The following is a 144179-nucleotide window of genomic DNA, read 5'->3' as shown; positions in this document are numbered from 1 at the left end:
CCAGATTCCTAAAACAAAAGATAATGGGTAAATATAATGAATCTTCCCTTGATGATCGCCTGTAGGCTCTCAGGGGGCAAACTGCTGATCACGTAGCAGCAGCACAGCGCCCAGAACACCGCTGATTGTGAGGTATTCATGAAATGAACCGAAGGAAACGGAACAACACCAAGCGGACATGCGAACTCCACGCCCCGCACTCGAGGGTGCTTCAGTGGAGAAAGGGCTAAGCCGGCGTGGCTGGCATGACCGCTTGCGTCCAGCATGAGTCAGACAAGAGAAGCAGTGGTTATAGTCTTGGAAAGGTGCTGTCACAGGGTCAGGCAAGGCGCAAAGTGTCACGGAAGCATTTCGGAGAGACACTCGACTCAGCCTTGTTACACAAGACATACTTTGAGAGGGGACACTGGAGCTGAGCTGTTGAGGATGAGTAGGAATTCACCACCCAGGTAATGGGGGAAGCGTGTTCCAGGGACAGGAAACAGCACAGACAAAACGAGCTGGAGGGGAAATGCAGGCAGAGCTGGCAGAGCTGGCAGAGCTGGGACGGACCAAGGGGTACTCGTGGCTGGAAGAGCCAGGAAGAGGGTACTAGGACCAGCTCACAAAGGCACTGTAGGCTCTACGTATGTCCGCCTTATGCTGATGGGAGGAGTAAAGAGTACAGTGGGATTTCAGGCAGGGCGGAAGTCATTCCAACAGGAGACTGGAAAGGAGGCGGCGCCTCTACTGCTAGAGGCCAGAAGACCAAGAATTCTGTCCTGACCTGAGTGACCTGGGTGAACCAAGCGCAGATGCAGAAAGGGACAGCCTAGATGCAATAAGAAGGCAGAACGGACCAGGTGGGTGTTGGAGGAGTGGTGCGAGGGGATACGATGGCTTCCAATTCCCCACTTGGGTGACTGCGTAGATACCGGTGCCGTTCATCCCAATAGGGAGTACGGGAGGGAGAATGTATGTGTTCAGTTTTGTCGGTAGTTATTTGTGTGAGGGAAGGGTCAGGAGGGATAAGTGCAAGAGGGAGATGTTCAGTTTTGGACCTTCTGGGCCTCAGATGCCTGTGTCCCGACCGGGTGGCAGTGAAAAAATGATGAACCTGAGTGGTCATAAAAACCAGGGACACGTGTGTTTCTCAGCAAGGGCAAACAGAATCTAAAAAGGCTCAGAGACACAAGCCTCGGGGACACTCCTACTTGAGGAATAAAGGAGCAAGAAAAAGAAAAAGGCAAGTAGACAATGGTGCCACAGAAGCCAAGGAAGGGAGTTTCGATTAGTACGGGGGAAGAGCGAAAGCTATTAGAGAGGCCACGGGGTCTGGCGAAATGGAGGGTACTGGCTGTGAGGCAGATCGCTGCTGGTTTAGGAGCAAATGGGAAGCGATCGTTTAGGAGACCAAGAACTTGGGTTGGGGAACATCCAGTGGTCATCCCGAGAAGTTTAGAAGAGAGGGCACGAGGGAGTCAGAAGGTGAACCACAGGGTCTAGAAAGTGTATCTTCAGGGTGGAAGACTCAGATGCGCTTGTAGAATGAGGGCAAGAGCCACAAACAACTGACCGAAGCCAACAGTAAGAGGTCTCCCGGGAGGTAGGTGAAATGGGATCCCAGAAGCAAAGGCAGGGAGAGTGGAGAGGAGGAAGGGGTGGCGCCTGTAGACGGGAGGCAGCTGGGATGTTGAACCCCCACTTCTGATTCCCACGTCCTTGCCTCTTATTGCCCTAGTTCTCCTCCGAGCTCACAATCTACCAGGGGTGGATAAATCAGATAATCATGCTTATTAGAACTGTGTCAAAGAAAGAATGAATAGGCTGCCAGGCAATTCTGATTGTGCCCGCATTTAAGAAATGTGCCAGGCTTTTGCTAGCCTCTGCGTAATAACTGGGAACAAGATGCAATCCTGGAGTTTATGGACTTTATGATATCAGCTTTGGCTGCCAGCTCAGTGAGCTTTTTTACTTGCTTCTTGTTCTGTTAGAAATCCAGATAGCGGAGACTGCTAGATGTGACTTGGTATTAAGAGCACCCAGTTAGCGGACTCCTCCCCTTCAATTTCCCAAATTACCACCCACCACATAAACCGTTAGGTGACATGAACCATAAAGTATTATGCCTTGGATTTAATGTAACTTGGTTTTTAAAAAATTCATTAGTAGATTAATTTCTTATTCTGGCAACAGATTCACAGTCCTCCTTTTCCCAAATTGGGTTTTTGACCTAGTACTGAAACAACTTTCATAAATACTGCCAATAAGGCTTTCATGTAAGACAAATATTCCCAGAGTAGATCAAAAAGGCAATTCCACTAATACAAAGATCTTTCTAGATGCTGTCACTTACTTAAAATGCTCTCAATTAGTATGTGAAGTATTAATTTATAATAACTATTGATTTTATGAATTCAACCTTTAAAAATTCTTTAGGTAATGGAAAGACACTTTGGAAAACAGTAATTTTAATAGGATCACATCCTGAGGAAAAGAAAATCTCATTCTTTAAGTCATTTCCACCTGATTTGCATAATGTACACTGGAAACCAAACTGAAAGTATTGGGGGGGGGGGAAACAGTGTATTTGTGGAAGAACTTAATGATTAATTGCAGAAGCAGTGAAGATTTTTAAAGATAAAAGTTTTGTGGCCATTGAAATGTCAATGTAAAGTTTCATGAAGATTAAAAATACTGTTAATCCTCATTTTTCTGTTAGCTCAGAAATTTTTCAGATACAATTTTCAGTGTGAGTTGGAAAGCTGAGATACACATTTGTAATAAAATATAAAACAAATTCATCTTTTTGCCAACTGTATCAAAATTTCTATTTGGAAGAATCAGCATTAAGAATCATATTCTTGGGGTGCTTGGGTGGCTCAGTGGGTTAAGCCTCTGCCTTCAGCTCTATCAAATAAATAAATAAAATCTTAAAAAAAATGAGTCATATTCTTATGTGACATCTTATTATATACCTTTTAGATCTACAGTCAAACTGAAGTATAGGACATGAATCTGAAGATACTTGAAGCTACTCAGTATGACCCAAACATGTCTTTTACTAGTTTTAAAAACAAAATATGGTAATTATTGATGCAGAAAGTTAATTACCAGAGTAAAGGAGATGGGTGGGAGAGAGATGAGCCCAAGACAGTGTAACCTTATCTACTTAAAGAAATGGGGATGAAATGCTATCATCTTAAAAATATTTTGAGTCTTACAAGAATTCTTCCTGAAACATGCAAGAAACTTCAGATGGCACATGTACACTGTACATAAAGTATGTTCTTGATTTTAACTAGTAGCTTATCAGATTCCTTCTGAAAATCCTCAAATCTTCATTGTAATGGAAACTATCACTCACAGAAATTAAGAGGAACAGGATTATAAAGACCTCAGTGGGCCCCCAGATGAAGAAACTGAGACCCCAGAAGTTAAGCTGCTTGGCCAAAGTCACGTGGCGGCCAGTTGTAGAGCTGGGAGGATTAACTGGCAGTCAGGGAGCTTAAGTGGGGAGGCCAAAGGAAAGTTACTAGCCAGGCTGCCAAGTTTTTGTGTGTGGGAAGCTATGGGAAACTTGGAAGGTTCAAGTTGTTTTAGGGTGATCTGACAGTGACTGCACACAATCCTATTTTGGTTTAGATCAACAGCCGAGTCGGTATGGCAGCAATGCGCACCTACTGGGGATCAGCCTCAACTGAGAGGGGCTGAGGAAAAGTGAACGAAGAGATACTCTCAAGCTTTTCCTATGAAATACATATTCTAGATCACTGGTTTTCTGATCTACATACCAGATCCCACCAGGGAGCTTACGCAACCCCCCCCCAAACACGTGCACATCCGTGCTCACACACGCAGGTACATGCTTGTACACACACACATGCCCAGACCTGCTAAGTGAAATTCTCTAGGAATGGAGCCCGGCATGTGCCTTTTTCTAGCAAGCTTCCCAGGTGATTCTTATTCTAGCCAGCCCAGCATCAGTATAGACCTATCTATGCATAGGACCATTTTTCTAGATGGTAACACACAAAATATTCTGGAAATAATTTAGTTCCACTTCTAAGCTTTTCTAAAATTCTCCCTTTTGGAAGAAATTGTCATTATGTAGCATACAAAATTTTTACTTTAACCAACAGGAAAAAATGTGAGCAAATATCCTTAAGAAATAAAAGAATCTTTATTGTTTGTTTTAGAAGCAATATGTTAAGCAAATGGACAGGCAAATATCTAAAAAGAAACACTATACATCGACTAGTGGTTTAAACATTTGAAGAAAAAAAAAACCATGGAAAGTATTTACATGGACCAGTTTCTTTATACAAATGCTAAAACATGAAAAACACCCAGAACCAGATAGCAATGTTAGACCATCAAGGTATAAACCCAGTAAAATGAATAAAACTACAAAAGGTACAAAGAACATGTGGCTACAGGAAATAATAGTGTGAATAAGAGTATATAAACTGGCCCATGTAAAATATAAAAATACTCAATGAAGTCAGAGTTTCTATAAACAGTGCTAATTAGAGGTATTTTAATATGAATTAAGTATATAATCTAAATGTAAAACCTTTAAGAAACATGAACAGCATTAAGCTAGTCCCACCTGCTTGTGCTTCCAATTTTTATTTTCCAAAAAAAAAAAAAAAAAAAAGGCTGCTCTGTTTCGACTCATGAGAAGTATCTAACGTTTATATTCTTCTAAGCATTACCCATTCATATAAGGTTAACAATCCTACACTAGAGCATTATTTAAGTAAAAAATAAGTTTTAAAAATCAGATTTATATTTAGTCCTCAAAAGGTGCCTTAAGCTGGCAATGCAGCTCAATGTAGCTGTAGGGGAGGGGCTGGTCAGGAATCAGATTCCGAGCCAGTAAGAGTTTCAGGCTACTCTAAGCAGAGAGCAAATTTAAGTGGAAGAAAATTTTTACCGCTCCAATATAACTTGAAAGATACTTACGGACATACACATGCTAGCATGCAATTGTGGTGTGTAGAGCTAAACTACCAAATTAATTCAGCATCAGTAATTGTTTGAAACCCAAATGTCCCATTTTCTAGTGAATATGGGGGCACATCATCTCCCCCCTAAAACACAAGCACCTTCCACATAGGGGTGCATATTAACAACTCTTTAATATTTACTTAGCCATTCCAACACCAAAAAAAAAAAAAAAAAAGATCTCCTGGAAGCAGCGTGAAATCCTTTATGTGTTAACTATCAAGCTGAAATGTTTTGCTTTCTCATATAAACATTAGGTAGTGCACAGTAAATGGACAACTGGTGCATCTCCCAGGGCACAAAACCGATCACAAAGTACATGAATGAATAATGATTCTACCATAATGAACAATAATAATGCTAAGTTTTGATTAGCACAGAACCATTTAACGGTGAAAGCCAATTTAGTAAATGCTGTGAGTGTCCATGCAAGCTGGAAACAAGGAACAACTTTTTAATGGGGTAAGAGAAGACCAAGACTTTTGGGTTAGGTGCAAGTTACTTGCTAAGTAGAAGTGCGCTTCTTTAGCAGAGTTCTAGGACATCCTGGCATTTCTTCTTTAAGAAAGAGAAAAGGAAAAGAAAGGAAAGGAAAGAAAAAGAAAAAAAGAATACAACATCCTACCACTAGCAAAGATACTGCAAAGCTGAAGAGAAACTACATTCATTTTAGCAGGGTACCTTAAGGCCAATTTACAGGTACGAAGGACTAATGCCCCAAATTGGCACGGCCTAGCAATTATCTCTAAAGCACCTAGAAAACAGACTGAAATGCCCAGTTCAAGTCTTGTGTCTTGCCATTTAAAAGACGGAAAATTCCAGGTTTTTTTTAAAGGATTAAACAAGATTAACACCTATTCCAAAATGTATACAGCTTTTGTACCTTTTGTCATTACAGCCACATTAAATACAAGTATATTCCAAAGGCATTAGAAAAGCATTCGTTGCTGAGAACATAATACCAGACTCTATGCAAATCTACTGCCGTAACTCTCATAGGTCAATTATGCAGCAATGCCAAAGTCGCTAAGTTCACCTGCAAACAGAATCACAAAAAAATACAAAAGGAGCAAGTACAAATCCACTGTAGGGTGCACAGTCTCAATTTGGACTACATGCAGGGGGAAAAAGAATCGCTTTTTGAAAACTGTTTTTCCTCAACTGTTTGCTTCTAGTCAGAATACATAAAGTGAAAACACTGAAATCCTAACTCAAGACAACAGAATGGAGTCAATCATCCAGGTGACTTTACACATGCGTTTTCCCATAGAAATTAACGTTTTTAAACTCCGTGGTTGAGGAAACCAAAATCAGGGGACTAATTTGTAGTTGATATTTTCATGGTGTTTTTATTTATTAAAAGTCTGAAATCCCCCACACCACCCATTCTAAAATGAGAACTGCAGCTAAATATACCTGAAATTGAACAGTACTGCACGTTGGAACTTGTACTTGCTTTATTATTTTATAACAGAGATCACATGGATTAGTATTACAGAGTCTGATATCCGGCATAGCTTTTTCTTCTGCCAATTAGGTAAGCAATCACTATAACGATAATCAAGCCTGAAAGACCAGCACCAACTATAATTGGTATTAGAATGGTGTCATCGTCCAGCGAACACTCCTGGGCTGTAGGTGAGAAAAAGTGTGTAACAAATAATGAGTATAATAAAAAAATGAATGTCCAAAAGTAAAAGATGTTGATTCAAAAGTCAGAAATGCTCTTACAAAATCAACTTTAAGGAACTAAGACCAGTATATTTCAATGATAAAGCTACAAGAAAGTATGGATTGCTCTAGAATTAAAATCCTAAACTTATTTGTCTTTTCTTTTGTGTATGTATATTCATATATATGAATACACACATACTCATTTATATCCAGGAGTAAATACATATGTATGTGTATGTATTTCATATTCTAAGTCCCTTCCAGAATAAAGGAGTGAAGAGGGGCATCAGGGTGGCTTAGTCCATTAAAGCATCTGACTCTTGGTTTTGGCTCAGGTCATGATCTCAGGGTCCTGAGATCCAGCCCTGCATCAGGCTTCGAGCTCAGCAGAGTCTGCTTGAGATTCTCTCCCTCTCCCTCCACCCCTCGCCCAGCTTACGTGCACGCTCTCTCTCTCAAATAGATAAATACATATAATTTTTTTAATCTTTTTTAAAGAAAAGATTGTATTTTTTTTATTTAAGAGAGACCAAGATAGCAACAGAGAGGACAAGTTGCAGATGAGAGGGAGAAGCAGGCTCCCAGCTGCACAGGGAACCCAGTCTGGGGCTCTATCCCGAGATCATGACCTGAGCTCAAAGCAGACATTTAACCGACTGAGCCATCCAGCCACCCCAATAAATAAATAAAAACTTTTTTTAAAAAAAGAAAAGAAATGAGGATAGCTAATTCTAACCCATCTCTATATAGTCAGATTAGCCTCTTAGTGCTAGAGTGAACGTCTTTTGGGAAACTGAGAACAGATCAGAAAGGTTTCATCAGGGGATTAGAACCACGCTGACTCTGGAATCTTTCAGAGCAGAGAGCAAACTATAGACTGGAGGCCCTATCTGGCCCAAGAGCTAAAAATGGCTTTTCTCCATTTTTATTTAAATGGCCAAAAAAACCCCAAAAAAACAAAAGAAGAAATTCTGTGATACATGAGTATTATATGAAATTCAAATCTCAGCAGCCATAAATAAAGTTCTATTGGAACCCAGCCACACTCATTTATTTATTGCCTGTTTATGGCTGTTTTCGTGCTACAACAGGAGAGCTGAATGAATAGTGGTGACAGAGCTCTTATGGTCTGCAAACCTGAAACGCTTCCTGTCCATGACTTACAAATGAACTCTGTGCACCCCCGACCTAGAGTGTATGATCTTAGTGGCTACAGAAGTCAAGAAACGGGGACCTCTTACTGATCTGCGTTGTGTTTACTACATTTATTAACCTGGCCAGAGCTGGCAACCCATGGGGGCTAGCTTTTCTATTTCCAGAGAGTCGTCTGATCCAGTAAAATCCATTCAACGCTCTTTGACCTGATTACAAGTCTACTTCCTCCTTCTGCACAGGCAAGTGTCAGCAGTGTGTCTTATCTACAGGTACCCAGGGTCGGGAACCTAGCTCTGCGAACACATTACACGTTCATTACCGCTATCGAATGCTGCGTATTCCTTTGGGTACCATTTTTAATTTGACATACATAAAAACCAAGGTTTCAAATTCGAGAAAAGAACACAGCTCATCGCTATTACGGCTGACTAGATAAACAGACTCGAGCTGGTATCACGCTGCAAATGATTTTCAATTCTAAACACTAATCTGGACCTAAAATTAGGGTAATAACGGAGGGGAGCTAGATAAAGACTCAAAAATAAAACTATGAAAAGGATTAAAATAATTGTAGTACATAAGCAAAACCGACACGAGGGAAAATGAATTCTTGAGAAAAATTTCTAAGTGTGATTAACCTCTCTCGTCACGAGAATGGTAGGATGAAGATCCCAACTTACCCGGGCCTAACCAGGTCAGGCTGGGGACCCAGAGCCACTGCAAAGGTGGCCACGTGGCTCACGGCAGCACACAACTGCCACACTGCCTTCTAAACCATAGAATTAATTATTAAAAAGGAGGTGGATGGTTTGAAAAGCTCTGCTCAGCAGAGCTGTGATCCACAAAGCCCCAATTTTAAGTAAGCAGTTTAAAAGGACAAGTCAATTAAGGAATTTTACGGACTTTTTTTTTTTTGCCTACGTGCAAATTTTAATCTGGTAACGGCAAATGCATCTTTCATATTCATATAAACACACTACCATGAGCCCTCCACAGAAGGTTTCATTAAAAATCTAATAGATACCACCATGAGCCCTGAGCAGATCTTCCAAAACGCCTCATGCACACTGGTGTTATGCTTTTAAAATGCTCCAAGTCACGTGGGATGGCCAAAACACTGTCCATGATATTTGAGGCTTTGCCTAACCGTCACCTTCTGTCTTAACAAAGTAAGACCAGACTGCTTTTATTTGTGTATGAGAATATTTCCAATGAGAAGAGGGCCCCCAGAAAACAGATCCCGGATGCTCAAAGTTGCCATCCTTCCTACAAACTAAAACCCAGAAGGGAGTGTCTATGAAGTGACGCTCACTGAAAGCTTCCATTGGTTTTAAGAACTTGGTTGCAAATGGGTTTCCAATTCCCACACACAAAAAATCCACTTTGAGCAAAATGATGGGCCATATACGGAGTTCACAGAACTCGCTCAGAGCCACGTGAATGCTCCAACAGAGTCACAAGAGATGAATTCGTATTTCTCTATTTCAGTGCTTAAATTTCCATAAGTCAAAGGAAAAGCCACCTATTAGTCAACATAAGAACATAAATTATTGATAAAACTTGCCAGCTCTTACCTGTAGAGTATTTTCCTTCCATCACATTGAAAGGCTGAACCCTTAGATCAAAGGTATTTATCTGAAATGCTCCAGACACTGAAACGGTCTGCTCTTTGTTGCACATATAAGAACTTCCCAGGGGGGCATCCCAGTAGCTCAGATTGTTATTTGCGATGCTGAAAACTTGAAAGAAAACAAACATGTTAGGAGCTTTTTTTTTTTTAAAGTAGGTTCTACACCTAACATGGGGCTTGAACTCTCGTCCAAGATCAAGAGTCGCACATTCTACCCACTGAGCCAGCCAGGCGCCCGTTTGTAACTTCTTATTCTACCAACAGAAGAAATGGGACAGTCCTCAGAATTTTTCAGTGAATATGGGAATTTTTCAGTGAAGTGACCCTGGGGTACAGGGTCTACCAAAAAAAAAAAAAAAAAGGCGATTCTTAGGATCACTAGGTTTCCTATCTTTCTATAGCTGTTCCTGTGGTCTAAAAATCAGTCATCCTTAACTATTATCCACCCTATTTGAAAACAAGGGGTACTGAAAAGATAAAACACTGTAGTTCTCAGTTACTGATTTTCAGTTGTGGTCAAGGGACCATTTTCACACAAATTCTTCTGTTCCATGAAATAAAAGGCACTATTTGGTAACAAAATAACTACGGTTTCTATGTCTTCAGTGTAATTCACTCTTCCCCAAGGCCAATGCTTTGCTTACCAGAGCCATTAAGCAAGTACACACTGACATTCACTTCCTTCAGATAGAATCGGTTTTCATTTTTCTGTTAGAAAAAGAGCGTCCAGTTAATCAACACATCCCAACCGTCTACAGGTACAGTTAATATCTACAGATGAAAAGCAACCTAATACTATTACCCAGAAGATAAAACCAAGGATTAGACCCCGGACCAAAAGAACGAACTGCAGCTAAGCAAAATTAACAGAATCCCTTTCTCCTCCGTGTTCTGTCTCCAATTTTCGGACCAAGGATGTAGTCATGTGGTTCTTCGATACTCAAAAATTCGTTCCCTCATTTTATTCCTCCTGTCACTTGCTAAGCCCCCACCCCCTCTAGCCTGGATCCTGACAGTCTCTTAACTGGGCTCCCTCCCTGCCTTACAGCCTCTCCAGCTGGGAGCTTTCCTTGCCACTATTATCTCGGTGAAGCACGCATCTAATTATGTCAGTGCTTAGCATGTACAAGGCAACATATCTAAGTGCTCCAGGGAGCTAGCCAAATGATCCAGGCTTGGATCCTGCCCCCACCGTGTTTGCAATCTGCCAGGGAAGATAAGATAAATACATAAAGAAATAACCATATTGCAAAAAAGACAGCAATCAATTATAAAAATTAAAAGGAGAGAGATGACTTCCATGTAGGGGAGAAGCAAAGCGATGCGAGCTTAGGGCTGCGTCACTTGAACTCTGCCAAGTCAGGGAATGAGCAGGAAAGGGTATTCTGGAAGGCAAGAGCATGAGTAAAAAGTATCCAGAAAATAAGCACTATCACAAGTACACCAGCATTTGAAAATTTAGTGCCAAGCGATGTTCCTAAAACTTTACATGTAAGGTGCCTGGGCAGCTCAGTCAGTTAAGCCTTTGTCTTCAGCTCGGGTCATGATCCCAGGGTCCTGGAACTGAGCCCTGCATCAGGCTCTCCACTCACTGGGGAGCCTGCTTCTCTCTCTCCCTCTGCCTGCCTCTCTGTCAAATAAATAAATAAAATCTTCAAAACATTTTTTTGAAGATTTTATTTATTTGACAGAGAGAGAGACAGATCACAAGTAGGCAGGCAGGCAGAGAGAGAGGGGGAAGCAGGCTCCCCACTGAGCAGAGAGCCCGATGTGGGGCTCGATCCCAGGACCCTGAGACCATGGCCTGAGCCAAAGGCAGAGGCTTAACCCACTGAGCCATCCAGGCGCCCCATAAACAAATAAAATCTTTTTAAAAATTTTACATGCAAGGTATCACTGAATAATTGTAACATGTTAAGTGATTTTCCCTAAGACTATATGGTCAGTGGTCAGCGAGGTGGGATTTGAACCCCGGAAGCCTGGCTGCAGAGCTGAAGCACTGGTTGCTACTGTGCTCTCCTACCTCACAGAACACGGCAAGGGAAGCATGGGCTTCCTAAGTGAAGGGAAAGGAGGAGACATAAAGTCAGACATGCAAGATCCGCCGTGCGGCGGGGGCGGGGGGGCAGCTTGGGGAGAGAGATTTGAAATAACCTGCCGTGGAGTTTAGAGGTTATCTTGTCGGTAAAACAGAACCGCTGAAGCTTTCTGAGGACGAGGGAAGATTAAACGAATGCAGAAGAACACTGAGGGAGGAGAGGAAGAGGACAGACTAGTTGGGAGGCTGGGAGGTAAGAGGTCACGCAGGCTGGACTCAGAGCAGAGGCAGTGGGGAACAAAAACGGAAGGGACAGATGCAGAGAAATGTCAGGAGGAGGCACAAAGGAGGACTTGACCACCTCATTACACCTTTCCTCGCCTGAGGCTATGCCTCGGCTTGGCATTCAAGGCTCCTTGCAATTTGTCCCAACTACTTTCCCATACCTGTCTTTCCCTGATTATGTCATGTGCCTCATTCACCAAGGTGGTCTTGATTGCATTCCTTTTTCCAGAAATAATCTGTACTTTTCTGCTTCCTCCCCTTATCCCCACGTGTACAAACCTATCCTTGAAGGTCCAGCTCAAATGTCATCTCTTCCATTAAACCTTCCTAACTCTCCTCCACCCAGAATTAACCACTGCCTCCTCTAGGCTCCCACAGACTTTGTCTTTTCTTCTGGTCTATCATTCATCCAACTGGAATGCACCTTCCACCGATCTCTAATTGCCCACAGAATCCAGTTCTGAAGTCTCAGCATAGCATTCCAGTTCTTCCACAAAAATGGTCATTATTTGTACATTCCTATCTTTACCACTGAACTGTGAGATCTTTCTTCTTTGAATCCCCCGCCATGGCATCTAGCACTCAACACACTCAAACTCAAGAAATTTTCCTTAGAAGCGCCTATCATAACAGGGTTGAAGATGGGCCCCAGTGAGGTCTGGTGACATTACAGGTGTTTCTTCATTTTTTGAAGTGCCTATGGCATGGTTAAAATGCCACCATTTTGGTTTATTTCATTTTTTTAAAAGATTTATTTATTTGAGAGATATAAACAGAGACAGCAAGAGAGAGCAGGAGCGGGGAGCCTGATGTAGGGCTCGAGCCCAGGACCCTGGGATCATGGCCTGAGCCAAAGGCAGAAAAGGCAGACGCTTAACCCACTGAGCCTCCCAGGTGCCCCAAAATGTCACTGTTTTGAACTGTAATCAAAATAATCTGTTGGGGGCACTTGGGTGGCTCAGTGGGTTAAGCCTCTGTCTTTGGCTCAGGTCATGATCCCAGGGTTCTGGGATCAAGCCCCACATCACATCAGGCTCCCTGTTCAGTGGGGAACCTACTTCTCCCTCTCCCTCTGCCACTCCCCCTGCTTGTGCTCTCTCATCAAATTTTTTAAAAAAACAAACTTTAAAAAAAAATAAAATAAAATAGTCTGTTGGGAAAATTAAATATTATAATTATTAAATATTTCCCCACAACAGTCAGAAGAAACCATGCTCCTTTTAGGACCCGACCACAGCTAGAAAAATCAAACTCAATCACTCCAAAGGGAAGGAACCTAAAACACTACTACTACTTTCTTCATTCTTATAGTATAATCTCTATGAGGTAACTTTAAAAGAGAACACGTCCAGGGAGGCCTGCTCTTACCTCATCGAAAAGGACGAGCCTGACCAGACATTTTTAATACTAATCCTCTGGTCCTATGTGTACTGTAACAGAGGCAAGCTTTCAATGCTGGTAAAGGGAAGATCCTTATAAACCTTTCTAAACTGTAATTGCCTGATACAATCCTCAATCACTCCACATATATTCTAGAGAGAAAGGGGCTTCAGACTAAAGATACTAAGTTCGGACTTGAAACAAACTCCACACACCTAATTTTTTTATGTATCAGATGTTGAGAGTGTTTCTCCATCCTAGAAAATATAACCTGATTTGAAAGCAGAACTGTTTTTTAATCTACCTATACAGTAACTCTCAGTTTGAGAATTGCTGACAGCTTAACGTTTTCCCTGATGGCTGTCCCCTTTCCCATTCCCATTTGCTAAAACACGTGTGTACACACACACACACACACCCTCAAAAATTATGAGGGTAATAGCTGCTTCTGAGAAGGGAGAAATAAAAGTCCTCAATGATGAATTTATGCTTGCAAAAAGTACAAAACATAGGCTTAACCTGGAACCTTCTCTTTAGGGTTCAGCCCTTCATGCAAGCATGAACAACAAAAACCCAAATGCTACCATTATACACTACGTTGATTTAATGAATTTATGCATGGTAAGTACTTACACAGAGCCTTGTGGGTGGCAAGTACCCAATGAACGTTAACTATTATTATTCCTGATACTATGACAAACAGTATAGCTTCCAAAAAGCCTAAAATATTCGAGTAAACAAACATGAATTTTCTAACCAATAACAGAGAAACATGTGAGGGAAATTACTTTTTATCTTTTATAACATGTAATATATAAATATATACACTTTATTATTAAGTATTTCTATAGCGGATAGATTAGAGATGATTTTTTTTTTATGTGGGTTAATTCTTGCTCCTACCCTCAAGTCTACATAAGGGCAGAACAGTCGCTTCTGGTGAACATGAAGCTAAGAATCCAGCCCACAGACCCCCGAGGTGACTGAGGGATTAAGAGGGACTTTATCATGAAGCAGTGCTGAAATGGAAAACAGGGCTAAATCCCCTGCTACACACACACAGCTATTTAGACTTTCAGATGTGTTTCTAAGAAAACGGCCCAGATCTCAGGGAAATCTGTTACTCACCACAGCGAAGACGAAGTCAAGATACTTGATGTTGCTGCTGTTCAGGCTGAGCAGGGCACTCCGAGGCTGGCAGCTCCCAGTGAAGTCCGTGGTGTTGGGGTTGATGTTAATAATTGAAACCACCTGGAGGGGAAGAAGAGGGAGAAAGTACAGCTTACCCAGGCGAGTCCACAGCAAAACTTTATGCTCTAATAAACAACTTCAGGTGGGGGGGGGGCAAAAAATGCTTTTGGTCTGGATACTTAAGTTTATGGTGTCTTACTTTTTTTTTTTTTTTTAAAGATTTTATTTATTTATTTGACAGACAGAGATCACAAGTAGGCAGAGAGGCAGGCAGAGAGAGAGGAAGAAGCAGGTTCCCTGCAGAGCAGAGAGCCCGATTCGGGACTCGATCCCAGGACCCTGAGATCATGACCTGAGCCGAAGGCAGCTGCTTGACCCACTGAGCCGCCCAGGCGCCCCCTATGGTGTCTTACTTTCAAACGAAGTTGGCCCAGGCCCTCAAGCTATGACTCAGACAACTTTAAAAAAAAAAAGGAAAGAAAAGAAAAACAAGAAGGTAGCTTCCTCAGTAGTGAGCCAAATGAAAAGACACATTTTTATGGAGGCACAAGAGCCATCTGTGCCGCCTATGGAAGGGCAAGACTCTGGAAATGAGATGCGTCCGTCGGCACGCCCCCTGGAGGCGCAGGGGAACACTGCAGCCAAAAGCGCCGCGGCGGACGCAAGCCTGGGGTGCGCCGCCACCGTCTGAGTCATGCAGAAACAGCTGCACTTTCCCCTAAGTCAACCTACACTGCGTTCCAGATACAAATGTGAAGGAGTTATATTTTAAACGGACTGAAATAAAAATCAACTGTCTGTACTCCGATCTACTGATGGTAAACAGAATCTAAACCCCGAAGAGTCCCTGAAACGGCTAGGTTTCCCACCGGCCAAGAAAACCCCTTGCCTGGGACCTTAACTCTTCGTGGTTACAGTAACTCCAAATTTATCAGCCCTCAACAAGTCAACATCAAATCTCCATTTAAAACAGAATTGGGGGCGCCTAGGCGGCTGCCTTCGGCTCAGGTCATGGTCCTGGGGTCCTGGGGTCGAGTACCGCATCAGACTCTCTGCTCAGCGGGGAGTCTGTTTCTCCCTCTGCCCCACTCCCTGCTCATGGTCTCTCTCTCCCCCCTCTCAAATAAATAAAATTTTTAAAAATCTTTAAAACAGAACCAGTCTAGCAACACTACTCTTGGGCTGGAGGTAAGATACACCGCATCTGAAAGGAGATATGAGAAGAACGTATCAATAAACACAGAGAACTATACCTTATTGTGAGTGACGTTCAGCTGCAGCCCCATGGTAGCCAGAAGACAAGTACCATTGCTGTTATTAACCGAGTAGGATCCCACCTCTGGTTTCTCCTTTGGAGTAGGTGCTGTGGTGGGGGATGGCGCAGTGGTGGGGGTGATGGGCACCACAGTGGTGGAAGTTTTATCTTTTTCACAAAGAAACTCTAAAGAAAACAAACAGGACAAAATAAGCTGAAGTGGCCTTCTTCTTAATTCTTAAGGCCAGGAAAGAGCAAAATATTTCTCACAATACAAGTTCAAAGGGTTATATTAGGGGACTCAGGCAGAGGTTCCCAAACTGCTGCTTCAGATACTGACGGGTCTCTCAGAATTATGACACACCAGACAAATGCTTTCTCTGGGGGTGCCTGGGGGTGCTGGGTGGGTTAAGCCTCTCGGCTGAGGTCATGATCTCAGGGTCCTGGGATCGAGCCCCGCATCGGACTCTCTGTTCAGCGGGGAGCCTGCGTCCCCCCCCTCTCTCTCTCTGCCTCTCTGCCTACTTGCAATCTCTGTCTAATTAAAAAAATGCTTTCTCTACTTCATACTTCAGCTACCACACACTCATCTATTTGGGCCCTTATGTCCCTTTATTCCCAAAGAGTGTCACCTGCCTCTGATGTGAAAATGAGAAATTTAAATCTGAAAACATCTCCCTCCTACCCTCTTCTTTCCTACACACAACCACTAGAAGGAAGGAGAGCAGAGGAACGTTTAGAAATCACTACAGGGTTCAAATACAAATGAACCTTCTATTTGTATCACCCTTTCAGCAAACCAGAGGCATTTCAACCTCTTCTTAGGAAGGGCTGGTTGATTTTCAGAGCTGGTGAATGAGAAATTATGACATTTCCATAAGCTATACATAAGTTATAAAAGCAGTTTATAAGTAAACTCAAGATTCAAACACAAAAATCTCATTCCTAAGCTGTGGTCTTGGATCATCAAAAGCGAAAAAGCTGATGATCAAGCTATCTGAGGATTTGTTCAAAGACTGGGTTTGATCCGCTGAAAACACTACAGGTCAAGCATCTGTAAAAAACCATCCCCACAATGTGTGCATCATCAACTTGAAATTGCCAAGTCCCACAGGAACAAGAATTATGGTTATTTGCAAAAACCTTACGGTCCGGTGTAAGCTACGAACAAGTCTTAGTGTAGAAATGCTTCCAGATAACAAGACTTCAAGGAAAGCCGGCTGGTATACTATACTCGAAGCTTAAATCAGGATCCAAGTGTATCTGTTTGAAGAACTCACCTTTTGTGCTCACTGTGCCATTCTGGACAAAAGCCTGTACGTGAACATCCCAATAGTACTGGACGACACCACTGTCCTCTAGAGTTGATAAACTATTGCATCTGAACATGTCGTTCAAAGGAATTCTGAATCCCACAGTGTCACGGACGGTCAAAATTCCTATAAAACAAGATTAACACTATCGGTTTCCAAGAAGGCAGGAGAAAAGCGATCACGTAAATTTATCTGCAGACTCTCTCGTCCTTCTGTCGGCCTGCTTCACCGCATCCACATGGGACAGAGGACATGGCATGTTCAAGAAATGACAAATTCACTGGGGCTGAAACAGCGAGTAAGGAGGAAAGCCGTGATGGGGGTTAAGAGGGAAAGATGAGTCACAGGTGGCCATGCGTTGAAGGAAACCGGAGGAGTTGAGCACAGGTTAGGCTTTATTCTGTCAGCAGTGGAGGGTGAGCTTGAGTTTTTAAAGCTGGAAATAAATAACACACATATAATTTATTCTAAGGGAGAGGACAAAATTGCAGGGGCTAGGCAGGGGGAATAACTTCTGAGGGAAGTCATTAGTAGTTAGAAGGCTGCTGCTCTGGCTGAGGTAAAAGGTGAGGGGCTGCCTAAGTTAAGATGGTGAGAGGCAGCAGACAGATGGCAAAAAGGCCAAACGGAACACACAGCTAACATACGATCAACAGGGCCTCACGACCAAAGGAAGGAAGGAAGGAAGACGGATTTGGCAAGGACTTCAGAGGAAGTCCTTACTTTTGTGCTACTACCCCCGAAGTAAGTTACAGTTACTAAAATGAGCTTCTGGAACCTCTTCCTGGCTAGCATTTCAAAACTACTCCATTTCAGGATATCTTCAGAATGTGCAAGGAGTAAGTTACAGTCGGTCTGTATGGAGTTTTTATTGTAAGGCCCATGGTGAAAAGACGATGACCACACTATCCACACCCAAATGGCTTAGTTTCTTCCGGAGAAACATCGAGGGAGGGAGGGATACGCGGTCCTTAACAGGGGCTGCCTTCAGGGCCTCTCCATGCTGTCATGGCACCCCCTAATGGCCAAAGCGGGGAAAAATTTAAGCCAAAGAACTAGAACATTTTCCCCCAACACTGGTTTCTCTCACTGTTAACGTAAGTGAATAGGTATTTGAACTGTCTTATTAAACAGGCCTCAGAAACCATCTACAGACATACTGGAGATCTACTATGAAACGATAATTTTTTAAACTATGTATTATTTATGAACATGTACCGGTTAGTCCAATATGAACAGACCAATAGGAAGGCTCCACCCCAAGTTCCTAAGAGTGGCTGCCATTTGGGAGGCAAAGAGAAAAATGGCTCCGGGGAGTGAGTACAAAGGAAACCTCAAATGTATCTGTTAGGCTTTATTTCTTTAAATAAATAAAAAGATGAGGCAAAATATGAAAGAAATGGCATTTACAAATTCTGGGTAACAGATACATGTCAGTCTATTACACGACTCTCTGGACTTTTCTGTTCTTTAATCACGAAAAAAAATTTAAAAGACAACAGCAGCTTTCAAAATTACTCCGATTATCAGATGCCTAAAAATAAAACACTAAATCATTTCAAAAACAACAGTCCATTTAAGGAAACCATTTTAAATTCCAAAGAGTTTCAAGTATGTTATTTCACAGACGTTGGTCATTAAAAAAAAACGCATTCCTCGTTTAAAATAAAAACAAGGAGAGTAAGATGTTAATTTTAGAGTCCACCGTTTTTCCATTCAAATCTGTCACATCTGTCCTTTTATCGCCACCCCCTTGATCTCGGCACTTGGTCACTGCAGTAGCCCCTTAAATTACCGTGGGCGTCTCTGCCTGCGGTCTCCTCGCTTCCCAATGAATCCTATAGAACATTCTTTATAAACTACTGTCTCTGCTTTTGTTATGTCATTCTCCTGCCTAAAAACCTAAAATGGTTCCCCAGTGCCTACGCCATCAAGCTAAATGCCTTTCCTTGGCTTCCAAGGCCCCCTATAATTTAGACCCGCTGCGCCCAGCCAACTTGATTCTCCTGCTACACACACAGCCTCTATTTTCATCAGGAAGCTTTCCAGCGACTGCTGCTCATACTCTGCTTCCCCCTGCTGGAAAGCCTCCGCTCAAACTCCCTGCCTGACTCAGCTCGTCCTCCTCACTCCTCCAACACCGGCCGACCTCTCCTCTGACTGGTGAGGACACATTCAGACCACGCACTCTTGAACCACAGGCCCTCACAGATGGGCTCCGGAAGCATGTGGCATCTGCAAGTTTACTCTACCCTGAGCGAGATGTCCAGCAGGCTTCCCTCATGTCCACCCCCCCCCAAACAAAACCCCAGAACAACAACAAATAATCACACTGATCCACCGCTTTCTACTTTTGCCATCGAACTTGGAAAAACCATTTTCTTCCCAACTTGTTTTACAACTCCTTGAAGGTGAGGGGCAAATCGCAGACTAGTTGGAAAGGACAATGCAGGGCGCAAAGCTAAATACACAAGTAAACCGGTAACAGACTTGCTCTAGTTATCCTTTTGCACAAGATTAGGAAAGAGAAAACTAGGACTGATTTCCAAGTCTCTGTCCCTGTTGCCTCCCAAGTTTTGTATGAGCTCATTCACCTCTGGGTCCTGAAAATAGGATCTTTTGCTATCCATACCTCCAGTGAGTCATTCATCCCCAGGGCTTGCAACTAAAGACCATCTGCGTGTGTTTCTGGGGTTGAAAGGAAATACTATCTGTGAAGGCTACTTACAGACACCCTGTCGACCCAAATCTCAACAGAAGGGAAAGAAAGGAGAATTACAACCCCGACTAAACTGGAATCTCCTCTATCCGTGCCCTCAAAATACTCAGTACAAAATAAAAAATCCAGCGCGCACTTCAGTTCTAAGAGTGACAAGAACGCCTTATTGCCAATGCTTTTCCGAGTTGGTCTGGACCTGAAATTGTCTCGAAATAGCAACATTTTGCCTTTCATTTTGCCTTTAATTAATCATTTACTTTTCAGTCCAAATCCTATCTAAGTGGTAAAAAAAAAAAAAAAGATCTGAAGATGAAGCATTTCTGCTGATCTCAGGTTACTGAACTTGTACAGATTTAAAATCTCGATTGGGGGGGGGGCGCCTGGGTGGCTCGGTCATTAAGCGTCTGCCTTGGGCTTAGGTCCTTATCCCAGGGTCCTGGGATCGAGCCCCGCATCAGGCTCCCTGCCCAGTGGGAAGCCTGCTTCTCCCTCTCCCACTCCCCCTGCTTGTGTTCCCGCTCTCGCTGCCTCTCTCAAATAAATAAAATCTTTAAATAAAAAATAAAAAATATCTATCCCTAAAGGGTTTTTCTCACTCATTCAGCATTTGTTGATGACCCACTACTGAACGAAATAAGTAAAAAGAGTAAAGCCCACAAACGCTGCAGCTTAACAGACTGGTCCGAACACCAGCTTACCACTTAAAAGCTGTGTGACCTTGGGGAAAGTCAATCTCATCAAGACTCACTCCCTTTACCTATAAAGCTGAGATAATTTCTACTTCCCAGGCTTGCTGTTATGGACTGAGACGCAGCTAGTCACACACTTAAGGTACTCCGTGGTACAAAGTAAATCACTCAAAGAGGGACAGCAAATTACCATTACCATGTCGAACACTGCCATACATTGGGTGGTGGAGACACAAAGACATGAACTTTCTGTTCTAGTTAGGAAGACATACGTGTGTGCAGATGATTTTTTAAAATTACTTACATTTGTATTATTTTCTAAATGTGTATATAGATACATACACACTTTTTAAAAATATTTATTTATTTATTTAAAAGCGAACGAGCGAGCATGAGCAGGGTGAGGGGCAAAGGGAGAAGCAGACTCCCCGCTGAACAAGGAGCCCGATGCGGGGCTTGATCCCAGGACTTTGGGACAATGATCTGAGCCAAAGGCAGGCTGCTCAACCCACTGAGCCACCCAAGAGCCCTAAATTTGTATTAATATAAGCAAGAGAGGGGCGCTGGGTGGTGCAGTGGGTTAACTGTCTGACTCTTGGTTTCAGCTCACATCGTGATTTCAGGGTCATGAGATCAAGCCCCATATCAGAGCCGGGAGTCTAACTGGGTGTTTCTCTCTCTCCCTCTGCCTCTCCCCCACCCCGCACATTCTCTCTCTCAAAGATTTAAAAAAAAAAAGAGCAAGAAAGCGTAACACAAATCTAATTCATAAGCTTACCTTTATCTTTAGCATCGGGAAACGTCACCTTATCACTAGTGTTGTAGGAAAACGAGATGCCGTCAATTGAGTAAGTAGACTCCTCCTTGGTAAAATTCACAGTCCAGGAAAAACCAGATCCAAACTGCACCACTATTTTGGGATTGTTCTGATCATCCCCACAAACGCTTCCATTATATGATGCAGTGCCGAAGTCGGAAATGGTTACAGTTTTCTACAAGAAAAAGTAGTGCGGGGGTAAGGAGGAAACAGGCAGTACCGAGCACCAAGCATCTGTAGAGGACGCACCAATTGGGTCTCTGTCACCCGCCCCTGACCCCGGCCCCCGCCCCCCGCCCCCCACAGCCAGGCTGCCCCTGACCTGCCCCATTGCGTAAACCAGTCTCAGATTCTTCACCTACATCCCAGTCCTCTGGACAAATTCATGTATGTCAGAAAGGAAAAAGGAAAATTGGCCTGAACGTCTGCTCTTGATTAAAAAAAAAAATTAGGTTATAAGCAGGCAGGACCTTAACTAAAAGAAAACAGGAAGGCAAAAGGATTGAGAGGCTACCCCTCAAAGGAGATTTTAATAGCAAACTATTAAAACTGGGAAAGCTTTGATGTGTACATATTAAGTGTTACAGATGTAGTCAGACCTCAACGCCATAGTCTTTGGATCATTTGCCCTTAATCAGCTGCAAGAAGAACTCCAAAGAACCCGGGAAATAAAATATTCCTTTCAACACTAAACAGAACACCTTCAAGTATCTACGTTTTTGGTTTTTTTTTTTTTTAAGAAACCGACAGAATTTAAATGTTAAGTCAGTTAACATATGCAATCTTATTTACGTGAATATATACAAAGGATAAAGGGTAGAACTGAGTTCCTACTGTAAAACTCAAAGAAAAAGAAAAGCACTTACATAAGTTTTGTTTGTAGTCTCATAGCGTATTGTGAAATTCATCTGCCATTTTGCATAAAGGCAAACGGCTTTTTCTGAGTCTGTCACATTTAATTCCAATGCATAAGATGAGACCGCTCCTAGATTAGAAAGAATCAGACTGTAAAATTGTACCACAACAACATATCTAAAAGAAAAAGCCCTACCCACCACTCAAGTTCAACCAGCTCTAAAATGAAACAAAAGGCTCTGAACATATATGGCATCTTGGTAATGGTTTTTCTTTGTATTTTTAGCGGAATCCTATTGATAAAGTCAGCATCACCCGTTCCAGAAGGAATGGTTACTTGACCTAGGATGCTTAGGTAATGGCACAGACTGGTGACATTTGCCTTTTGCCTCCTAACAGTCATATATACACATTCATCTGTGCCTTGCTAGTTTTGCCTGTCAGGACTTTTGTTTTTAAGGCAAATGTACTTAAAGGGGAAGGCTCGGGAGGGGTGTTAAACTGTCCCTCTCTCTCCTTTACAACAAGGATAGAACTAGAGAGTATTATGCTAAGTGATGTAAGTCAGAGAAAGTCAAGACCATATGAAAGTCAGACCATATGATCTGCTCAGATGTAGAATATAAAAACCAAAACAGATAAACATAGGGGAAGGAAGGGAAAAATAAAATAAGACAAAATCAGAACGGGAGACAAACCCTAAGAGACTCTTAACTGTAGCAAACAAACAGGGTTGCTGGAGGGGAGGTGGGTGGAGGGATGGGGTAACGGGGTGACGGGCATGAAAGGGGGCCCCTGATGGAATGAGCACGGGGTGTGACACGCAACTGACGACCCCCTAAACTCTACCCCTAAAACTAGTAATACACTATGTTAACTGACTGTTTTTAAATAAAAACAAACAGGGACGCTTGGGTGGCTCAGTTGGTTAAGCCGCTGCCTTCAGCTCAGGTCGTGACCCCAGGGTCCTGGGATCGAGTCCCCAGGTGGGCTCCTTGCTCGGCAGGGAGCTTGCTTCTCTTGCTGCCTCTGCCTGCCGCTCTGCCTGCTTGTGTGTACTCTCTCTCTGACAAATAAATAAATAAAATCTTTGAAAAAAATTAAAAATAAAAACAAACAAAAACAAAACAACCCTGTCTCCCTCAAACCAGCCAGTGGAACTTTCTCTGTCAAAATAATGATAGATCGGATGTTCTATGGTCTTGTTGCTTTCAATCCTACCGAAAGCTATGTGACCTATGACACACAGATGTCTTGGCATACTATTTTACTCTGATAGGAAGGTGTGGGAGAGCTTTGTAAGCAGGTGTACCATGTGACCAAAAGAACAGAGTTTCAAAGGTTGTTAGGTCTAAACGCAAAAGGTTAATTTTTTATAAATGTAATATTCATCACTTTGTTTTATTTTAAAACCCAGTCGGTTAGGAAGGCTGACGAATCTTTTGATATGGACTCAGAGACATTTCCCATGTTTGGAGCCTGCTACTTCTTTTGGCAGAGAAACCCTACAGGGTCAAAAGCCTTGGGACTTTTGAGCTCACGTGGCTCTGATCTACACCAGGATACACGCAGGGATATAACCTGTTAACCTGAAGTGCCCAAGGACTCAAAATGCTATGTGCCAGCAAACACGCCAGCAGCCTAAGTGACTGACAACCATGTAAGGGTTTTCTGCACTGTCTCCCACATTACCCAAGGGGTGAGCTGTTTCCTGTTAAGACACTTGCGTATCCTTTAATGATACCTGAGCAATGCGGCGTCATCTGCAAGCAGGGACATGCTGCGGACTACAGAGCAGAAAGTCCTAAGAGGAATACCAAGAGGGCGCGCCTCAGCAACACCTTTCAAGTTGTACACAAAGGCCAACCATGGGGATGCACCCGAGACCAGGCTGCCTTGCCAGCCCGAATATTATGCTAAAGCTTGTGGTTACTGAGTGCCTAAATGTATTGGTTAAGGCTGGAAAAGACCTCGAGAGGCCTAAGTAGGTTTCATCGCCATTCTTTTCTAAGTTCGATATGGAATGGAGGAGCTGTCAGCCCTGACCCCAGGCTACCCAGGAGTGGGGCTGAGGACTCTGACTTCTAATGCTATCAAATGGAGGCCTGCTTTTTATAGGCTGTCTCTCTGCACCTCATTTTAAGTGCCCCAGCTTTAACATAACCTCCTTGTAGTCAAAGGATTCAAATCAGCTGGAAATAACCAAGAAAAGCCTCACATTCACTTTCCAAACTAATCATTTACATTCCAAACTAATCATTTACTTTCCAAAGATATTAAAGTGACGGAAAGAAAATGGCAGAAGACGGTTAACAGCCCCGCCGTGCCCACGTGGACCTCAAACCTCATGAAGCAGAAGGCACAAGTAAGTTGTGGTTCCAATGTACCACTACAGTAAAGTCAAGATAGTCTAGCTGCTGACCTGAAAATGAGAACTGAGAAAGGCCCTGAGGGCTCCAGCACTTTCTGTTCTGGTGCCTTCGCTGCCTTTCTCCCAGTGAGAGCTACTCCTTTCACAGAGCTTCCCCACTCCCTTCCCTCTGCCTCTCCCAACTGCACTGGAAACCACTTTCACTCAGTATCTATCACCTCACACTCAACGATTCCAAAACTGAAAGTCACTCTTCTGCTTCTTCTAAGCTGGTCCCCTTCTCAGCCTCTCTAGCTCTCAAGGAGAGATGGGACCCAGTAGAGTCATTCAGGCACAGAGGTTTGGGAATTAGCTTCTACTTCATTCCCTTCCTGAAGTCCTACTGGGTTTTTTTTCCCCTTCAAATCCTCTCTTAAATCCAACCTTGGTCTTTTATTTCTACTCCCAATCCACCGCCCCACCCCTACATTACTACAGATGCCTCCCTGCTGTCCCTAGAAATGCTTTTTGATTAATGGTCCTTAAATACCTCTTCCTCTCTGGACACTTGTTCAGAAACTTTTACAAGCTCCCAAACTCCCATATTAAATTTAAATTCCTCCACCGGACTTTCAAAGTAATCCTTAATCTCATCCCACCCTATTCCTTCAACTTCTCTCAAACCATTTTCCCAGAACACACCCTTTAATCAGGTTAAACTTGTCCCGCTGGACCCAAACAACCATGCTTTACTCAATTTCTACCCCTAGGCTTCGACTGTCCCTACCATTTGAAATTTATGGCTTTTTTTACTGACCTCAATGTTCACTTCAGGAAGGATATCCCTCTCCATCTGGCTGCCCCCAAATACGAAACACCCCCCCTCGCTCGACCCTGCCTCTTCCTAATCATTTCTGGTCAGTATCACCACCCACTCTAAGAGCTGAAAATGCCAGATACTCGCCGTCCCATCCTCGCCTCCCTGGCAGCAAGGATGGGCACTTGGGCTCGGCTCTGCCTGACAGAGGCATCCACCCCAGATTTCAGATAGGACGGTGGTGGAATCAGAGCCACGAATGGAACTGTCTCCCTCAGGCGGAAGCTGCCACCACAGGCAGGATCCAGGCGGGACAGCCGGTTCAGGCTTGGCGCCCTGGGCGCCGCTCGGTGGTGTGATTTGGAACCTCAACCAGGCTTCAAGATATACAGGCAGGAGCTCTGACGATTCTGACTTACCTGATACACGTTTTTTCATCAAGTGAAACCGTACCAATGTGCGACATACACACAGAAGCGTACACACTGCAACACACGAAAGCAAAAAGCGCACTAACACAAAGCGGACAGCTCCAAGAATTTTCGCTAACTGAATCCACTTGTGTCAAGAAACAGAACATTCCAAGAGCCCCGTAAGCCCCTGCTGTTCTCCCTTCCAGGTACCTTTTTCCCCCTCCCAAGGGCATCCACTATCCTGACTTCTCTAACTGTATTAGATTCATTTTGCCTGTTTTTCAACTTGCGATCAGTGGAATCATTCAGCGTGTCCTTCTGTGTCTGGCTTCTTCGACCGCGCCTCATGTCCGTGCCGTTCACCCAGGCTGCTGTGTGTCACTGCGGTCTGTCCCAGCTCACTCTGTGTATGTACCTTTCTGTTATTGGGCAAATACTGCCCTGCTGAGGGATGGTAGATCACAGATGGCACATGGATGGTTTCCAGTTTGGCCTTACCACACGTGGACACGTTGGCAAACAGACATGCACGTGTACCTGCTGGGTGTGTATCTAGGGATGAAATGGTGGGACCGAAGCCTACACATATGCCCTGGTATCTTTTTTTTTTTTTAAGATTTTATTTATTTATTTGACAGAGAGAGAGATCACAAGTAGGCAGAGAGGCAGGCAGAGAGAGGGAAACAGGCTCCCCGCCGAGCAGAGAGCCCAGAAGTGGGACTCGATCCCAGGACCTTGAGACCATGACCCTTGAGCGGAAGGCAGCGGCTTAATCCACTGAGCCACCCAGGTACCCGCCCTGGTATCTTTTTAATAAACTCCTTTTCTGCTTAGAATTGATCAGATTTTATTCCTGGTGCTTACAATGAAGAACCTGGACTGGGGCGCCAGGGTGGCTCAGTCAGCTGGGCGTCTGCCTTGGGCTAAGGTCATGATCAGGTTCCTGGGATTGAGCCCCCGCGATCGGGCACCCCGCTCAGCCGGCTTCTCCCTCTCCCTCTGCCTGCCGCTCTGCCTATTTCTGCTCTTCCTCTGTCTGTCTGTCAAACAAATAAATAAAATCCTAACAACAACAACAAAAGAAACCTGGACAGATTAAGCTACCCATTTTTCAGCAGCCATTTTTCTCCACCAAGATCTCCTTAACTGTAAAAGCCTCAAGGAGCAATCATACATGGTGTATACCCCCACCTTTCTGTATATTTTATACTATCCTGAATTATTCAGTTATTTTATGCCTGGAAATCCTGACCCCTATATTGTCACAAGACTTAAAACAGTAGTTTTCAACTATAACTTCACAACAAACTGATGTGTTATGGTAAATTATAGTATACAGCAGGTAATTTGTTAACTAATAAAAAAAAAAGGACCTCAGTCTGTGAATGGATGATATATATGGATTTAAGATTCCCTTTTGGTAATGTCTCCACCACTCATTTGAATTCCAATATTCTCCCTTCCCAACAGAAGATATAATCTATGCCACTGCTCCTGGAACGAGCCCCTTAGATGAAGGTTCATCCATTAAGGAGGCCATGGTTGGGGAGACCATGTCTATCACTCTCCCTCCATCTTCTATCATTCCTAATAGTATGGAATACATAATAGTTTCTCAGTAAATCCTGGTTGATCATATCAAGGTAAAAATACTCTGCAATAAGGACCTGAAATATAGTTTAATTACAAAAAGGCCAGTGTTTCAGCTCTTCCAAATCATGAACCTAACCTACGTGGCTTCTAGATACTCCCTCAACCCCCAAGTCAAGTTTTTGCTTCAATAAACTGTGACATGTATTTCAAGCTTGGAATAATCTATTTCCTATAAGGCAAGTTGATAGTTGAAACATTTACACTTTGCTAAAAATGTCTCCGGGCAAACCGTTTCTATCCTTGTTGCTGTATTTGATTTTAGCACAGCTAAACCATTTTTGTTTAAGTCTTTATGACACTAAAAAAAAAAAAAACAACCCCACAGCTGTGTCAACTATACTCAAATTTTAAAAAAATAAATTAATTAAATTTAGTTAATGTTTTTTTAAAGAAACCCCACACCGCTGACTATATCCTTGAGTGTGTAATTATAGAGCTAGGAGTTTATTCTCCACAAAGAAAAAGGCATGCCTCAAACTCAACTTTTTCAAATTTAAATATCCTCTCAATCTTATTTCCAGAAAGTTCATGTATAGGTCCTTTTAGAACTCATTAACTTTTCTCGCCAAGCATGAGATGCTGCAAAAGTGGCTAGGTTTTTACAAATCTGACCCGAAGTGTAGTTGAAAAATAGACATTTGCAAACAAAGGGAGGGGTGGGGTGGGAACATAATAGCAGTGGTAAAACAAAACCAATAAAAAACAATGATCTAAGAGCACTGAAAAGCTAGAATTCAAATCCAGTCACAGTCCAATTTACTATCTGTGAGACTCTAGGCAAGTTATCCTCGCTAAGAATCAGAGCATTTCTCCAACAGGTTCTTCGAAAGCATGGAAGCCCTTCAGAGCTAAGCGAACTTCGCCAAGCCCGTTGGATACTCCCGCTTACAAGCTTCCCTTCTAGTAAATATAGTAACTAAAGGAATCCTTCCTAAATTTTAGTTCTAAACATACTTTCATCATATTAACTTATGAACTCCTGAACTCAAACTCATCAGCTCAGAATGAGGTTGGGTAAAGGGTCTTTAAAAAAAAAAAAAAGACATAGGCACACAGTACTTATTTATTCCTTCTTTGCTGTTCCCAGGTTTAATAAATCTGATTAACTGTTCCTCATTTACAAGTCCTCGTTGATGCTTCCTAATATAGGTACAACTACCCATTCCGTTGCTGATACTCCTGATTTCTGGTAAATCTCTTTTAAAAAGAAAAGTAATGAAATGATTTTAAGCTACAAAATAATTTATTTTTAAGATCAGACAGTGGGTAAGGAAGTAAGATTCAACACTATTCAACTAATGGAAAATGCTTATCGCTGAGTGAGTGGTGTTTGGCAGACCTCCAGAATTCTTCTGCAATGCACAGCAAGACACCAACAAGTACTCCTAAAGCACACTTTTGGATCGCAGGAGATCTCTGATCACTTTAATATGAAATTATAATCGGAATGCTTTTGTCACTGCAGGAGAAGAGCAGACTTCCTGCACTAAGGATCACTTGAATCAGCCACAGTGCTATGAAATAATTGTCAATCGCAAACTCCACTCAAGGATGTAGGAGAAGAAAGCCTCACTCCTGGGAAACATGTGAATATATATATTTTTTTTTTTCTATAAGATTTTATTTATTTATTTGTTAGAGTGAGAGAGAGAGCACAGGCAGGCAGAGACAGAGGGAGAAGTAGCTTGTGAATATATTTGAATATAATCCTATCAGATATGATAACCAATGACTAATGGACAAATAAAACAATTTTAGCAGAACCTTGAAATCAAAGTTACCAGCTTAGCAAAATGTGGTTAAGGTTAGAGAGCGATCGCCCGCTTACCTTCTCTCAGATCACCTCCAAAACGGGAGAGATTGGTTCTTTGTGAAAACCTTATTCTCCTTCCCACCAAGGACTTCTTAGTTCTCCCTCTTAACCTTGCCTCTTATGGAGGTACAGCTGAAGGGGTACGAGTAAGATACTAGCATTCCATATGGGATCACACATCAGTACAACAGTTTATAATCATCTGCACTGCTCAGCACTGATCTTGAAGTTCTCAATCCAAAGACATAAAAAACACTTCTTGCAAAACATAATTTAAGGTTCACAGAAGAAACAAGCTGCTCTAACTGACAGTCCTATCCCCAGTGCCCACCACTGAACAGCCTCCATAAAAATCTACTGAGGGTTGGGATGCCTGGGTGGTTCAGTTGGTTGGACGACTGCTTTCGGCTCAGGTCATGATCCCCGGAGTTCCGGGATCGAGTCCTGCATGGGGCTCCCAGCTCCACAGGGAGTCTGCTTCTCCCTCTGACCTTCTCCTCGCTCATGCTCTCTCTGCCTCTCTTTCAAATAAATAAATAAAATCTTTTTAAAAAAAATCTACTGAGGGTTAAAACCATGTACCAGGCACTGTGCTAAGTAGGCAATGGGAAATCACCGTGCCTAAGATAGTCTTGGCTCTCAGAGACCAATGCCTTAGGGGAGACTTGACTGGCAATGGGATTTTTAAAAGAGTGGAAAACAGGCCAGCCTAATAACCTTAAGAGCTTGGGAATGGCCAGATGGTCACCTGGCCAGCCTCCCTGCAACACTCTAGTCTCTGATAGATAACCGTTTCTGGGAGGGAGGGCCTCCTCCTACCAGTGAGGTCCACACTCTGGATATTTGTATGAGGTTTCTCCCACCCAGAAAAGCACCAACCCCATAAAAACCAGAAGTCAAACTAGTTGTAAAAAATCAGTAACTACTGAAGAATTCTGAAATCTCTAATGCCACAAAGAAAAAATACTTAGACAACGATGCTAGGAAATGATTTTTAGCCACTACTCTCTTTATGATGCATCCTAGAGCTTTTCTTCAGGAAACTCATAGAGCTTTTCTATTTTACAATGTTCTCTCGTCAGTTTTAAGTCATTCAAATAAAGAGCATAACTTAATCTCTGTGGAAAGGACCGATTGACACATAACCCCTAAGAACTCTTTTCTGTACTGGCTCTAAAGCAGCTATTTTTTTTAAAAGTTTCCGTGGAGCTGGGATAGTTACAAAGTGAAACTGGTACAGCTTGAGCAAATTCAGGACAGATCCCCCTTCAATGGTAGCCCAGAAGAGCAGAAGATTCGCAACAGGTACTTTACAAATATTTACAGTTCTTAAAAACCTACTCTGGGTATCCACTGTGATGGATGCAAAACCCACCAAGCAACTCAAGACAGGCTCAAGTCTTAAGGGAGAGAGCCACATGGAAGGAGTCTGAGCTCCACTGAACCAGCAGATGCCAGAAAAAGTAGCTGTATGGAAGAGATTATTTCTTTTTTTTTTTTTTAAGATTTTATTTATTTCTTTGACAGACAGAGATCACAAGTAGGCAGAGAGGCAGACAGAGAGAGAGGAAGGGAAGCAGGCTCCCTGCCGAGCAGAGAGCCCGATGCGGGACTCGATCCCAGGACCCTGAGATCATGACCTGAGCCGAAGGCAGCGGCTTAACCCACTGAGCCACCCAGGCGCCCCTATTTCTTTTTTTTTTAAGATTTTATTTGTTTATTTGACAGAGAGAGATCACAAGTAGGCAGAGAAGCAGGCAGGGGGAGGCGGGGAAGCAGGCTCCCTGCCCAGCAGAGAGCCCGATGTGGGTGGGACTCGATCCCAGGACCCTGAGATCATGACCTGAGCCGAAGGTAGAGGCTTAACCCACTGAGCCACCCAGGTGCCCTGGAAGAGATCATTTCAATTTTATCCTGCTATCATCTGAAAAATCTAATCTAGGTACATTATGAACTTTTTACTCCACCAAACCCTGTTCTAAACCTGGAAGTGGAGGAAATCGATTTTGGAAATCTTCCAAGAAGATGAATCTAGTTAGTCCCGATCAATAAACGGCAAACTAGCAGATAGCTGACGGATTCTTTCATGTGCTTCTTTTTGCCTGTTTATTTTCTGCAATGAGCAAGCATTGCTTTTGTAAAAACAAAACAAAAAAGCTTTCATTAAAAAAAAAAAAAAAGACACACACAAAAAACCCTAATGACACGAAAGCCAACAAGTAGGACAACTATTATTTTTTTTTCACTTTCTCTAAACAATAACCATGTTGTGTTTGTGCAGATTCAACTGGCAGGGAAGTACTGATGAACAGATACCTGGGTCAGATGTGTTCTAGCCACTGATAAGGTGCTTTTCGTTGTAAACAATCCTCTCTTAGGGTCACTGGCCCCTCACTAAGTGCTTCATGGCAGTGTCAGAGCTTTGAGTTGTGTTTGAGCAAAGTCTCCCTGGCCCCCTGTCAGAAGGGCTATGGAAGTGGTCTTCTGTGCTATGTGGACAGCAGCCCTGGATCGGAGACTCTGAGACATGTGGTATCAGGACCCCTTCCTCACTTACCCACTGAGGACTTCAAAGAGCTTTGGTTCATGTGCATTCTGTCTACTGGTATTTACAATGTTTGAAATTAAAAATGAGAAGTGAATGAAACACAACATCGGAGCCATCAGTGCTGATGTCATTCCACATCATGAAGCCTCTGGAAAACTCCACTGTACACGGGTGAGAGTGTGAGTGAAAATGACAAATAACTTCTTGGTGTTCTTTCAGAAATTAGTTTTTATCTGACAAGCACCCCCTCCCAAAGCTCCCTGAGAGTCACTAGGTGAGATCACCAAGAACCCTTCCCGCACAGTCGCTCTGGAGCGAGACTGCTCAACTTTAGCACTACTGACATTCTGAAGTGGGTAATTCTTTTTTGGGGTGGGGGAGCCCTATGTGGAGCACTGTAGGATGCTTAATAGCATCCCTACCCTCTACCCACCAGATGCCAAACAGCATCCCTACCCTCTACCCACCAGATGCCAAACGTAATCCCCTGATGGGACAACCAAAGATGTCTCCAGATATTGCCAAATGTCCCCTGTTTGAGAATCCACTATTTCAGGGCGCTGATTTTATTCTACCAAAATACGATCTGCAGAATGCGCACCTCTCACTGCCTTTTCAGACCCCAGATAGCTCTATTTCCTCGCCACTCCCATCTGGGTCTGTCCTTTGGGTTTATTTGGTCACAAACAGCATGTCAGTGGAGAGCAACAAGCACAGGATGAACCAGGTCAGGAAGAGACATTCTGGTCAAAGTTCACCTTTCAGGCATTACAGCCCTGGGGACCCAGTGATCTTTGGGAGAGGGCAGGTAAAATACAAATCAGCCAACATTCATCCAGCCATTCTTATGACTGGGTAACAACCCAGTCTTTGGCAAGTTACCTATCTTCCTCCTCCAAAAAATGAAGTAAAAGGCCAGCTGTGCCACTGAGAAGAAAAAGGGCTTCTGAAGGCAGAAGGCACGACTCAGATACACCACCCGCAAAACCTCACATCTGGGAGGTCCTCCCAACTGAAATACCTGCAGACTTTTTTTTTTTTTTAAGGCTTTTAGTTGTTGTTTTTAATCAGGATCTGGCTGGGAGGAAATAGCAAAACTGACATGAAAACGACATCCTCAACACCTCCAAGGCAGATCTTCACTCCCCATCGAAGTTCCCCCTCATCCCTTTCGTCTCCAGAGGTTCAGTCCGAGTTTTTCCTCCCTGGAAATTGCCCCGGGGCCACCTTAGGTCCCTACCCCTCAAAACTCCCAACTAACAAACTCAAATCCAGCATCTCCTTCCACGTCTCTTTATTCACCCTTTCTCCACGGCCTCAAATTCCCACCCACAAACCGCCCCCCCATCCCTCTCGCTGTCCCCCCGACTCTACTGTCATATTTACCTGTACCCCTCCCCTTCCCCCAAGCTTCTTCATGCAGGCGACAGTCTCGTCCCTCCCCAATTTTCGCTCTCATCCCATAGTTGCCCACCATCTTCAAAACTCTTCTCTGGTCCTAAGACACCAGGACTCTCCTAATGGTCTCGGCCACCTCAGAATCAATCGCACTTACGTCCGCTCTCCACTCCTCAGTATCTTCCCCAAGTTACTCTTCCTACCCAGGTCGCCTCCACGCCTCGCTCTTCCCCACCTACAACCTCAGCGCCCATCCCCCCTTACTTGCCCCTTCTCTCTCTCACGGGCCCTTCTTCCCCGCCATCCCTCGGTCAGGCCTTCTCTAGGTCACAGCTCGCCTCCTCGGCCAAGCGCCGCCGCCCAGTGTCAGCTGCTCAGCCTCTCACCCCCGCCCTGCCCCGGACCAGTCTTTCAGGTTGTGGCCTTTGAACTGGGCTCCCGGGGCCCAGGCTGAGGGACACAGCAGGAGGGCCCGACAACTCACCCAGGACGAGGCAGAGCAGAACGAGCCCAGAGCCCGGAACCGGGGAGAGACGGAAGCACACCATGATTCCGCAAAGCAGGCGGCGGCTGGTCGGAGTAGAGGTGGCGGCGGCGACGGCAACAGCAGCAGCGACACCAGGGGAAAGGCTTGCCGGAACCCAGCCGAGAGGACCGCAGACCACCGACCACAGCACTGCCAACGCCAGGACTCGGCGCTTCAGCCGGGGTCATAAGACTAGGGGCGGGGCTTTTTCTTGCTTTTAGCCAATCTCCGCGCTTGAAGGCGGCAAGAGGGGTGGTGATGAAGGGGCCGGTGGGCGGGGCGACCACGCCCTGGCTTTTTGGTTCACAACCATTCTTATGCGCCTAAGAGATATGTGCGGTCGGGCTTTTTCTAAGGCTTAAGAGAGGATTAACTTTTCGTGGTGTAGGTAGTCGAGTTCATTTCAGTTCCAACCCCTTGAGGAGGAAGAGAATAATTTTGTTGAATTAAAAAGGTTGCTAAGCATCACAACGTAATACATATAAAAGTAATACACAATTATTCCAAGAACACTGTTGTTATCCCTGCAGTTCCTGTGATTAGATGGATAAGGGAGCTGGGGGTAGTGCGTGGTGGCGGACCTCCAGACCAAGACGCGGCCTTGAAGATTGCCTAGTTACAATGCCCTGTTTTTGCATATGGAGGAATTGAACTCAGAAAGAAGAAGAATCTTCTTGAAATACAAGAAAGAAAATAGGAAAGAGAGAAGTAAGATAGGAGGATAAAGGGGAAAAAAATCATCCATATTCCCACTACCCAGAGAGATGGTTATCTATCTATCCTTCCAGTTGTTTTTCCACATTTCCACATGGGAATATATTCTTTAATGAGTTTGTACTAAACCTATTTGGTACACTTGACAAGTGAGCAGATGAAAACTAAAATAGTCAATAAAGGAAAGCGTTCAAAAACTACTAAAAAATCTCAAGTTGAGATAAAGCACTAATTCTCAAATGTGAGTGTCCGAAAGAGCCATCTAGGGAGTTTTAATATCATACAGACTCCTATACCTCATTCACGGAGATTCTGAAACAGTAGGTCTCTGGCTGCCCTTGGAATCTGCTTTTTGAACAAACACCCCAGGTGATTCTGATTTCTATGGTTCCTGGACCACACTTTGAGAAACACTAAAAAATCGAGCCCCAAAAGCATCTGATCCAAGAGATCTTAATCTGGTGTCAATGGATGAACTTGCCCAGAGTGGGGGAGGGTAAAGGGCACCATCTGTGAATCTCCAGAAATTACTTGCAACATTTATGTATGTGTGTATTTCAGGGGGAGAAGGGCTATAGCTTTTACCCGGTCTCAAGTGGGACCTGTGAGTCCTCACCCTAACACCCACCTCTGCTCAAAAATTAAGAGTTATTGATATATCCTGTCACTTGCTTTAATATGGTTAATTCCTGAAAGTGCGAATACTTATTCACGAATGTCTTCTTCATGGGTGCAACTGAGTTATGAGCAGCAGACTTGCTCTATGAGAAACTAATGTAGGCTACAGTATCAGGCAATGCTTTGAGCAAAGGAAGGCCATTTGACTGTCCTACCACCAGTAAGACTTGAAAGGAGCCACGTCCTGGAGAATCCTTGATTGAGTGGAGTCCTTACAAGTTTCCCCACCCATTCTTACTGATGGACTCTGTCCCTTCTCCCTCAACTGTAAATCACCTAACTACAATGTTCAGCAAAACTCCAAGTTCTAGAAGAAGACACGAAAAAGCATAGTGGAAAGAACATTGGATGGGCAATCAGAAGAGTCAGGGGTGAGATACCATTTCCTGGCAGCGTGACCTTGGGCAAATCACTTCATCTCTTTTAGTGTGTGTGCTGCCAACGTGAGTGCAAGTCACTTCATCTCTTTAACTTCTGTATTTTTACCCATAAAATAAAAGTGAGACCAGAGCAGTTTCTCAATCCTGGCTGGATTGGAATAACTGGTGGAACCTTAAGTTGCCCCTTGGTCTCAGCCCTTGACTCTATTCGGATTCAGTTGGTAGGGAGTGGGGCCTCGGCATTGTTTTTTTTCTCAGAACTCCCAACGTCAATGTTAATGGGCCAGAGATGATCTCTAAGCTGGTCCCAGCTAAGATTCTATAAGAATAAATGTTCATTGGGTTCCTGGGTGGCTCAGTTGGTGGCAACTGCCTTTGGCTCAGGTCATGATCCTGGAGTCCTAGGTTGGAGTCCCATATCGGGCTCCCTGCTGGACAGGGAGTCTGCTTCTCCCGCGGACCTCTCTCCTTTCATGCTCTCTCTCTCTCTCTCTCACTCAAATAAATAATAAAATCTTTTAAAAAAAAGAATAAATGTTCATTTATTGAAAATATAAGGAAACAGTGTCGCAATTAGTCCAATGTCCGGTTTAATAAATCATTGCCCTTAACTTTCTGCAGGTATCATCAAATAAAAAAATGGAAGACAGTGAGATCTAAACAGCCTTGTAAGCTAAACCTCCCCGTCACAACCTTTCCCCCTGACCAAAAATAAACATTAGTTCCCTGACTGGGACGGGAACCTCACAGGACAGAAAAATGTTTTTGAACTAAGTAAATGGTGGGTGTGTTGTTAGAATGAATCAATTAAACATTGTCAAATCTTCATTTGGTCTGAGCTTCCTTACCACCATTTTGTATGAAACACTGAGAACCACTCCCTTTCGTAGGCAGGAACCATGACCCCAGCCCAGCTGAAGGAGCTTAGCTTGTGAGTGGGACCAGCATCCGTGTTTGAGAAACTCTGTGAGATCCCTTCCCCTCTGAGCTTCACATCTGGTGTCATGATTGTTGATACTGCTGAATCCCGAGCGCTTTTATGTGCACTTCCTCTCCTACCACACCACCTACTTCCCCAGTGTGCAGAAATCCTCAGCACACCCCTCCCCACCCTCTACCCCCATAGGTAGTTCATGACTCTTTTCTTTTTTTTAATTTTTTTTTAAGATTTTATTTATTTATTTGACAGAGAGAGATCACAAGTAGACAGAGAAGCAGGCAGAGAGAGAGGGAAGCAGGCTCCCCGCTGGGCAGAGAGTCTGATGCGGGACTCGATCCCAGGACCGTGAGATCATGACCTGAGCTGAAGGCAGCGGCTTAACCCACTGAGCCACCCAGGCGCCCCTCATGACTCTTTTTTTAAAGTTTTTATTTATTTATTCGTTTAAGCAAGCTTTACATCCAGCATGGGGCTCGAACTCACGACCCTGAAATCAATGGCCGCATGCTTGACTGAGCCAGCCAGGTGCCCCTGTTTATGACTATTTTTAATTTTTTTTTCAAGATTTTATTTATTCATTTGACAGAGAGACACAGTGAGAGAGGGAACACAAGCAGGGGGAGTGGGAGAGCGAGAAGCAGGCTCTCCACTGAGCAGGGAGCCCCATGCAGGACTCGATCCCAGGACCCCGGGAATCATGACCTGAGCTGAAGGCAGACGCTTAACAACTGAGCCACCAGGTGCCCCTATGACTCTTTTTAAAAAAAAAATCTTCTTCAGGAAGAAGATTTTATTTTTAAGTAATCTCTACACCCAGTGTGGGGTTCGAACCCACAACTGCGAGATCAAAAGAGTCGCACGCTCCACTCACTGAGCCAGTCAGGCACCCCTATGACTCTTTTGAGCAGCTTTGAGAGCTCATGACTTTTTGGCCAGGGAGCAGGGCATCGCTGGCAAACACATCCCTAAGTGTGAACACTCTGAATGGCATGAGAAATAATGGTCCCATCAGATTTGGTAAATGATAGACAATGAAATGTGTGGCTCAGAGGAAGGAAATAGATGTAAAGATACAGAGATTCAGAATGGGAAAGCGATAAATGTTTATGAAACACAGGGGGTACAGTCGATGGTATTGTGATAGTGTTGTACCGGGTCAGATGGTAGCTACGCTCGTGGTGAGTGTAACATAACATAGATTTGTTCGATCACTATGTTGTACACAGGAAACCAATGAAAATTGTGTGTCAACTATACCTCAACTTAAAAAGAAAAGTTTTGGGACACCTGGGTGGCTCAGTCAGTTGAGTGTCTGTTTTCTGCTCAGGTCAGATCCCAGAGTCCTGGGATGGAGCCCTGCATCTGGCTCCCTGCTCAGCGGAGAGCCGGCTTCTCCCTCTCCTCCCCGCTTGCACTCTCTCTCCCTGTCTGTCTCTCTCAAATACATAAATGCAATCTTTTTAAATTTACAAAAAATAAAAAGTTTTCTCGGAAAAAAAAAGGTTGATGAAATAAATGAATGAGTGGCCCTGGGGTATCAGTGTCACCTCCCGGCCATCCTATGGTTGTTTTATTTGCTTTCTCGCTCTGCCATCTTTCCTTTCCCTAGCCCTCCTCCCTTAAGTTTCTCCTCCACTCCGTTTTCCATTTTCACTATAGCATGTCCCCTTTTCTGGATCATGCCTCCCAACTGTGATAATACGGTCCTCACTCAGCGCCAACAGAGGTCACCGTGGACTCAAGAGGCTGCCAACCTTTGAGCCCGAGCTCTCTGGGTGAATGGAGACATGCTGTTTTGAGTTCTTAGTTTCCACCAGCGGGATTCTTCTCAACCACCCCCCTAAAGGTATGGTTTTACCTGCTAAAACGAAATGGTTTGAGCACGCATCAAAATAACCAAAAGAACCTTTTAAATCACAGATTGCTAAAAAAAATAATCGATCAATCAATCAATCAATCAATCACAGCTTACTGAGCCCCACTATGGAGTTTGAGCAGGTCTGGGGTGAGGCACAAGAGTCCGCTTTTCTAGCAGCTTCCCAGACGATCCTGCTGCTGCTGTTTTGGAAACTACACTCTGAATAGTGAGGTCCCAAACTCGCATCTGTGGCTACCTATCCTCCGGGGAGTGGAATTGAGAGGTGGGGGAGGGGGAGCAGAAGGGACTTTGATTAACTTTGGCAGTATTTAATTTACATTTTTACAGCAATTGCATTGTTTTTGCAATAATGATTTTTTAAAAATTTTTTTAAATTTTATTTTATTTTGTTAGTGTTCCAAGATTCATTGTTTAATAATGATTTTAAATTAATAAATGCAAATTATTTAAAACGTCAAAAATTTAAAAAGGGATAAAACCAAAAGAAAACATCCTTTCCCCTTCCTTAAGCCCCAGTCATACTCCTCAGAGTAATAACTGTTAACGTTATTTTTTAATGCTCTCAGGAAAAAATTATTCATGTACCTGCATATGTATTTATATTCTTTTTTTAATTAGACAAATAGGAGCATGCTCTACACATTGCTTACTGACTTGCTTTTCTCACTTAATGGCATATCTTGAAGATATTTCTTAAAAGCCATATAGCTCTATCTGATCCTTTCAAATGGCTGCTTAATATTTAATTGCGTAGCCATATCGTAATTCGTAAAAACACAAATACGCTTAAACCTCTCCCTTCAAACAAACCCCTAGATCTGTCTGCAGCACCACCTTGTGGTGCACATAGGAATTGCATCACAGAACAGCATCAATATTAGGGAATTTTAATAAACCACCTAGACTGAAGTCGCTCGTGTGGAAAACTGGAAACTTGGGGCACCTGGGTGGCTCAGTGGGTTAAAGCCTCTGTCTTCGGCTCGGGTCATGATCCCAGGGTCCTGGGATCGAGCCCCGTATCGGGCTCTCTGCTCAGCAGGGAGCCTGCTTCCCCCTCTCTCTCTGCCTACCTCTCTGCCTACTTGTGATCTCTGTCTGTCAAATAAATAAAATCTTTAAAAAAAAAAAACTGGAAACTTAGCACAAGATAAACATTGCTGGTGTGGCCAGAGCAAAGTGGGGTCCAGCAGTTGTGATGCTGAAGTGGATTTTGGGAACCCATTCAGCCATCAGATGATTATGCAACCTTCATGTTTTGCGCATCTGATATCCCTCTCCACGCCCAAATGAAGACTTTCCTCTGTTCCCCCCCAGCCCGACTTGGAGAAGACAGGAACATAGTCAGCTGATGGCAAGAAGTTGCTTCTTAGAAGAGGGCGAAGTTAAAACACTGGTCTCCTGTGTGTATCACTTTACTCTTTTAGGGAGGGGATAGCTCAGCCTAGGAGGGAAGAGCGGGAGCTCTGGCCTTGGACTGCCTCTGATTCTTGCTTCTTCCACTTCCTAACCTTGTGACTTCTGGACCTCAGTTTCCTCATCCGTAAAATGGAAGTGATAACAGTGTTATCTATCACGTAGGATTAGTATAAGTATTAAGTGAGGTACGTGGGAAACGCTCACATATAGAAAAGAATTAACAAATATTTCCAATACTGTGATCAGTGGTACTCATTATAGTGTTCCCTTCTCTCCCTGTCAGCGTGTCACAGACCTAGGCAAGTTCTCCTTGGTGCTCACTGATTAAGGGAGAGCCGTTGCTATCCTTTAAATTCTAAAATTCCTTCTATCTAAATGTGACATATTTCCAGTGAAGAATATTTGTGAAACACTGCTAAGCACAAAGAAAAAAAAATCAAAAGCCTGTAATCCTCCTGCCTAGAACATTCCTTCTCTTCCCACCTCCTCCTAGAGCAGGTTGCCTTCTGCTTCTCCAGGTGAAACAACTTTCTCCAAAGAAAGTCTTTAACCTTCTTTAACCAGCCCAGGCTGAATTAGGGGGGTTTCACCAACGTGCTCCCCCCCCCCAATATCCTGGACTCCCCTCATCATGGCATCCATCACACTGTAATTGTTCATTGGCCCAGACCCCACAGGAGCCTGCGAATTTCCTCAGGGCAAAGGACGTGGCCATTTTTTTCACCAATCTCTTCTCATAGTAAGTGCTCGGTAAATGTATATTGGATTAATGAATGAAAGGCAGATCTAATAATAGGTTCTGGCTTTTGGAGACTATATGACCTAAGTGCTGAGCTGGAGGAATGGTCTCCCCAGCAGAATACTTCCCCAGTTTTTTTTTCCATCTGAGTCACATCAGGGAAAGTGGCCGTCTTCTTTCCATTAGACCAGCCAGCTGACAATCGACAAACGTCTGCCTTCTACCTTTACCACCTTCTCCTTGTCTCTTGGTCTCTCTTTCTGAGTCTCATTCTCTCTCTCTCTCTCTCTCTCTCTCTCTCACACACACACACACACACACACACACACACTTACATGCCGCCTTACATGTCCCATGATCCTCACATTCTCTTTTTTTTTAATATATGTTATTTATAAATTTGCTTTTTTAAAAGATTATTTATTTATTTATTTGACAGACAGAGATCACAAGCAGGCAGAGAGGCAGGCAGAGAGAGAGAGAGAGAGGAGGAAGCAGGCTCCCAGCTGAGCAGAGAGCCCGAAGCGGGGCTCGATCCCAGGACCCCGGGATCATGACCTGAGCCGAAGACAGAGGCTTAACCCACTGAGCCGCCCAGGCGCCCCTCGACACAACAGATTATGCGGGAGAGCGACCCCAGAACAGTATGACCCACAAGCTGAAATGATGTATTGCTTAGGAAATAATGTCCCATTTCCCTTCCTTTTCAGTAGGGGTTTGGAGGAGAAATCCTTAACCCCACCTGGTGACAGTATTCATGGTGACGACAAGCTGACTCTGCAGGTGTAACTGAGAAGGCCGAAGCCGGCTCTTTGGCACAAGATGGCGGTCCCTTGTTGCAGACCCTTGATTTGAAGCGATGGATGTGTTCAAATCAGAAGGGCTCTTGTCTGCGCCAACCTCTTCATTTTGCCCAGGAAGCTCGTCTTGCTTACCCAGGTGTGCAGCCAAATGGGGACTAGAACTCTCACCTCTGTACTTCTTGTCTAGTGCTCTATTCTTGGTTAGCTCACCCTGGGCTCTAAAAGGCCCCACTCAGGGGCACCTGGGTGGCTCAGTGGGTTAAAGCCTCTGCCTTCAGCTGGGGTCATGATCCCGGGGTCCTGGGATCGAGCCCCGAATCGGGCTCTCTGTTCAGCAGGGAGCCTGCTTCCTCCTCCCTCTCTCTCTGCCTGCCTCTCTGCCTACTTGTGATCTCTGTCTGTCAAATAAATAAAATCTTTAAAAAAAATTAACTTAGTAAAATAAATAAATAAAAGTCCCCACTCATCGACGTTTCCTGTCAGTGAGAGAGGCCCGGAAAACTCAGAGGGCAGTGCTCAGTGCTGATACAGAATTGATCAAACAGAGACCTTAGCACTCTTAGGAACTGAACCGTGAGAGTTTCCTAGCAACTTCCCTCGTCCAGATGTTATTTACTCGCTTTTTCCAGCTGACTGTTCCTCTAAGCACTTGCCGGCTTTACCATGGGCTTTAAGGAAGGACAGCCCATCGGCCTACCCCCGCACTAGGGATTTAACAGAAGTCCAGAAAAACAAGTCCATGTCCCTTTGATTCCATCCCTATCCATCGGCGTCTCTCTGTCCCCCACACACAGTGGTTTCTGAGAGCCAGGGTGGCTTCCAGCGGTAGACATGTCTACCTGAAGACCTGTAAAGCAGGATGAAGTCACCAGCCCTCCAGATAATACCTAAATGATGGGCTTTGCAGGGCCCCACAGAGATTTGACCGTAATGCCCCATCTAGCCCCTTGCTCCCACCGCACATTCGCTCACTCTCCTCAGCTTACAAACCAGGAAAGCTGGTTTCTGATCCCAGTGGCCTTTTTAGGCCACTTCATCTCTTTGGCTGCCTAATCACACTTTACTATGTGTATGAACTCCTGTCAGTGTTTCTCGAAGTGTGTTCCATGGCACCCTTGGGTTCAGGGGAGGTATCTCAGCATGTGTAAGGAAGACAATGGCTCCAGATTTCTTCGTTTTAGAGCATAAGTTTTCATGGCCCTGTTGCTAGAAAATTACAAAAAAAAACACTGCAAGAAAATCACCGTGTTCACTTTCAGCGGTACTAGTCTAAAATCCTAGGTTCTTTCTCAGTGTCCAAGTTAGGCCTGCCTTATGATGAAAGACTCTGGTGGATTTTGTTCTAAAACTAGAAGCTCGGGGCGCCTGGGTGGCTCAGCTGGTTAAGCATCTGCATTCGGCTCAGGGGGTGGACCCAGCCACATCGGGATCCCTGCTCGGTGGGAAGCCTGCTTCTCCCTCTTCTGCTCCCCCTGCTTATGTTCCCTCTCTCGCTGTCCCTCCCTCTGTCAAATAAATAAATAGAATCTTTTAAAAAATAAAATAAAAATAAAAATAGAAGCTCAAATGAGAACACTCAAAGAGCACATCCATGAGTCCTCTAGAATCACCTCTAAGCCGGGGACGCCTGAAAAGGAATAACAGCTAGCAGGTGCTATATGCCTCGGACTGTTGTAAGACTTTTTTCCATGCACTGTCTCGCGGGATTCTCATGACAGCTCTATACAGCGGGCACTGTTATCTCTGTTTTACAGACGAGGAAACTGAAGCACAGAAAGTTTAAATAACGTGCACATCTTTGTCAGTTTGAATTGCTATAATGACTTATCATAAGTTTTCATTCATTTAGTGCCAATGCTCATTGTGTCTGCGGCAGACATGGCTTGTTTCCTACTAAAGAGGCGTTCAGCCTACTTCTTTAGTGACACGACTTTGATTATGTTACAGGTGACAATATGCTGAGCTCCAAGAGATGAATCACAATTGTTTTAAGCCAGCCATGCCAGTCTTTGCTAGTGGTGGCTATAAAAGGGACCAAGTGACCTAGTTCTGACTGAGACAGGAGGAGGACCCCGAGGGAGCTCTGAAAGAGATTTTTCCCTCTCTGAAAAAGAAACCAACGTGACAAAGGCCTGCGTCCATCTATTGCTTGGGATACTAGAGTCAGGATGCAATGTTTGGTGCTGTGGCAGCCATCTTGGAACCATGAGGGAAGGCATCACTGTCGCTCTGAGGATGTCAGAGCAAAAAAGACAAAAATATTTTTAATATTGCTGAGTTGCTGCACAATTCCCACTGGGACTGCCCACCTTCCAACTTCTTGTTAAGAGGGATAATACATGTCCGTATAAACTTAAGTTACTCTTCATTGGGGAACTTAATTGCCTGACCTGAAGTCATCTGAAAGTAGTATCTTTCAGCCAGGAAGCTATCCATCTGTTTCACCATCATTCAGATATTGAAATGTCTCCAAGATGCACCTCAAACCATACCTGCAGACCCCACCCACCTCTTTCTCTGTTAAGATTCTGGACTGGTGGGACACCTGGGTGGCTCGGTTGGTTGGACGACTACCTTTGGCTCAGGTCATGATCCCGGAGTCCCGGGATCGAGTCCCGCAATGGGCTCCCGGCTCCCGGCTCCGTGGGGATTCTGCTTCTCCCTCTGACCTTCTCCTTGCTCATGCTCTCTCTCACTGTTTCTCTCTCAAATAAATAAATAAAATCTTTTAAAAATTTTTTAAAAAAAGATTCTGGACTGGTATTTACCTACCATGTGTCCTATTGCTCGATATTTTATTATGACGGGGTTTTGTATGACTTTTCACTCTAGGTTCTCCCAGGTTTGTTTGGACTCGCCAACTAGACACAGTTCCTTGAGGGTCATGCCTTCTAGTAGCTTATCTACTCCCAGCACGGCCAGCAAAACTTAACGCTGTGTCACACACATGGCAGTCACCAAATTTCCTTGCAGGAATGAAAATGATGGCAATTACTACTGACGTTTTTAGTGCTAAGAGGCACCTCACGTCTCTCCTCACAATAAGTCTATTTTTACTCTCGGACAAGTAACTCGAGGTCCAAAGTAAACAGGTGACATTTTATGAGCTCAAAGGGTTTTTCTTGAGATTTGACAGGCGGCTAAAGATTATTTGACCCTCAAATCTCTACTGAAGAACATAGAAATCAGTGGTTCTCAGTATCGACTGCACGTTAGAATCACCTGGGGAACATTTTTAAACCTGCAGATACCAAGGTTCTAGCCCCAGAGAATCTGACTTAATAGGAGGTATGATCTGGACATGAGAGGTGGTAAGAGTTGAGACCCGTTGCTCTAGATCGCTGTGTGGAAGTCCTAAAGCAGGAGGTCAGACTCTAGCATCCGTAAGAATGACCTGCGGTTTAATGTCAGATGATGATTCCTGAGCCTCACTACCGGAGAATGGGAGTCTGAGTTGGGCTCAAGGGTCTGCATCTTTAGAGAATAGCCAGGTGAGTCGTTTGTATGTGGTCTATGCGCTACATTTTATATCCAGAAAATTCTGTGGTGCATTTTTTACTTGCTTAAAAATATACTTTTAGAGGCTCCTGGGTGGGTGGCTCAGTCGTTAAGCATCTGCCTTCAGCTTGGGTCATGATCCCAGGGTCCTGGGTTCAAGCGCCCGCATCAGGCTCCCTGCTCAGCGGGGAGCCTGCTTCTCCCTCTCCTGCTCTACCTGCTTGTGTTCCCTTTCTCGCTGTATCTATGTGTCTATGTCAAATAAATAAATAAAATCTTTAAAATATATATATGTGTGTGTGTTTATGTATATGTATACACACACACACACACACACACACACACACACACACACACTTTTAGAGGAAAATTAACAGAAAAAAAGTAGCTGTTACAGATCATTAAGGGGAAAGGGCGCCTGGGTGGCTCAGTCGGTTGAGCATCCAACCCTTGATTTCGGCTCAGGTCGTGATCTCAGGGTCCTGGGATTGAGCCCTGTGTTGGGCTTTGCCTTTAGCTTGTAAGCGTGCTCTCTCTCAAATAAATAAAATAATCTTTAAAAGAAAGAAAGTTCAAGTCAAAGAAGGTGCTATCTCCCAGTGGATTCTGCCCCGAGTCATGTATTCAGTTCTGGGTACCGCAGTTTCAGGGCACTAAGCCAGAGAGCCTCCAGAAAAGGGAGACCAAGGTGGTTAGGAACCGGAAAATCTCCCCATGGGCACATGCTCAGGCTGGACAACAGAAGTTTAAGCAGGGGTAGCAGTCTTCAAATACCTACAGGGCGAACACGGGGAAAGAGAAAGACTGTTCTCTGGAGCTCCAGAGAGAAAACGGGATGGTTTGTTCGGACTTCCAAGGAGCCAGGATTCGGTTCAGTAGGAAGACTGTGGACCAGGAAGACCTTAACAAGTACTAACTCATAGTGACTTGTTGTGAGTTGCCCCAAGTGTTTAAAAGAAGCCGAAGGAGCATTTGTCCAGAAAAATGTAGAATGAGTTTCAGCACCAGCAGAAAAGTTCGATCAGATGACCTGTATCAACTTGGATCCCTCAGCTTTCTGAAATTCCTTGTGCCTCAGAAGGAGACAATTTAGAGGAGGGAATTTACAATAAATGAAAATCCAAAGGACAGTGATATCACGAAAAGAAAGGGACCGCAAGATAAGGAATGCCGGCAGCCTATATAATGCAGAAAAGGCAGGGAAACAGAATCCGCCCCTGAGCCTCCAGGGGAAATGCAATCCTGCTGACACTTTGATTTTAGGACTTCTGGCCTCCAGAACTGTAAGATCATAAATACGTGTGGTTTTAAGCCGCCAAATTTGTGGTGATCTGTCAAAGTAGCCAGTAGAAAACTAACAACACAACACCTGTAGGAAAGACTCGCAGATTTTAGGGACGAAGAGGTGGATCCCTGAGTATTTTGCCCTTAAAGCTAGCCTTTATAAGATCTTGGTGGAAAATGTAGTTTGTTGTTTGTGGGGTTTGGGTCGGTTTATTTGCTTCCTTTGCCACTTAAAAAGTCCCAGAATAAGAGCAAATGCCAGTTTTCGATGGTCTCCAGACAGGTTTCTCATGTAGCCTTCTAGAAACCTGCCAGTCTTGGTAACAACTATGGGCCAGTTTGAGGGCACGGCTCCACTGTCTGAGCCCTGTCTGCCCGCCCCACGCTTTCCACCAATCACGTCTCAGGGAGCCCACCCGGCACCTCCGTCTGGTAACTTCTTTCCCAGCTCAGCCGCTGTTCAAGCCCTCATCCCTTCGATCTGCCCTGCGGGTGGGGTTGCTTTCGTCCTTGCTAACACCTTGCTTTGTAATCCCATATCCAACCATTTACTCGAGGAAGCAATAAACTTGGCCCTTTCTCCCTGTGCGTTAGCCACTTTGCTGTTCTTGTACAATCCCACTCCGGGCTTTATCCTGGCTGTTTTCTCCAGAACATTCTTTCCTTAGATATCCAGATGATCAACTCTCTTCGTTTCTCTTCCAAGTCTTTGCTTACCTGCCACTTTCTTCATGAAGCTTACCCTGGTTACCCTATTTAATACTCTCTCTGCCTCTCTCATTCTCTCTCTCTCTCTCCCCGACACACACACTTTCAACTCCCTTTTCTGGCCCGTTTTTTTCCCAGCACTTGTCTCCTCCTAACATAAAATAGAATGTCTTTATTATTATGTTTATCGTCTAGGGTCCGTCTTCCCCCACTGAAATGCTAAGGACCCAGGAAGTACTGTTGAGTGCATGAGTGTATTCTCTTCTCTGTGCTCATGCTCGGCCTTATCCTGGGGTAGAGCTGTAAGAGGAAGACATTGTGTGGCTCAGGGTCGGCCTGCCCAGGGTGGCACACAGGCTGCATTTCACTCGGCCTGGGTGGGCTGTTGACACCTGGGGGTGTGTCCCCTGGCGCTCAGCCCGCTCCTCCCCTCCTCAGCACTGACTGCTGTTCCAGCGGTTGCCCATTCTCCCCACACTTCTCTCCTAGCCTCAGTGGGCAGGAAGTGAGTGGGAAGGCAGTTAAACCACTCTTCCACTGATCTAGGCGCTTATGGATGTATTGAAGCGCTTTGGAGGGGCGCCTGGATTGCTCAGTGGGTTAAGCCTCTGCCTTTGGCTCAGGTCATGATCTCAGGGTCCTGGGATCGAGTCCCACATCGGGCTCTCTGCTTGGCAGGGAGCCTGCTTCCTCCTCTCTCTCTCTCTCTCTCTGCCTGCCTCTCTGCCTACTTTTGATCTCTGTCAAATAAAATTATAAAAAAAATTATGAAGCACTTTGAGGGAAAACACAGATGATTAGAACAACAGGGTTGGGGCTGGTCCAACATACATTTGCAGGAAAACCTCCAGCAACTGCCAAACTTAAGCAAAAGTTCCGGCGTGGTTTGCCTTACATAAACCCAATAAAGGAGAACTCAAAAATGGAGGAAGGTGAGCAGAATGCAGTACCCCAAAGTGTGTCACTTGGGGATGTGGAACGGTTTGAGCTGAAGGCGATTAAAACCCAGCAAACTCAGGAAAAGCTTTTTACCTCTCGCCTTCACCACTTAAATGAATTTAGATAGGATGCCTGTACCTGGAGGAGAGCTGTTAACCTGAGATAACTTTTTTGTTCTTCTTTTTGAGAGGGAGAGAGAGGTAGGGAGAGGCTGAGGGAGGGGAAAAGAAAAAAATCTTAAGCTGGAATGCAGCACCACCTTGAGATCACGACCTGAGCTGAAATCAAGAGTTGGATGCTTAACTGACAGCCGCCCAGGCACCCCCAGGGTTAACTTTTTCTATCAGAGAGATGTATGGCATGGCAAATATTTGTTTACCCAACATTAGCTCTTCTCTTCTTCCGGTGAATTGTCCTCCTCCCGCTTGAAGCAGGAGGCTGCGACTCCCTTTCTCCTCAGCCAAGGATGACAACGCCAGCCTCTAGGACCTGCCTGCGCCTGGGGGGGGTCTCATATTTTTTTTGTTCATTCTCTTCCTGTTAATCTGTCTTATGTCAATTTGATTATTAGGCCAGGCCAAGAATCACAGAAGGGAAAAAGGGAAAAGTTCTTCACCCCTACGCCTTTAAGAATAGATCGGCTCTGAGAGTGGAAAGAATTTATCTCTGGGTTATTTTAAAGAGTTTGCTCAATTGAAAATTTTGAGCCAGAACGTCACCAAATGGAAGATTAGATGATGCCTGTTACATGAATACAGTGGACTATTAAACGGTTATTAAAAGTTGTGTTCTTTGGGCGCCTGGGTGGCTCAGTGGGTTAAAGTCTCTGCCTTAGGCTCAGGTCATGGTCCCAGGGTTCTGGGATCGAGCCCCGCATCCCATCGGGCTCTCTGCTCAGCGGAGAGGCTGTTTCCTCCTCTTTCTCTCTCTCCCTCTCTCTTTGCCTGCTTCTCTGCCTACTTGTGATCTCTGTCTGTCAAATAAATAAATAAAATCTTTAGAAGTTGTGTTCTTAATATAATGGGAAGATGCCATTGTTGTAACGAGGGGGGCAAAGTTGGAAAGGAAACTGTATAATTATGGAGGGGAGGAATATTCGCCACCCCAAAACGTCTCTTTAGCATGTGGATAATTTTAAGCTGATTATATTGAAGAAATGGAAGACTCAAGAAGTTTTTCTTCTCTCCCTCCCCTCTAACTGCCTAAAAGAATTGAAATAGAAGATCCACTCCAGGAAGGGAAGAGTCCCCTTAGATACCTACATTATACTATGAACTTGGGGTGGTGGACACAGAGGAAGTTAGCAAAATCTGTTAAAATTTCTCTCTATGTCCCATTGTTTCTGTATGACCCAGGAAACATTGTTCACCAAACATTTATTCTTTTTTCGTCTTCCTAGGAATTGTCTTCTCTTTAAAGATCCAGAAACTTAATCCTTCTCCTTAATGCTAGATGGTATGTAAACCTCAATTGCGTAACTGCCTGGGGTCTCATATTCTTGGAGATGGAAAAGTGCCCCCTCCTGTTAACCTGTTCAATCTGTCTCTTGCCAGTTTAATTCTTAGACCAGCCAAAAGAGAGCCTTGAGTGGTAAACAATTTTCCTTTCCAACGATTGAAATTTTTTTTTAATTCCATAATAAAGAGACTGGAAAGACACCAAATCATTAACCAGAATTGTTCCCGAGCGTTGAGATTGTAAATAATAGCCTTTTTGTCTTTTGAATTGTCTGACTGTCCACATTTTCTATAATGAGTATTATTTTCATTATAAAAATTAAAATGAGGGGCGCCTGGCTGGCTCAGTCCGAGAAACATGTAACTCTTGATTTTCAAGCCCCACACGAGGTGTAGAGGTGACTAAAGCAAATAAAAAAAACTTGAAACAAAATAAAACAGTAAAGATTAAAATAAACGTTTAAAAACAAAAACCAAGCTTTGTATTCTAAAAATTGAATTTACCCAAAACTTATCTGCATTGTCGTTATTGGGATGCATCTCAGGGGGAGGGAGAAAAAGTTCCGGGACAACTGTTTATGAAGTCTTTATCTAATTCTTTCATTTACTTAAGAATGGATCTATAATAATCCAGAACTAAGGTAGAAGAGTGAAAGAAGAAAAAAAAAAAAAAAAGCCCGATGATCCTTTGAAGAAAACGTGTTGCGATTATTTAAAACCCCTAGCTTCTCATTTTGGGAGCTTGAAACGAATTGGCTAAATGAATCGAACAGCTAATTTGTTCGTTGTATCGAATGGGAGAATTCCGCTTAAATGTTCAGAATTGGTAGGTAGCACTGTACAAGAAAAGGTGAAGGCGGTGATGACAAACCAATAAATTAAAGGAGGCTGTTTGGCGAAATCGCTGAGTCAAGAGTCGGGCAATCACGTGAAGTTTTTAATAAAAACGAAACTAAACCAGAAGTGGTGAGCTTTGCCTCCCTTCCCCACCCCTTCTTGGTATTGTTACAGGCGCGGGGAGCGTCTTTGGCATATCTCTTTTGGCTTCTCCGCGGGGTGGACCGGGCGGGCGGGAGCGGAAGGGGCGGTGGAAGGAGGGGGATCTGGGCCGGCGGGTGCGCCTTTGCACTTGTGGGTCGGCGTTTCGGGGAACAGCGGCGCATAGATCCGGACGAGACATTGGCCTTTTGTGTCTCTTGCGTCTGGTACCTTTGGCGGGCCGGCTGCCGCTGTGGGAGGCTGCGCTCGGTGCCAGCGGTCAAGGAGACCTTGCTCGGCAAAGCGACTATTGTACTTTGAGCGAGTGACTCCCGGAGGCTTTGCCGCTTTCTAGGCATTTCTCCAGGAGCTTTCTCCCCCTGGAGGCCTAGCTTCTAAATGCAGCATGTTTTTGCCTTGTGACGCTGTTTTATTCTCGGCTTTGGCGCCAAGAGTGGAATGCAATCCTTACCAGTTAATTATGGCTTCTTGGAGGAAAGAACAATAAAGTGTTGTCCTTTATGTCTAAAGTCTGTACTTCTGAGTTCAATCGCAGTAGTTGCTTTGAAGTCTTTACCTGGCGTAATTACTCACCTGGTACCCTTTATGAGCGCAGGAGCCTGCACCAAAGTGTGGGGCTCTCTTGGGTTGGCTCTAGTCAATTTCGACATAAAGAGACACCCCACTTGTGTCGCGTATGTACATATGTCAAACCTCATCAAATTGTACACTTAAAATATGTGTAGTGTATTGAATGTTAGTAATACCTCAACAAACCTTTTAAAAAGGAACACATTCAGAGAAGTAATAAATGGTAATCAAAATTAAGAACTGATAAAATGCAAAAATTTATTTCTTTTATCAATGTCACTGAGTAGTGAAAAAAATCATTATCTCTTGCCTTTTCTTGGTGAGTTGTTACTTATTTTAAAGCCTTAAATTTCTGTAAATATAGGCACATGGTTTTACCTGTGAAGTTTTTCCTAAATGAGGACATTTCATTAGTACTTTATTTACTATGGTTGTGACACCTATGAAAGCACAATGCCATCGGGCATCAGAAACAGAGAAGAGGCGTGTCTGGGTGGCTCAGTCAGTGAGCCTTTAGCTCAGGTCTTGCTCAGTGGGGAGTCTGCTCTTCTCCTTCTCCCTCTGCCCCTCCAATCCCACCATTGGTGCTTTTTCTCTCTCTCAATAAAACAAAATCTTTAAAAAAAAAAAAAACCCAGAAAAGAAACATCACTGCCCGGGGGGCACCTGGGTGGCTCAGTCATTAAGCAACTGCCTTTGGCTCAGGTCATGATCCCAGGGTCCTGGGATCGAGCCCCACGTCAGGCTCCCTGCTCATCAGAGTGTCTACTTCTCCCTCTCCCGCTGCCTGCTGCTACCTCTGCTTGTGTTCTCTCCCTCTCTCTCTCTCTCTAAAATGAATAAATAAAATCTTAAGAAAGAAAGGAACATCACTGCCCAGTAGAGGTAACACATGACCAGTGTCAAGAAACAGGCTAATAAGAGTCAGGCTGGCCTAGGTCTGAACTCAAAATCTTGCCACTCAGCTGTAGGAGCAGCTAATTTTCCCAGGGCCTCAGCTTCTCACAGGGTCCTAAGTGAATCAGGGTCAGCAGAAGAGGAACAGAAAAAGAGATCATTTGGCCTCTATTCTGGAGTTGGTGTGGGGGGGTTGGCTCGAATATGGGCTGCTGCATGGTAGTAAAGTCTTGTGAAATTGCTGGTAGAATGGTTATCACAGAAGTTAATCCTAAGTGAAGTCCATGGAACCCCAGTGCTAGAGGGTGGGAGCTGGTGAATGTCTCCAAAATCTGAAAACTCCCCAGGCCTTGAGGACCCTTAAGGAATAAATGAGATAGTAATTGTTAGGGCTGATTTAATGTTAAAACCTGTTTAACTATTAGGGCCTGCTTAGCCAGAGCAACTCCATATTGCCTAGGTAGCCATATTGTTGTTTACACCCACAGACTTCATTCTGGGAATAAACGCCCCAGTAGTTCCTGGTATGGTTCCGGGTATCGATTCTGGGAGTAAACGCCTTAACAATAGAAGCCACATACCTTGGGTCTGTGGTTATGCCCTATAAAACCAGCCTGTGAGATTGAGGCGTCGTCACTCTTCAGAGGCGGCCCTGGCCGGTCAGTCTGACTTCTAACACTTAGCATAGAATAAAACTCTACATAACTTTCACTTTGTCTCAGTCTCGTGGTCAGTCTGACTTCTAATGCTTGGTATAGAATAAGACTTTGCATAACTTTCACTTTGTCTCAGTCTCCTTCCTTTGATAACGGACCCAACGTTCTGGGGGCTCGTCCGCGATCAAATGACGAGAACTGAGTCAGCATCAGAATTTCTGGGAAAAGCCTCTAGAGGTAAGATCTTGAGATTTCATTCTGCAGGATCTGGTCTGTCTGTCTGGTTGCGGAGCTCCAGGGTATAGCCCGGGGAGAACCTGGATGCAGCATTGCTCCCCAGGGCTGGAGTGGATGCAGGGACGCCCCATCCCTCCACTGGGAGATTGCCAGGGGGTTCGAGTCCCCCTAGGTGGACAGGGGGTTCGAGTCCCCCTAGGTGGTCACCGGGGGTTCAAGTCCCCCTAGGTGGTCAGGGGACTGAGAAAATCCCCACCAGCGGCAGGTTGTATTTTTGAGTTGGGATTATATCTTGCACACCCTTAGACTTGATATCTGGTCGAGGAAGGGCTGCTGGGTCTGGTCTGCGGTTGTCTTTGTCTTGTCTTTTTGTTGTCTGTTGTGTTGTTGTGTTTGAAGAAATGGGGCAAGCGGAGAATAAGGGACCTATGACACCCCTAAGTCTTATTCTCCATTTCAAGGATTTTCAAGGTAAAACCACCCAGTTGGATGACAAGGCTTACCCAGGAAAACTCTCTAAAACTGGGAATCCTTTCTCTGCCTTCTGGCAGCACTCCCCCTTCTGTTTCTGCACCAGCTTGGATGCGGCCTGCATAATTGGCCTCTAGACCGTCCTCAGTGCTTCCTGCACCACGGCTCCTTTTCTCTTCACTGTCAAGGAGCAAAAGAACAGCCCCTGGACCTAACACCTCGCACTCCAGATCTTCCCACCCGTGTCTCAGGTAAACATTAAAAGAGGAGTGGGTCTAGGTGAAATGTAAACCACTATTTGAACTAAGTTAAGTTTGTTGGTTTAATTAAGATAGACATGTCTTTAAAGTTACAGCAGTAAATGTGAAACTTCAATCAAAATTTACTGAAGGTCAAATAAGCTCATGCTATTTGTTAAAACCTGTTATCAAAGAAATAACTAAACTGGTGGTTAATTGTCTGTCTCAAAGTTTTAATGGGTAATTGTTAAAGTAACTTTCAAAGTCTTTGGTAACCTGAAACTTTAAAGTTTTGGTTGGATGACAAATGAAATTAAATTTGTTGGACATCTAGGTCTTAACCAAATGGGATAAAATGCTAAAGCATTGAGTACTTGATGTAGGTTTGTGCTTTTGACTTCTTACTGAAAAGAAACTAAGAATATTTAAATCTGTTGGTAAACATGTTTTTTTTAAAGATTTATTTATTTATTTGACAGAGAGAGAGAGAGAGATCACAAGTAGGCAGAGAGGCAGGCAGAGAGAGAGAGGGGAGCAGGCTCCCCGCTGAGCAGAGAGCCCGATGTGGGGCTCGATCCCAAGACCCTGAGATCATGACCTGAGCCGAAGGCAGAGGCTTAACCCACTGAGCCACCCAGGTGCCCCGGTAAACATGTTTTGTGCTTAACTGATTCATAAATTTGCCATCTACAGAATTCTGTTGTAACTATTCACAATTGGTTAGTACTTAACCATCACTAGAGACTGAAGTGTTTCTAAGAATAGAAAATTCTGCTAACTGTAACTAAGACTGATGGAAGTAAGGGAAATAACCCTATATGTAAAAAAAAAAAAAAAATAGGAGATACATAAGAAAAATAAGGAATGGGAATACATTTTGTTAAAGATAAAAGATAATTTTGTCCTAAATGAGATGGTTGTTTGAAAGGAAATGGCTTGGGACAAAACCTGGATGCAAAAGAAAGTTGTAAAAGGTTTATGAAGGGAAATCTTCAGAAAAAAAAAAAAATTTAGGTATGGTCAGGATGGACTACCCCCCCCCCAAAAAAAAAACAAAAACGCCATAAGGTTTTTATTAAAAGTTTTAATGTTGTCTGAAAAACCAGAAGAAAGACAGTTGACTGATAGTAAGTTTAGAAAAAACTGTACATGCACAAAAAGAGGGCCTAAGAGAGTAAGTAGTTTTGTCTTAAAGTAAAAATGTCTGGTTGCACCAGAACGTGAAAGGAGATAATAAAAACTAAACTTGAGGGTATATAATAAGTCATAGGAGGCTTGGGGAAAATGACTTTTATTTGCCTTGGTTTATAGGTTTAAAAGGAAACAATGAAATATGTTGAAAATTTGAACATATTAGATCAGTTTTGATGGATTTATTCACAAGAAGAAAAAAAAGACGAATAAATCTTTTCCTGTAAAATGTTTCTGTTCAAATGAGGCATAGTTTTTAAGGAAGAAAGACTAAAGCCCTCTGTCATGACAAATCTATACTGATGATCTACTCAAGTAAATGTTAACTATTATGTATTAATTGATCTGCTGTTAAAGAGAATGTAAATGGTTTTCTCTTTGCCTGCCCAGAGAAACCAGTTTCTATGTTTTGTTTTATCAGATCTTAAACATCCATAATCCTATTTAAGCATGTACTTTAAAACTTAGATTTTAACAACTGTCAACAAGATTTAAATTATAAATGAGATCTCTTTGACCCATAAGGCTTTTCCTTGGTACGCTAAGTTACCCAGGAAGTACTGCTAAACCAATGATAAACCTTGGGTTACATTTGGGTAAATGTTATAACTATTATAGAGATTCTATGCATTTCCTAAAGTTTTAATGTTTTGATAAGGGTCATTACTTGATATTTAACCATATCTATTCTGAGTTTTTTTCATTTGTAATTGTTTTAATTCTCTTGTAAAATGAATTCTGCCCTAAAGGAAATTCATATGGGAGACTTTCAGGACAAATACAGGTCTTTGATATGTTGAAATCCTGGAACTGAAATGGGTAAAAATTTCCAGAAATAAGAGCTGCATTCGAACTAAACCAGAATTAGTAACATGGGACAAGATGAACTAAAAGATTGTAATGTCATATCTCTCTTTTTTTTTTAAGATTTTATTTATTTATTTGACAGAGAGAGATCACAAGCAGGCAGAGAGGCAGGCAGAGAGACAGGAGGAAGCAGGCTCCCTGCTGAGCAGAGAGCCCGATGCGGGACTCGATCCCAGGACTCCGAGATCACGACCTGAGCCGAAGGCAGCGGCTTAACCCACTGAGCCACCCAGGCGCCCCCAATGTCATATCTCTTAATGTTGTATCTGTTATTTTAAACATTGCTGGTTCTCTAATGTTTGCTCTTCCAGACTGAAAAAACTTTTTTTCTTAAAATGTCTGTGACTTACAGAAATGTAAAAATATTCATTTGTAAACAAATCAAGACATTCAACTTTTCTATCTGAACCCTCTGAAACCAAAAGGTCTCAGCAAGTATTCTTTCTTCCACAACAATCAGTCATTTGCATAAGTTCAATAAAAATCTGTTCTCTTTGTAACCGGACACCATTGGAAACACTGGTTATTTGACCAAGGCTTAGACTGGAATGTCAAGTTTGAAAAAGACTCAGATATGACTAGACAGCTTAAAGGAACTAAGGTTGACTTTATAAAACCTGGAGCAATAAAGCCCCATGAAACTGTTGGCCTGACACCTTGCTTACAGAGTTCCCAGCAGCCTCACCAGGTCAGTAAAGAATGTCACTTCCTGGCAGGTGCAGGAACCTCAGGATACATTGGGGACCCCAGAAAGAGGAATTCACCCAAATCGACAGGTATTGCAGGCATGTCTGATGGCAATTATTTGGCTTGGCTTCTGGCCTGGAGAGGCTATTACAAGTTCAACCTAGAGATTCCTTATAAGAAGTTCCAGCAAAGAGGCACCTGGGTGGCTCACTGGGTTAAAGCCTCTGCCTTCGGCTCAGGTCATGATCCCAGGGTCCTGGGATCGAGCCCCACATCCGGCTCTCTGCTCAGCGGGGAGCCTGCTTCCTCCTCTCTCTCTGCCTGCCTCTCTGCCTACTTGTCATCGCTGTTTGTCAAATAAATAAATAAATAAATAAATAAATAAAAAGAAGTTCTAGCAAAGCAGATTCTAAAAGATCTATATGATCACTCACTGTTCTTGCTGAGCTTATGTAAATAATTAGGCCAAGTTTGTTAAAACTGGACTTGTTTTTCAAATAAATTAGTCCTGATTTAGCTATCTCTGGAAATGAGGGTTATTTTGGAGAGAAAAATTATGTTTCAGTAACACACCTTTATGGATATTAAGTTCTAGATTTTGTTGTCTTTAAATGTTTATTTACCTAAGCTAGACAACTTGAGATAAACTTCAGAAAAGTTGCACAATAGCTTGTTTAGATGATCTTGCCTAATATTCTGTAGGGATAATAACAGAACCCATTGGACACAAATATATGTTAGTTTTATGGATACCTTTTAAGACTGGTAGAGGCTTTTTCCGCCAAACATGAGATGGCAGGAATAGTAGCCAAAAAGCTACTAAATAAAATAATTCCTACGTTTGGGTTGCCTCTCGAGATCAGGTCAAACAACGGCCCTGCATTTGTGAGTTCAGTCTCACAGGCATTGGCCAAGGTCATGGGCACTAATTGAAAACTACACTGTGCCTGCCGGCCCCAGAACTCTGGACAAGTAGAGAGAATAAACCGGACTCTTAAAGAGACCTTGACAAAGTTAATTCTGGAAACTGGCGGTGGATGGATGGATCTCCTTCCCTTCGCCCTCCTTAGGGCGTGATGTACACCCTACTTAAACAAGGTTACCCCATTTAAAGTAATGTTCGGGAGACCTCCTCCACTCTGCCCATGGCTACAAGAGGTTGCCCTAGCAGAAATGACCAATCAGTCTGTACTCCAGTCACTGCAGGCGCTACAGTCTGTCTTAAAAAGAGCCCACGTAGGGATCCGAACTCCCTACCCTGAGATGGAGACAGAGGTGGAACCACATCCTTACCAACCCGGAGACTTGGTTTGGATATGCCGCCACCAAGTGGGAAACTTGAAGCCTAGTTGGAAGGGACCATTTACTATCATCCTATGGAAGACCCGAAGGATTCCAACATCTTAACGCAGGAATTAAACGGACAAAGCGTGCGGTTCCCATCCTAATTCCAGCACTACTTGTGGCAGGAATAGCAGGGTCCACAGCAATAGGAACTGCAGCTTTAATAAAGAAGGACTTAACATACTATTCCTAAAAAAGAAGGGGCTCTGTGTAGCCCTGGGAGAGGAATGCTGCTTCTGGGTATTAACGCCCTAATGTCACTTGTACAAAAAAAGAGGAATTGGGGCGATAAAAATGTCAGTCCTACAAACTCAATATAACCCCTTACAACAGAAAGACATAAAACTGGCTGAAAAGTCAAGAAATTGACTAATCTCCAAAGAAAAGGGGGGAATGTTGGGGCTGATTTAATGTTAAAACCTGTTTAACTATTAGGGCCTGCTTAGCCAGAGCAACTCCATATTGCCTAGGTAGCCATATTGTTGTTTACATCCACAGACTTCATTCCGGGAATAAATGCCCCAGTAGTTCCTGGTATGGTTCTGGGTATCGATTCCAGGAGTAAACGCCTTAACAATAGAAGCCACATACCTTGCATCTGCGGTTATGCCCTATAAAACCAGCCTGAGATCGAGGCGCCGTCACTCTCTTTGGAGGCAGCCCTGGCCGGTCAGTCTGACTTCTAATGCTTGGCATAGAATAAAATTCTACATAACTTTCACTTTGTCGCAGTCTCGTTCCTTTGATAATGGATGCCAACAGTCATGAGTGGGAAGGCTCAGAACAGTACCCTACAGATAGTAAGTACTGCATTCAATCAGTGGACTTATTTTTGTTATTGGTGGTGGTGGAACCATATAGCCCACAGTGTCACTGTGAGCAGAACACTGATGAAACAGACAACATTCCCAGCAGCTAGCCTGACACGTAGGAGGTAAACTAAGTGGGTCTTAGTTCTCTTCCCCATTCTCTCTCCTTACTTTGAATTGTTCACCCCAAATTCAGGCCACTCCATGAAGCTCTCCCTGCTTCGTGTCCCCCAGGCCAACAACAGGGCCTTTCCTGTGGCTCTGGGATAGGATATAGGTGTTATGGGGGTGGATTTTCCTCTACCCTTCAGAGTTTTGGCTGATACAAGAATTAAGTTGACATGAGACAGATTAATAGGAGAAAATAAAATTTGATTAAGTACGGGGAACCCACATACACATGAGATTCCAGAGGCAGGCAAAATAGAGGTATATATGTCATCCTGAACTAAGGAGAAGGGGGTAGGGGTCTGGGACTACAAAGGGAAGGAAAGCAACTCACAGGAAGATGAAAAAGTAAACATTTGGTAAACATATGTTAGCTGGGCCATCTAGAAACAATAGGACACAGAGAGGAATCTTAACAAAGTGACTTTTCTAAATTCTTCTCTGTCTGGGCCCCTAATTCGTAATATACTGTGGTTATTTATGGTGGCCGCTCTCTTCTGGAGCAGGTCCCCTATCCCAAGTCCTTTAGGCAGTTAGGCAGGGAGGTCAACGTTTCTTCTCGAGTATTTTGGGCCTTGTTTTCAGCTCAGAATAATCTGCATGCCAAAGGTGCACATCTTGGGGAAGCACAGGGTGGGAAATCTAGGTTGGGTCACCCGTCATGGAGGTCAGTACGAGCGTCTCTGTTTGCACTGATGTGTTACCCCGGACTTTGTGGACTTTAGTTGTGGTTGCTATAAGGGCAGGAAGCGGGGTGTGACACATTGGAGTTTCCAGAAGCAGATGCTGAGGTGGAATTTGGGTACACGATATTTAGAGGTCAGTATCTATGACAGAAATGAGTGGGAGGTGGGATCGGATGGGGGTAAAAGTTGAACAGAGATGTCAGCCGAACAAAGCCACAGCCGACTTCACAGGGAGGTCTGGAACATACCCATCAGAGTATCCCACAGCAGGCTGACAAGGTTGGGTCTTTATACCTTCCTCTCTTTCAATCACGGGATGTGGACTGTCCCAGGAAGAGCATGACCCCACAACCTGGAGTGGAGGCAGACCCTAAGTGGGTGCCAGTTGGTGTCGAGCATGCATCCCACACCTGGGCGCCAGGTCCTTCCTCAAATAGTGATCTGGATGGTACATTCTGTGTCCACCACACTGGGGGGTGAACCAGCGACATAGTAACACATACCCAGGAGCTGTGGTAAGGGAAGGACAATCTGAATGGGATCCTAAGTTACAGAAATAAATATAGGTATAATAGGTTTTCTTCTAGTTAATGTCCTGAACTCCCTCACTCTACGCCAGGAGTCCTTAACCGAGGGTCCGTAGATGGAGTTCAGAGGGGCTCATGACCTGGGATGGGGAAAAAACAGCATCTTTATCCGAACCAGTGTTTTACTGAAATTGAGGATTTCCTTAAATCATGGGTATAGGCAACAACCCACAGTAAATTTAGCAAAACCTATGACTTAGTCACCAGTAGAAACTGTGGCTGTGTTTGATATCATGTGACTGTTACTGTCAGTATCTGCACACGTGCTTTATGCGCAACAGTACTTCAACGTTGTTACTTTTTAAAGATTTTATTTATTTGTCAGAGAGAGAGGAGCAAGAGCCAGCACAGGCAGACAGAGTGGCAGGCAGAGGCAGAGGGAGAAGCAGGCTCCCTGCCAAGCAAGGAGCCCGATGTGGGACTCAATTACAGAACGCTGGGATCATGATCTGAGCTGAAGGCAGCTGCTTAACCAACTGAGCCACCCAGGCGTCCCACATTGTTACTTTTTACATCTCTAGATCTTGCTATTTATTTTTTAAAAGATTTTATTTATTTATTTGACAGAGAGAGACACAGTGAGACAGGGAACCCAAGCATGGGTAGTGGGAGAGGGAGAAGCAGGCTTCCCGCTGGACAGGGAGCCTGAATTGGGGCTCGATCCCAGGACCCTGGGACCATGCCCTGAGCCAAAGGGAGACACGTAACCGACTGAGCCACCCAAGCGCCCCTAGGTCTTTCTATTTTATATGTTAAGAGAGAAGCCCATATTATATCACATATTATTGAATATTCTAATAATTATATTTTGATATAATTAGGTTCTTTTGTAATCTTATATATATTATATATGTGTGTGTATTTAAAACATTATTCTATGTCAGGGTTCATAAGCTTCATCAAATTCTTAAAGAGGTGCATGGCACAAAACACAGTAGGAAGTCCTGTAGTAGAAGTCTACGCTGCTAGAGGTGACTTACATTAGGTAATTTATACACAAACCGTCCCCCAACCCCATACAACACAACGACTCCCAACATTGCTCCCCATTATTTCCCAAATAAAACACATTAGAAAGAAAGAGAGAAAATTCTGCTTCAGGACCTTTAAGTCTTGTCATGCAGCTATTTCATTCACTCAAGGTTGTAGGTTCAAGCCCCATGTTGGGTATAGAGATTACTTAACAATAAAATCTTTAAAAAAACAAAAACAAAACCATAGGGGCATATATATCTTTTCAAATTAGTGTTTTCATTTTCTTTGGGTAAATACCCAGAAGTACAATTACTGGATCCCATGTTATTTCTATTTTTAAGCTTTTGAGGAGCCGCCATACTGTGTTCCACAGCGACGGCACCAGTTCGCATTCCCACCAACCACACACGAGGCATCCCTTTTCTCCACATCCTCACCGACACTTGTTGTTTCTTGTCTTTTTTAGCCTAGCCATTCTGACGGGTGTGAAGTTTGTCTCACACTTTTCAGCTTTGAACCAGGTATTATCATTAATAGCTGCGCCAAAACAATTTGATTTGGGCTTAATAGATTTCCACTTTGAACTTCCAGTTTCTATAGGCAGTCGCACAAGCTCTTGGCTCACCAGGTGGCGGGGTCAATGGGAAGTGTGGGAAATCACAGGGTTAGGTGTACCTGGAGTATGTGTAGGGAATAGAGACTAAGCAGCCCTGCATATAGCATATAGAGAGGGCAGTCTGAACATTCTAGCAACAATGGTTATGCAATTTATGCATGGTATGAATCTACAGCTATTTATTTTACTGACTGATAGTGCTTTCCTGTTTTGCAGTAAATCCTCTTGACAGTACTGAGCACAAATAAATGAACATACGTATTTATGAAAATGTAGGTACTGAATTTAATGATTTACATGTAACTCACCCAAGATGTCTGTTGACATCTGACACCCATGCGGGCCACAGAGATAGAACTGATCACACAAAAACCAGAAGATACCTGTCCACTGACAAAACATCAGCATCTACCTCAGAATTTAGTAGTTATTTCACAATGGAATATTACTCAGCCATTAAAAAGAACGAAATCTTGCCATTTGCAATGATACAGATGGAGCTAGAGAATACAATGGTTAGAAAAGCAAGTTAGAGGAAGACAAATACCATATGATTTCGCTCATTGTGGAATTTAAGAAACAAAAAGGAAAAAACAAGAGAGAGAGAGAGACAGACTCTTAACTCCAGAGAACACATGGATGGTTACCAGAAGGGAGGAGGGTCAGGGGGTGGGGGAAATAGGTGACAGGGATGAAGGAGGGCACTTGTCCTGATGAGCAAGGGAGGGGGGACTGTTAAATCACTAAACTCTACACCTAACATAACACTGCATGTTAACTGTACTGGAATTAAAATAAAAAAGAAGTTGGTGGTTACTTTAATAATGTGCTCAAGGATCACACACAGGTATAGAAGATTTACATATAACGCTGTAAAGCATAACTTTTCAAGATCAAACGGTTGTTCGAAACTCATTTGCTTATTTTTTATCCTTAATTTCCTTGTGTATGTATGAAAAATGAAGTGGCAGCTATTGAAGTGTTGGCTGAATTTAGCAAACAAATGGTCCCATGATACCAACTTTACATCAGGGTCTCTAGGTGCTTCAAATACAAGTTAAATTAATAATAGTGCAATGATTCCATCCAATGTGTCGGATCAAATAACAATTTTGGAAGTTAATACATTTATTTGTGGTTTTTTTTTTTTCAGTGATAATGTGAACATAAATTCTAGTGGAGGAAAATGTGGTAAAAATGTTTTACTCAATTAAGAAGTCTGTATCATAGGAACATTGAGATTGGTCATAGTACACATATAACTGATAACTGCATCCAAACAAACTGTAATATTTTTTCAAAGATTATTTATTTGAGAGAGAATCCACGCAAGAGAGCAAGCAGGGGGGCAGAGGAAGAGAATCTTCAGTCTCCCCCCTAATCATGACCTGAGCCAAAACCTAGAGTCCGAATCGAAGAGTTGGAGGCTTAACTGACTGAGCCACCCAGGCTCCCCAAACAAACTGCGATAGTATATATTTTCCCTATAGACACAATTAGTGTCTGAACATTTTTTGTATGTGACAAAGTTCACGTTGACTACCCCCCAAAATAAGAAAAACTTAGCATGGCAGCATCAGATTTTAGAAACATTTGATCTTCTGAAGAACTACTTTGTTACTCCACCTAAGTGTCCTACAATGGCACTGGATTTTTTAAAAAGAGAGTTCTCTCAATTTCAGGGTCTTTTGTTCAATATCACGTGAAAATATTTAATCAAAATATTCAACAAATAGAAGGCTAAAAGAAATCCCTTTGGCTTTTGAAGCTTTTAGTGAGTTGCGGTTAATGAAAACAGGAAGGCATTAAAATGTTTCCCTAAAAAAGGATTGGAATAGATTACAGTGAGAAACAAATAGGACTGAATCATGAAATTCTGTAATTGTTCTTTGGGATATCTTGCCTTGTGAAAAGACACTTGACTTTTTTTTTTAAGATTTTATTTGTTTGTTTGACAGACAGAGATCACAGAGAGGCAGGCAGGCAGAGAGAGCGGGGGGTGGGGTGGGGAGCAGGCCCCCCGCTGAGCAGAGAGCCCAATGCAGGGCTTGATCCCAGGACCCTGAGATCATGACCTGAGCCAAAGGCAGAGGCTTTAACCCACTGAGCCACCCAGGCGCCCCAACACTTGACTTTTTGATAGAGTTCTTATTTCTTAATTGGATAAAATTTTAATTGGGTACGTTTATATTCTGTACCTGAACAAAACGAAATTTGAGAAGGCCTATGATTTTCAGCATCCAAATGTGAAATTTCCAAAAGAAACAGAGAGACAACTTTTTAAATGAGTTTTGTCTTGTGAAAAAATTTGTTGAAGAATGACATTTTGGGGCGCCTGGTGGCTCAGTCGGTTAAGCATCTGCTTTCAGCTCGGGTCATGATCCCAGGATCCTAGGATGGATTTCCCCATAGGGCTCCCTGCTCAGCGGGGAGCCTGCTTCTCCCTCTGTCTGCTGCTCCCCCTGCTTGTGCTTTGTCTCACTCTATCTCTGTCAAATAAATAAATAAATAAAATCCTTTTTAAAAAAGTATCATTTTGAAAAGTATCATTTTTGTCAGAGAGAGAGAGAGCACAAGAGGGGGGAGCAGCAGACAGAGGGAGAAGCAGGTTCTCCGCAGAACAGGAAGCCCTATGGGGGACTCGATCTCAGGACCCTGGGATCATGACCTGAGCCGAAGGCAGACACTTAACCAATTGAGCCACCCAGGTGCCCCTAAAAATAAAATCTTAAAAAATAATTTTTAGGGGTGCCTGGGTGGCTCAGTCAGTTGAGTATCTGACACGATTTTGGCTCAAGTCATAATCTGAAGCATGTGAGATGGAGCTCCAAGTCAGGCGTGGAGCCTGCATAAGATTCTCACTCTCCTTCTGGCTCTGGCCTCCCTGTTCTCTCTGTCTCTCAAAATAATAATAATAATAAATTCACTTAAAAATTTTTTGAAAAAGATTTTATTTATTTACTTGAGAGAAAGAGAGAAAGCATGAGAGGGGAGAGGGTCGGAGGGAGAAGCAGATTCCCTGCTGAGTAGAGAGCCTGATTCAGAACTTGATCCCAGGACTCCAGGATCACAACCTGAGCCGATGGCAGTTGCTTAACCAACTAAGCCACCCAGGCACCCACTTTAAAAAATTTTTAATGGGGGGGGGCGCCTGGGTGGCTCAGTGGGTTAAACCTCTGCCTTCAGCTCAGGTCATGGTCTCAGGGTCTTGGGATCGAGTCCCCCATAGGGCTTCCTGTTCTGCGGAGAACCTGCTTCCTCTTCTCTCTCTGCCTGCCTCTCTGCCTACTTGTGATCTCTGTCTGTCAAATAAGTAAATAAAATCTTTAAAAAAATTTTTTTAATGGGGATAATAGTAATAGACTCATTGGGTTATTGTAAGGATGAAATGAGGTAACATGCATAACACAATTAGCACAGTGCTTGGCAGATAGAGCACTCAATACACATGAACTATTATTATTGTTTTTGTTACTATTATTAAGAGACTATGTTCTTGATTGCTGCTAAATTATCTTTATCACTGACTTGGTGTCCTAACATTAGCAGATTGGTGGCTTGACCTTGTCTTTACCTAGCAAAGGAACCCAGTGATCAGGAAGATTCACCATATTAAATCATAGCATTGACCAGCATTTTCAAGAATGTTTTCTTTAGAATGTTGGCCCTGGGGGCGCCTGAGTGGCTCAGTGGGTTAAAGCCTCTGCCTTCGGCTCAGGTCATGATCCCGGGGTCCTGGGATCGAGTTCCGCATTGGGCTCTCTGCTTAGAGGGGAGCCTGCTTCCCTCTCTCTCTGCCTGCCTCTCTGCCTACTTGTGATCTCTGTCTGTCAAATAAATAAATCTTAAAAAAAATATATGTTGGCCCTATAAGATGCTCTGTCAGCAAAAGGTTCTGCAGTCGACTGCCATTGGGAAGCTCTAGCCATGTTCTTGCAAATTTGTAATACTGTGTTAGCACTGTAAAAATCTGAGAAGCCTTGCAGTAAAGAAACACTTTAATTTTGTTTAACCCTCATTTTCCCAGTTTATTTGTAGCCTCTCCTCTCTTGTTTGTATGTAATCCCTCAAAATTAACAGAGTATTCTAAAAAATATATTTCATGAAACACGGATCCAGTATTTTTCATTTCAGAAATGGAAGGCCCAATTGGGGGGACTTTCCCAAGGCCACACAGTAATAGTGGATTCTAAGGCCTTGATCTGAGGTCTCCAAATCCTTATGACTTTTTTTTCTAGGAAAGTTGTTTTGTATGTTATAATCTTTGGGCCATGGATCAACTGATGTGGACTATATATTAATTAGGAAATGTATGATACCTTTGAAAGGACAAGACTATTTTATAATAGCCAGAGGTTTTCTATTGTAAAATCTATGGCTTCAACAGCCTCCATACTCTCTGGGACTAAAGGTCTCCACTCACAGGCAGTAGGCAGGGACCTTAGACCACAGTTACTGGGACATTGTCTCTTGAACTGACACAAGATGAACGCCAGGGGGCGCACTTTCCTAAGGCTATCAACTAAGATTTACAGAGCCACAAGGCATAGACGCAGGGAGAACGCAGAGGAAGACAGAGGACACTATCACTTGGGGTCATAATGATGTTTAAGATATTAAAGCCATGGAAGACAAATTGGAAAAGAAAAGGAATCCAAATAGCACTATATCAATGTATAAAACTTCTGTTTCATAATCAACAAAAGTAAGGTAAAAAAATGTAATGTGGGTGTGCCTGGTGGCTCAGTGGGTTAAGCCTCTGCCTTCAGCTCAGGTCATGGTCTCAAGGTCCTGGGATCGAGCCCCGCATCGGGTCCTCTGCTCAGCGGGAAGCCTGCTTCTCCCTCTCCCACTCCCCCTGCCTGTGTTCCCTCTGTCAAATAAATAAAATCTTAAAAAAAAAAAAATTTGGGAAGAGCAGAGACGAGGTGTGTCTTGCTCCCCACTGCATTCCTAGCCCCTGAGGCAATGCCTGGCATACAGTAAGTTCCCTATCCACAGAAACTTCTCTACCTGAGACATTTCTCAGACTCACAAAGCTGTACGGAGAGCAAACATGGCCAACTCTTTCTGCCACTCACAGATGGTTATTGACCATCATTTCAGTCTCTGGTACTGGTGTTCATCAGGGATGTTTGCTGTGGTTTTGCTTTGGTTTGAGCAGTTTAATGAACATTTTTTTAAAGATTTTATTTATTTATTTGACAGACAGAGATCACAAGTAGGCAGAGAGGCAGGCAGAGAGAGAGGAGGGGAGGAAGCAGGCTCCCCGCTGAGTAGAGAGCCCCATGCAGGGCTCCATCCCAGGACTTGGGATTATGACCCGAGCCGAAGGCAGAGGCTTTAACCCACTGAGCCACCCAGGCGCCCCTTAATGAACATTATTAATGTATATCTGATACATACAAAAGCAGTGGGAGTGTTGAAAGTTCCAGTAAGAAGCGATGTAGGGTTATAAAATGAAATGAAATGAAACTAGAATGAAATGAAACTAGAATGTGAAAGTTACCAGGGTTGCACAAAAATCTACATAAAGAGTAGTGAACATTCTTTTTTTTTAAATAGGCTCCACACCCAGCATGGAGTTCAACATGAGGTTTGAACCAATGACCCTGAGATTAAGACCGGAGCCAAGATCTAGTTGAACATTCAACCAACTGAGCCACCCAGGCGCCCTGACTAGTGAACATTCTGTTGGGTAAATACAAGATCATACAACATGTGAAGTATGCTTTGCTTATGAAGGACTCCCCCGCCTCCAAAAAAAAAATCAAGAAGAACCATCTATCTCAACTGAGGAAATAAGTGTCCTAGGCTCATTCCCAGAGCACCTTATTTTGGGATGTGGGTAGAGCTAAAGGTCTTTGCCGGCCTTCCAAGTCTTTTTTCAATCCTTTTATGAAACGTTACCATCCCAAGCTTCTCTGAAAATGATTATTGTGAAATCTTGTATTTAAAGATGTTATAGCAAAAAGCCAGGATAATCGATCTTTATAAAGAAGGGTCGCATTCTCTTGAAAAAAGTCAGTGAATCCCTCCCATTGTGTATCCCCTTACTCCATCTGTATAGGATTTTACAAAATATTATCATCTAGATTTTGGAATATATTAACATTTTTTGAGTGCCCATTAGAGGTCAGGCACTTCTTAACATTATCTTATTTAATCCTCACAATGTCTCTGTGAGACTGATATTATCTCCTAGATTAGGAAACTAGGATGCTTAAAGGTTAAGTAACTTCCCCAAAGTCACACAACTATGAAGTGTTTATCCTGGAATTGGAAGCATCATTTTGTTGGATTCCAACATGCTCCTTACACTATATCAACCTGCCCCCCCTTAAGTTCATCCTTACAACAAGCATGTAAAGGAAAGTAAGAAAATTATTTCCCCCCCTACTTGAATGAAAACAGTAAAGCCCAGAACTCAGATCTTCTGTCTCAAATCACTGTACTTTTACTTCGCTGGTTAAAGGTTAATGGTCAGAACATTTACAAGGGGGACCCCTGGGGGGCTTAGTCAGTTAAGCTCTGTCTTTGGCTTGGGTCAGGATCCCGGGGTCCTAGCCTGCTTGTGTGCGCTCTCTATCTCTCTGACAAATAAAATCTTTAAAAAACAAACAAACAAAAAAAACCTTTACATGGGTTGGACTTTCTTAGTGACCAGAGAGTAAACACCTGGGGAGAGGTGGGAACGGGGTGGGCCTGCTCTCTTGGTGGGATGAGGGAGGGAACCAGCAGCACTGGCTCTAGCCCTTGGATTTTGTTCCAGAGCTGCTAGGTACTTCCCTGGCTTTTTGGCAACATTCCTAATCTGCTCAGTGGAAATTGCCCATTGCTGACTTTGACTCTTCAAATGCAATCCTGGCCAGACTGTGTGGGGCATGATAGGTTATGTGTGTCCTTTCAAAACACTATGTTCTGGATTAGGCCTTTGGACAATTGGTTTGGACAAATGGTCTTGTAGGACTAATTACATCTTGTCCCATGGATCTTTAGGGAAGTTGAACAGAATGACCCATTTGAGGATTAACTCTTCACGTGCTATCCTGGAACCCAGGGCTGGCTGGGACAGGCTAGGGTGCTAGGGGAGATATTAAAACCTGAGGACAGATTCTGGTCAAATTTCCTGAAATGATTTCCCTGGGAATTACAGGTTTTGAATTTTAATAAGATTGGACCTCTCCCTTTCTAATGTATATGTGTGTTTATCCCTGTGGATTCCAAATATTACTATTGACTTTAGCTTGCCATTAATCTAATATTAAACATTTTCTTTTTTTTTTTTTAAAGATTTTATTTATCTGACAGAGAGAGATCACAAGTGGGCAGACAGGCAAGCAGAGAGAGAGAGAGGAGGAAGCAGGCTCCCTGCAGAGCAGAGAGCCCGATGTGGGACTCGATCCCAGGACCCTGAGATCATGACCTGAGCTGAAGGCAGCGGCTTAACCACTGAGCCACCCAGGTGCCCCTAATATTAAACATTTTCTAAAGCAGTTGCATAACACTGATGCCAAGTACACAAAGATAAATGTATGAAAATGTAGAGGACTTCTGCCTCCATCCGAGAGGGAGTAACAACCCTTGGGATTTACCCTTTGCCTGAACCAACCAAGAAAAAAAATATATAGAAAATGCATCAAACAATAGTTTTCCAGGACCCATCAGGCAATGTAGGAAAAGTGATCCCTGAAAAATGGTTAAAAAGTAAGGTGTACCCTCCAACCCAGGCTGGATACAAAAGTTGGGGGGTTCAGTACAAACAAAAAAAATAGAGGCCTGGGTCACCTGGGTGGCTCAGTCGTTAAGCGTCTGCCTTCGGCTCAGGTCATGATCCCGGGGTCCTGTGATGGAGCGCTGCCTCTCTACTCAGTGGGGAGTCTGCTTCTCCCTCTGCTTGCTGCTCCCCTGCTTGTGCCTTCTGACAAATAATAAAATCTTAAGAAAAAAAGTAGGGGGTCCTTATTCAAAAGGCAGGGAAGAAGTTTCCCTTTCTCCCAGTCGCTCACGCTGTCATGATTTTTTAAAAAGATTTTTTTTTGTTTTTATTTATTTATTTGACAGAAAGATCACAAGTAGACAGAGAGGCAGGCAGAGAGGGGAGAGGGGGGAAGCAGGCTCCCTGACAAGCAGAGAGCCCGATACAGGGCTCGATCCCAGGACCCTGAGATCATGACCTGAGATCATGACCTGAGCCAAAGGCAGAGGCTTAATCTACTGAGCCACCCAGGCACCCCTAAAAAGATTTTCTTTATTTATTTGTCAGAGAGAGAGAGCACACAAGCAGAGGGAGAAGCAGGCTCCCGGCTGAGCAAGGAGCCCCACGCGGGACTGGATCCCGGGACACCGGGATCATGACCGAAGCCGAAGGTAGACACTTAACCGACTGAGCCACCCAGGCGTCCCTGTCATGGTGATTTTTTTATGTGCTATTTATTGTTGCATTCCTCAGGCACGAGACCCTTTCAGGGCAAATGCAGACCCTCAGAGGTGCCCAGAAGCCGTGCCCTCTGACAAGGCATGACACACACGCTTAGTGCACACCCGCTGCTGGCTTCTCCCTCACGCCAGCTGCCGTATCGCTGCCCCAGGGAAGATGAGCAAGGAATTTGCACTTCCCATAAATCTGACACCCCCAACGACTGTGGATGAGTAGCCCCCAGGGGTACTGAAAACTCTGCGCCAGGATGATTTGGAACCTGGATAAAAGGAGGCAAGAGGTTTATCCCTGCGGAATCTTCTGCTGAATGTACTGTGGGCTGCCGGCCTGCGACACAATGGTCACCACCATGCCCTGCCCTGATACACCACAGAGACAGACACCTAATTCTGACTCTCTCTGTGCCCAGGCCCGTCCCCACTGGAGACAAGAGGGTGGCATTAGTTGCTGGGCAAGGGAAGAGAGGGGGAGGCTGAGGTGCCAGAGGGTGAGGGCACCTGTCCCAGAGAAGCAATGAGACAGAGGGGAAGAGGGCCATGTGTGAACCCCGGTCCCAAGCCTCTAGTGCACGCGCTGCAGTCCCATGGGCCTTCACTTACAAAACACACATTCGAAGATAAAATTATAAGGAATTTCAAGATGGTGACCACAGAGCATTAAATCCAAACACAGGCCCTTTGGGGTTTGCGGCCCTGTGCCACTTGCTTGGGCTACCAGTCTGTGAAGCTGTTCCTATTTACCAGGGAAGGGGCACCAAGACAGCCTGGCAGACTTCCTGAATTAGGGAGACATGGCTGAGCGTCTGGAGACACCAAGGCAGCCAGAGCACGTAAGAAGGAAGAGCAGAGAGGAGAGAACTGCACAGAGGGAGAACTCCAAAGATCTGCAGATGGTGTCCCTCAAATATTCAGCAGACTACTAAGCAGCGGGCGCCCGGGGGGCTCAGTGGGTTAAGCGACTGCCTTCGGCTCAAGTCATGATCTTGGAGTCTCAGGATCGAGTCCTGCATCGGGCTCCCTGCTCACTGGAGAGTTGCTTCTCCCTCTGACCTTACCCCCTTCTCGTGCTCTCTCATTCTAATAAATAAATAAAAATTTAAAAAGGAGTACTAAGCAGTGCATTCACGTGAGAAAACTACCAGGGACAGGGGAAGAACCATCTGAAAGAATTAGAGGACACAGTGCCTGTGTGCACACATAAGGCCAGAAACAGTGCCTGATCCCACCAGCCGGAATGGAACAAGCTCATGATTTATAGGGCATCACGTAGAGTACAGCTAGGTCTTGCCTGAGTAGTGCAGAATACTACCAAGAAGCTCAAGAAGATTTATAGGAATACAAAAAGATTCAAGACCCAACATAATGAAAATGACAGTGCCTGGTATCCAATCGAAATCATAAATGAGTCAAGTAAATACAAGCCATAATGAGAATAATCCATTTATCAAAAACAAAGCAGAAATGTTAGAATTAGCAGAGAAGAATATTAAAACAGTTATAACTGTATTCCACATGTTTAAAAAATGAAGTAGAGACTTGGAAGATAGGCAAAAGCAAGAAAATAAAAGTAAACAAATGGGACCACATCAAACTAAAAAGCTTCTGCACAGCAAAGGAAACCAACAACAAAATGAAAAGGCGACCTACTGAGTGGGAGAAGATATTTGCAAATCACGCATCTAGGAAGGGGTTAATATATCCAAAATATATAAAAACTCATACAACTCAGTAAGCAAACACCAAAACCAAACAATGTAATTAAAAAAATGGGCGGAAGAACTGAATAGACATTTTTCCAAAGACATACGAGTGGCCAACATGTACACAAAAAGGCGCTCAACATCACCAGTGATCAGGGAAATGCAAATCCAAACCACAAGGAGTTATCTAATATCTAATAGGACTATCATCAGAAAGACAAGGGATAACAAGTGTTGGGGAGGATGTGGTGAACAGGGAACCAGCCTGCATTGTTGGTGGGAATGTAAATTTGTGCAGCCAATACAGAAAACAGTATGGAGGTTCCTCAAAAATTTAAAAACAGAACTACAGTAGTTCCCCCTGAGATGAAGTCAGAAAAAAATATTCAAATATATATACAAATGTATATATATATATGATATATATACAATAAATATAAAATATGTTATACATTATATAAAATAATTTGTTCAGTTATTCAGCAAGTATTTATCACCTACTGTGGTAGACTGAATGTCTATCCAACATAACATCCAAATCCCTAAAATGTATGTCGCCTTATGTGTAAAAAGAGTTTTTGCATGTCAGATTAAGGAGTTTGAGATGAGATTATTTTGAATTATCTGAGTGGTTCCAAAATGCCATCACAAGTGTCCCTATGGGAGAGAGGCAGAGGGAAATTACTGAGAAGAAAGCCGTATGATAGAAGCAGAGTCAGAGAAGGTGCTATGCTGCTAGCTTTGAAGATGGAAGGAAGGGGACGAGCCAAGGACTGCAAGGAATGCGACTTCAGTATCTAATACTGGAAATGCCAAGGAAACTAATTTTCCCTTAGAGCCTCTGCAGGGTGTGTGGCTTGCCAACACTTTGGTTTCAGCCCGGTGAAGCTGATTTCCAGCTTCTGGCCTCTATTTAACTGTGAGAGAATTAATTTCTGTGAGTTTAAGTCACCAAATTTGTGGTAATATTTTTTACAGCAGCCACAGGCAACAAATGCAACTATTATGGCTAGACACTGCTCTAAGTGTTTGAGATGATCAAGGAACAAAACAAAGGCCTCTGCCTTAATGGAGCTTAAACTCTACTCTAGTGGAGTAAACAGACAATATACCATACGCATATTAAACAAGTAAATTGATATTTTAAATACAGTGGCTATGGTAGGCCTCATTGAGGAAGAGGTGTCTGAGCAGACTTTTAATTTGGTATTTAAAAAACGAGGACAAAACTAAAATACTGGATACTACCTTGTAAGTTGGGAAAGAGATGATTATTACCTCAAGTGTTCTAACATCCACATATGATTTGGAAGAACTGGTATTAACTTGAGACTTGTTAAACATACATGCTAACATATCAAGGGTCATCAATGAAAGAACAGAGATAGAATGTATAATCTCCAAATTAATAGTGGGGGAAAATGCAATAAGAAAATAAAATTCAATTTTTTTAAAGCTGATAAAGGAGAAAAAGCAAAGGAAATTAGAACAGATAGACAGCAACCAGTAAGATGTTAGAAACAAATACAAAAAAATGTGACCTCAGAGATGCAAACGGATATAATATGCCAGTTAAAGGAGGTTGTCAAATAAGGGGCAGAAAGGGAAAATCCCCCTAAAATGGAAAGACACTCCTAAAATATGAGAACACAGAAAGGCTGACAGTTAAGCAATGAAGAAATATACCAAGCAAATACTAGCCAAAAGCCTGAGTAGTTCTACTAATGTAAGTCAAAACAGAATTTAAAATGCATTGTTTGGGACTGAGAAGGTCACTACAGCAAGATAAAAGGTGGGGCACTGTAACGTTCCTTCCTCAATTTTTGATAGGTTAAAACTAAAGACAAAAAATTAATAACAATACAGAATGTTCGAAGAACCTAGTTAACAAACTTGGTTGGAAACGGCTAAGAATATTCACGTACCAGTCTTCTCGTTCACTGGGAGCAGGTTTCTTCAATGTGAAGGTGGAATGCTTGATCATAGGATTTGTATATTTTCAGAGAAGACTACAGATAGAATTCAAGTTCTGTGTACCCCTCTACCTTATTCTCCTTCACCCTTCCCCAGGAGATCACCACGGTCCTGGACGTGCTGTTTATCATTCTAAAGCAATTTCAAAACGTACTAGTTCACATGTTTATGTGTAGCCCTTAAACATTATAAAGTATTATTTATACTTTTAAAAAAGGAATTTTAATTATTTACTTTTTATAAGTTATTTAAAATTTATATAAATGGGAGGGGCACCAAGCTGGCTGTCAGAAGAGCATGTGACTCTTGATCTCAGGGTTGTGAGTTCAAGCCCCACACTGGGTACGGAGATTACTAAAAGAAAATAAACTTAAATAAAACTTATGGGTGGCTGGGTGGCTCAGTCGTTAAGCATTTGCCTTCAGCTCAGGTCATGATCCCAGGGTCCTGGGATCGAGCCCCACATCAGGCTCCCTGCTCAGTGGGGAGCCTGCTTCTCCCACTCTCCCTGCTTGTGTTCCATCTCTCCCTGTGTTTCTCTATCAAATAAATAAATAATCTTAAGAGAAAAAAAAGAATTGCTTAGTTTTAAGATGTGGGCACCTTTGACTTTACAAAACACTACCATGTTACTTTTCCAAGTAGTTTGTGCCAATTTATATCAACACCATCAAGTTTACATTGCTGATAACTGTCATCTAATATCAAGACTTCTCCATGTTTGCCAATCTGATGCATGTGAAATTGGACCTGTTTTATTTTGGGTCCCTGTGATTAGATTGATCTCATAAATTCATTGGCTGCTGGGGCTTCCTCTTCTATGAAAAGCCTATTCATACTCTTTGCTCACTTTTGAGTCTCCTGTTTTTCTTACTTATAAAGTTTGTAATGTATGCACAGTAAGGTTCATTTTGGTGTATACTTCCACATTGTAACAAATGCAATATGTAACTCCACAATTAAGATACAAAATGGTTCCGTTGACTCCTGAGATTCCCTCTTACTGTCCCCTTTGTGGTCAAGTGCCTCTCCCCACACCAACCCATGCTAATCATTACTCTGTTTTCTACTCCTCGTTTTGCGTATTACACGATGTAATGTAGAAGGAATTATACCATATGCAGCCTTTTGATTCTAGCTTTTTACATTTAACATAATGCATAGGAGAGCCACATTACTGAATGTATTAATAGCGTGTTCCTTTTATTTTTTTTTTAAGTAAGCTCTACAGCCAAATTGAACTCTCAACCCTGAGATCAAGAATCATATGCTCTATCAACATCCTGAGCCAGCCAGGTCCCCCAGTAATTTGTTCCTTTAAATTGCCAAGCAGTATTAGTATTCCATTTATGTAGGTACCAACCACTTGTTTATTCACCAGCGGGACAGCTTGATTGCTTTAAGTTTTTGGTAATTATAAATAAAATTACTGCATTTACATACAGGCTTTTGTGTAAACATAAGTTTTCATTCCTCTTTGGTAAATTAGGAGTAGGAGTTCTTTAATTTTAATTTTAATATGCATACTTAAGAGAGTCCCTCCTTCTGAACAGAGGCCTTACTACATTTATATCCCGAACTCTTTCCCTCTTCTGTTAGCTTGTTTAGTGGCTTAGTGCCAATCTTATTTTTACCTTCCCCAACAAAAATAGTCATTTTACTTTTAGTCCATGTTTATTTGAATGCATGAACATTTCAACAATTAATGTGATCACCATTTCTTCTTGCATCCCACTCACTTCTAAAAAGCACATTTTAATGATCTGCTTTGGAATGATAAATTGGATTAAGTGAACAGAATGTTCTAGTATTATGACAGAACCTGGTATCTCCAAAATACATATTCTTGGATGATAGAACCTAAATCTATTTCATGTAGGATGCTACACACTGGTCCAGAACAATTGACTTTTCTAGTCCACTTCAGCTGTGAAGGAGATGACCCTCTGTTTATTATTGCCTACATAAGAGACAAGGGAGAAGGCTAACAGATGCCCCCCTGGACCTCACTTCAGGATCCTCGAGGTTTTCATGCTACTCTTCTCTATAAACATTTGACCCGTGTATATCTAATTTCCTCTTAACATAATCAAATGAAAAATTATATTAAGCAGAATACTTAATATTCCTAAACACTTTATGAGTTATCAACTATTTTAAGAATATTTATGAAAGTCAGACAAAAAGGGGGAAATGTCTGTGGTACCTTTCTCTATCATCAAAGCTCCTTAACTCAAAGAGTAATTAGAAACAAATCTTTGAAAAATGCCAACTCCACAGCTCATATTGCAACTAGTGTTTTAGGACAGACATGTAGGTCTGATTCTGGGGAAATTTGTCTTTGCTTTTTTGGGGTGTTATCTTTTTTAAAATCTAGCAAATTCCATACTGCCCTTTTAAATATGTTAACCGCTGTGAAGAAGTTCCCATTATTTTTTTCAGACAATTATCTTTTAAAAATGTTTTCATAAGATATTAACATACCAATGATTTAAATAAATCAACAGTGAAATAGATGTGCTTAATAAAAACTGGCAAATGTTTTGTTTCGGTATTTATGCGTGTGTGTGTGTATGTGTGTATGTATGTATTTATAGTTATCTATTTATCTACTTATTTATTTAGTAGGCTCTACACCCAGCGTGGAGCCCAATGCGGGGTCTGAACTCACGATCCCAATATCAATACTTTACCTGAGATCAAGAGTCAGACATTTAACCAACTGAGCCAACCTGGTGCCCCTGGAAAATGTTTTAAAAAATAACTTTTGGGGTGCCTGGGTGGCACAGTCATTTGGGTTTCCTACTCTTGGTTTCCACATAGGTCATAATCATGGGGTTGTGAGATCGAGCTCTACATTGGGCTCTGTGTTCAACAGGGGGTCTGCTTTGGATTCTCTCCCTCAGCCTCTCCCCACATGCCCCCCGTGCAAGTGCTAATAATTAAATAAAATCTTTGAAAAAATAACTCTGACATAGAAGAAGAAAATACCTTTATGTATAGCAGGGACTTTTAATCAACACAAAACAGTTAAATACCTGAAAACAACTCACTCTTTGATAATTATTTTCAACTTAATGCCTTACTGGCTACTTAAGACTGATTTAGGGAACATAAAAGATATTACCTCTATGTCAACGGGCATACAATGTATAAAGATAGAATTTGTGAAAATAACCACACAAAGGAGGAGGGCAGAGTTGTATAGAACAGTTTCTGTATCCCATTGTAGCTAAGCTGGTTACCAATTCATATTAGTTTGTTGTAAATTTAAGATGTCAACTGCAATCTCCTAACCACCAAGAAAATAAGTAAAATGACAGAGAAAAAAGGAATGAGAAGGAAATCAATATGTATTGATGTATTAAATAAAAAAACATGTATTACAAAAAAACACAAAAAAATGTATTACAAAAAAAACATTCAAACACAAAAGATAGTAATAAAGGTGTTGAGAAACAAAAGATGTAAGATGTATAGCAAACAAATAGCAAAATGGCAGTTTTATTAGTCATTACTTCAAATGCAAATGGCTTAAACTCTCCAATCAAAAAAGGCAGATTGAAAAAATGGATTAAAAAAAAACATTAACTAGGGACGCCTGGGTGGCTCAGTTGGTTAAGCAGCTGCCTTCGGCTCAGGTCATGATCCCAGCGTCCTGGGATCGAGTCCCACATCAGGCTTCTTGCTTGGCAGGGAGCCTGCTTCTCCCTCTGCCTCTGCCTGCCATTCTGTCTCCCTGTGCTTGCTCTCTCTCTCTGACAAATAAATAAAAATCTTTAAAAAAAAAAAACATTAACTATAGGCTGTCTATAAGATACTTGCTTTAGATCCCAAAACATAAATAGGTTGAAAGAGAAAAAAGGGATAAAGATATTGTATGCAAATAGTAACCAAAAGAGAGCTAGAGAGGCTCTATTACTATCAGACAAAATAAACTTTTAAGTAAAAAAGTGTACAAGAGACAAAGAGCAATAATATATATTAAAGGTCAACCCATCAAAAAGAACAATCTATATATATAAACACCTAACAAAGTCCCAACGTACAAGAAGCAGAAATTTAAAGAATAGAAGGAAGAAACAGTTCTATGATAACAGCTGAAGACTTCAATACCCCACTTTCAATATGAATACAAGAAGAAGGTCAATAGTAGAACAGGACTTAAACACTATGTACATTCTTAAGTCCACATGCAGTATTCATTCTCCTGGAAAAATCTATGTTAGGCCACAAAACAAGTCTCAATAAATTAAAAAAAAAAAAGACTCAATCATACACAGGATCTTCTCTGACCACAATGAAAAACCTAGAAATCAGTAACAGAAGTGAATAGTTCACAATATGTAAAAATTACATAACACGCTCTTAAATTACAAATATATCAAAAAAGAAACCACAATGGAAATTAGAAAGTGCTGAGATAAATGAAAATACTGTATTAAAACTTAACGAGATACAGCAAAAATAGTGCCAACAGGAGAATGCATAACTGTAAATGCCTACACTAAAAAATTTCAAATCAGGGGTACCTGGGTGGCCCAGTGGGTTAAAGCCTCTGCCTTCAGCTCAGGTCATGATCCCAGAGTCCTGGGATCAAGCCCCACATCAGGCTCCCTGCTCTGCAAGAAGCTTGCTTCTTCCTCTCTCTCTCTGCCTACTTGTGATCTCTGTATGTGAAATAAATAAAATCTAAAAAAAAATTTCAAATCAATAAGCTAATTTTATACCTTAAAAAACTAGAAAAAGAGGAGCAAACTAAACTCAGAGCTAGCAGAGGGAAGTAAATAAGAGAGATTAGAGTGGAAATAACCAAAGAACAGAAAAACAAAGGAGAAAAGCAACAAAGTCAAAAGTTGGCTCTTTGAAAAGATCAACAAAACAGATAAGCCTTTAGCTAAACTGAGAAAAAGAGAGTAAGCTCCAATTGCTAAAAATCAGAAATGAAGGTAGGACATTACTACCAACCTTACAGAAATGAAAAGGATGAAAAAAATGCTATGAACAACTGTACACCAATGCATTGGATAACCAAGATAAAATCAACAAATTCCTAGAAACAAAATACTAAAAATGACTCAAGAAGAAATAGAAAACCTGAAAGATCTATAAGCGAAGAGACTGAATAATTAAAAATTTCCCCTTAGAGAAAAGCTCAGGACCAGATGGCTCCACTGGTGAATTCTATTAAGCATCGAATTAACACCAATCCTTCTCAAAGTCTTCCAAAAATAGAAGAGGAAATAACACTTTGTAACTCCTTCTATTGAGAGAAAAGCCAAAGACACAAGACTACTACAGACCAGTCAATATCCCTTATGAATATATAATGCAAAAATCCTTATCAATGGGCTCCTGGGTGGTTTAGTCGGTTAAGCATCTGCCTGCGGCTCAGGTCATAATCCAGGGGTTCTGGGATTGACTCCCACATCAGGCTCCCTGCTCAGAGCAGAACCTGCTTCTCCCTCTCCCTTTGCCACTCCCCCTGCTTGTGCTCTTGCTCTCTGTCAAATAAATAAAATCTTTATTTTTTAAAAAGATTTTGTTTATTTATTTGACAGAGATCACAAGTAGGCAGAGAGAGGCAGGCGGGGCGGGGGGAGTAGGTTCCCTGCTCAGTAGAGAGCCCAATGTGGGACTCGATTCCAGGACCCTGAGAGATCATAACCCGAGCTGAAAGCAGAGACTCAACCCACTGAGCCACACAGGTGACCCCAAATAAATAAAACTTTTAAGAAAATCATCAAAATTACTAGGCAAACCAAATTAAGTAACGTATTAAAAGAATTATACACCAGGGAGCCTGGGTGGCTCAGTGGGTTAAAGCCTCTCCCTTCGGCTCAGGTCATGATTCCAGAGTCCCGGGATCAAGCCCATGCCGAGCCCTGCGTCTGGTGCTTAGTAGGGAGTCTGCTTCTCCTTCTTCCTTTGCCCCCCCCCCCTCTGCTCTTCCTCTCTCGCTCGCTCTCTCAAATAAAATCTTCCAAAAACTGTATATGCTAGCAATGAACAATCTGAGAAGTAAATTAAGAAAACAATTCCATTTATAACAGAGCCGAAAAGAACAAAATACATAGAATACATTTAGCCAGGATGATTTAAAAGACTTATATGGTGAAAAGTACAAAATATCACTGAAAAAAAATTTTTTTTAAAAGATTCATTCATTGTGGAGAGAAAGCACGGGGGCGCACATGAGCCAGGGGAGGAGCAAAGGGACTTCAAGCACATTGCCTGCTGTGCACAGAACCCCACCCAGGGCCCGATCCCAGGAGATCATGACCTGAGCTGAAACCAAGAGTTGGACGCCCTACCAACTGAGCCACTCAGGAGCCCCTATTGAAAGAAATTTCTTAAAGACCTAAAATAAGTGGTTTAAAAATGTAAAGACATTGGGGCTCCTGGGTGGCTCAGTCACGTAAACATCTGACTTGATTCCGGCTTAGGTCATGATCTCAGGGTTGAGATCTAGTCCCGCATTGTACTCTGTGCTTCGTGTGCAGCCTGCTTAAGATTCTCTCTCCCTGGGGCGCCTGGGTGGCTCAGTTAGTTAAGCGTCTGCCTTCGGCTCAGGTCATGATCCCAGGGTTCTGGGATGGAGTCCCCCATCAGGTTCCTGCTTTTCCCTCTGCCCCTCCTCCAGCTCGTGTTCTCCCTCTCTGACAAATAAAAATTTTTAAAATGGTTAAAATGGAAAAAAAATGGTTAAAATGGAAAATTTTATTGTGTAATTTATAAACTTTTTTAATTAAAGAAAAGGTTTTAAAAATTTTTATTACAATTAGGGGTTATGGGGCACATGAGTGGTTCAGTCAGTTAAGCATTTGACTTTTGCTTTTGGCTCAGATCATGATCTCAGGTTTGTGAGATTGAGCCCCATGTTGTTTCCATGCTGGGTGTGAAGCCTGCCTAAGATTGTCTCACTCCCCCCTCCGCATCTCCCACACCCCCCCCAAAAAAGAAAGAATTAGAAGTTATGAGGGAGATGTTTTTATAGCTATAGAACTATTACATTCTAGGGGCGCCTGGGTGGCTCAGTGGGTTAAGCCGCTGCCTTCAGCTCAGGTCATGATCTCAGGGTCCTGGGATCGAGCCCCGCATCGGGCTCTCTGCTCAGCAGGGAGCATGCTTCCTCCTCTCTCTCTGCCTGCCTCTCTGCCTGCTTGTGATCTCTGTCTGTCAAATAAATAAATAAATAAAATCTTTAAAAAAAAAAAATGAAAAAAAAAGAACTATTACATTCTAATGTGTCTCCACAGCATATTATATTCTGTATCAAATAAAAAATTTCTACACGGGACATCTGGGTGGCTCAGTCAGTTAAATGTCTGCCTTCAGCTTAGGTCATGATCCAGGGTCCTGGGATGGAGCCCTGTGTGGGGCTTCCCATGCAGTGGGGAGCCTGCTTCGCCCTCTCCCTCTGCCCCTCCCCCTGCTCATCCTCTCTCAAATAAATAAAATCTCAAAAAAACAAAAGGTTCTACAAAAGAAAGGTTAGTTTTGGGTTTTTTTTTTTTTTTACTATGCTAGATATAAATTCTAGGGATTGGGGTTTTTTCTGTAGTATATTTAAAAAGAACTTTTTTTAAAGTAGGCTCCACACCCAGTATAGGGCTTGAACTCAAGACCCAGAAATCAAGAGTTGCATGCTTTACTGACTGAGCCAGGCAGGGGCCCCTAGGGATTGTTAAATATAAAAGTATACTACATGTCTGTTCAAAAAAAGAAATACCTATTTATAATAGCTAGGAAAATAATTGAACAAAATGTTATATTTGAATCAAGTGTTTCCAGGTGAACAAATTTTTTCATTATTCAAATATAAAGCAAATTTTTGTAGGAAACTTGTACTGATTAATGAAGCATTAGCAAGGATACCATATAAAGCATAATTATGCGTGCCATTAGTACTGTTCTTTTCTTTTTAATGAACAGTAGGTTTTGGCAAATTTATGTAGATGACAGAACATGTTTATAACACTTCCTGCCGTTCACAGCATTAAACAGAATGGTCATTAAAACAAACAAAAAAACAGCTAATGTAAAAAAACATTACGGATACAAAGATTAAAAAAGAAGCTTCTGAAAATCTTGAGACCTAGATGTCTAAGTAGAATAAACTGATTTCCTGAGAACTGTACACACATGTACAAGGTTAAGAATTTTCCAGAGTATGGCTAGACATCATGGTAAGACTTCAAAAGACTCAGGAACTGGGTTAAAAAAGCTTCTTGATTCCTGGCTTGGTAAGGTCCTTGATGTGCCTCTTACAATGAGAGTCTATCGCTCAGAAGTCATATTAATAGAAAAGGAAGATCAAGTGCCATTACTGAAATAAAAGTACTTAACTTTTATTCTTCCCTCAATGTACATCTAGTTTCACATTAACTTTATAGAAACTATTTGACTTTTGAATATTCGAATGAATGAAATTCGAATGAAACAGTGTTTATACTTGCACTTGATTTTTCTAAAATATGACATTTAAGAATGGATACTCACCTTGAGAACTCCTGGGAATTTTACTCACCCTTTACCAATACCCTCCTCCATACTCCTATAGCATTATCACCAAACCACCACAAAAATAAAAAAGAGAAATTTTTAAAATAACAAAACTGACAGATGTGAATTCACTAAAATCATTAGGAAGATTTAAAGTTCTATGGTTTCACAACTTTCTTAAAATGCTTGAATTTTAAAGATCTTCTCTAGAAACTTTTTTTAAATAAAAGTTTTATTGGAGAAAAATAGAACCACCACGTACACAGGGAAAAGAGCACAAAAATTTAACTGATACAGAACAACTGAAAGTCACAATTACCCAATGTTGTTTGCAATTACTTTTCAATGTCTTAAACAGCTCCCCTCAACTTGTTTTTAAAATTCTTGCCAATTTTTCAGTTGAAACAGCATCAAGTTTTCAAAAAATTAAGAGCCTCAGGGAAGGGACCAGCTTTCAAGATAACAAAAGTGACACCAAGAGTCTCCTCCTAATAGGGACCAATTCTACCTAAAAATGCCTTAAGAGTAACTATTGAGTCTTGTGGAATAGTCTATATATCTCAGAGACCATCAGGGATGAGTTAGGACATGGACATAAATGGTCCGGTGTAGAGAGAGGACAAACAGAATAGCTGCATTTCCTTGTCCGATGAGTTCATGCAAGGAAACCAGGGAGAAGCTGAGAAAATAGAGGCAATGGCTGCTAAGAAAGAATTAGGAAGGCATTCTAAATACCACATATTGTTAACAGTGTGCAAGTTGATGCAATGAGAGAGAAACGGGCAACTTTTTTTTATAACAGCTGGTCACAGATCTTGAGAATTCAAGAAAACAATCAACAGTAGACACAAGAGCCAAGTCTCCTCAGTCGACGGTGAGGACCTAGATATTCTTCCAGACGCTTCCAAACAGTCAAGAACATACTGCTGCCAAAAGCATCAAAGCAATTCTGATTTTTAAAAAAAATCCAAACAAAATTTTCTGCTTCTCCTCCAAGATCAGTTCCCTTCAAGGAAAAACAAGGAAGCAAAAAACCAAAACAAAGCAACCCAACCACCAAACCCACAAAAACCAACCAACCAACCAACACCCCACGGATGCTAAAGAGAAGCCTTTTTACTCACATTACAAATTTGAGTAACAATACTTTTGCTATTTTCTATGTATGAACAATCCTAGGACATTCCCCTGAAAAGCAGATGTCCAGTGGCTATGAGAACTCTTCAAGAAATTTTGAAAGGAGTAAGGTCAGCATAATACAGATTTTGAAATTCCCAACTAGGGGGTGTATGGTGAAAATAAAGGAAGACCTTTACATCTATGTCTTTGGGAAGTTAGAAGGATGAAAGGTTTATTTAGCAAAACGGAGAGTTGGGGTGCTTCCCAAAAAAACTTTGGTAAAGAAAACAGGAATGCTAAATCCTAGGAAGCCTGTAACAATCTAATAATTGGTCCAAGTTGAAGATAAAACTGTCCAAACAACATTAAAGTCTAAAGGAAATTGAAAACTAGTTGATGAATTTTTGCTCTTATTAAAATTTACAAAACACATGGGTTTTGGTCTCTTTTGCAATATTCATATTGTTTTCATTTTTAGTATCAAGAGTTGGGTTTTTCTCTCCTACCATGTTCTTCTAGTACAGCTGATCAGCAATTTTCTATTTCAGCTATTTTTATAAGTACCTGTTAATCAGAACAGTAAACAGGGCTAAGCCATATACACACATCCCATGGTCACAAACAGAGCATCTTAGGATGTGCATATACAAGAGATTATGTAAGCAACTGTCCCTCTACTTGAAAACTTGTTTCCAAATAAGTTTTTTTTAAAACATCCCTTTCAGTGTAACAGAACATTACTTAGTAAAATATCAATAGCTATGACAACTTATTTTTCTTTTCAAGGGAAATCACAAAACAGGTGAACAACCAAGTCCAGGGTGGTTTTTCTATTTGATAAATACATCCAGAACTCTGTACAGTAAATAAAGTTTGCATGCAGTTTAAGTATCTTTAAATGACATTTTAAGCAAATAAACCCTTTGCTTCATAATTAATGGTGTATAAGAACCCCCCCTCCTTTTTTAATAGCCATTGGACCTCTTCCCCAGTTCCAAAGAGGAATCATGAAGACCAGGTACTTTCTTAAGAATTTTCTGCACATCATACTAAATAACATGCAAAGAGTTCAACAACATTCTTCTTAAAGGTTAAGTATTAACTCTTTAAATGGGCATGTTAACCACTGAAAAAGTCGACTCAACTATTCCCATTACACTGCTTCATTTGGTCATTGGTAGTATAAAAGAAGTCAAACAATATAGGATCAACAGGTTAGTTTATCCACTGGCTACTGTGTATGATACCAAATATTTGGAGGCCAAGGTTTTATGCGATATAATTGTACTGGTTTGGATTTTCTTTATCTCTTTCCATGTAATCCCGGTCAATTAAGGATTCTATTCTCTTCTTAAGATCAGCAGGCTGTAAGAGAAGGCAAATTTTCAGTGTAAACCTTATACATAGGCTCAAGCCATGTACCAATACCCCATTAAAAAAAAAAGAAGTTTGGGCTCACTGACTCAATGTATTTAATCTCCCTATTTTTTTAAAGAGAAAGTATAATGAAAATAAAACCAGATTAAGAAATGTTTTTATACTATACATATACTGTCACATCTTGTCATATCATTACACAATACTTTGTTACTTTCTATCTTAAAGAGGTCTTTTGAGGGGCGCCTGGGTGGCTCAGTGGGTTAAAGTCTCTGCCTTCGGCTCAGGTCATGACCAGGGTTCTGGGATCGAGCCCCGCATCGGGTTCTCTGCTCAGTGGGGAGCCTGCTTCCCCTTCTCTCTCTGACTGCCTCTCTGCCTACTTGTGATCTCTGTCTGTCAAGTAAATAAACAAAATCTAAAAAAAAAAATCTTAAAAAAAAGAGGTCTTTTGAGAACCAGCTCTTCTCTGCACAAATACAAAAGACTAACTTAATCATAACTTCGCACAAGGAATAAATACATCATAATTCGGAAAAACAGAATTGCTATTTAGTTTTGCTGAGAGAGTTTGAGAAGATAAGTAGGCCCTAAATTTGGGCAAAAGCTAGTTCGCAAAGTCAGGTTGCATTTTTATAAATTAAGATAAAAACTGTACTATAGAAAACACTATTTACAAGAATGCTATAACAAACAGTCTGATAGGTGAATTACCTCATAGTTTAGGTCTCGGTATTTCAGGTTTAATTGTATTTAAGTTTTACCTGTTACCTACTATAAGTGTGGATTTCTGAATCCTACTTGTGGTTGAAAACTTCTAACTTGTTCTCATGATTGCATTCTTAGCTCTTAGAAGACAAAATTTCACTGTCTTTTACATGTAGCCTATAAAAAGAATATAATCTTGCTGACAGTTTTTCATAGTGTAAAATGCCACTTGATTCGAGAAGAGTAAAGAGCAAAAGTAGTTTGATGGGGCAGTCAAAAACCAAAATTTGTTTATTTATTTATTTATTTAATTTTTAAAAAGATTTTATTTATTTGATAGAGATCTCAAGTAGGCAGAGAAGCAGGCAGAGAGAGAGAGGGGAGGAAGCAGGCTCCCTTGCTGAGCGGAGAGCCTAATGCGGGGCTCGATCCCAGGACCCTGGGATCATGACCTGAGCCAAAGGCAGAGGCCTTAACCCACTGAGCCACCCAGGTGCCCCTAAAAACCAGTATTTATTATACTGATCCTTTAACTGCCTCAGTGACCTCTTTGGCTGAAAGTGAAAGGGTTTAAGGCAGAACATAATGCTAAGAGTGTGGTAATGAGAAGGCAGTACTAGGTTTGGAGAAGACAGAAAGTCTACCTTATTAGCATTAACAAGCTCTTACTATGCCAGGCCCAGTGCTAAGTTTTGTACATAGATCGTATCTCATTTAAGCCTCACAATGAACCTATGAGGTAAGTACTATTATCATCCCCATTTCACAAAACATGGTGAAGTGATTTACCTAAGCCCAAAGCTCCTGAGAACCTAAAGAGCCAAGAGTCTATCCAAACTCTACAAAGTACTTATCATCACAAAAGTCTGGGAACCTTAAGAAAAACTTGGAAAACGGACCAATAAAACACCACACTGTCTAAACCTCTTTATTATTGGACATTTATACTGGAGCACATCCATTTAAATGACCAATTTCAGGTTGCCAGAACAACTGCTAAACTTTTCAAAAAGATGCCCGATGGCTAATTATCTCTAGAGAGTTTTTAATGAACACTTACATAAGCTAACTAGACAGAAGATTAAAGTAACTAAACCCATCAAAATATCAAGGTATTTCAAAAAGAAAAAAAGTAACAAAAAGCACAAAGCTCAAAGGAAATACCGTGAATGAACCTGAAAATTTCACACTCATTTAGCAGCTAAACTTTCAGATATAAGAGCCCTTACAATGTTCCCCTTTGTCACAGTTACCCACATATGCTAACAAAGGGGTCTTTTTGGGAAGGGGGTGTCACATATATGAGCATGAGAAATGAGTTTTGTCCCTTCAAATGGTCTTGAGGCTTTAATCTATGTTTTTAAGAAGATTTGTGTCTGAAAATGTAACGTGTTCTCTTTCATATATTACAAGCTCAATTCAAAAACAAAGAAGTACCTACCTTTACTGGAAATTTCAGCTGGTTGTACACTTCCGAAACAAGAAGATTGTGGCTAAGTGTCTTTCTCATCTTCATAATTCGAACAATTGCAGCATCAATTTGATACTGTCTGTCTTGAAATACTCTTTCTGTAGTGCTTGCTTGTTCCTCAACCTAACAAAAAAGTTTTTAAACTTAGCAAGTGTACCTAAAGTGAAACCTGCTTACACAAAACTGTACATTTTAGGGACATGACACCCTATTAATGATTTAAATATACTCATTTATTTTTAAAAACCTTATAAATACAGATGATGACAGAAAAAAACCTACAACAACTCCTTTCTGTCCTAATTATATTATCCTGTACCAATGAAATAATGCCAATATTAGTTAACAGAAAAATACCACTTAAAGTTGCCTTTTTAGAAGTAGAGCCAGCTGATGGAGCATTTACCATTTTCTTTTACTTGGTCCTCAAAATCTTCTAAATGTGTCACAAGGGTTTACTGACCAGATTTCTGTAGGACATTAGCTTATCTGCAAAAGAGACTGACTCCAATCTCTGACTTAAAGTATGATACCAGCTAAGCGAACTAGAGTCAAACTTTTTAAAAATTAATTTTTATTTTATAATACATAAACCAGAAACGTGGTGTTAGTGATTACATTTGTTCAATACTAACAGAAATTTAGGTGTTTATGAGATAGTTTATCAATTTTAATGCTAAAACAAAAATGTCCATCTTTAGCACCTAAGTTAAAAGAATAGTTTGGGCTTTTTATAGCCAATTTCTTTCTGATACGGCAAAAATATTTTAAAAGAATACAGTACTCTTCTAAGGGAGTATCACACCTTTGATGTGAATGTGAATAAGACAGGAAAACTTGCCTGACATACTGACTTCTATCCCACATTAAGACTTTTCCTCATGTACTACATTAAACCTTGGAATTGAAACCAAATGGTTTCAGGAAATACTGCAGATGTTTGTTTCTGTAATAAAAGTCTCTTATAAATTCAAATGGCAAAAAAACCCAAAAACTTCACTGTTAATCAAAGAAATACTAACTAAATCATTCAGGGATTTTACTCAGCAAGTTGGCAAAGATTTAAAAAAGAAAATGTCATCTTTACTTCTGGTGAGGGCACCATTAAGACCGGCATTCTCACTGCTAGATGGAGTATAAATTGGTCCAGAATTTCTGGAACACAATACGACATCATGTTTAAGACTCTTACAATGCTCATACTCTTTAACCCCAAAGAAGTACTTCCATGAATTCATCATAAAGTCTCAGAGAGATTAAGATTTAGGTACAAAGATGTTTCTTGCAGTTTTATTGACAAGACTAAGAAATTATTAATTTAATTGCTCAACAGGCATTGGTTGAATGAATTATAATGGCCATGTAAAAGAATACTGTGTGGCCATCTGCCATTTTATGAAGATATTTAATGGCACGGAAAACTCTGAAGATTTAATGTTAAGCAAAAAAAGCAGAATATAAATCTTGAGTGAACTTCCCCCCCCAAAAACCTCAAGATCAAGTATTGAAATATATTGAGCTAGATACAGGCACCGAAAATGTTAGTTGGTGGCTGTAGTACAGGCATAAAATCTTCTATATATTTATTATGAACACGTCTAATTCCAGGGCATCAGAACGAGGAGAATGCAAAAGAGATACCGTTTCTTTCATCTGGATTTGATTGATCTTTATCCTGAAAAGTTTGTGTTTGAAATCATCATTACAAATGAACTTGTCACCATCTTCAATATCTTTGCCCTTTGGATTTTTTGCCAGAACTCTAGCTTTGCCACAGGCCAATGACTGCAGTGTTCTCCTTAATTCTCCATCCTCTGAAGAAGAAAACAGTGGATTTGTTATTTGTTACTAGTTTATCAACACAAACCACTACATTCACTCAAATCTACTACCCCCATCCCTCTATTAAAATGGTTTCCTTTTTCTCCCCAAGGTCATCAGTGACTTCCTCTTTGTCCTAACCAATGCCTTTTTCCCTGTGGTCCTCTAAAGGCTTTAAATGATTCCGTGTGGATAACTATCAAATCTTCAGAAATAATATCTCACTTCTTTCTAATCGCACATTCAAAAGACACCTCCAAGCATGCCTGGGTTGCTCAGTCCGTTAAGAGTCTGCCTTTGGCTCAGGTCATGATCCCAGGGTCCTGGCACTGAGTCCTGCATTGGGCTCTTTGCTCAGTGGGGAGCCTGCTTTGACTTCTACCTGCCACTCCTCCTGCTTGTGCTCTGACAAACAAAATCTTTTAAAAAAATCTTACAAAAGATACCTCTACGTGCTATTTTACTATCAACTCCAATATGTCCAAAATTTAATTCATAATCTTCCCCATAAAACTGTGTCTTCTTTCCATTTGTTAGCCTGAAACTACCAATCCACTCTGGTGTGCAACCCTGGAGTCATTAACTATTCCTTCCCCTTCATCCTTCACAGACCTGGTAGTTACTTCCTTAGAGACAGATGTCTCCTCTCCATTCTCACTGGCCTCATTCTAAACTAAGCCCCTTAACACTTTATGTCTGAACTACCCCCACGAGTTTCTGGACTGGCATCTCTTCCACCCACAAGCTGCCCTATTATGTATTGGTTCCAGGTAAATTGTCCAAACAAGCCACTTCTATTATGTCTCATACTTGAGACCCTATAGAGCAGGTTTCATCTGCTAGATTTGCAAGGCTTTCCACGATTAGGTTCTATTCATCTTACCTATCTATCTAGCTTTGTAGCTCACTATTTGAGGCTGTAGTTAAATACTTCGTGACTCCTGCCCACACGGTGCTCATTCCTAGCGCTAAGCCTTTTCTCCCACTACCTCCCCTGGCAGCTTATGCCATCTCCCTAACTAAAACTTGAAAGCCCACCTCAAATATCACCTCCTTCATGAAGGATTTCCCAATTATACCAGCCCACAGACATCTCCTGCTTCACTGAAATCCTAACACATTCCTAGTCAGCACCACAGATTGGTAACTTACTGGTTGTGAAATTATTACAAATGTCATTTCCCCCATTCCCCATGATTATGAGTGCTGAGGAGAGGGATTATTCCTCTGTATCCCCCAAAGCCCTTAACCTAGTGGAATGCACACAATAGACACTGAATAATGCCTGCTAATTGACTGATTCAACACAAACCTATTCCAGTAGCCTGCTTGATCTCTTCTAAACTGAACTCCTCTCCCTCGTTAAACATTAGCAGCACCAGGGTTTGGAAAAGAGAGACCTGGAGTTCTTTTTTACCCTGTTGGAGAAACAGAAGTATTTAGCCATCATTTTTTTTTAACATAAATGAAAATTAATCAAATATCTAATCTTTAACAGGAAAAACATTTTTCAATTAGTGGACTCAGAAACATGGATTAACATTATCCAGAAAAGCCAGTATGTTCAGTGTAGGGTTTAGGTGTGATCCTACCTTAAACAGGAAGGAGGATTGGGTGACCTTTCTACAGGTCTTTTTTTAAGCCTTATAATTAAAACAGAACAACAAAGTAATGAAAATTAATAACTCAGCCTTACGTGTCATTACAGATTATTTTGCACAAGGAGCAAGAAATCACTATTTCAAATGCATTTTCAACTTGTTGGATTCAAATTAGTCATGAAAAGCTGTAGGGATTTTTTTGAAATTAGATATGGGAACTGTTCTCCTTTACACCCACTCTATTCTCTAGCTCCCAGCAACAAGAAGTTTCTTGTCAAGAAGCAGCAATGAGAATTCTGCATCCACAGGTAAGGAAAGGATGGTAGGAAAAGGGTGACTGGTTTTAGGTTTTGTAGCAGGGCCAATTCAACCACGAAAAAGATCACATGCTTATGATACACACAGAGCTGTGAAAAGCAATAACTCTATCAGGTATTTAGGATAAACTTTAAAACAGCTTAAACCTTCAAGTGAAGAGGAATGACCTCTTGGTGAGCACAGCACAACGTACACAGAAGTTGAATCACTATGTTGTACATGTGAAACTAATATAACATTGTATGTCAACTTTACTCTAATAAAAAAATTTTTCAAGGAAAAACAAGGATGACCTCAACATCAAAGACGAAGATGAAAACTAGCCTTGGGGAACATCTACTTACCTCTTTAAATTCTGCCTTTAGAACACAGTGCCCTAGGGTTGACTGCCATTGAAGTTTCCTGCCACTATGTTTGCCTAGGTAAAATGTCTTGAAAATCTCCTGAAGTTTCACCATCTGCAATAAATAAAATACAGCTTCATTTAAGCTCTGTATCCAGTATCACTTTTCGCCATTCTTTATATTTACCTCATGTGTAATAGTTTCTGCAAGTTTTTAGTATCGGGTTTTATATACCCAGTAGCTCCACTGATCACTCTGATGTAAGGTAATGGTCTCCCAACTACCAAATCTAATGGCATTAACCAGTTTTTATACTCTTTGATCTCTGCAACATTTAAACATCCGACTTTTGAAACATTCACCTCCAATGGCTTTTGTGCCTCCAAACCATACTGGTTTCTTTATCTCACTATTGCTTCTTCATTGGTTTCCTTCAAAGGTTCCTCTTCCTACCATATGCAAAATGTGAACCTTTTCCAAAGTTCTGTCTCAGCCCTTTTCTTCCTATTTCTATATGATTCCTCTTAATGAGGGAGATCTCTACCCCCCTGGCTTCCACGATCATCTCCATGAAAGAGTCTCAATACCTATCTCTAGCCTTAACCCCCTTTCTAAGCTTCAGTCCCGAGTTTAAGACAGTTCCCTAAAAGTTAGGACGGATTTACCCACTCACTCAGCAATCCAACCCCCAGGTGACAAATGAGCAAAATTTCTGAGAGCTAGACAGAATGATGGTTACAACCTGGGAAACTAAAAGAAGAGTCAGAGAAATTGGCCCTGAACCCAGAAACTTAACATCATTAACTATGCTCTAATGATATAAGTACGAGAGTCATACGAAAAGAAAAGCAAAATATTAACAGTTGGCATTTGGTACTGGTGTGCTTACTGACATGGACTTTTAGAAAGTATTTATTTTTCAAAGACAAGCAAGACAGAAGCTTTATGTATTTCTATGCTTATAACTCAAGTCCTGAACAGCAACTCTTACCTCTGGTGGTAAATGGACTTCCATAGGCACATATGTTGGCCAATAACCCATTGTCAGGATATTCACAGTTAATTCAATATTCCCAGGTACATTCTGGTTCTGCATATACTACAATAAGATCAACACATACATTGAGATCTTAAAAATAAAAGTGCGTACATTTCATGTCATATTAATGACTCATTCAAGAAGTTTCCCATTATAAAATTACATCCAAGCACTGAGCATCTTTAAAATAAAATGCAACTGGTGCGCCTGGGTGGCTCAGTGGGTTAAGCCTCTGCCTTCGGCTCAAGTTGTGATCTCAGGGTCCTGGGATCGAGCCCCCGCATTGGGCTCTCTGCTCAGCAGGGAGCCTGCTTCCCCCTCTCTCTTTGCCTGCCTCTCTGCCTACTTATGATCTCTGTCTGTCAAATAAATAAATAAAATCTTTAAAAAAATAAATAAAAGGCAACTGTCATAAAAGGACTATAAATGAAACCTTTATCAAATATACTAGCTAATATTTTATTACAATGGCACACAAGGATCACATGACCTTGTTAGAGGCATTATTGACTTAATTTCTCACTTTATGGCTGGGCTGTTATAGGTAGAATCTCATTCTTTTTTTTTTTTTAAGATTTTATTTATTTGAGAGAAAGTGGGAGAGAGAGAGCAGAAGAGAGAGGAGGGTCAGAGGGAGAAGGAGGCTCCCCGCTAAGCAGGGAGCCTGAAGCGGGACTCAATCCTGGAACTCTGGTACCATGACCTGAACCCAAGGCAGTTGCTTAACCAACTGAGCCACCCAGGCACCCCTCATTCTCCATTCTTTTCCCCCCACCACCTGCAGACCCACCCTGGAGACCCTTGGAGACCCCTATGTGACTTGGAACACCTTGTAGCAAACCCCCATTCCTCACCCCACCAGCCAACCCAAGTCTCCGGTTTTTCACTTGCTCCACTGCATGTTTGCAGGGGGTAACCTGAAGTGGGGAAGGAAGAAGAAGGGGAAAGGGCAAAGCAGATAAACCCTACTCTATCACTACTATAGCACCATGATCTTGCTCTTGTGTGGTCCACTCTCAGCTCCCACCATAGCAATATGGTGGTAAAGAAGTCATTACTAAAACCCTGAGAAGAAAATCTAATTTGCGATCACTATTACCTATGCTCTTAAGTATTTCAAAACCACCTTCTACCAACATCTGAAATACTACAGATCTAGCTTTTCATTCTCAATGTCCCCAAAGGCCTTATACAACCATTCTATCACCTCTCCTCCTTCCCTATTGACAGCTTTAAACATACCAATCACCAAAAGCAACTAGATGCTAGCAAAAGCCCTGTTCTCATGATCTAGCTATAGTTTTTCTTGTCCTGACTTCAGTCAACACATTTTATTTGTCTTTTGTTACTCTGGGTAGACATACTGGGAATAAGTTCTGAAGTAGGTCAAATCATTTTGTTGATTTTTTTCACTCTAATGTATCATCTAAGCTGCTATAACGTATTTACAAATACAGGTTTCTATTTATCCTCTTCAGTGCAAATCACAACAAGAAGATAACTAAATATAGTTAAGTTTGAGAAATTAAGAGTTTAACTCACTTTTACCTGTTTGAACTGAATCATGATGTCTTTAGAAAGTTCCATGTCTTTAAACATTCCTTCAAGTTTGCTGGTGAAAGCAGCTCCACATTCTATTAAAAATATTTATACATTTATAATATTTTAAAGTGGTGAAAACAGAATTGAATATTGAAAATGAGAAATATAAAACTTACTTCAGCATGAAATATTATCACAAAAATGAAAAAATCCTTACCCTAAAATGTATGCCCCACTAATTCAGAGTCAAACTCTTTAATCCTGCAGTAACCTTCTCTACTATTTAGGCTTAAGATAAATGGAAATATTTATACAAATAATAAAAACAAGAACAATGCTTTATTTTTTGAAAAAAAAAAAAACTGCAACCACTCTGGATATATACAATAGGTTGGAAACCTCATGAGCTTTTACTCAATTTACATTTTCATCATATGAACAATGATTAATCAAAGAGGCAATTAAAGAGTAAAAATTAAGCCAACATTTTCCCTCAGAAATCAAAGAAGAAAAGGAACAGAAAGAATGACAATCATACCATGTTTAAGTTTGGACAGCATCGATTTTTCAGCATCTACAGATGCACTCTTCCCAACTAGCAGGCGCTTGGCTAAATCTTTCTTATAGAAGGCCTCGAAAACATCCTTACCTATGTTAAATAATAAAATACAACTCTATAAGAGTCCAATAAAAAGTTCTGACAAAAATTGCTCCAAAAGTGCTTAATAAATCACACCATTACTCCAAGTTATTTAAATTTATACATTTGGCCCAAGTTCATTATGCAACAGACATTAGAGGTAGATACTATACTGGTTATTTCAAAAGTTCTTTGCTGTAAAGAATTAAAACTGCATTAACTTTTCTTAAAAAAAAAAACTTTAGTCAGATGGTGGCTTTAGCATCAATAGAAATTAAAACAAGTAGCAAAAATCAACGCTCTTAATAAATGGAATAAGTCAAAGCACAAGGCAATTAAGTAATATTCCTCAAGTACCCTAATGAATTAAATGCAACAAAATAATACAATTTTCAATATCTAACTCCCAAATAAATCGTCCCTCCTGATTGACTATACTTGATAGTTTCTCTGCTGAGTGTTCTGTTTCAAAAGAAAAATTTTTAAAAACACTTACCATAGATAAATCTAAATATGATCATAATTTTATCCAACATTTTTTCAAGTTCTTCATCTGTAGCTTCTTTGTTGCCTGCACGAAGCTTTGAATCTACATACTTAGCTAAAATGGGGGGAAAGTTCATTGTTTAGTGATCATATTTAGGGATCATGAGTATCCATAAGGTACCAGACACTATATATACCTGAATAGGAGTGTGATACACTGAGTTTTCAATGTTCCAGAGGTATACATGCATTTTTTAAAGTCTCTAAAGTCAAGGATAGCAAGTGACTTATTCACTGCCACAGAGCTAAGAAATACAAGAGCCTAAACTCAAACCCAAGTCTCCTGGCTCCCATAATGTACTTTCCACTTCCACTATCCTGATGCATATTAAAATGGGGTAGCGGTATCTTGGGAGGGGGGATAGTGTATACAGAACCATGCTGGGGTCATCAAAGCCACTGAAGATGGTCAGGAGGTCCAAGATGGCAGCACAGGAAGAGCCTGAACTCACCTCCTCCCATGAACACACTCCCAGCTACAGCTACATGGGACATTTCCTTTTGAAAAACATCTGAAAACTAGATGAACTGTTCTCCACAACAAAGGATAAGAGGATCACGTCAAGACAGGTAGGAGAGGCAGAGACCACACAGGTACAGCAACACACAACAGGGAAAGATTTTACCAGACAGGTGCTTCTCTTGGAGGAATAAGGGGTTGGTGCCTTACTTCAGGCACCCTGGCCCCAGTGATCTGCACCACAGAGAGGAGCCCCTGAAACATCTGACTTAAAAAACAGAACTGAGGGACGCCTGGGTGGCTCAGTTGGTTAAGCAGCTGCCTTCGGCTCAGGTCATGATCCCAGCGTCCTGGGATCGAGTCCCACATCGGGCTCCTTGCTCATCAGGGAGCCTGCTTCTCCCTCTGCCTCTGCCTGCCATTCTGTCTGCCTGTGCTTGCTCTCTCTCCCTCTCTCTCTCTGACAAATAAATAAATAAAATCTTAAAAAAAAAAAAAAAAAAAACCAGAACTGATTTCCGGGGATCCCAAAGTGCTAAAGGAAATGGAGAGTCCACTCTTAGGGGACCCTCTTATTGCCTGGCTCACCCCAAGACCCAGTGAAAAACCAGCAGTTTGAAAAGGACCTACACTATGTGTGAAAGATACATTTGCTGACCTGAGGGCGTATCAGCTGGAGGGGCAGGATATAGCTAATATGCTCCCTAGAGATCAAGGTGGTGGCAGACACCACCACTGCACTTTCCACATAGCCTGCTAGCTGAATTCAACAATACACTGAAAGGATCATACACCATGATCAAGTGGGATTTATTTAGGGGATGAAAGGATGGTTCAATATCCATAGATCAGTCAACATGATACACCACATTAACCAAGTTAAAGATAAAGATCATATGATCATCAACAGATATAGAAAAAGCATCTGATAAAATTCAACATTCATTCAGGATAAAAAATCTCAACAAAGTGGGTATAGTACGAACATACTTCAACAAAATAAAGGCCATATATGACATACCCACAGCTAATATCATACTCAACAGAAAAACTGAAAGCTTTTCCTCTAAGATCAGGAACGAGACAAGGATACCCACTATCTCCACTCTTATTCAACATCATATTGAAGTCTCATCACAGCAATTAGGAAAGGAAAAGAAATAAAAGGCATACAAAGTGGAAAGGAAGAAGTAAAACTGTCACTATTTGCACATGACATGACACTAGAAGAAAACCCTAAAGACCGAGGAGCTATTAGAATAAATGAATTCAGTAAAGTTGCAAAAAAAAAAATACACAAAAGTCTGTTGTGTTTCTATACACTAATAATGAACTATCAGAAAGAGAACTCAAGAAAACAATCCCATTTACAACTGTATCAAAAAGAATAAAATACCAGAGCAGTGGATTAAGCATCTGACTCTTGGTTTCAGCTTAGCTCGGGATCTCAGGGTCAGAAAAAGGAATCCCATGTCAGGCTCTGTGCTCGGCGTGTAGTCTGCTTTAAGACTCTCTCTCCCTCTCACTCTGCCCCTTTCCACTGCTCTCTCTCTCAAATAAATAAATCTTAAAAAAATAAATAATAAAATACCTAAAAGTAAATTTTTTTGAAAAGATTTCATCTGTATTTGAGAGAGAGAGCACAAGCTGGGGAGGGGTAGAGGGAGAGAGAGAGAGAAGCAGACTCCTTGCTGAGCAGGGAGCCTAACACAGGGCTTGATCCTAGGACCCATGAGATCGTGACCTGAGCCAAAGGCAGCCACTTAACTGACTGAGCCACCCAGGTGCCACCCTAAAAATAAATTTAACCAAGGAGGTGAAAGACCTGTACATGGAAAACTACAAGATACTGATGAAAGAAACTGAAGATAGAAAAAGAAATGGAAAAATATATCATTCTCATGGATCAGAGGACTTACTATTGTTAGTATGTCCATACCACCTGAAGTAATCTACAGATTCAATGCAATCCCTATTAAAATTCCAATGGTATTTTCCACAAAACTATAACAAGTAATTTAAAAGTTGGTATGGAACCACAAAAGATCCCAAATAACTAATCTCGAGAAAGAATAAAGCCAGAGGTATCATGCTCCGATTTCAAACTATACTACAAACCTGTAGTAATCAGTGCTCACTTTGGCAGCATATATAACAAAAACTGGAAGGATACAGAGATTAGAGTGGCCCCTTGCAAGGATGACATGCAAATTCATGAAGCGTTTCATAGTTATTTTTAAAATTTTTTATTTTTAAAAAGTTTATTTATTTGACAGAGAGAGACACAGTGAGAGAGGGAACACAAGCAGAGGGAGTGGGAGAGGGAGAAGCAGGCTTCCCACGGAGCAGGGAACCCGATGTCAGGCTCAATCCCAGGGTTCTGGAATCATGACCTGAGCCAAAGACAGATGCTTAACGACTGAGCCACCCAGGTGCCCCACGTGCCATATTTTAAAAAAACAAACAAATTTTTAAAAACCTTATAGTACTAATCAAAACAGTATGGTATTAACACATAAAGAGACATACATATCAATGAATAGAATAGAGAACCCAGATATAGACCCATGCTTATATGGTCAATTAATTTATACCAAAGGAGGGAAGAATATACGATGGGAAAAAAGTCAAGTCTCTTCAATAAATGGTATTGGGAAACCTGGACAGCCACACACAAAAGAATTAAACTGGATCATGATCTTACACCATACAAAAAAATTTAACTCAAAATGGATTAGAGACTTGAATGTCTTTTTATGGATGGATGAAGACCTGAAACCATAAAACTCCTAGAAGAGAAAACAGGCTGTAGACTCCTGGATATACGTCTAAGCGGTATTTTTTTTTTTCTGAATCTGACTCCAAATGCAAAAATAAACAACAGAGGACTTCAAACTAAAAAGCTTCTGCACAGAGAAGGAAACCATCAACAAAATGAAAAGGAAACCTTTTTGGGAAAAGATGGAATGAAGATATCTGCAAATCATATATCCAATAGGGTATAAAGAACCCAAAATAAAGAACCCATACAACTCACTTAACCAAAAAATCCATTAAAAAATTGGCAGAGGATCTGAATGTCTTTTTCCAAAGACATACAGATGGCCAACAAGCACATGAAAAGATGCTGAATATCACTAATCAACAAGGAAATGCAAATCAAAATCATACTGGGATATCAACTCACATCTGTCAGAATAGCTGGTATTGAAAAGACAAAAAATGGTGCTGGTGAAGATGTGGAGAAAAGGGAATCTTCGTGCACTGTTGGTGGGAATGCAAACTGGTGCAGCCACCGTGGAAAACATTATGCAGGTTCTTCAGAAAATTAATAGAGTCACCATATGACCGAGCAATTCCACTACAAAGATAATGCGAACACTAATTCAAAAACATGCACACCTCTATGTTCACTACAGCATTACCTACAATATCCAACGTAGGGAAACAACCTAAGTGTTCATCAGTGGATGAATGGATAAAGAAGGGTGTGTGTGGGTGTGTGTAACAGAATACTACTCAGCCATAAAAAGAATGAAATCTTGCCTTCTGCAGTAACATGGATCTTAAGGGTTTTATGCTAAGTGAAATGAAGAAAGAGAAATAAGACAAATACCACGTGATTTCACTTACATGTGGAATCTAAAAAACAGAACAAAAACAAAATTCAGACCCAAATACAGACAACAGATTGGTGGTTGCCAGAGCAAAGGGGGTTGGGGTGCCAAAATGGATGAAGGTGATAAAGTACAAATTCAGCTATAAAATAAGTCAGTCATGGGGATGTAATGTACAGCATAGGGAATACAGCCCACAAACATTGTATTAACTCTGTAAGGGGACAGATGGTAACTAAGCTTATTGTAGTGACCATTTCACAATGCATTCAAACACTGAATCACTATGCTGTACATCTAGAAACTCACATAATATTGTATGTCAACTACATCTCAAAAAAAAAAAAAAAAAGCCACTGAAAGACCTCGCCCATCCTCTGGGGTGTCCACTTCACACTAATGTTAAGCAATCTTAAACACTACCTATTAAAACAAACCAGATGCATCACAGAGTAAAAGGCAAAATTTGCTAAAAAATTAAAGGGTAAGTAGTAAACCAATGAAATTTCACCCTTCTGGCAGAAGACACTAGACCTTCATCACAGGGTACCTCTCTTTTTGAAATTAAAGAGTAGTTTGGTAGGGAAATCTGAGAAACACTGCTGTATACCATAGCCTTATACTACATGGGCCCAGATTATTAAGCTTATTTTTTGTCCTGGACATTTGTCCTTGCAGGCTAGCAACTGTAATTTCTTGCTACCCTCTCTTGTAGCACGAAGTGTGGGGTTCTAGAAGTAGCACCCTGCCCCACCTCTAAATTGCTAAAGGCTTAGTATAAATAAGAGCAAATAGGGTTCAATGTATTATAACACTATGTTTGACACGTGAACTTGAGATGTTCTTTACGTTGAAGGACTTATTTCTTATATCTAGGTTCTTAGAAACTAACTAGCTCTTAAGCAACCCCAAATAAATGTGTTAATAAACTATACACCCTTGCCAAAATTTCAAACTGACTGAAATTTTATGAGTAAAAGAACATTAGATAGCTGGGAAAAAAAAGACTGGAAAAATACCTATAAGTTCAGCAGGCTTGTTCGGTCTTTTGTTAATGAATGTCTCAAATGCTTCCTTCATGGCATTGATAAATTTTTCATTTTTCAGAAAGCAAATATCAATTATATGGTCAACCTTATCTTTAAAATCCAGCAATTCTTGAACCATGGTTTTATCTTTTTCAGGATTAATTACAATAGTGCTGCCAAATGCCTAAAAAACAAAAATGACCACTTTTTAAAATTGGGATTATCTCTGACGAAAACAATTCCCAAATCATATTTTAAGTAGGTATACATATTTTTAAAATTCAGAATGTTAGAATAAAACTGTTCTGGAAGTCTGGAAAAGAAAAAAAAAGTCATTAAACATCCAGACTGATAACCATTTGTCTATAATCACAAAGGAAGGAATGACCCCTACTGGGTGTACAGCATCACAATGGGGCATTATTATGAGCCTCCAGGCTTTTGTCCCTACTTTTAAAGAAGTCAGGTTTTAATTTTTTTTTAAATGGCAATCTGGCTTCAGTGTAAGACTGTAGAAGGGAAAGAAATTTTGGACCCCAAAAAAGTCCTCTTTTGTCCCCCCCCACATTCACTGTTCTAAATATTAGAGCTAGAAATTCCATCAGACATCAATAAGATAACTTTTCTTGTGGATCTGTTACACAGCTATCATTCTCGCGTTGACTGTCCTCAAAACTCCCATTACTTAAAAAAAAAAACAACTGGGTCTAACAAGTAAGAAATGTTTGCTGATATGTACTGAGTGTATAGATTATAAGACATAAGAGAAAAAAAACGACAGGTTGTTATTACCTTAATGTATTCAATCCACTGCTGCAGGAGAACCTGAACCCCACCTCGAACTCTACTGAAGAGTTGATACAGAAGAGATAAGTCTTGAATTCGGTTTTCATCAAGGAGGTTATTTAAACCTGAATTTTCAAACAATTTGCCATTAAAAATAGTGAACAAAAACGCCAGGCATTTTAATGAAAATTAAGTTAAATTATTATTGTGATACTGGTTAAACTATTACTAGTCTATGTATGAATTTTAATATAAAGATTTGTTCTCTATTAAATCCAAGCAGATAAATCACCTTTCCAAATGAAAACTAAATATAGGGAGCCTTAGTTTATATAAATACAAAAACAATTCTATAATTATTTGTGCCACTGAGCATGGTAGCTCAAATGTATAAACCAATTTGTAAAAACTGATTTACTCAAATACACATCATAAATAACTCACTCGTATGTGCAGTGGCCATACTACATCTGGCACTGATTAGTATATACATCACTGTATTTCAGAGTACTGGATATGGTCTGTAGTATTTCAAAAACCATGCATTAATAAGCCAAGTTTGAACAAGATTCAATGTATCTGATTTTCAGAATGAACTAGTAGTATTCTGCATTAAGGTTCTAAAATATACCATTTTATATAAAAGAAAAGATGGCTGGACAGAAAGTAAGGTTTCTACCTATCTCTGGCATTGTCAAAGTAAAATTCAGGGTTTACCCTTATGATCACTCGGAATTAGAAGTGCCTGGTTTTGTAAGGAGAGGGTGGTTGGGTTATGGACATTGGGGAGGGTATGTGCTATGGTGAGTGCTGTGAAGTGTTTAAACCTGGCGATTCACAGACCTGTACCCCTGGGGCTAATAATATATGTTAATAAAAAATTAAAAATTAAAAAATTTTAAAAATATAGCAAAGAAAAAAAAAAGAAGTCCTTGGTTTTATACGAGTACACTTTAGTGTAAGAAGAAATTCTTTTCTCTACCGCGGTCTTACAAATTAAGTCAAGAATTCTCACATTCCCACTTTTGGGTTTTTTTATTGGTGTTAGTGGACCCTTCTCATTTTCAGTTCCTGTATCTTTAAGTTAAGCCAAGAACCATCTCCTCAAAGTTTACCATTGATACATGGGGAGAAAGGGTTATGTCCATTCTCAGAAAAGCAGCCACAAGTATCAAACTTCTTAAAAGGGTAATCCTTAAGAATTTTTTTTTTTTACTTATTTGCTGCTACCATTTTAAAAGTGATCTCTTAACCAATTGGTCAATTACCTTTCTGAAGAATTGCGGTTAAGTGTTCACCTAGAAGTTGTTTTTCTACAGTAGCAATTAATGACTTCCTACAAGGAAAAAAAGTTTAGAATTACTGACATTTGACTTTGCTGAAAACTTAAAGTCTTTCCAGGGGTGGGGGAGAACAAACAGCTTGCTGCTGCTGCACCTTTTTTTAAGGAGAGAGCACAACGGGATGCCTGGCTGGCTCAGACAGTTAGGTGCCTGACTCTCGATTTGGGCTCAGGTCATTTATCTCGGGCTTGTGGAATCGAGCTCCCACATGGCGCTCCACACTCAGAGGGGAGTATGCTTGGGATCTGCTCCCTCCCTCTCCCCCAGTTCTCTCTCTAAAATGGATAAGCAAATCCTTAAAAAAAATAAAATAGAGAGATGGGGGGAGGAGAGGGAAAGAAAGAATCCCAAGCAGGCTCCACGCTCAGCGCCTGAGCCTGACTCAGGGTTCCATCTCATAACTCTGACATCATGCATGACCTGAGCCAAAAGCAAGAGGTGGAATGCTTAACCAACTGAGGCACCCAAGCACCCCTCAAATAGCTTGTGTTATGTCAATTTCAATATCCCTATCCTATGTTTAAATGTATTGGTGCTCAGAGTTACTTTACTTATACCATAAGAAGGGGGGCGGCTGGGTGGCTCAGTGGGTTAAGGCTCTGCCTTCGGCTCAGGTCATGGTCTCTCAGGGTCCTGGGATTGAGCCCTGCACTGGGATCTCTGCTCAGCAGAGAGCTGCTTCCCCCTCTCTCTGCCTGCCTCTCTCCTTACTTGTGATCTCTTTCTCTCTCTCTGTCAAATAAATAAATAAAATCTTTTTAAAAAATAAGTATTTCCATGGTCTTGCTGTGGCTGGCTTTTTCCAAGTTTCTCTGCTTTTATTAGGAAAGTAGTTATCTATGCTACTTACTCCTTGGTAATATTTAGGAAAGCAAAGAAACAGTTTCTCCTCCAAACATCTACTGAATTTTAAACAGCCTTAAGAGTTCAAAGATCACATCAGGTTCTAATACAATTTTTTTTTCATTTTTTACAGAAGTAAGCTCTACCCCCAGCATGGGGCTTGAACTCATGACTCTGAGATCAAGAGTCATATGCTCTACCAACTGAACTAGCCAGGTGCTCCTCTAATAATACTATTTTTAAATTTAAATATCTTATATTTAAATTTTTAAACATATACACATACACACATTAGATTTACTTGATTAAATCTAATTAACTGGGGCAAATAAAATTTGCATAGAGAAAATAATTGTTAAAAATTGAAGTACCTTAAGTGATTCAACGACACTGGTTAAAGTCTATTAGGCTAAGCATATAATACTTACTGGGTGGTCTGATCTAAGTAAGTAATAAGTCTGTCTGCTTCTTCTTCTAGACGTTTGTTAACATGATGAAGATATTCAGGAACCTACAAAGACAGTTTTTTTATATTATTGTTTTCCTCCCCATAAATCATTCAGAAAATGTCAAGTCCAAAAGATCCCGGGAGTAGCCCTGTCCAATGTGACAGGGTTGAATCATATATAAAATTATATATAGTTTATGATCCAGAATTATAGCCTTTAAGAAGACAGAAAAGAAAGGAGCACCTAAGTGAGAAAAAAGCATCACAATGTTGTGAAGATAAATGCCAAGGGCAGCTTATGTCCTAGAATATAAGGTCTATCATGAGACACAGTGGATTTATTAATTATGATTTTTAAATACCTCTCTTTCCTGCATTAATTTTTGGCCTTCAGCTGCATAGAGCCGGTTAGTTTCTTCCAAAAATCGTTGTTCAAAAGAATCCTGATAAATCTGGGAGGAGGGATCAAAATAAAGGACTTCATTTATTCAATAAATATTTATTAAATTGCCTTTATATGAACAGCACTATGAATCTGTTTTTTAAACACCAAACTAGGAATAGCAATCAGCTCTGTAATTAAAGTTAACTTACTTGCAAATCAGAGAGCATGCTTAAAAGACTTCGGAGTAAACTTCTATCAATTGCTTCACCATTCCTTTCCCTCTCAATCAAGAGAAGAATGCCATCAATTGTCTTATTCTGGACTTTCTGATCACTTATAATATGAGCCCTAAATAACTCCAGTCCCATGTCCCTAAAATAAAAAATATATAGGATCAAAATTAATTGACAACAATACCACTTCTAGAGAGGTCTGCTTAACTTCTCACTGCATGTTAATTAGGGCTCGAGATCTGAAGCAGCAATTGTAAAAAGATAAAATCCACACATTAAATTTTACAATTAGAGTTAAAGCATACAGGAAACTCATTTAGTCTTTAATGAGAACTGAAGCTAAATTCCTGTCTTTCTCCATAACTAAGTTTTGTATTACTTCCTTTGGTGGATTTCTTCCTTGGTCAAATCATGAGACAAAATTAGTTCAAAGACAAAATGGCTTTCACTGTACTGGTAATGAAGGCTTAATTGGTCATTTGTCATCTGGCTTCAGTACTCAAAAATCAGTAAACTCTCCAATAATTGCTGTAGGTAGATGCTAGGCACAAGGTGGGGGAAAGAGCTCATTATACTATTCTATTTTTGTGTTTACATGGAATTTTCCATGGTAATGTTAACAGATAATGAGCAAATTCCTGGTAAGCAACAAAATCCATAGCAATCTTAACAGTAATGAGCAAACTCTTGATAAGCAACAAAATAATGCACACTCCTAGATAGTCCAGAGCAAACTTTAATCTCCTTAGCTAACAAAAAAACTTCTTCATTAAGTTGTTATATGCTCAGGGAATGTTAGCTATCACCAGTATTGGACTAGGCAAACATAACTGAGAAGGTAAAAGTGCTATAAATACAAGTCTAGAAGCCAAATTTGAGTTTTTGGGAGAATATTCATAGTACCACTTACTCTCTTTCCATTAGTGTAATTAAGATTTGACTATGATTTGTAACAAATTTTTTTGCATTTTTTTCTGGCATCCTTACCAAATGGAGGGTAGCATTGAATTCTGCAGAACATAAGTTCTATCCAGAAACAGAAAAATGCTCCTGATCATGATCTGTCAACAAAAAAGAAATCGATTTTTATATTTTGTTAAGCTGAAACATTTGCTCTTGATTAAATAATAAGATTGCAGGGTTTACTTTTACATATACTAGACTACTACATACAGATAAAGAAATCTACCTGAGAATATGCCCAAATCATTTTTATTAAACTATTCTATTGTCTTAATCCTTGCTGTAGTTTCTAGAAGAGGGACACTTAAAATGGTCCTAAGACTTCTCTGCAACTTGAGATGTAACTGAAAATAAAAACAGGGAATTAAGGGGACACACATATAATTCTTCCTCAGTAACAGAGCTCATTCAGGGTGAAGCTGCCCTAAATAGTACATGTGTGGTTTTGGGTAGGGGGATTTTAAGATTCTTTTTTTAGTTTGCAGGATATAAGGTATAAAATAAATACCAGATTAGGGAGAAAGGAAAAGGTGGTGATGTGAAGGAACTAGGCAGGACCCACCAGGTACCTTCACAGGCAATGGAGTAGGTGGGTGGGACATCCATCACGACTAACAGACAAATATGTAACTTTTTAAAAAATGAGATACTTTTTGGTTAAGTGTGACAAAAATGATCCTAAGGTGCAAGTCATTTTAAAATGGTGGTTTCCCTATAACCTACAGTTTTAAACTAGAAAACTTAAACCAAATTAGTGTTCAATTCAGAAAAAGAGCGGATATTGAGGCACTCCCCCCCCACCACACTGCAAAGCTTTTAAAACTAACATCTGCGTATTTGAAAAAATTTATTTAACTACAATATTTAGCTGAAACATAATACTTTTTCCAGCTTACCATTTGTCTGCAATGATTTTGCCAGCATCTATCTATTTTCTTTAGAAAAAGAACACTATCCAATGAATCCATGAGACACGTCAAGGATATTTTTAAGTGCTTAGTACAAATAATATAAGAAATGTAAAAGCAGGGGCGCCTGGGTGGCTTAGTGGGTTAAAGCCTCTGCTTTCGGCTCAGGTCATGATCCCAGCGTCCTGGGATTGAGCCCCGCAGCGGGCTCTCTGCTCAGCAGGGAGCCTGCTTCCCCCCCCCCCCCCCCCCCCCCCCCGCCTGCCTCACTGTCTACTTGTGATCTCTCTCTGTCAAATAAATAAATAAAATCTTAAAAAAAAAAAGAAAAAGAAATATAAGAGTGTATTTGTCTTAAATACGGCGCATCACACACTAAATAAAAACAGGCACGCCTGGGTGGCTCAGTCAGTTAGGTGCCTGCCTTCAGCCCAGATCATGATCCCAGGGTTCTAGGATCAAGTCACTTATGGGGCTCTTGCTCAGCGGGGAGCCTGCTTCTCCCTCCACCTGCTGCTCCCCCTGCTTGTGCTCACTCTCTCCCTCTTGCAAACAGGTAAAATCTTAAAAAAAAAATCTAAATAGCACTTATAGAACAAAATACTATTCCTTAAACTGTAAAAAAGTTTCAGGTTCCACTAAATACCTTTTAGCGTAAGTCTTACACAAAAGAGAGCATTATGTTCCTTACGATTTCCCTTAGAATATTATTTTTCCTTAAATGGAAATTTGTCAGGACAAAAAGGGTAAAGACATAAGGACATCTTGTTTGCACTAACATCACAATGCAGACTTGGAACTTAAAGTTGAAAAGTCAACAACTCTTATCTTATTTCTCCAGAACGGTAAGGAAGAGTAACAAATCTACAAAACACAGGCAATTGCATTTCAAGTTGGGTTAAATAGTGAGGGACAAGGAAGGAGGAAACAGATAAAAATATAGTATTTTTGGTTTTTAAAAGGATATTCTCTGAACTGATGAATTTGTGCTTTGATGTGATCTTCACAAATCTGTCTCAGCTGTTTGTACAAGTTTGCAGAAATCTTGTAGGAACAGAGATTTTCTACAGCCTGCAAGATTAAACACATATATGTTTAAGGAGAAAATGGGGTTACTGATAATTTACATCAAATTCTTATTATTTTAATATTTTACATTGTTTTATTAAAAAGGGTATTTAACCATTTAAAACACAGTAAAGTAACAAAATATGAATGTGAGTGAACTTTTTCATAACCGATGTACAAAAAAACCAACTAATACATTTATTATGGCTGTTCAGGTTAAGGATGGACAGAATCAAGCCAAGTCCTACCCTGTGGAGACATCCAATTTATAACATGACTACACATCAATGCTGTCTTGTTCTTAAAAATGTTAATTGTTTTCATAAGCAGAATTCCATTCTGAGTTTAAAAAACAGTTTCACCAATGTTTATCAGATGGATTGGGCGGTCTGACTGCCACTGAGTTAAAACTTACACTTTCTTTGGTTTTCTTGGAACAATGGATTCTTGCTAGCAGTATTAGGAGTATGATGTAAACACCAAGTATTTTTCTCTAATATTTCAGGTTATGAATGTTTAAATATAAAGGTTTGAGAATTTGTACAATTAAGTAAACATTAATTACACCAGAAATGACTATTTTTACTTCATTCTAATAGTTTAACTTGTCTTCCTTTATACCCAGATCCCAAAAGGGCAAACTTCAGATTTCTTTTAGTTTCTTGTTATGTGTATCAAAGACTTTCAATTTTAAGACAACACGCATGGTAAAACTCTGGATGAACTCTGATACAATCTATAATTCCAACTAGTAATGACTTAACACCAGGATTCCTTCCTCACCACAACAAAAGGCAGAAAATCGATTAAAATTGACTCTAAGGGAGGATCCAAGTTCCGTAGGTTAGTGGGAATTTTATAAATACTTACCTACGTGGAAGTCACATTCCCAGCATGCAGGGCCAGTAAACAAATTAGCAAATGAAAAGAAAGCTTAAAGAAAACCACTTATATCATTGCAGGAAAGTCACTGCACCTCACCAGGAACAGCAGGCCAATTAGATCCAGTAGCTAAGGAGGAATAAGACCACTGATTCTCCTCTGGCCACTTTCCATGGGGTTAAGTTAGGCCACAAATACCTAAAGGGTGTATTTATGCTTATTTCTGAGCCTTTCTGTTCACACTGGTTCTCTATGGACTCCTCCCCCGCCTTCTTTAGTATTCTTCTCATTGTATCCAATGTTCCTTTTGAAGGACTCATTTTCTCAGCATTTCTCATTTCCCTGCTTAGATTCTGTCTTTGTACTTATCTCATCCACATTTCCCACTTCAGTACTTCTCCAACTCCCTCTTCTCCCATTTCCTTCTGCTGTGTTTCTCTCTATCTTCTTACACAAGATACCATATTCCTTTACTACTCAGCTAGGTTCCACCTCTTCCAATAAGCTGTTTAACTGCCTCACCTGGCACTATCACCAATCGTAACACAGTGACTTGTCACCGAGTCAATACCGTGTCTTTTATTTTTTTTATTTTTTATTTTTTTTTAAAGATTTTATTTATTTATTTGACAGACAGAGATCACAAGTAGGCAGAGAGGCAGGCAGAGAGAGGAGGAAGCAGGATCCCTGCTGAGCAGAGAGCCCCATGCGGGGCTCGATCCCAGAACCCTGGGATCATGACCTGGGCCGAAGGCAGAGGCTTCAACCCACTCAGCCACCCAGGCACCCCCCGTGTCTTTTTTTTAAAAGATTTTACTTATTTGTCAGAGAGAGAGAGAAAGAGGGAGTGCACAAACAGGCAGAACGGCAGGCAGAGGCGGAGAAGCAGGCTCCCTGCTGAGCAAGGAGCCCGATGCAGGACTCCCAGGACCCTGGGATCAAGACCTGAGCTGAAGGCAGTGGCTTAACCAACTCAGCCACCCAGGCGTTCCAATACTGTATCTTATTTTAAATTCTATATCTATTTGTGTATATCTCATCCCCCAATTCCCCTTAATGAGAAAAAGACCCTATGTGCTCATTCATGTACCCACATATTCTTTTAATGCTTTTGGAGGCTTAAACCAGGCAATAGGGTTAAATATCCGAAAAACTAATGTACTTACAACCAGCAATGTGTCCTACACGTAGAAGAGGCTTACAGTGTAAGGAGAAAACTGATCAGAAAACACAGGATTACAAAACATTGTGTTATGATGAGGGTAAGCATCGAGGCAAAGGCCCTAACCCAGTCTCTTTAGGACTGGAGCAAGTCAGGAAAGGTTTCCTGAGCAGAGGTAAAAAGGTGGAATCCCAAAGACCAGAGGAAAATGAAGAGCTAGTGGGAATAATAACAGAGAATTAAGCTGGGCTTTATATGCATACAATCTCCTCTATGTTTAGTTAAGAGAGTTACTTAAGATGTTTTAGAGGCAAGAAAAGCAGGAATGGGAGCATCTAAGGTGAGTCTTGAAGGTCAAATTGGAACTGAACATTCTGCTTCTCTAGTTAACATTGACTGCTTCTTAACATATATAGACCAGATCTAGTAATTTCCCTTCCTTAACAACCCTTCATTAAGCTCCTCAAGTACTATTATGGAGAAATTCCATAATAGGTATTAAAAAATACAAAGGACTGGGGCACCTGACTGACTCAGTCAGTGGAGCATGCGATCTTGATCCTGGGGATGTGGTTCAAGCCATGTGCTGGGTATTGCGATTACTCAAAAATGAATTCTTAAAAAAAATCTTTTAAAAAGTATAAAGGACTGAACCATGTGCTGCATGGTCTAATATCATTTATGTAAAAAAGACAAAATAATAAAAACACATAGTTATTTACACCACTGAAAAAGATACTCCCCAAACTAATGTTTGTGGATAGAGGAACTAGCTGGGGGGAGGTGGGTAGAAAACAGGGTGGAAGTGAAACTTTTCACTACATGCTCTGTAATACTTTTTGGGTTTTGAACCAGATGAATACATTAAATACTCAAAAAACTTAAATATTCACCTCACCCAATAAACCTTTCCTATCTTCCCCACCACCACAGTTTTCAGCATGGCATTCAAGGCTCAATCTTACCGTTTTAGTAGTCTCATGTCTGTTCATAATCTTCCATACACACCATGATCTAAACACTCTGCTTTCCTTACTTTTTAAAGCAAGATTTGTTTGAAGCAGTCATGTGTGCCTAAAATAGGGGCTTCCAAAAATTTTTGACAAGCCACAGCAAGAAGTACATTTTATGTCACAATCTATTGTACGTAAAAAAAAAATTTATGTAACTGAAACAAAATCTTCATGAGACTACACTTATCATTATTACGTGCGAAGTTCTCCAATTATTTTCTATTTTGCCTTTTAAAAAAATGTTAGTCATTAGGGTGCCTGATGGCTCAGTTGGTTTAGCGTTTGCCTTTGGCTTGGGTCATGATTCCAGGGTCCTGAGATAGAGCCCCACATCCCGCTCTCTGCTCATTGGGGAGCCTAATTCTCCCTCCCTCTCTGTAGCTCCCCCTGCTTGTGTGCTCTGTCAAATAAATAAAATCTCTTTAAAAATAACAAAAAAATGCTGGTCAAAAACTACTAATTTCATGAACCTACTAGAATATAATAAGAACCTCAGGGTCAGGCCTAAGTGATCTCTATATTCCCATGGCATCTACCCAGCTTTGCACACAGAAAGCAGTAACTGACTCAACAAGGACTGTTACTAAGTAAGTACTCTGTATCCTGTTAGATGCTAGGACAGAAACAAGAATAGGAAGGTGTTAAATCACTACTTAAAGTTTGGGATAAGCTCTATTTTATTCCAGATCTCTAAAATGCACTATTAGTATCAATTATTTTGTATCTCACTTCACATGCAACTATTTGTATCAAACAGACTCTACATAGTTTCATAAGTCTCTTAAATAAAACTTTCTTTTAACTCAAACTTCCAATCATTACTGGTAAAATACGTTGCCTTGAACCCTTCTTAAAGGTAATCAGATATACAATAGAAACATTCTAGCAAGTTTCTAACCTTTATTCCTCTAAATCCCAGCCCCTATCTGCCAAAATCCATAAATGTCACATCAAAAACATGTCTGAAAAAAGAAAAACATGTTTGTCTGATACAAACAAAACCATACACTCCAAAGAAATGTAAACATGTAGCAAACGAAATGTAAAACTATAGTTCCTGAAATTTGATGCTTTGGGGAATACAGGATTTAAGAAACAGCAAAGGCACAAAAGATTGCATCTGGGACAAGGGAACGGAAATGAGGGTGAGCAATATGGCTAGAATAAAAAATGAAGAGGATTAAAATAAGAATTAAAAAACACAAAGACTACAAACATAATTAAACATGGTAAGGCAGGAAATCTAGAAACTTTTCTGACTTAACAATAATAGACACCCAGAAAGATATTAAATTCTCATCAGGGTCCTGAACTCTGGTCACTGGCCTAATGGGTTGGGTCTTATTTTTCAAACTATATGTTTAAAGAAAGGAAAGCATACCATAAAGTTTCAAGAAATGATACAGCAATAAACTCTAAATTATCTTTTTACATTTAGTAAAAATGGCTGAAATAAGATACTTGAAATATATCAGAAACTAAGAACCTGCAGCAGGGAAGCTATACAAGAAATCTAATTTTTCTTTTCTTTTTTTTTTTTTTTGAAGATTTTGTTTATTTGATAGAAGACACAGTGAGAGGGAACACAAGCAGGAAGAGTGGGAGAGGGAGAAGCAGGCCTCCTGCTAAGCAGGGAGGCCGATGCGGGGCTCAATACCAGGACCCTGGGATCACAGGACCCTGGGATCATGGACTGGAGCCGAAGTTAGATGCTTAACGACTGAGCCACCCCAGGCGCCCCTCTAATTTTTCTTTTTACATCTAGTAACAGGGTTTAAGTTAGCTGAAAATTACCAAGGACTAAGAATTTGTAGTTGCACGCTTTAAATTGCAGGAATAATATTAAGTACTAACTCAACAGAGAGAAGCACTACAAAATGTGATAGACTAATCTTAAAAAAAAATCAAGATTGACAACAATTAAGCAACCTTACATATAACACAATTAGCTACTCATCAATACAGAATACAAAAGAGGCGCCTAGGTGGCTCAGTTGGTTGAGTGTCTGCCTTTGGCTCTGGTTGTGGTCCTGGGGTCCTGGGATCCATCCCCACGTGGAGCCCCGCATTGGGCTCTCTGCTCAGCGGGGAGTCCACTTCTCCCTCTGCCTCTCCCCACTGGCTTGTGTTATCACTTACTCTTTCTCTCAAGTAAACAAAAAACCTTTAAAAAGTATATAGAATACAAAAGCTACTCATCGCTTCTAAGAATCTAACTGGTCTTCTGTAACCTCTGTTTAAACCACCAGATTAAAAAAAAATAAAAAATAAACTACCAGATTTTACAATGGGTAATAACCTACACTGAGATAGACACACTCCTTGCTTCCAGTCTTATGGTCATCTACTTGATAAATGAGGTATTAGTAGAAAAGTTCATTATTTAAGATTTATTTCACAAAAAGCTAACAAACAAGAGTTCCCATTTATAATAAATAAAATTATTTCCATTAGAATTGAAATATGGACTAGGCTTGCCTTCAAAGAAAACAGCTAGACATTTATACTAAGAATAAATGTTATACTTTCATATATAAACAACCAGCCAGCTCCAAAAAAAGGTAGCCGATTTAAAAACACTACACAGCTACTTATATAAAGGCTGAGAACAGGAGGAAAATAATCCAATAGCCAAAATTCCAACTATTATAAGATACCACATGTAAAAAACAAGACATATTCTTAAGAAGTAAAGGATATTGTTCCTAGAGAGTTCCTCTGTTTTTCTATTATTTTTTTCAATTTGGCTAATGGTGTCTACTGACACATATTTGGAATGTAATCTATTTATCGGCCAGCTGTTCTGGCCCAGTGTGGATTTAGAATTTTAAAACATGTGTGGCTTTAGAGCTGTATAATAAAGTACAATCTTAAAATAAAGGCATCTTTTAAAAAGGCTCATTTATTATTATCATGATGATGATAATAAGTAGCAGACACTGTAATAAGTACTTTTTGCAGCATTTTGTTTACAACTCAACAATCCCGCTACATAGGTAATGTTGGTCTTCCCATTTTACAAATGAGGAAAACAAGGCTTAGAGAAGTAACTTGCCCAAAGTTATCGTGAGTGGCAGATCTCTAAACTAAGGCAGGTCAACTCAAAAGTCAGTGCAGTTAACTATACTACCTGTAGTCAATCAAAAACAAGCAAACAAACCAAAAAAAAAGCCTGCAAATCAAAACATTAATCACTGCCTCATATTTTAGGATTTCAAGGTTGTCTAGGAAAGGTAATTTTTTAAACTCAAGTACAATTCTCATTTAAAATCACTTTTAACGGGGCACCTGGGTGGCTCAATCATTAAGCGTCTGCCATCAGCTCAGGTCCTGATCCCAGGGTCCCGGATGGAACCCTGTGCTGGGCTCCCTGCTCTGCGGGGAATCTGCTTCTCCCTCTCCAAGTCCCCCTGCTTGCGTTCCCTCTCTCGATGTCTCCCTCTGTGTCAAATAAATAAAATCTTCAAAAAAGACCATTTTTAAAAATAAAAATCACTGAAAAAATGTCTTTCACTTTTCTTGCAAATGCACTCAGAACATGTTCTCTTCTATAAATTAAAAACTTAGGGAGGCAGTACAAGCAAACTGCACTAGGGACTTCTATGCTTAGGATTTAAAACATAACGGTTTTGCATGCACAGAAAAAAGTTCTTCATAGACATATGCCAAATAAGCATTTACTTCAGAGACAAGGGAGGATGGGGGAATGAGGGGTTTGGTGAACTTTTCGTTGGTATACTACATACTTCTATAGTTTCAATTTTAGGAGACTTAGGAGAATACTTTTTTTTTTTTTGGCCATTTCCCTCCCTCACCTACCCCCTCTTTAGGAGAGTACTTTTCATTTACATCTCAACCAGTCAAAATTAAACAAGCACCTGAAACCCAGATGGTATGAAAAAATTTTACTCCCTTATCTTTTTATCCTTTTTTGAACCTGAACTTCCAAAATAAACTTTCTGAGAATAATCCAAAGGAGCATTTATAAAGATTAAGGTCAAAAACAACAAAAGAGCTAGAAACAAATGCTTTTGAATTTATTACAGCAGAAACAGTAAAGTATTGTGAAAAGTGCAGAGAGCAGAAAGTTAGAACGCTGATTTTAGGCTAAAGAAACGCAACTGAACAATAGCAGGTAATAATTCTGAAGCAGAAGAAAATGAAAAACAAAAAAATGTAAGCTATGAACTCTTGAAACATAAAAGAATTGAAGAGAATCAATTTAGCAGAAAAATATTTTTGAACCCAAAAGCTCTAGGAAAATATTCAAGGTAAAGTAAATAGGGTTCAATAACAATCACAATCAATATGCTATAAACAGGGGGCACCTGGGTGGCTCAGTGGGTTAAAGCCTCTACCTTCAGCTTAGGTCATGATCCCACGGTTCTGGGATTGAGCCCCGCATTGGGCTCTCTGCTCAGCAGAGAGCTTTCCTAAGCTCCTCCTGCTTCCTAAAGAAGTGATACTTTAAAACAATATGCTATAAACATAAAACATAAAATAACATTATTGAAACTAAGGTTGCTATATACCACCATACCCAAATAAACACCATATATACACACACGTGAAGGAAAAAATTACCTTCTTTGAGGACAGTTTTTTCCCTAAAGTGAAACGGTCTGCCTCTAACACTGCTCTACAGAGGTACTCAAAGTGCTACAGTGTATCACTGAAGCAGCACAGGAGGGGAAGTGCACTGGCTTGAAACCTGGGCATCTCAATGGGAGTCTGGGCACATTATTTAACTTCCCTGACACTCAGTTTCCTGATCAATAGAGGAATAATGGGCGCCTGGGTGGCTCAGTGGGTTAAGCCGCTGCCTTCGGCTCAGGTCATGATCTCAGGGTCCTGGGATCGAGCCCCGCATCGGGCTCTCTGCTCAGCAGGGAGCCTGCTTCCCTTCCTCTCTCTCTGCCTGCCTCTCTGCCTACTTGTGATCTCTGTCTGTCAAATAAATAAATAAAATCTTTAAAAAAAATAGAGGAATAATAACTGCTACCGTGTCTAATTCACAAACAGTTCCTATAATGCTTAAAAGATAATAAAAGATAAACCTGATTTGTAGAGGACCACCTGCACTATACGAAGAAACACCACGGGACTACATGATCTCTTAAGGCCTTTCCAACTCTAATTCCGTAATTCGACTTTTATTACTGTACAGCCCAGGAGCCACATATGCAATATACCAACACAGCCAACTAAGGTGGGCTTCTCCTTAATAGCTTAGTACAGCTAACACCTGACACACTGTGTTACAGCGGTAATATTGTATGACATTATTAACTATGTGCTGGGCATCGTTCTGAGTGTTTCGCATGCACTGACTCGTTCAGTTCTCACAGCAACAGAAACTGGTGATCTTAATTGACTTATTACAAGTGCAAAAGCCACACTGTGACTTATGAAAGAGCTTCACTAGTGATAACATCATCTTATATTTCTATAACATGGTGCCTCAAGGGGTTTCTCACATCTTAATTTGATTCTTAGAAGCAACCCCGTGAGGTAGGTAGGACAAGGACTCTTTTCCCTGTTTTACAGAGGAGGAAAATGAAGCTGAGGGAGGTCTAGTTTCTTGCTCAAGATCAGAAGGGTAATAGCCACCAAAAGAAGATCCCAAATCTGTCTTCGGACTCCTAATCCAGGTTGGGTTTGCCCATTACCATACCACCTCTGCAACTGAAATGAATAGATAAAAACGACAAATTCTGATCAATCAAACCAACTTAATTTCTTAGAAGGTACTTATCAATAAGAAAAACACAAACATAGTGCCTGGGTGGCACAGCCAGTTAAGCTTCTGACTCTTCGTTTTGGCTCAGGGTCATGATCTTGGGGACAACCCCGAGTCCTCACGACCCCACTCAGCACAGAGTCTGCTTGAGATTCATTCTCCCTCTGCCCTCCCCCTGGTTCAATTGCATATACCCTCGCTCTCTAAAATAAATCAATCTTTTTTTTAAAAAAAGCACAAACTATTGGTACTCTGAATTTTTTTATATATATAAACTGCTTGTGCTACAATGGAAAGTAACTTCTTGAAGTGGTTGTGTCAAAAATACAGTAGGACAGGGCCCTCAGTTAAGCGTCTGCCTTTGACTCAGGTGAAGATCTCAGGGTCCTGGGATCAAGCCCTGCACTGGACTCCCTGTTCAGCAGGGAATCTGTTTCTCCCTCTCCCTCTGGTTCTCCCCGCACCCCTGCTGGTTCATGTGCTCTCTAATAAAATCTTTAAAAAAATACAGTAGGCAAAATATCATGGTAGTAAGCAGTCTAAATCAGTAATTGTTCTTAATAGTACATTTAAACTAAACAGTTCAAGTATAGACCCATTTGTTAAGCAAAAAAACAAACCTGAACCTCACTAGATTACAATCTGATGCCAGTTTTTGGCGAAGGACTGTCTTGTAGCCCAGAAAATAAAACAAACATAAAGAGCAAGAAAAAGAAACGGCAAAGGGCTACTAATAAGGAGGAGGGAGGATAAAGTATACAGAGAATATCTGCATTTCTTGAGGTCTTTCCTATAGGCGAGTAACCCCACTTAGCAAGAAGTAACCTAACAGAATGACATGTCACCAGAAATTATCTTTGGGATCCGGGCTGTAGGACTCCATTACAGGTAAAACCTTGATTATACCAAGGTACTCCTCACTGTAAATCCTAATCTTCTCATAAGGGTCTAAGATAAACCCAATATATACCAATATGACTGTACTCATAGTTTGTCAGAATGTCAGTATGTCAGAATATGTAGTCTGATTATAAAAGAGTACGTAAATTCATCAAGAAATTTTCATTAGAAGAAAACTGTAAGTCTATATAAAGACTCATTTCAAAGTAAAATCCATATACATACCACCTCAATTTACTCTGGCCAAATCCGGTATCCACGTTCATACATACCTGATAGAGTTCTTCTAAATTGTACTTAATTGAAGTACTATTCTGGATAGCTTCCACTGCTTCTTTCAGTTTCTGCCATGTTTCATCCGTGTAGTTCTCTGGTAATTTGGGCTTATCTAGACAATATGTACAAGGTTGATATCAGAATATGTAGCATACAGTAAGGAAAGGATCCATTAAGGTAAAATAATAGTATTACTGCTTTTTAAGAGTAAACTGTGATTTTTATAATTATTACATCTAAATATTAAAGTAGCTACTGTATTTAGGCTTAGCATAAAGAATAAAATTTGAAATGCCACAATACTGTTTATGTCATTTTGACTCACCTATTAGAATGAAAGGCGAGGGTTTGTTTTTTTTTTTGCAACTGACTGTATTGCTTCAAAAAATAAAAATTCAAGAATCGCAGATAAAAAATAACAATCTTGATCTTATTCCATCACATGTAAAACCTAAGTCAGCCAACATGAATTGTGCACCTGAGATTTAAAACACTGAATGTCTACTATGCACAAGGCACTTTACAAACATCTTAATCTCCCTAACAATGCTCTAAGGAAGGTATTATTTATCCCTATCTTGCAACCAAGAAAACTAAGAAGACTCATTTAGTAAGGCTTGCCCAAGGTCAACAGCTAATGGCAAAACTAGGATTCTAATCCAAGTCTGCTTGACCCTCACATTTATGCACCATCCACAAATGGAGAGAAACATCTTCACTCAGGTTTTAATTTAAACTACATCTACGAGGAGAGTGAAATTTAAAAAAATTATAACATCCAAATGACTCCAGAACCTATGTAGCATTTTCAGAATGGAAAGGACTCTCTTAACCCAGGCTTCAAACTTCATTGACCAGCAACGAGTATTTTTTTTTAATTAGAACATCCTAATACCTTAACGATATGTTTTTAGTTTAAGAGGGAAAGAAATAACCCAAACAAAATCTCAGAGACCAGTATGCAAATGAAATTAGGATCATAGCTCATCTCTTTAAAAATTCTTGGCTATTAAATCGATACACTTTGAGTGGAATAGTGAACACGCTAGTCAATTACAATACACATTTACTTCAGAAAGGTCTAATTAAATCAGAAAGATTACAACACTTAAGAACCTGGGGATGGGAGAAGAGTGATAGGAAAAAAAGAGAAGGTTAAAAACAAACACTATAATCCTCTGCTTTCAACAAAATAAAGCATGTTCCTGATTTCCACACTAATGCTGAAAACACAAGCATTGAGAATCTAATTTTCTCAAAACTAATATTTAGCCACAAGGCACTTATCTGGTAAATATTACTTCAGTTCATTCATTTACTTCTCCATTTAATAAACATCATCTATTACCTACCAGTTAAGGATGCTGAAAAACTAAGTCAGAAAAATAGAAACAGTCAACAGAAAAAAGTAATTCAGCTCACTTACATTTTAAAAACTGTTGATTTTCTATGCATCAATACATTCATAATACTCTAAATCACGTACCTCAAACATAAAATGAACGAATTTTCCTAAAAATTGCAGGTCAGTACTTTAAAACCCATTTTAGTGAAAAAAAAAAATAGATGTAGTAATTGTTCCTATCTTTAGACTAGTGTACACAGAGTTACTACTTCTGTGTACACAGTATTTTTCACTTCCAAACCTTACCTTTGAAAAGAAATGCAGAGATCATAAATGTTTTTCTCCAAATACTGCTTATACAATGAGTTTCAAGAATATAGTAGCCAACATTATCAATCTAACTATAAATCATCATTGAGCATGAAAAGATCACCATCGCTACCTGCATTTCTAGGGACTAGAGAATGTGGCCTACCGAAGCATAAAAATAAAAATCCCATCAGTGCCTGGGCTCACTATGCACCTGAAATAAATAAACCTCTTTAGAATACAAATTTCTCACCTGTATAATCCAGATCAATCATATTGATTGTCAATGTTATAATAACAGATCAGATATAAGCTGAGCCAGATATCAAAATATTGCACAGAAACATTCGGTGTATGCTTCAGCACAAGAATACTAACCACCCCCGGAAAATGAACCCTCCACCCAAAAAAGGACCTCCCTCCACCTCATTGATTATGCATAAAACATTAGGCCACCTCTATACTGTTTAATATATTAACATAAATAGAGCACGTGACCGCTCAAGTGTCAAATCCTTAGTAGGTGATTATGGATTTTGGCCTTGGTTACCTTTAAAGTTCTTGATCACTAACTTCTTAGCAGAGCCAGGCTTGCTGTTAGCAAAGCTAGAAGTGGTGGCAGAAGATTTGGCTAGGCCGTTTGCGTGATGCACCGAAGCCACAGAAGAGATTAATATACTCTTATTTTTAAGTTGCTGCTGCTGAGATGTTGCAGCAGTTGGTGAAGATGAGGAGGAAGAAGAGGAGGATTCCTCAGCCATCTTCGCATCAAACCCTACAAACTCCAGGGTGTCTTCAAAACGCAGCTTCTTCTGTATCGGTACGTGGCTGGAAGCAGCCACTGAAACCCCCAGGCAGAAGGACGAGGTTGAAGGGGATGCCGAATCCCTGGGTTGTAAAGGAGGAGTGGAGGAAGAGGAAGAGGCGGAATCAAAGTCTTCTCTCTCGTTACTACTGTTACTGCCGCTACTGCTGCTGCTGTTTAACTTTCTCTTCTTGGCAGAGGTGGGCGGAGTGGTGCTGGTATTACCATCAGTGGCAGATCTGACCTCCTGAGCAGCAGCAGCAGCTGAGGGATTGGGGGAAGAAAAACCTGTTGGAAACATGAAAATAGCGGGGTCAACAGGCAGAGGAGCATCAAAAACCTACGTTTATATGCCTGCGTGCGTGTAGGAGAGAAGGTGGCAATGCTAGAGGGGGAAGGGAAGAAAGAGAGGAGAAACACAGAGGACGAGAAGGAAAGTGAAGGGGGGGCTACACCGGGGGAATGGGAGGGTTTGGGAAGGCGGATAGGCTGACACCAGGAGTGAGCAGAACGAGGGGGGAGAGCGAATGAGGAGGCAGACAGGTAAACGGCTGTGCCGTCCCCCTCCCCTGCTTTTCGGTCTCTCTCCCCCCTCTCTGCAGGAGCGACTCAGAGAGTCTGTGAGGCTGCAGCTCCTCCTCCTTTTCTCCCTCTCTCTGGGAGGGGAGATGCCGTGGTTGGGGGGAGGGGGAAGGGGGAGGGGGAGAGAACCAGGGCTTGTTATTGTCAATAGCACAAGAGGCTAAAGATGGCGCCACTTCCGGTCACGCGGCGGCGAAGGAGGGGCAGCGTCGGTCCTCCGAAGTGGGGGGTGGAGAGAAACACTGCGGGCGCCCGGGGGGCGGGGGAGCTGACTCCTGGGAAGGCGGCGGGAAAGCGGCGACTAAGGCGCCCAAGACACTCGTGCTCCTTCCTCGCTCTCGCTGTCCTTCCCCCTCCCTCTTCCGCTCCCCTTCCCGGGCAGCACTGTCCTCCCCTGGCCCGCCGGTAACTCCCACCCCCTCCTTAACGGTCCCGCGGGGAGCTTCGCGCTGCAGCGCCCTTACCGGAAGTGACTGGGCAGACACTTTTCATAGCGCCCAGATCCCGAAGCCCCCAGGTCCGCAGGACTTGAGTGGGGGGGGGGGGGAGGGAGGAAAGGGGGGGGAGAAGTGGAAAGGGAGGAGGGGGCGGGCTTTCGAGACACCTCCCGAGCTCCTGATTGGGGCTTTCTGAAGGCGAGGCGGGTCGGGTCGGGGGAAGGTGGCGGGAGAAGCAGCGGGAAGAAGCCTGAAGGGGAGGGAAGGTGGTGACGGCGAGGGGCGGGGTGAGCTAGCTGGGAAAAAAGAGGAGGAGAAAGAGAGGAAGGGAGGGAGTAAAAAGTTAGGGAACCGAGAATGGAAACTTTGAAAGAGATAAAGGAATAAGGAGGGGTTGTAAGGCAAGGGGAGTAACCCGAAATGGAGGAAAACATAATCATGGCATTATGCCTGGTGCTAAGCAGAAATGTCATGTTAAAATAGAAAAGAAAAAGAAAAAGATCTTAAGATACAAAGAAAATGAGTTTTTGCTTTGATTGAGCTATAAATTATGTCAAAGACACCCCTGATCCAATATGAATAGGGCCTGAGTTTTGATACCTTTCTCAGTAATGTAGCTGCAAATCTTTTTACCTTCCTAACAGGAGCATTTTCTAAGATGGCTGGCCAGAGTTACGGGTGCATTCTAAGGCCCAAGAAACAGGAAGGTAACTAACACCTCCCCCAACACACACACACACACACACACCCACTTCCCAGTACCAAGCCCAATCCTGATCTCCGTCATCAATCCAGCAATTTACAGGGTAAACATAGCCACTTTTACCAAATCTCAGTTCATACTGGAAGAACACATTTTAGGAGAATGACATTGGCAAAAATCAATGTTTTCTACCAATGTATTACACAAGCTCAAATTTCAAAATGGATAACTCATAAGAACAAACCTCTAAATTTGGTTAAGTTAGCAACAAGAAACCTTGTAAATTTCCTGCCTAAATTTAACCCGAGGGCATGGGGGGGGGCAGCACAATGTCAAATAAAACTAGATCTGCCAACCTGTTGATCATTCTAACTGCAGAAACATTAAACAGGCATATACTGAGTTTATGCCACACACTTATACCCAGGTCCCTGCCATTGAGAAGCCAGTAAGGGAAGACAGTTTCAAAACTAATTTCTGTAACAGTTCTGTAACAGATGTACAAAGTGCTCTGGAAACAGATGAATCAAAAGATTTGGAGGAATTATGGAATAGTCAGTTTCACAGAGGAATTGTTTATGCTGGGTCCCAAAGTGGGAATTGCCAAAAAGACAAGAGGGGAGAATGTGAAAGGCATTCTGGGCAGTGGAAATGGGCAAAGCAGGGAGTTGTGAAATGGTCTGGCCTGTTCATGGAAACACTGAAAGTGTAGCGAAGCTAGAAAGTAAGATGTCCAGTTGGAAGTAAGGAAAATGAAGCTCAAGAGTGCCTGGGTAGGGGCCAGAGCAGGTTGCCCAAAATGTAACATAATAGCATACTGGTTATTTTGATTCGAAGCTACTTAGGAAGCAACTGGTGCAAGGACAGGAAGACCCCCTGCTGTCCCAATGAAATAAAGAAACAAATTCCCCATAAGAAAAATATCCTCCCTGTACTATGATATTTAAAAAAATCCTTATCACCAGAAACAGAGACTTTAATGCTGAGAAAGCCGCAGAAATATTTTTCTAATTTACCTCAGTCTAAATTTTGCTTAGAATTCCCTACTAATTAAAGCTCCCAAACACCCGTTTTCTTTATCCTGTCAATTCCTCACAAATTTGTTGTCTCATTGTCTAAAATGTATAGAAACTGCCTGTGTTAGTCATTTCTTGAGGTCTCAATTTTATTATTAGGCCTCTGTGCCCACGTAATAAAACTTTGGTTTTCCCCTCCTATTAATCTATCTCATGTAAATTTAATTCTTAATCCAGATGGAAGACCTTGAAGGGTAGAGGAAGAATGTTTCCTTCCCTCCTCTGGCACACAAAGCCAAAAATCTGGTCTACCCTGTACCGTAGGGTAGATAGCGAGGAAAGGAGGGACCAGGCTGGGCTAGTAAAGGCAGGGGAGTAACAGGATGGTGGGTGGTGTAAAAGCAGTTTCTATTGTACAGTTTGTGATAGACGCATCAGAACTCTTAAGAATAAATCCATTTTCTAGCTGTTTATACAAGCCCACTTTTTATTCATTTAAAGTTTTAGGTCTTCAAAAGTCCTTGGTTAAAATGCAAATCCTCGTAGAGGCACCTGGGTGGCTCAGTGGGTTGAGCCTCTGCCTTCAGCTCAAGTCCTGATCTCAGGGCCCTGGTATTATGACCTCAGGACCCTGGGATTATGACCTCAGGACCCTGGGATTGAGCCCCAAGTGGGGCTCTCTGCTCAGCGGGGAGCCTGCTCCCCTTTCCCAGTCTGCCCTCTCTGCCTGCTTCTGATCTCTGTCTGTCAAATAAATAAATAAAATCTTTAAAAAAAATACAAATTCTGGGGCGCCTGGGTGGCTCAGTGGGTTAAGCCGCTGCCTTCGGCTCAGGTCATGATCTCAGGGTCCTGGGATCGAGCCCCGCATCGGGCTCTCTGCTCAGCAGGGAGCCTGCTTCCTCCTCTCTCTCTGCCTGCTTGTGCTCTCTCTCTGTCAAATAAATAAATAAATAAATAAATAAATAAATAAATACAAATTCTCCTAGAAAGAGGTACCACCTTGAGCCACTACCAGCTTTGTGCTGTTTGGTGACAATTGGCTGAGAGCAAGGCTCTGATGGACTTAAGCCCTAGGGCCACAGAGAACTGTGTTAGACACTGAAAAAGGGGGAAGATGGACTACTATGTGTTTTGAATATACCATTTTGTTCTTGCTGCCTAAAATGAGACTGTCACTCTTATCCTAAAACATTAAATCCTCCTTTGTCGTGTCTCATATTTCACACGATGCTGAATAACTGTAAATGCAGAGTAGATACTTATCGAATTGAGTATCTCTTTGAACGAGACTAAAAATAATGCCATGTCTTTACAGGGGAGGATTAACTGGCTAATTTTCCAGATTTAATGAACAGGGTTGTTCTAATTTGTATAGTTATACTCCTTGGAAGAGTGTATGGCTGGGCCTGCTGATAATGGCTCAAATTGATACTTTTTCTAGAAGGATTGGCAATTTAACCAAAGACTTCTCAAGACTAAAAAAAATGAGGCCTGTTCTAATTCATGTAATGATATTTCTTAAAGGATATATAAAAGTACTAGATATTTTTAAAATTACAAATATTACTATAGCTGAAAGGGAATGGACAGAAAACTGCTTTTGCCATTCAAAGATAAACTTTCATACTAACATAAAGTATAGTTGAGAGTTAATATTCAACTACATTCTAATAATAATAATATCTCCCAATCCAACATGATTATCTAAGGCCTTCAGTCTTCCAAGTTATATGTTGTCTCTAAAAGCACAGATCCTTGGCTCTTAAGTGCTAGCTCACTTTGAATAACCTGGTAGTCTAACTTACTATTTAAGTTCTCCATGAAATATCCTTAAATGAGTTTTGTGGAAAAAATATTTTTCTTTTTTTATCTTGGCGACTAATAGTAATCTTCTTTTGATATCCTAACAACCTTATTTTATTTTGTGCCAGGTCACAAAATATTTAGCATGTCTCACATATTTAGCACATCTTAATATGGATATGTAATTTTCATAATGATTTTTTAAATTTAACATTTAGATTTTGTGGCACAAACCAACTTAGATATGACTATATGATGTGTGAGGGCCAGACCTTTGTGCCTTCTTGGACCCTTGGACCAATTTAAAAAGAAGTAAAACCTTCCATGTTTCTTTGTAAAACATCTTGTAAATCAAGAATAAAATAATTGGGCTAATTAAAACAGAAGCATATATATTCTATACACCTAAACATTTGTCAACCAACGTCAAACAAATTCTCAACATTAAAATACATTTCTCAAGGTTGAACTCACTGAAACCACAATAATCAAGACATGCTATGTAGGACACCATACAATTATGGCCATTATCAGACTAAACCAGATTGGGCACTTAACACATATTCCATATATAGAAACTTTCATCTTGTGAGTTCGACTCATACCTTAGAAACATTAATTAAACTTTACAGTGCTGCCAGATGAAGTATAGTTATTATTGGTATTCTTTTAATCAAGCAAATAAAATATGTAGCTATTTATAAAGGTAAATATACACATACAGGAAGAAATACAAAGACAGGACTAATTTTTCTTATGTCCATTCCCCTATTTCAGCAGTCATGTCTCTAAAAAAGAATTTGACCTGTTTCCTTCTTTTGATCACGGGGATTCCCCGAGGTGCTTGATTCTGAGTCTTCAGACATCTCGGAGCAGGGGCTTGTCAATGGACACAGAAGCCTTGCTATCCACAGATGGGATTTTCCTTAGAAATAGGAGACACTGCTTGCTTAGAATACTAAAAATGTTTCTCCAGCAAGCATTGTTTAGGGATGTGTCTAGAAAACACAGCTGGTGGGTGAAAGGTAGTCCATGCTCCCTATCTGTCTTTCTGAAGGACCATCTCTGAAGCAGGGAAAGACAGAAAAGGCAAAGCAAGCTGCGGTGAGGGAGCCAGTGTGACGTCATAATGAGGGCTTTGTGATGCTATCAACAGCAGGGGTGGCTAGGGGTGGCTAGGGGATGACTGAGGTCAGAGCTTAAGCAAAGATGACCCAGCTACACAAGGTGAATTCACCTTTTGCCCATCGTAGAGTTTAAAGCAAGGAACTTGATAACAAATGCTAAACCCATGGTGCGCAGTACAATGTAAATAAATAACACAGATGTAATATTTTTAACAAAATCATTTATCTTCTACATAAAATATCAACTGACAACTTACTGACTTGGGTACATCAAACATTTGAAGACTTAGCCCCTTAGTTCAGAGACTTTAGCTATAGTCATAACTGGGAACCATCTGGAAAGCAGATTTAAGGACTAACAGTTAGGGCCAGGCAGTTTTCCTTGGAGGTTTGGGGTGGAAGACTAGATCAGCCACAGATTACTTTCTTTGGTGCTGCCTAGCACTTGCTTATTGTGGAGTAGTTGGGCCTATTTTTAACCTTCCCTTCACTTTATCAATGACTCTCACAGTCCCTCCCACCGTGCTTTAAGATTTGATCTTCCAATGGCACTTTGCTTTTCTTTTTCGCAAGAGCAAGGCCATTTTAGGCTTAAATCAGTGGTTCCCAGCTCCTCTGAGTAAGGGCCTCAACTATCACTTTCTTTTTTTAAAAGATTTTATTTATTTATTAGACAGAGATACAGTGAGAGAGGGAACACAAGTAAGGGGAGTGTGAGAGGGAGAAGCAGGCTTCCCGCCAAGAAGGGAGCCCGATGTGGGGCTCCATCCCAGGACCCTGGGATCACGATGGGACTGAAGGCAGACACTTAACAGCTGAGCCACCCAGGCGCCCCTCGATTATCATTATTTCTAAGAAGTTCCCAGGGTGAACTACATACCTCCAAGACTGAGACCCTAGCCGTAGGTGAACTAAGATCCGTCATGATTTGAATGAGGCTGATAAGCCCACGTACCCTTTAATGCCAGAAATTTCACAATTATTTATTCATTCCTTTTGATAAAAATAGTCTCCTCCTCCCAGACTCCTTTTTTTTTTTTTTTGAAATACAAATGAGTCAGGGAGGCTCAGTTCCTGACCCTTTAAGGTGAATGCTCCTTGAACAAAGGATAATACAAAAGTCCTAAGTGCCCGGAGGTAAACAGAACTTGGACTAGGCCTTACGATGGGGGTTGTGAGGGGTAAAGTTACCATCAAGGGAGGTAAGATTTCTGGGAGTACATTTTGCTGACCTCACAGTATTGCCTGGGGCCAATCCTGCTTTGTGATGACTGCATATTTAAGATCTAGTCAAGTTTATCTCAGCTGCCAAAAGCTTATTCAAAGAAATTTAAATATTTTTATAAGCAAAACAAAGACCAGACATTGGGGATGTAGATTTGATGCTATCTATAAATGCCCAACTCTTATTTATTCACCATATGGATGTTTCTATTGCCAAGTGCTCTGTTTTTCCTGATTCCATTAAATGTCCTTTATTCCCACCAATAGCATTATTTTTCTTGCCAATTCATTTGGTCATTCAACAAAAATGTATTGAGCAACTACTCTGGGCAAGGCATGGTGCTAGATGTCATAAGGGAATACAGAACTAATACAAAATTCCATTTGTGGTTGATTTTACAGTTTTTCAAAGCACTTTCACACACAATCTTATTTTATCCTCATAACCACAGTGAGATAGGTCAGGTGCCATCCCTATTTTACAGATGAGAAACAGGCTCAGGGAAGGAGGTTCAAATGACTTGCCAAAGACAAAAAGCACGCAGACTTAAACCAAACCCACTTCTTCTCTAAATCCAAATATGGCACTCCCCATAATTTCCAGTTTAGTAAGAAGACATGCCATAAAATTGTCTCAAGTAATAGTCAAGTTAGGAAAAGACATTCAGAGCCCCACTCACCAGGAGAGAAAAAAAAAAGGAGGAATAAAAAATTACTCCTTGGGACGCCTGGGTGGCTCAGTTGGTTGGACGACTGCTTTCGGCTCAGGTCATGATCCCGGAGTCCAGGGATCGAGTCCCGCATCGGGCTCCCAGCTCCACGGGAGTCTGCTTCTCCCTCTGACCTTCTCCTCGTTCATGCTCTCTCTCACTGCCTCTCTCTCAAATAAATAAATAAAATATTTAAAAAAAAAATTACTCCTTTACTGAGATGACCCAAATCATAGTGCCCAATAGGAGACCAAGATTGGATTCAGTTCAGGCAGGACCCAGCATCAAGCAATGCACATTCAAGGAGACAGTAGCAATTTGCTCTAGAGAATCAGAATCAGTCCATTCTTTGGCTGGACGCTCAGCCAATGGCTGATCTTCACCAGAGGTAGAAACCAGCTCCCTCTATTAGCCAAATCCCGACAAACACTGAACAAGCCTTGCCTGAGGACCCGTTATGACCCACTCATTGAGTATACAAAGACAACCCTTGCCCTCAAACAGTTCTCAATTGGCCTAGTGGGTGAGGCAGAAAATTAGAGGACAGACTGATAAAAGCTGCTACAGGAACACAGAAACACCTGCACAGCCTAGGAAGGTGGGGTGGGGTAGGGTAGAGAAAAAGTGGGGGTGGGGAGTTATAAAATTGCTTCCAGAGAAAATAATAGCTTCCAGAGAAAGTAATTCAATTTAAATCTGGAGGGTAAGTGGGAATTAACCAGGCAAGAAGAGTGGGAGGGGGCAGGGGGTACAAAGAAGGAAAACAGGGTGCGGGTTTAAATCCTGAAGGTGAGGGGTGCCTCGGTGGCTCAGTGGGTTAAAGCCTCTGCCTTCGGCTCAGGTCATGATCCCAGGGTCCTGGGATCGAGTCCCACATCGGGCTCTCTGCTCAGCAGGGAGCCTGCTTCCTCCTCTCTCTCTGCCTGCCTCTCTGCCTACTTGAGATCTCTGTCAAATAAATAAACAAAATCTTAAAAAAAAAAGTTAAAAAAAATAAATAAATCCTGAAGGTGAGAAAGACCAAGACATATGCAGGATCTGCAAGGAAACTAGTTCTCAGGGAATAGTTTGTCTTAACTGAAACCCATGGAGTGTTAAGGAGGGAAATCAAGGCAGCATCCCAGTCTCAAACTGGTATAATAATGCTTAGGCCTCTTAGTACCAGGCCTTCCTCCTATCCCATACTTGCCGTTGGAGCTGTGGCTACTGATGATAATTCTTGCTTTGAGCCACACTGGTTCAGGAGTTGGAGGTTGGGGGGAGAGTGTGCATGGGGACAGATAAGCATGGGAAATAGGGTAATGAGAAAGAAATGAGATGCACATGTGACCACAATACTGGACAATGCTACCAGAATTCAGATGAACTAGAGCAGAATTTGAGAAAGGACAGTCAGTGGAATGAACCCAGCCAGCTGCCTATTTGATAAAGAAAGTTTTACTGGAGGGGCTTCTGGGTGGCATAGTCTGTTTGGCGTCTGACTCTTGGTTTCAGCTCAGATCTGATCTCAGGGTCAAGAGACTAATCCCCGCATCGGGCTCTATGCTCAGTATGGAGTCTGCTTAAGTTTCTCTCCCTCTCCCTCTGCCCTTCACCACTTCACCCTTTCTCTCTCTCACTCACTGAAATAATGAAATATTTTTTTAAATTAAGTTTTATTGGAATACTGCCATACTCATTCATCTACATACTTTTTGTGGCTGCTTTTGTGCTAAAACAACAGAGTTCGGTAGTTGGGACAGACCATAGGGCCAGCAAGAGCCTAAAATATTTCCTGTCCAGTCCTTTACAGAAAAAAGAAATGCTGACCTTTGCCCTCGAATATACTAAGTGCTAATAATAGATATATGGAGACTGTATAGTGGTGGCACAACACACTAAGGATTTTCTGTTCCTAGCCTGTATCACCTTTGATACAGACCTCAGAAAACAGTAAGAGAGTATTCTTTGATAGAATGACTAAATAAATTGGGGTATAGTCACACAATGAAATACTACACAACATTGAAAAATTAATTACAGGGGCACCTGGGTGGCTCAGTGGGTTGAAGCCTCTGCCTTCAGCTAGGGTCATGATCCCAGGGAACTGGGATTGAGCCCCGCATCGGGCTCTCTGCTAGGCGGGGAGCCTGCTTCCCTTCCTCTCTTTCTGCCTCTCTCTCTGCCTACTTGTGATCTCTCTGTCAAATAAATAAAATCTTTAAAAAAATTAATTACAGCTATGTGCATAAATCACAAAAATAATTACATGAAAAAAGCAATAATTACAGAATATATGCAGTTGATAACTTTTTGTAAAGCTCCAAAATAAGGGGTAGAAAATATGGTAAAACTGTAAGTTTTACCATATTTGGTAATTTGGTACCATATTTGGTAAAATATGGTAAAATTATATTTTACCATATAAAAATATGGTGAAACCTTAAAATATAGAAGGGAAAAAATAAACACAAAATCCAGGATAGGGGATTGCTCTGGGGTAAGCAAGGGGGAGAATTTAGGTAGATTCAAAAGCATTGGTAATATTTCTAGTTATAAGGTTGACGGTGGGTTCATGGGTGTTTGTTTTCTTATTATGCTCCATAAATTACATGTTACATATGTTCTTCTGTATGTATTAAAATTATATAATAACATTTTTTATTTTTATTATTATTTTTTTAAGTAGGCTCCACATGGGGCTTGAACTCATGACTGTGAGATCGAGATCTGGGCTGAGATCAAGAGTCAGACATCTGACCGACTGAGACCCAGGTGCCCCATAATAAGTTTGTTTAAAGTGTAGGCACCAGAATGCCTGTCTGGCGTAATCCGTAGAGCATGCGACTCTGTGAGTTCAAGCCTCATGTTGGGCAGAGAGATTTTTTTTTTTTAAGATTTTTAAAATTTATTTGGGAGAGAGAACAGGAGAGGGGTAGAGGGAGAGAATCTTCAAGCACACTTCCTGCTGAGCATGGAGCCTGACATGGGGCTGGATGTCACTGCCCATGAGAACATGACCTGAGTCGAAAGCAAGAGTCAGACGATTAACTGATTGAGCCACCCAGATGCCCCTAGGCATAGAGAAATCCTTTTAAAGAAAAAAGGGGGAAAAGGAAGGGGTTTTTTGTTTGTTTGTTTGTTTGTTTGTTTTTTAAAGATTTTCTTTCTTTATTTGACAGACAGAGATCACAAGTAGGCAGAGAGGCAGGCAGAGAGAGGAGGAAGCAGGCTCCCTGCTGAGCAGAGAGCTTGATGCCGGGCTCGATCCCAGGACCCTGAGATCATGACCTGAGTCGAAGGCAGAGGCTTTAATCCACTGAGCCACCCAGGTGTCCCAAAAAGGCAGTTTAAAAATAAAAATAATAATAAAGTATAAAGACCAAGCGGTGACTCGTTGAACGCTAGAGCATAGCAGTTTGGAGAAAGAATAGCTGGCAGAGATGGCACATGACAACTGGGATTGATTTTTGGAATATTTAGGCATTTCTCATGGATTCCATTGGGAACCTGGTGGAATCCCCATGCAACCTGGTGAAAGAACAGACTTTCCATGGTCCGCAAGATGGGGACTTAAAGAGTTATTGTAATTGTTTATTAATTATACGGATCCGAACTTAGTTTGTAGTATCGGGATGGCAAGATCTGGAAACCTATGGGTTGCTTGGAAAAGGGAACAGTGTGTACAAACGTATGGATCTATGAGAAATCATGGCCCATTTAAGCAAATGCAGGTATTACCACACTGTGACACTGATGTGCAGTAGGCTTTGATGGAGGGATGGTGAGAGATGAAGACAAAGAGGCAGGCAGAGTTCAGATCATACATTACATGCCATGCTCCAGAGTTTGGATTTGATCCAGTAGGTCATGGGTAACCACTGAAGGGCTTCAAGCAGGGAAGGGAATAATATGATCAGCTGTACATTTAGAGATGTCCAGGTCTCAGGGTGCCTGGGTAGCTCAGATGGTTAAGCATCTGCCTTTGGCTCAGGTCATGATCCCCAGGTCCTGGGATCAAGCCCCACCCTGGGCTGCCAGCTCAGTGGTGAGTCTGCTTCTCCCTCTCCCTCTGCCTCTTTCCCTCTTTGTGAGATGTCCGGGTCTCAAGAACCTTTAACCACAAAATAAGGTGATACCTCCCCTTTCTGTTCCCCAACTAAACCCATTCCCTAAAGCTAACTTCAGTTAATAGTTTGCTAATTAAAGTCTTTATCTTAGGGTGCCTGGGTGGCTCAGTCGTTAAGGGTCTGCCTTTGGCTCAGGTCATGATCCCAGCGTCCTGGGATCAAGCCCTGTATTGAGCTGGGTGTCGAGCCCTGCGTCGAGCCCCGAGTCAAGCACCAAGTCAGGCTCCCTGCTCATCGGGAAGCCTGCTTCTCCCTCTACCATTCGCCCTGCTTGTGTTTTCTCTCTCTCTGTCAAATAAGTAAATAAAAATCTTTTTAAAATAAAATCTTTTTCTTTTAAAAAATATTTTATTTATCTATTTAAGAGAGAGAGAGCCCAAGCAGGTGTAGGGGCAAAGGGAGAGGAAGAAACAGACTCTGCTGAGCAGGGAGCCCAACGTGGGGCTCAATCCCAGGACCCTGGGATCATGACCTGAGTTGAAGGCAGACATTTAACTGAGCCACCTAGGTGCCCCTAAAGTCTTTTTTGATACATTTAGCAACATACTGCTTTAAAAAAATAGATCATACTTATATGAATTGTTCTGTGACTTTATTTTGTTTACTATTATATCATGGACATCTTTCCTTGTCAGTATACATAAATCTGCCTTACCACTCTTAAGGGCAGCATAGTATACTATATATGAATACACATACTCCTATCACTTACAAAAATCTAGGTTTTTTGTTTCTTTTCTCCCTTACTGGATTGACTTAATTTCCTTTTTACCTTTTTTTCAACTATTAGTAGTTGCAAACTTCTACACACTAAATTCTATTATTGGTTATCTTTCAGTTTTGTTAACTTATACAAATCACTTACAAACACGTTCCTGTAAAAAAGATATATAGAAGGGGCGCCTGGGTGGCTGAGTGGATTAAAGCCTCTGCCTTCAGCTCAGGTCGTGATCCCGGGGTCCTGGGATCGAGCCCCGCATCGGGCTCTCTGCTCAGCGGTGAACCTGCTTCCCCCCTCTCACTCTGCCTGCCTCTCTGCCTATTTGTGATCTCTCTCTGTCAAATAAATAATTTTTTAAAAAGATATATAGAAGAATATACAATAAAAAGTCCCTTCATTGTTAGGTTTGGTGCATAGCATTCCTCAGCATTTGTGTACATATATTTGTGTATATATACAAATAGGGAGCTTTGGTATTTTTTAATGGTATCATTACTGTACATTTGGCTCTACAATTTGCTTTTTAAACTTAATATACTTTGGAGATCTTTCCATGACAGTACATAGAAATCTCACTCTCTTTAAGGGCTGCAAACAATTTCATAGTAAAGACATACCATTCTTATTTAACCACTCTCTTATTTTTGGATATTTGGTTATTTCCAGTTTTTTTCCACTACAAATACACAGCAACGAACATCCTGTAATATAAATCTTTATGCACGTGGAAAAGTATTTCTGAGGATATATTTGAAGTAGAACCAAGGGAAATTTTGATAGATTGCCATCTTACTTTTCAGAAATGTAGTACATACACTCTCACCTTCAGAATGACTGCTGATTGCCCACACCATCAGCAACACTAAATATTATCAAACTTCCAGGTTTTTTGCCAAAATAAACATGAATTCATTCTCACTGTAAAACAACCATGACAAAGCAGAAATGCTCTCTTTACCACCATCCTCTCTCCAGAAATTTATTTCCACCTTGCTATTAATTTTTCATATGAATGGTTTCATTGTGCTTTTCTTTTTTTTTTTTTTTTTTTTTAAGTTGGGCTCCACGTGGAGCACAAGGTAGGGCAGTAACTCAGGAGCTTGAGATCAAGACTTGAGCTGAGATCAAGAGTCAGAGGCTTAACTGACTGAGCCACCCAGGTGTCCCAATTCTTTTTTTTTTTTATTAAGTAAGCTCTATGCCCAAAGTGGGACTGGAACTCACTACCTGAGATCAAGAGCTTAGTGCTCTACAGACTGAACTAGCCAGGCACTCCTTCCTAGATGTATTCTTAACAATTATTTGTATTTAACTCTGTATTTCACTTTTACTAGTTCATTTACTCACCATTATCTTCTGAGATGGCTGCATCTTCATTCGCATTCCCCGATTCTGAGGACTGTGACATAGTCTGTCTGTGAAAGGCTACATTAAAAAACAGAATTCATGTTTACAGCAGTCCACTCCCATATCTGATCAGTTTTCTCGGTTCATTGACTCTGGCTTCTCAATCAATTGCATCCTATTTGTTTCATAACTTCAAGAAAATCCTACAATTTTGGCCAGCTACTCACACCCTTACCTATTATCCCTTATGGTTACAGCTCTAATATTTAGTTTTCTTTTTTTTTAAAAAGATTTTTTTTTAATTTATTTGACAGATCACAAGTAGGCAGAGAGGGGCAGGCAGAGAGAGACAGGAGGAAGCAGGCTCCCTGCTGAGCAGAGAGCCCGATGCGGGACTCGATCCCAGGACCCTGAGATCATGACCTGAGCCGAAGGCAAAGGCTTTAACCACTGAGCCACCCAGGCGCCCCTAGTTTTCTAATTTCATTTAGTGCTAACTTAGGGGGAAAAAAGCACAATTATTCAGGCTAACATCTTAAACTGGAAATCCGCCATGCCCTCTTAAATTACTATGGCTGGTGCCCCCCCCATTCACTGCCCACCCCCGTCCCACCCACGAGCGGCTTCAAGGCCAACGGACTCCCATCAGGGTGTCCTCCTGCTATTTCGGAGAGTCTCATTAATCTCACTGCAATTCGAACCAGGTCTCTATCTTCTATATTGGCCTCTTTATCGGGCTACAGAGCCACGGTTGTTGGGGTCCCCGCCCCATCATGGTCACCACCTGGCTGAGAATTTTCTCTCAGCGGGTAACCATGGTTCTAAGATACTTTTCCTTATCTTCTCCATATCGCCGGTGAGTAAAGGCTGTTAACTTCTGTGGCAACATACCTCCTTTAAATGTTGGGGAATAACGAAAAGAAGTACAGCATAATAAAATTGCCAAAGGCGAGCCTTGGCTTCGGGTCTCTTGGCTCGAAGACAGGATATCAAGCCAGTAAACTCCTAAAGGATACCCTCTCTGCTTTCCACCATCTCTGAGGGGCTGTTTAACTCACCGTCCCAGGACCAAGAGGATTTGCTGTGGTTACCGCCGTTCCATCTATTATGATTGGAACCCGCCAGCTTGGAATATGTAGGACAATTGGCCACCAGCAGCCGTTAGTCAAGCTAGCAACTGGTGGGCTTTCTGGCTACGTTCTGCCCACCCAACCTGGAGTTCCGGTGTGTTTAACGGTTTTCAAGGAGGCTCATCCTTGATTGACAGCGGATCTGACCAATCCCTTCAGGGAAAACCCCTCACGTAACAGGGGCCTAGTTGGCGCCAAAAGCAAAACCAGAAAACTCGCTATGTGTCTGTCTGGTAACTGATGCGTTTGTCAACGGATTGAGCCACCCAGGCTGCCCGCTGATATTGATACGTTTCTTAAAGTCCCTAAAAATACCACTCAGGGAACATCAGCAGGTTGTTCTGTGCAAAACCTACAGTGACTGAAATCCTGACTCTCCGCTGTGTCGTCTCTGACACCACCTCAGGTGTGGGGTGGGGGGAGGGGGCGTCAAGCTCCTCAGGTGGTCTCCCCTGAGGCGCGAGGGGTGGGGCAAGTGGGTAAGGATGGGAGCCTCATTACAAACCCGCAAGGGTGGACGCCTAGACTCCCCACTCTGCTCATTGCTGACGTGGGTGAGGGTGAAGCCATAGGTTTTTTTCCGTGGCATTTAGCTAAAGGAGATCTATCTAAAATTTTCTGTCTTGCCGGGTCACACCTTTCCTGGTCCTTTGTCTAGAAAAACCAAGGCCAGCCAGCCTCAGCCAGCCTCGGGCTCTTGATTTTGGGGTTGTGGGTTGGAGCCCCAGATTGGGTGTGGAGATTACTTAAAAACGAAGTTTAGGGGTGTCTGGGTGGCTCAGTGGGTTAGGGCCTCTGCCTTTGGCTCCGGTCACGATCCCAGAGTCCTGGGATCGAGCCCCACGTCGGGCTCTCTCCTCTGCGGGGAGCCTGCTTCCTCCTCTCTCTCTGCCTGCCTCTCTGCCTACTTGCGATCTCTGTCTGTCCAATAAATAAATAAATAAATAAATAAATAAATAAATCTTCTTTAAAAATCTTAAAAAAATGAAGTTTAAAAAAGAAGAAAAGAAAAAAACAGAATTTTGTGGGGGCTTTATTTGTCTCTGCTGGTTGTTGTTTCACATATATCTTTTTCTACTCTTGTGAATGGAATAGGTTTTTTTCCTATCTCTATTTCTGTTATTGTTAAAATAAAGCTATTGGAATATAATAATAGAATGCTAATTATAAAATCTAGGTGGTGTGTATATTGGTATTCAAATTCTTTAAACTTTTCTGTACATTTGAAAATTTTTATAATAAATGATGGAAAATAAAACAAGAGGGAGTTGTTTTATAATACTTCAAAAAAAAAAAGAAAAAAACAAAAGCTATGGGATTCGGTATATTTACCTTACATACCACTTATATTAGTTAGGATTCTTGTTTGCAAGTGACAGAAACCCAAGTTGAATAAGCTTGAGGAAAATGGAGTTTATTGGCTTCTGTAACTGGGAAGGACAGGACAGATCTCAGTCACACCAGGATCCAGAGACTCAAATGGCCAGATTCTCAGTCATCTCTCCATCTCTCTTCTCTGCCTCTCTCTTCTGTGTATTGCCTCATTCTCTAAGACTCTTTCATGTTGTAGAGACATGGAAACCAACTGCTTTGGGGTCACATCCTTACAATTTAATATCCAAAGAAAAGAGAAAACTAGTTCTTTACCTCTGATTTGGATTATGACAAGGAAGGTATTATATCTCTGGCCTAGGACACATGCCTACCCCGTTGGAGCTGCCACTGTGTCTAGCACACTTTGATATTATGATTAACTCATCCTGGGTTAGGTACACAGCCAAGTGTGTGGAGGGTGAATGGGGCAAGGTACTATCATTACCTGTCCCACCAGGACTATACTGAAAGGACAGTGAAGGAGGAAGAGCTCTCTAAAGGAAGAGGAGTGCTATTACTAGAATCAGGGAAGAAAGAATGCTGGGCAAACCAAAACAGCAGATGTCCACTCTACAGACTTCTTAGTTTTAATAGTTTTTAAATTGCATTTCTTGGATTCTCAATGTATATAACCTTATCATCTGTAAATAATTATTCTTTTTCTCCTTATTCCTTTTAGATTTATACAACTTGTTTCATTTTCTCGGTTTGTTACATTTTAGAACCTTCAAAACACCATATAGGACGTCTGTACCTTATTCCTGAATCTGATGAGAGATAACTTGGTCATGATGCTTACACATGGCTATTTGATATTCTTTCCTATGTTTAGAAAGTTCTCTTCTATTCTATTGTATTTAGAATTTTTAACAAGATTTTATTTCTGTATTTGACAGAGAGATCATGAGAAGGGAGGAGGGGCAGAAGGAGAGGGAGAAGCAGACTCTCTGCTGACATGGGGTTCAATCCCGGGACCCCAGAATCATGACCTGAGCCAAAGGCAGATGCTTAACTGACTGAGCCACCCAGGCACCCCCTGTATTTAGAATTTTTATAAGGAATAGCTGCTGATTTTTATCTAATACCTTCTGGCCATCCATTGACAGACAAGACTACATAAAATAATTTTTTTTTGTAAAAAGCAAAATACAGAAATCACCTGTAAACAGTAAGGGGGAAAAAAACTGGAATGTAGACTCCACCTTCCATGAAACTAAGAGATAAATATTACATGAAAGCATGACTTGTGAAAATGGGAAGTAGGTTGACAGGTTAACTGAATGATGCTAGCTAGCACTAGCAGAAAGCACTCGCAGTGTAGTATGGACTGTTCTAAGTGCTGCACATATGTTACTCCAGCAAAGAGGTTTATTATTTGTAGAAACTGAACCAGAGAGAGATCTGGATGCTCATGATAGAGCTGGTTCTGCTTGTGAAAGTTACCCAGGTTGGATAAGTGGGTAGGTTGTGGGGGCAGGCGAGGGAGGTGGCCCTCTAGCATGGTCAGTAGAAGCCTTGTCCCTAGTTCCTGGGGATGACTCCTGGAGAGGCCTAGTGGTGGCTGATGGTCTCTGAGGGCTGTTAGCGGCATTTGCGTTAAAGACCTCTCCTCCTGATGCTGAGGGTGGATCTGTCTCCAGAAAGAGGGCCTAGTCTTTAAAACCAGAGTTCCCCCAACTGCTAGAGGCATGATCTCTGGCTACTCCGCAATGTAGGATTTGCAAGGGCTTAGGGAAGTCAAAAACCCGTCTCTTGGAGCAGAGGGTGGTGGGGAGCAGAGGCTGCTGGCTCAGGAGGCCTACTTGAGCTTGAACTTGACCTCTCAGCCCTGTGGGGTTGGTCGGAATTGGGAGAAGCCCCAGAGGGTGGAGGCATTGTCTCTAGGCAATGTAATTGACATTAGCCGAGGCTACCATTTGCTGTACGCGGTTCTGCAGGATATGTCCTGCACAGGGTGCATATTTGAAGGTGTATGTGGGAGGAGGGTGAGAGGAGCCTGTAGTCTGCCAGCCTTGTGCCCTCATGCAGGAATGCCCCTATCAGCAGAGAAAGGCAAGCTTTTTTACAATTGGCCTATCCAAAGGGGTGCCATTTTCTAATTAATTTATCCTGAGGGGGCACTTTTGTGTGTGTGTGTGTGTGTGTGTGTGTGCGCGCGTGCGCGCAATTTTTCTACTCTGAGGGTTCTGACAGCTAGCCGCCAGCTTGGCTCTCTCAGAAGCACTGATATGCAGATACTAGGTTTCTAAATCCTAATGGGCCTCAATTAGTAGTCCTGAGTAGCTTCAAGAGGCCGTTTCCCTTTGTCTCCCAGAGCAAGTCCTAGCCACTATCCTTGCCTCAGGCAAATTGACGTAAGAAAATTACTTTGGTCAGATTAGACTAAGAGGGCAGCCATAGGCACTGGTAACTTCATCCCTATCTTCTCTGCCCCAAATCTTTTAAAAGGACCGAGAGTGGTGTAATTAAAGGAAAGTGTACCATCAACAGTTCAGAAATTGTGAAGAATCCCTTGAGGATAGAAATCAGATGTAGTCATATTGATGAGAGGAGGAGGAGCCCTGTCTAAAACATGCAAGAAAAAACTGCTGGAGCAAATGCAGAGAAAATCAAATCTCAGAATGAATAGAAAAAGCGGTGGGAGGGGGGTGGTCCCTCCAGTCAACTAAGGAATTGCATTCAGAAAAGAAGGATCAGCTCGGCCCCTCTGTGACCAGCCCTGCCCCTGCATCCCTCCACTCATTCCGAAGTAAAAGCCTAAACTTCCACGCTGACGGGATCTATGTGCTTCCCAAACTTGGCTTCTGTGAGTATAGGATTCTAGAAAAAAAAAAAAAAACAGAGCAGACCTTGGTATGTATAATCTAGACTTTCACAAAATATACAAAGAGAGAGAGAGAGAGAGAAGCTCCTCTGGCCAGGAGAGAAATACCCTCAAGTCCTGCGGGGATTCAGGGGAACAGACAGATTTTCTATCACCTCAATACCCACCCACTTTAAGGTGAAGCCTCCGGGGGCGCCTGGGTGGCTCAGTCCGTTAAGCGTCTGCCTCTGGCTCAGGTCATGATCCCAGGGTCCTGGGATCGAGCCCCACATTGAGCCCCACATTGAGCCCCACATTGGGCCCCACATTGGGCTCCCTGCTTGGGCAGAGAGCCTGCTTCTGCCACTCCCCCTGCTTGTGTTCTCTCTCTCTCTCTCTCTCTTTGGGTCAAATAAATAAATAAATAAAATCTTTAAAAAAATGACGCTGATGAGATAGATATTGGCAAGCTGTGCAGGGCCTCAGAGGCTATGCTAATGATTTGTGTCTTTATCCTAAGCACAGTAGGGATTATTGAAAAGATTAAAAGTGAAAAAGACTATCCTGTCTGTAAAAGGCATTAGATGAGGGGCAAACATCAAAGCAGGGAGCTCAATTAGAAAGCTACAACTACATTTCTGGTGAGAAAAGAAGATACTTCAGTGGTGGGGAGAGCGGTAGACGTCGAGAGAGAAGAGAGCTTTAAGGGATGCTTAACAGGTGGGATGTCTGGATGGCTCAGTTGGTTAATCGTCTGCCTTTGGCTCAGGTCATGATCCCAGGAGGGATCGAGTCCCACGTGGGGCTCCTTGTTCAGTGGGGGAGCCTGCTGCTCCCCCTGCTCATGCTTTCTCTTTCTCTGACAAATAAATGAATAAAATATTTTTTAAAAAGAAAGAAAAGAAAAATCCATAATTGGTAGCATTGGTAGCACTCTATGGTCTAAATACATTTTTTAAAAAGATGCTTAGGGGCACCTGGGTGGCTCAGTGGGTTAAAGCCTCTGCCTTCGGCTCAGGTCATGATCCCAGGGTCCTGGGATCGAGCCCCACATCAAGCTCTCTGCTCAGCGGGGAGCCTGCTTCTTCCTCTCTCTGTCTGCCTCTCTGCCTACTTGTGATCTCTGTCTGTCAAATAAATAAATAAAATCTTTAAAAAAAAAAGATGCTTAGTGGGCAAAATTGATAGGGCTTCAGGATGGGTTGTGCATGAAAATAAGAGAGAGGGAGAACGTGGCAAAGATGACTCCCTGGTGTCTGGATTTTGCAAAGGGATGGATGATGGTGCCATTCACTGAGATAGGGAACACTGCAAGAGGACCAAAATATTGGTTTTGGCTTTTAAGGGGAAGAGGAAGAGAAGAGTTTGGTTTTGAATATGTTGAATTTGAGGTGCTTTTGAGACATCCAAGAGGAGATGTATAGTAAGCACTTGGATAAAAATGTTTGGAGCACAGAGAAAAGCTGGAGATACGATTTTATGAGATATATGAACAGCTGGTAATTGAAGTCCCAGATTTGGATGAGAATTTATTTTTATTTTTTAACTTATTTTATTTATTTATTTATTTAACACACAGAGAGAGTATAAGCAGAGGGAGTGGTAGACAGAAAGGATCAAGGAGGCTCAATCCCAGGACCCCAAGATTATGACCTGAGCCCAAGGCAGCTCTTTAACCAACTGAACCAGCCAGGTGCCCCTTAATTATTCCTGGTGCGGGTGCAGAGGGAGAAGGAAAGAAGCTGGACTCAGGGCTCGATCCCACAACCCTTGAGATCACAACCTGATCCAAAACCAAGAGTCGGATGCCCAACCGTCTGAGCCACCCAGGTAAGGTTTTAAAGTTTCTAAACTTTAATGTTTTTATTTTTTTTAAAAATATTTTATTTATTTCTTTGACAGACAGATCACAAGTAGGCAGAGAGGCAGGCAGAGAGAGAGGGGGAAGCAGGCTCCCCGCTGAGCAGAGAGCCCCATGCCGGGCTCAATCCCAGGACCCTGGGATCATGACCTGAGCTGAAGGCAGAGGCTTTAACCCACTGAGCCATTCAAGTGCCCCTAAACTTTAATGTTTTTAAATTTAAAGATTTTTAATCTCACCCTGGATGAGATTTTAAAGTGAGAAAAGGTGCTAAACTAAGTTGAATGTTAGCATTTAGTGGTTGAAAAAAGGAGGATAAGGAGGAACCAAAGAGGTAGAAAAGCAGGGAGAGTGATGTGTCAGATAAACCAAGGAAAGGGAATATTTCAAAAAAAGGGAATGGCCGTGTGGAGACGCCTCAAAAAATTAAAAATAGAACTACTGTATGATCCAGTCAATTCCATTTCTGGGTATTTACCCAAAGAAAAAACAAACACACCAATTTGAAGAGATATATGCACTCTATGTTCACTGAAGCATTATTTTTTAAAAGATTTTATTAATCTCTACACCTAACATGGTGCTCAAATCCACAACATAGAGATCAAGAGCTGCACACTCCGCTGACTGAGCCAGCCAGGCGCCCCCACTGAGGCATTATTTACAGCAGCCAAGATATGGGAATGACCTAAGTGGTGTCCATTGATAGATGAAAGGATAAGGAAAACGTGATACACACACACACACACAGATAATACTCAGCCATAAAAAAGAATGAGATCTTGCCATTTGAGACAGCATGGAGTGACCTAGAGGGTATTAAGGTGAATGAAATAAGTCAGACAGAGAATGGCAAACGCCATATGATTTCACTTCTTTGTGGGTCCTAAAACACAAAACAAGACAGAAGCAGACTCATGGATACAGGAAACTGTTGGTTACCAGAGAGGGGCAGGGTTGGATGATGGGCAAAATAGGGGAAGGGGATTAAGAGGTATAAACTTCCAGTTATAAAATAAATAAGTCATAGGGATGTAAATTATAGGATAGAGAATATAGTCAATAATATTAAAATAACTTTGTGTGGTGACAGTAACTAGACTTAATGTGGGGATTGTTTCATGATGTATAAAAATATAGACTCACAATGATGGACACCTGAAACCAATAGGCTTTGGTGTGTCAACTAGACTTCAATTTAAAAAGAGAGAGAGGGGCGCCTGGGTGGCTCAGTGGGTTAAGCCTCTGCCTTCGGCTCAGGTCATGATCTCGGGGTCCTGGGATCGGGCCCCGCATTGGGCTCTCTGTTCAGCAGAGAGCTTGCTTCTCCCTCTCTCTCTCTCTCTCTCTGCTTGCCTCTCTGCCTACTTATGATCTCTCTCTCTCCCTCTGTCAAATAAATAAATAAAATCTTAAAAAAAAAAAAAGTAAAAAGGGAGAGAGAATGGTTACCTGTGACGAGAGCTGCCCTCAGGACAAATAAATGAGGATGAAAACATGTCTCTTACATTTAGCAACACGAAGGTCATTTTTGACTGCTCTGGTCATTCATTTCTGCATAACACACAATCCCAAAATTTAGTGGCTTAAAACAATAATTTAGTTGTCATTATTATATCTCATGATTATTTGCATCAAGAATTCAGACAGGGGACATCTGGGACAGTTCATTTCTGCTTACTGATGTCTGGGGCCGCAGCTGCGGTGACTTGAATAGTTAGGAACTAGGATATTTGGGGGCAGGTCGGCATCTTTCTCTCTAGACAGCCTCCACACAGTTAGCTTGAGTTTTCTCACAGAATGGCAGACTCCGAGTAGGCAGACTTGTTACGCAGTACCTCAAGAGTCCAAGGGTGAGTGTTCCAAGAAGCCCAGGTAGAAGCTGCAAAGCTTCTTACGACCTAGCCTTATAACTCCCAGAACATCACTTCTGCTGCATTCTTTTGGTTGAGCAAGTCACTAAGACCAGTCCAGATTCAGGAAGAGGGGAATTAGACAAGAAAGGGAGGGAGCAATGGAGGAGAGCGTGGGAGGGAGGGAGGCTGAAAAATCGAGAGAAAAGGGATAATTGATAGGGTAAGATTTCTGAGAAAGCAGAAAGGTACGTAACTCATTAGATATGTGGAGAGATCCCTCTCAGAAGGAGGAATAGCTCTTGCATTGCTATAAGAATGAGAAAAGTTAAATGGAATGGGATGGGGTAAATGGTTGTAAGTTCTGTTCAGAAACAGGAAGATGAGGGCAGCCCCATCTTCTTGTTGCTCATGTTGATCCAATTTGGCTATTGGGATCTTTGAGTTAACTCCTGTATCCCTTTGACATACCTGTCATGGCAGGGTTGTTGTGGGGGTTTTTTGTCTGTATGTTTGTTCAGTTTTCGAAAATTTGAAAAATTTCTGACACCCCAGGCTAATCTTGTATTTTCCTGCTCCAGTCCTAGAGGCAAACATTTCTCCTCGGAGAATGGAGGAAATTTGGTAATAGCTATTAAATTAAAAATCCATTTAAACTTCAACCTTGTAATTCTATTAGGTATATAGCTTAAAGAAATAATAGCAATGTTTTGAAAGAGGTATGCGCCAGCAATTTTTTGTGTGTAAGCATTTTAAATGTATTATTGTATGTGTTAATTCATTTAACAAATACTTCTTGCATGCTTATCATGAGTTCAGCACTATTCTAGACCTTGGGAATACAGCAGGGAATTAGACAAAGTCCCTACCCTCTTGGAGCTTACAACTTAGTGGGAGAAAGAGTCAACAAAACAAATATGTATAAGTAATGTTACTGTAAGGCAGTCCTGTCAGTCAGGCAAAAGAGGAATTGATAAGTTTAGGGGTCCCTGGGTGGCTCAGTCTGTTAATAAGTATCTGACTCTGATCTCCGCTCAGGTCTCGATCCTCAGGGTTGTGAGTTCGGGTCTCATGTTGGGCTCCACAAAAAAAGAATTGATGAGTTTAATGAAAGAGTATTTACAAAATTGTGAACAATGTTAAGGGAGATGACAAGCAATAATTAAGCACCCAGGATAGGAGAGGGATCGGGAGACATTACCGTAGCTTGGCAATAAGACGCAAGGGGAGGGAGAAGTTAACTGAGATCTGAAGAGAAATATAGCAATAGCAGAGACTCACTAGATAGAAATGTGGCAGGTCCTGAAAAAAATCATGGTAAGGACGGAGCTGGGACATAAATACCACAACATCAGTCTCTCCCACCCTCCTATCTCCTGAGGGTATCTCTCCTAGGCAAAACCCAAAGGGGAAGCCAGAAGGCAAGGAAGCCTACTGTTGCAGGGCTCAGAGCAAGGTGGGAAGGGATAGAGTGGGTCTGGACAGACCAAGTGATAATATTCAACATAGTGGTGATAAGTGCTATGGGCAAAAGAAAGGTAAAAGAGAAAGAGTAAAATGGAGTGCTATTTTAGATAGTACAAGGATGAAGTGATATCTGAGTAATGGCATGGATAAAGTGACGGAGGGAGTCATGTGAATATCTGAGAGAAGCACACTCTAGAGGGAACAAAGTACAAGGGCCCTGAAGTGTTGTTCTTATACACAGTGAAATATTATACAACAATCAAAATGAATGAACTGCAGCAACATGCAAATATACCTGGACGAATCTTAGAAAATTAAATATTGAGGAGAAAAATTATGTTCTGAAAGAGTACATGTAGCTGAATAACCTTTTTATAAAGTTAAAGCAAATTATTATAAAAGTATATACTTTTAAGAAAAATATATCTAGGGGCACCTGGGTGGCTCAGTGGGTTAAAGCCTCTGCCTTCGGCTCGGGTCATGATCTCAGGGTCCTGGGATCGAGCCCCGCATCGGACTCTCTGCTCAGCAGGGAGCCTGCTTCCCCCTATCTCTGTCTCTGCCTGCCTCTCTGCCTGCTTGTGACCTCTGTCTGTCAAATAAATAAGTAAAATCTTTAGAAAAAAAAGAAAAATATATCTAGATATGTATGTATAAACACACACAAACACATATATACGTGTAATAGACTTGTATTAAACAGAGTGCCACAGAATGATGAACACCAGATCCAGGATGATGTTTCTTTGCCAGGGTTGGGGGGTGGGGGACAGGCAGGGGAATGAGATTGCGGACCATGTAGTTAGATTTGGTTATTGGATTCATGGATACTTACTCACTAAAAATGAGCTATGCTTGGATTAATAATGAGGAAGCCTCATTAATCAAGGACTATGATTAATTCTGTCCATCTGAGGACCAATGAAAAAAGGCTCTGAGAAGCCAGGAACCATGCTTGGCATTTTTGTGGAACAACAAGATGAAGTAGAGGGATGAATGAGGGTCAGATTGTGTTGGGTCTTTAGGTCATGGTGATAACCTTGGATTTTATTATAACCCAGATGGGAAGCCACTGGGGGGTTTGAGCAGGAGAGTTACATGATCTGATTTATCCTTTATTTATTTATTTAAAAAGATTTTATTTATATATTTATTTATATTTTTATATAAATTTTATATAATATATATATTTTATATAAATTTTATATAAAATATAAACATATATTTTATATAAATATTATTTATATTTATATATTTATTTATATTTATAATATATAATATGTATATTATATACATAATATATTAAATA

The 144179-nt window shown here is 41.4% G+C and overlaps 2 protein-coding genes, 1 long non-coding RNA gene and 1 other non-coding gene across 10 annotated transcripts in view; 2 read left to right on the top strand and 2 right to left on the bottom strand.

Annotated features, from left to right (window-relative positions):
• Window positions 1-33698, bottom strand: part of LAMP2 (lysosomal associated membrane protein 2) — a 37788-nt gene extending 4090 nt beyond the window's left edge. The window contains exons 1-9 of one of the 3 annotated variants that reach the window (XM_047715351.1): window positions 33467-33697; window positions 22002-22120; window positions 21097-21310; window positions 16878-17036; window positions 15596-15783; window positions 14280-14402; window positions 10093-10156; window positions 9393-9557; window positions 4623-6621 (exon numbers count right to left, since the gene is read on the bottom strand). In XM_047715351.1, coding sequence (XP_047571307.1) covers window positions 6482-6621; window positions 9393-9557; window positions 10093-10156; window positions 14280-14402; window positions 15596-15783; window positions 16878-17036; window positions 21097-21310; window positions 22002-22120; window positions 33467-33530 — 1236 coding nt within the window. In that variant the 5' untranslated portion in view covers window positions 33531-33697 and the 3' untranslated portion in view covers window positions 4623-6481. Of the gene's footprint in view, window positions 1-4622; window positions 6622-9392; window positions 9558-10092; window positions 10157-14279; window positions 14403-15595; window positions 15784-16877; window positions 17037-21096; window positions 21311-22001; window positions 22121-33466 lie in introns of those variants that run through there. The other 2 variants (XM_047715350.1, XM_047715352.1) reach the window with 2 other exon arrangements.
• An 18502-nt stretch (window positions 33699-52200) lies between these two features.
• Window positions 52201-67527, top strand: LOC125091863 (uncharacterized). Its single transcript, XR_007124771.1, has 3 exons — window positions 52201-52302; window positions 52764-53024; window positions 66508-67527. It is a non-coding gene; the product is annotated as an uncharacterized LOC125091863 (long non-coding RNA).
• A 15354-nt stretch (window positions 67528-82881) lies between these two features.
• On the bottom strand, window positions 82882-133573 carry CUL4B (cullin 4B). Of its 5 annotated transcripts, none has more exons than XM_047714723.1 (22): window positions 133441-133573; window positions 132383-132460; window positions 118346-118888; window positions 116138-116253; window positions 106068-106171; window positions 105089-105158; window positions 104217-104290; window positions 103206-103368; window positions 102974-103063; window positions 102592-102674; window positions 101246-101313; window positions 99984-100102; window positions 99183-99375; window positions 94037-94141; window positions 93439-93549; window positions 92901-92992; window positions 91311-91418; window positions 90320-90433; window positions 89369-89474; window positions 87877-88049; window positions 86206-86358; window positions 82882-84044 (listed from the first exon to the last, which is right to left on the bottom strand). In XM_047714723.1, exons 2-22 carry the CDS (start codon window positions 132441-132443, stop codon window positions 83949-83951), a joined length of 2742 nt encoding a protein of 913 aa, XP_047570679.1. In that variant the 5' UTR covers window positions 132444-132460; window positions 133441-133573; the 3' UTR covers window positions 82882-83948. The 5 variants fall into 5 exon arrangements, with proteins under 5 accessions (XP_047570679.1, XP_047570682.1, XP_047570681.1 ...); XM_047714726.1 differs by having other exon boundaries at window positions 92907-92992; XM_047714725.1 differs by lacking the exons at window positions 132383-132460; window positions 133441-133573 and adding an exon at window positions 123950-124214.
• On the top strand, window positions 96677-96780 carry LOC125092529 (U6 spliceosomal RNA). Its single transcript, XR_007124988.1, has one exon. It is a non-coding gene; the product is annotated as a U6 spliceosomal RNA (small nuclear RNA).
• Window positions 133574-144179: the final 10606 nt, after the last annotated feature.

This window comes from Lutra lutra, chromosome X (genome assembly GCF_902655055.1).
Source record: "Lutra lutra chromosome X, mLutLut1.2, whole genome shotgun sequence".
In the NCBI taxonomy this organism is placed as follows: Eukaryota; Metazoa; Chordata; class Mammalia; order Carnivora; family Mustelidae; genus Lutra; species Lutra lutra.
This window is presented reverse-complemented; position numbering and strand designations above follow the sequence as displayed.

Excerpts from the sequence above, each read along its gene's own strand:
- CUL4B (XM_047714723.1), bottom strand. The coding sequence starts at position 132,443 with ATGTCACAGTCCTCAGAATCGGGGAATGCGAATGAAGATGCAGCCATC. Across the intron at positions 118,889-132,382 it reads AGCCATCTCAGAAGATAATG|GTTTTTCTTCCCCCAATCCC; the intron begins GTGAGTAAATGA and ends TGTTTCCAACAG. Across the intron at positions 101,314-102,591 it reads TACTTAGATCAGACCACCCA|GAAGTCATTAATTGCTACTG; the intron begins GTAAGTATTATA and ends TTTTCCTTGTAG.